The sequence below is a fragment of the Anabrus simplex genome, chromosome 7, assembly GCF_040414725.1.
Source record: "Anabrus simplex isolate iqAnaSimp1 chromosome 7, ASM4041472v1, whole genome shotgun sequence".
NCBI lineage: Eukaryota > Metazoa > Arthropoda > Insecta > Orthoptera > Tettigoniidae > Anabrus > Anabrus simplex.
In genome coordinates, this window is record NC_090271.1 from 113366073 (window position 1) to 113510251 (window position 144179).

Consider the following 144179-nt stretch of genomic DNA (forward strand, 5'->3'; position numbering starts at 1 on the left):
TTGAAAACTTTATTCAATATATATGTTATCTTTAAAAAAAAGAATTCTGTGCTTTGGGAGTTCTCTTTTCTGGTATTCCTTTCCTATGATTTAACATGCACTTACCACGATAACTCCTCTTGGGTATGGCCCACCATTAATGTGTTGTTTTGTTTTTTTAATGTTCCGAAGTACGGCTTTATGTATTATGCCTTCCTCTGCGCTCCGCTCTGCTGAGTTTATTGCCTTGTGAGTTAGAACTTGTATACACGAGCATCCTGCCTCTTACGTACTGATCTTGAGTTTGATACTTGCGAAAGCCGTTTCCATTAACGCTCGGCGATATAGTGGAATCGACCTTTCATTTTTGATCTCTTCTAAAAGGGGATCGGTAAGCTCTGGCCACAAGTGTGAAACTTCATGACATTTTACAACAAAAAGTGTACCTAACATGATGAAAGTGAAAAATAACTAGGGAGGTGCCTACCTCAATTCCTGGTTATTTCCAGGGTCAGTGGTCAGAGTTTTCTGTTAGAAGATCCTTTCCTGGTTAACAATGCAGTATTGATACCAACGATAATGAAAGCTGAAACCCACTATCTCCCAAACACAAGCTCACAGCTGCACAACCCTAACCACATGGCCAACTTGCTCGATGCAACCAACCAGTGACTGCCAGCCACCATAGTCAACCAATATAGCACCGACCCTCACTCAGAACAGCAAAATATCCACCACTATACACTTGTATTGGGAGCACACAGTTACAGCTCCAATCCACTACTGACTTTTGAAGTGAGCTGACCCCTTGAGAATGCCAAGCGCAGTTTCCGATGAAATGCTGGGAGCTACTTTCCCTATTGGACCATGGCCTACACGCCCGGAAAATAATATCTGTTATATTCAAGGAGAGCAGAATTTCACAGTAGAAAATATCCAAGATTTGACAGAAGTTCATTTAAATCAGTAGTCTTTTATCTGACTATATATCACAGGGCACATTTTGTGATTAGGATATCAAAAAAGAAGAACTTAACACTGGAAGGTAGGAAGGGTGGTTACTCAATGCTAATATCAAAAGTCAGTGTAACTATAAAACAACTTTATTCTGTATAATAAAAATACATACCAACATATATTTCTAACATAAAAAATATAATTGTTCTTCATGATTCTTGGAAAGGGAATCAGAGATACATCATTTATTCAGTAATAAATAACATCAGAAATATATCAAAACATTCAACTGGAAATAAATAACAGAACAAAAACACAATTTATAAGCTTAAGTATATTACTCTTTTCATCAGAGTAAGAGTAACCAGCTTAAAATATCAATTCATTGTAAGGCTGTTTTATATTCTTCCACCTCCAAGACATGATGCATTGTTTATTTAGAAATATCAAGTAAAAATTTTGTAGACTGTTTTGCTGTCTGTAGGTGATTTAAGCTACATTTTACACTAAAAAAAGAGGAAAACTTTGTCAAGAAATGTTCAGAACATACAGTGCATATTCTGGAGTCATTAGTTTATATAAACATCAGAACTATTGCACCAGCTCTCCATCTTAGGAGAGAGGTGAATCGAAATAATTTATAAGTATATTACTCTTTTCATCAGAGTAACAGTAACCAGCTTCAAATATCATTTCATTGTAAGGCTGTTTTATATTATTTTATATTATCAATTACAGGCAGAGAAATGGTACAATATCATTTATTTGCAAAGTAAGGAGTAGACAGATGCTTTCCAGGCTTTGCCAGAAGAGAACACCGATTTTTGATTAAAGCAGTGTTGTTTCTTTTCTGTATTTTATGTATACTCTAAGAGGAATGAAATTTTTAATAGTACTCTGTCGGTAATACAGTCCAGTCAGTAACCATTTTTAGGAGTACCCTAATGTTTTAAGAAATCTACAAAAAATCTGCTATAGTGTTTAATAGCCGTTGTATGTGAAATAATTTGTCTTTATCAGAGACTGCACGTGTATAGGCCTACTAGCACAAAAGGATTTTGTTTCTTTACCGGTCAATTTTTAATCATTTTATTCCAAAATTCATATTTGTTCACATTTCCAATTTATACATTTTAAGCAGGTTTCTTCCATAGTGACAAGAGAGACTAAAAGAGTTTGTGTATAGGTCAAACTCACCATGGAAAACCATCTTCTGGGTTGCTGACATTGGGACTCAAACCCACTATCTCCCAAGTGCAAGATCACAGCTCGCAGACTCAAACTATGTAGCCAGCTCATTTGGTATATCTCATTTGATTTTGACAAAGTCTGGCATGGTTTGTAGTGTAAAATGTTACTGTATAGAAATTATAGGGAAAAACACTCAACCTAATTTCTAATTGGCCCATCTTATTTGAAGAACATGTCAACTAAACTATATTTAAATCTTTGAAAAATTATAAGCTATTCATAGCAATAATGCAGTTACCTTACAATGTTTATGGCACTATATTTAAGCTATCATTTTGAGGCATCAGTTGTGTAACATTAAACAAGTAAGTTCCTCTGAGAATATTTCCCAACATACAGGGCATACAGTCCATTGCTGACTCTGTTTCAAGAGTTTAATTCTAGCTGAGTTTCATTAAAGCATGTTCAGATATTTCAAAATTTGAGGCACATCATTACTGTATATATATTTACATAAAATTATGACAAAATCACCTTTAACTATGTTAGAAAACATGCACTATTTGTGATACAAACATATTATTTTCTGTTACTTGGGTATTTTCTAGTTTGTAGCTCCATTGCCAGGTACCACAGAATTATGTAAGCCAATGCAATAGAAGTAGAACCTAAATTTAGCAACAGCAAGAAAATGGTAAATGTATGATTAAATGAGTGGTGGTGGTGGTGGTGACAGTAATTATTGTATTTGGAGGAAAATAACAGAATTACTGCACCTACCATTTTTAACACCAATTGCAGTAAAAGAGTCTTACACTGTCAAATTTTGCTAAAAATTATATTATCGCAAATATGTTTGTTCTTATTCCTTGTACGTAAAAATACAAGGAACATAGATGATCAGAAATTAATGAAGAAATTGAATATTTCCTCTCTTGGCCCCCTTAATACTGCATTTGAGATGTGGGTCTATAGATTCCTATTGATAATCTCCTGAACAGACCATGTAAAAGATCATGAAGTATTGGGGAGACTCAGAAAGAACACAGAAATTATTAAAACTGTGAAAAGGAAAATTGAATATCTGGGACACATAATGAAACATTCTGAGACGTTTTTACTCCCTTCAGTTAATACTTAAAGGGAAAGTAGCCAGCAGTCCTGGGCAAGGAAGACCTCATATGACCTGGCTAAAAAATTTGGAGATATTGTTCAATACTTCATTGACAGAACTAGTTCAAACTGCAGTCAACAAAAGTAAGAATACCATGTGGACTGCCAACATCCGGTAATGAATCGGCACTCGGTGAAGAAGAAGAAGAAGAAGAAGACCACACTATTTTGAGAGTAATCCCAAAAATACGGACTCCTATGTTTTTATGAATACAGAACTCTGTTTGTATGACTGTTGGTCACAATATTGTGAAGAGTGTTTCCCGCACTCGCATATAAACATGCGCACACCGCACTGAGTCACTCAGTCTTGGCTTGACAGCCTTTAAGAATGGAGCTCCCATTGGATGATACGGCCAATGCATGGATGTCAAAAATGTTCATAAGTGGAGTAGAGAGTCTGCAGCCGAAATTCACGACGAAGGTCTCTGCACTTTGGTTCCTAAGGTTTCCCGAAGCGCCGCTCACAGAATTTTAACGGAAAAGTTGAAATACTGGAAGGTGTGCGTAAAATGGGTGCCAACACCGACGACGAGGTAAAAGATGAGGTTCACAACTTCCTGAACAACATGGCAGCAAGCTGGTATGACATGGGCATACAAAAACTGTCACAGCGTCTACAAAAATGCATCGACGAAATGGTGATTATGTAGAAAAGTAGTTAAATGTTCCAGCTGTAAAATGATGTAAACCATTGTAGAAATAAACAGGTCTATGTATTTATAAAAAAATTGGAGACCTTATTTTTGGGATTACCTTCGCACTTAAAATAATATATAATATAATATATAGCCTTGTGCACAACCCAACTATTTCTGAATTTAAATATTGATGTTCAACAAATTCCATTAAACCATTTCCCACGATGATGTAATAAACAAATAAACAATCAGGAAAACAGGGAAAAATTGAACTGAACCCACTTTCGGCTTTTGAAAATCTAAGTCAAGATAAAAACAAAGTACGAGGCGAAAATCTCAAGTGTAGAGACAAACTTACTATGTTTGTTTATTTATACAGGGCTTTCTTTCTAAGTATACGTTTACTGGAACTCTGCCCTCTCATTTCATAAAGCAAGAAAAATCAAAACATACCAGTCCTTCAAAACTCTCATTCTCTTACTTTTCATAAATGGATATTATATAAGTATCGGTATATGAAATGGAAATAAAACATTATTGCAAAGATGCAGTTTTTAAATGCTTTAATTTTCACAATAGCTTCCAAACTGGGCTCATCACATTACTGTTGCCATCTTCACAAGTTAATTCTTTACTTTTTGTGTTTGTTGCTAGATGCCTGCCTTTCAGAAACTAGGAATTGACATATCCTGAGAGTTGAAAAACCATGCAGAGGAGGCCCAACCAGCTTGAAGAACATCAGTCTGCTTACAGTCTTCATTTGCAGAGAAGCTTTTGTTGGTGAAATAATCAGGCCCATCTGGGATGAGCAGCAGTAGAGATGGGAGTGATGTTGACAGTGTTTATTAACTGCAGTAATGAAATACATATTTTCTTCTTTGTCAAGAATTCACAAAAATCTCTAACAACCTGTCATTGAGAAGTTTTTAACCTCATACACAAACTCTATTTCAATCTCAACAAAAGTATCATTCCTTCTTTGCTCTGTCTGGCCAACCTTCTGGATAAACATTTTTTCCTTCCCTGGAATTTGCTTCACTTCTGCAGATAGAAGGCAATTTTCCATTTTCTCAAACACTCATAAAACATTACTGGATCAAGGAAACGATTCACATTATTTGTTATTTGGTTAAATTATCCTCTTATCCACTCTTTAAATGGCAGGCTTTCAACTGCTTATACATCTTCACGATAAAAAGCCACAGGCAGGTTATTGACCTTTCAGTTTTCAAACAGCCAAATCTGCCTTGTTAAACTGCTGTGAGATTTGTAGAGTGTGATATTATCCTTTGCTCGCAGAGCCTTAAAGTCCTAAATATTTACTGGAACACGTTCCAGACCCTTCTGGCTGAAAAATAGCCCTGTATTTATATATATAATCTTGTTATTTTGATATCATGAGTGTTACATATATTAAAGAGCCTCCATGGCTCAGCCGGCAGCGCACCGGCCTCTCACAGCTGGGTTCCGTGGTTTAAATCCCAGTAATTCCATGTGGGATTTGTGCTGGACAAAGCAGAGGCGGGACAGGTTTTTGTCCAGGTACTCCAGTTTTCCCTGTCATATTTCATTCCAGCAACACTCTCCAATATCATTTCATTTCATCTGTCATTCTGGGCCTCCGTGGCTCAGGTGGCAGAGCACTGGCCTCTCACCGCTGGGTACCATGGTTCAAATCCCGGTCACTCTGTGTGAGATTTGTGCTGGACAAAGCGGAGGTGGGACAGATTTTTCTAGAGGTACTCCAGTTTTCTCTGTCATCTTTCATTCCAGTAACACTCTCCAATATCATTGCATTTCATTTCATCTGTCATTCATTAATCATTGCCCCAGAGGAGTGCAACAGGCTTCGGCAGTCGGCACAATTTCTATCCTTGCCGCTAGATGGGGCTTCATTCATTCCATTCCTGACCCAGTTGAATGACTGGAAACAGGCTGTGGATTTTTCAGAGTTACATATATTAAAAAATGTACAACTGGTAAGTTATATCCTAAAGAAATAAATAGCAAAGGTGATTTTATTTTTGAAAGGGACAAAATAAAATTATCAGCCCCTTTTAGCATTTAGTATAATAAAAGAAGAGTTTCAGACCCTCTAAGAATGAAAGTATAAAGTATAAAATAAAATATGGAACAACCCTGTAGTGGGAAAAATAGTCTCTCTAATAAATAACCTTTCAAATCACTTCTGACATCTTCACCATTCATTTTAAACTGAATACCATGTATACAATAACAATCACTCATATTATTTTCAAGTAATTAAGAATATTTCAAAACTGATAGGTCACTCTATTGTCTTGAGCAGAATAATGTATTAGTACAACTAAGGATCATTCTTCTTGACTCCTTATGGTGACAGCAGCTTTACAATGAAAGAAGGAAATTATAATGCTGTCACACAATTCTGTACATAGTGATAACAGTAACACTATCTGCAAATGGAACTAACTTCCTGGATATCCTACGTAATTAGAAAGTTTTTGATACATAGATTTTACATTTGTGTGACCAAATGCCTATACGATATCACAGTTTAACTTTTAAGCATTTTAAAATATGAGGTTCAACAACAGAATGCAACAGAGCTTTGGTTATTTATTTTAATATAAGAATGTTAGTTTATAAAATGCATGAGTTGTACTTGTTTAATAAGAAGAAATCATATATTGTAGATATACTTCATGAAGGTATATACCAGTACCTTAAATATTTAGGATCCACTCCAAGTAAAACTATTTAAAACATAGTGTCCACATTCTGGAAAGTCAGGGAAAGTCAGGGAATAAAATTTTGGTCAGGGAAAGTCAGGGAAATCTCCCCCAATGATAGGTTTAAGGGGATATTTTTAGGCTCTAGTCTATTGTAGCCCAGGCTGTTGTAGCATTTCTTTTCCATGTATTTTTTTCACAAGAAGTTCATAACAATTCTACAATTTTTGTTGTGCCCTGGTATCATTTCTTTCAACCATTTTTATGTTATTATTTTTTATTTCATTTCTAAGATGCTTTCTTGAAACTAATGACAATGGCTTACAAGCAGTGTACATTCAATAAACTTTGGCTAGACAGTAAAGTGTTTCCCGAACTGAGTGGTTGGTTGGACATATTGGTAAATGATGCAACTTCAGCATATTGTAAAGTGTGTTGTAAATCATTCAAACTACTTAGTAATATGGGCAAACAAGCAGTCACTTCTCATGCTAAAATACATGAAAGCAAAGTCTCCCTGTCTTTCTTTGCAAAGAATACTCCACTCCATCTCCACTTGAAGATATGCAGCCAACAGTTAGCACTACATCCGCAGCTACAAAGGAATTAGAAGTGCCAGGAACAAGTCGAAGGAGTTTAAAGACTTGCAATGTGAATAAAGATGATGTTATATCGGCTGAAGCCATATGAGCTCTCCAGGTTGTCACTGCAAAAATGTTTCTCAACTCTTGTAATGAAACCTCCACAGCATTCAAAACAATGTTCCCAGACAGTAAAATTGCTCAAAACTTTACTATGAGCAAGACTAAGGCTTCCTATGTTATAAATAATGGATTAGCCCCATATTTTAAAGAAAGTTTGCAAAATGACTTCAAACAGTGCTCTGACTACGTTCTTGGTTTAGGGATATAAATCTTTGAAAGTTGCAACAAGGTATTGGAATAGTGTGTTTTTAGGCAGGGCAACTGTGGATCACTTATTAGATAGGTTTATACATGGACCATCCGTACCTTTCAGCAATATTTTGCAAGTCTCAGTGTATGGCCCAAATGTTAACTTCAGTTTTATTATAAAACTTAAAAGTCATTTGCAAATGCTTAACCCCGAGGCCAAATCTCTTCTTGATATAGGCATATGCAGTTTGCATACAGTGAATTGAGACATGAGAACTGGGATCTCAAAACTGACTGGGTCCTTTTTAATTTTTTCAGAACTCTGCACAATCTTTTTAAACTTAGTCCTGCCTGACATGCTAAATATAGCCTATAGACATAACAACAAGAACCACATTTCCTTACAAGTTCACTGCAATAAGATGGTTGGAAAATGGATGGTGCATTGATCAAGTTCTTAAAATATACCTTAGAGAAGCTGTGAAGAATCCACTACTTAAGGCAAAATTAAGTGCTTTTAGAAGTATTTTGCCAGATGTTGAACCTTTCCTCAGAAAATTTCAAAGTCAGAAACCTATGGTGCCTATGACTGATTTGTCTTCAAATTTGTAAACTATTTAGCATATGGACTTAGACTAATTGGAATTCATTATATTTGCCTACATTAGAAACATAAGTTCGTTACTTTTGATCTCAAGAGTACCGGTACCTATTAGATTTCTGTGGTAAAATAATTTTATTTTCATATTTGAATTACTCTATTAATAAGCTAGTTGTACTTTGTTCCTTGGAAATGATAAGATAAAGGTATATGTTAGGCCTACATGTTACCTTTAAACATTTTTTTAATATAATGTGTCCAGAAATGTAATTGTTTTTCCATAAATAATTGAAAAAAGGGAGTGGAGAGAGAATTAGGTCAGCTATGGGAATGGCGGAGGCTGGAATTTCCTATTTTTTTGTAAAACATGCTGTTTGGAGAATTAACTTGCCACTCATATTTGTGAATCAGGGAATTTTTTTTTAATTAGGTCAGGGAAAGTCAGGGAAACTTGATAAAGCAGTTCTGTGGACACTATGTTAAAAATATACAGTACAACCTTGTTTAATATAGCAAGCCTTAAAACAAAATTGCCTCATTTAATCATGAACATTAACGGTAAATTGGAGAATTTTAAATTTATTGTAATTAAAACCTGGACTCTTATCACTTTTCGGTTTCATCTGTAATTTAGTTGTTATTTTCACTTCCTTTGTTGACAGTCTCTAGCAGGAAGGTTAAAATTACAAACTTCTGCATAATGACTTCATGTTTGTTTACCGTACCAATTTACTCTATTAAGTACATTGTGATCTTTAAGTTAGGTTATGAAAATCTGTAAGTTCTTGTGGGTAAATATAAGTTTCAGTTTAACCACAAGGATTTCCAATTTTAGCAAAAATATATCACATGTGCACATAATGGCAGACAATTCTACAAAATTTGTAGCTTCATTGTGATTTATAACAATGCACTAGAGAAAGTACTTGTTTGGAAAAACAGATTACCGTAAGTAAAATTAATGGTTATAATTTGTCTTTTGTCTTTGTCTTATGATCTCTGAATATGGTCGGGCCTACCGAAAGAATTTGAAATTTAAAATTTCCAAATTTTATTTACTTCTACCTTCTTACTCATGTTCTGACAAGGGCCCAATCCAAGAGAGACACCATTACATTTAATGCACTTACATTACACAATATTTCAGCCTGTCAAAACATGTTCAACTCATTATATGCAATATTTGCATAAACACATCAAACAAACCAATTATTTAAAATCTAAGCACATATCTAGTAAATTTGGATAATCAGTGCTCTGCTGTATCACTTTATGACCTCATAGCAACTTTTATTAGGAAAATCCAGCAATCATCAAAGATTTCAATGTTGTTCCTGGTACTCAACCAAATACAAATCAGGACCGTATTTTCAGATGCACATCTGACATATGATAAGTCAAAGAACTGCACTTGAATCTGCAATGAAATATGAGCCACGCAATGATGTGAGATCAATATACTCCTTTCTTCAGTAACCTACAGCCCTTCAGGAGCTCGTTATCAGGTTTTGAACTCGATTAAGCGAGGGAAGCACCTGGATGTAACGTACCAATAGCATGTTAGATTCATAGGTCATCTCTAACTGTTCATGGGTGCCTGCCTCCACAGATGGCATGTCCTTCCACAGAATGTACAATGCACAAACCACTACTGCTCTCTGTTACTTTGGAATGGCCCACATAATGCCTTTCACAGAACTGGCTGATTCGTTGACAAGCTTCATGAAGAAGATCACTTGGAACAGTCAGAACCAGCCGCATGTAGTTGGGATAATCAAAACACTGTAAGAACAAAAATAAACCATTACAGTAACAAGTGAAAGGATAAATTAAAGAGTAACTAACCTATGAGAGGCAGCAAAATAAATGTTCCTCCATGTTCAAGATGGTAATTTAAAGAGAACTTCAACAAATAATGCAATTATTCTCCCAAAATGTCAACAAGTAGTGGAGGAAGTTCAACTTTAGCATCAATCAAATGTAGAGGTTTAGAGCAGAATCTTTAAAGCCTGGGTCATTCAATCCTCTGTCAATTAATATGGTTTTTTTCAATACCTTACTTCATAAAATAATATTACTTCAAGTGTTTTTCAATTCCATAGAAATTCTGCTTAGTTGGATAAAAAAATCAGGACATCTCTGTACAGAGCATTGAATGGGAATAATATTTTAGCACAAAAGAATTACTTTTATGGACATTAATATACTGGCCACAACTTCAAATTATAAATATCTTATGAATAAACCTTTATTTTTACAAACATAGAGGAAATTGAGCAGTGTATCTGTCCTCTCACAGGTTTAGCACATGACCAGTCATAAATGGCATATATTGGGCTAACTTTATAGCTTTAAAAGTTAAGAAATGAAGTGTTGTTTGTTCTCTATGTTGTTAAATTGAAGAATTTTACTAAATGATGGCAAAAATTAGTACATTATGACAAACTGTTTAGAACTGTCACGATGGCCTCTCAATGAGTATTATTGCCTGACCTCCCAATGAAGCTTGGAAGCAGAAACTATCTCATTGGGGCCTGAGAAGAAATTAATGTAAAAGAACTGGGACTGATGAGGAAAGAACCCATCTATTTGTCATTGTTCCTTCATGATTTCACATTTGTCCTCTCCTCACGTTTGCTCCCTTTTTCCACATGGACCTATTATGTGTTCCTTTTGATGTTCCTATCTCTTTATATGTGACTTGATTTTACACTTGTTTGTTCCTTGCCAACACTTATATTGACCTTTTGGGACTGTTCTCTCCTTCTGTGTTTGTCTATTACCACTTGTATTCATCTTTATCTTTTTTCTTGTCTCTTCCCTTTTCCTATGTTTATCTGGATTTTCTCTTATCCTAAAGCTTCCACATTATGAAGATCTGTCAATATGCCCCCCCCCCCCAAATGAGTGTTGATGTTGTCCTCTTGATGATGCTGGGAAGCAGAAAGAAGCTTGTCGAGGAGAAAGGGATGTAGAGGAACTGTGACTGATGAAGAGCAAACCCATCTATTTGAAGTCAGCGAAGTATGAAGTTGTGGCGATTGTTCTGATTCTTTTATATTTTCATGTATGTCCTTGTCTTCTCTTTCTATTCATCCCTCTTCTCATACTGATCTGTCATTATATAATTCTTTTCCTGTTCCTACCTCTATGTATATGACATGATAACCCAATTAAATTGTCATGCTAATGTTAAAGTTACAAGGAAGGATCTATCGTTATGAATTTTTGGAGAACAAGAAGTCAGAGTTTAGAAAGAGGACAAGTTTCTTGTATTCATAACAACAATATCTACTATAAATGGTAGGACAGCATTGTAAGCCTACTTACCGCTCCTGGAAGACAGAACACTGACTCCTCAGATACCATTCTTGTCACAAAATCTAGCTCTGACTCAAATTCTGGATAGGCTTCCATATCTATCCCAACCTGTATAAAAATGAAATATATTATTAAGAACCAACTGTAACTAAAAAGAAAATCACCAAAAGTAAAAATAAATGTTATAATTCATTCAAGGCATAAGAAAGAAATCCTCCAGTAATAAGCTTCTTACCATCATGTACATTGCTCCCTGAGGCATAACTGGAGATAAACCTTTCACGCTCGATAATAACAAGTAGGCCATCTCTGCCATGTCCTGAGAAATAAAGAAAGTAATCATGTAATGCTATGACAAATTGATTACAGATACAGTACAGTATACTTACATTTAATGTTTTATGTTGAAGTAACAGGAAGGAACAAATGAGTGACAGATCAAGTCATATACAGAAAGACTGAAACATGAATAATAATAATACCACAAACCTACTATGGTGTCGTCTTAGCAGGTGGAGAGATGATACTCCGACATGACGCGTCACAGGTGACGGATAGAGGGGTCCTCACCGGCTCGCCGGCAGACTTGAGCGAAATAAAATAGCTCTCATGGACCAAACACACAACAACCTCTGTGATTAACAACCAAAGTTGTAAATCGGAGCTTGCTCCACTTCGATAGTCAATGTGGCAAAGTCTTTTAGGAAAATAATTCCACCGTCCTGTCCGATCAGGCTTCAGGAGAAGGCTACTTCAGATTCGGTGGGGAGCCAACTGAGAAACAGCAATGAGTCGGAGCATTTGCAACCAACTAAACTTAAGAGGATTAAACATCAACAAATTAACTACAATGCAACACACAATATTAATTCTCTCTGTAAAATTGGAAGACTTAAGACTTTTACAGATGAATTAGATAAACAACAAATTTTAGTAGTGGGCCTTCAAGAAATGAGGAGCACGATGGAAGAACCTTTTGAAACACAAGGTTATAGAATTTACAATGGGATACCTGACCGAGGAGTTAAGAATCCATGTTCCCAATCTGGAATAGGATTTATAGTGAATTTAAAAGTAATAGATTCTATAATTGATTTTCAAGCTATATCACCAAGAATTGCAACTTTCACCTTTAAAACAACAAACAAAATTTATACAATAATAAATGCCCATGCCCCTACTAATGAAAAACATTTCTAACACAAACAAAGAAAGAAGTGGATAAATTTTGGGGTCTCCTTGAGCACATAATAAACAAAGTAAATAATTAATGTTAAAATTTTATTAGGGAACTTTAATGCCCAATTAGGAAGGGAATAAAAGTACAGAGATATAATTGGAAAATAGGCTTCTCATAAATTTACAAACAAGAATTGTCAACAACTTGCTGAACATATTTCAAAAGGAAACCAAACAAGCTTAAAACTTGGAAGCATCCTGATTGAAGGAAAGGAGAATTGCAGCTAGACAATGTTTGTATGGATAAATTTTTCTATAACAAAATTTATAATGTAAATTTATTAAGAGGAATAGATACTTGTTCTGATCACTACATTGTCCAAATTAAACTTAAATTCACACCACTAAAGAAGAATATCAAAACTAATAAAATAAAAAGCAATTGTGACCTACACCAGTTAAAAAAAATTGTAAATATAAAGAAGTCATGCAAACAATAAAACTGACAAATGACCTTGAAGAATTGATCCCTGTTCTCAAAAAACAAGCTGAAAATTTAGCTCCATTGAACCCTCGTAAAAAACATGCCTGTTGGACGACAGAATGTGGTGAAATTCATAAAGAGAGACATCAGGCATGGTTAAAGTTTCAACCCATAAATCAGAAGAAAATGCTATCAACCTAAAATATATCAGGAAGAAATTCTCACAAAATATTATAAAAATTAAGAGAGAATTTCATATGGATATAATAAACTCCTTTGAAGTTAATTATCATAACACCAATTCTAGAGACTGTTATAAAAGTTTTGGAAGACAACTACAGAAATATGTTCCTCCAACATTAATGTTGAAAGAATAAATGGAAAAATGGCACATAGCAGTAGTAAAAATGCTGAGATTATGGCAAAAGCATTCAGAAAACCTTTGAACTGTGAAGAACCTAAGGAACTATCACAAATTAATACAAATACTCCAATAAAAACCAAATTTAATAACACAGACTGTCCACATTTCAAGAATTAGAGAAAGCACTAAAAGAACTTAAAAATTATAAGGCATGCAGAGAAGACTAGGTTTTTGTAGAGATGTGGAAATATTCAAGTAATACGGTTCAGATTTCCTTACACATGGCTTTAACAAAAATTTGGATCACTGAACAGTTTCCAGAACATTGGATAACAGCCTTAATACACCCTCTTCATAAAAAAGGAGATAAGAGTAATCCAGATAATTATAGAGGATTGTCTATCTTGGATTGCACATACTGTACAAGATTTTTTCAAGATCTTATATGGAAGGATTAAAGATCAACTAGAAAAAGAGAGAATACCAAGGAGGCCTTAGACCCTGGAGAAGTTGTGCTGACCAGATCATCACTCTAAAGTTAAGAATGGCATACTATAGAAAACAAAACAAGCCTATAAATAGTAATAACATTTGTTGACTTTAAGAAGGCATGTGATTCTATACATAGGCCTTCAATGATAAAAATTTTACAGAATTTGGGACTCTATCCTAAATTAATTAAACTGATAGAACTTACTTTACAGGTAACTAATACCGGTACCATATCAAAAGTAAAGTTTAGAGGAGAGGTTTCTGAACCATTTTTGATTAAAATAGTTTTAAAACAAGGGGACTGTTTATCACCATTACTATTTAATTGTGCATTCAAATTTATAATAAGGGAATGGTACAAGGTCAACCCAAAGAACATAAAAGTTGGAAGTTCCAAACAAAATTTAAGTTTAAACTGTTCAAGATTTGCTGATGACCTTGCTCTATTGTCCAACAATATTCAGGAAACTCAACATCAAATTAAATCTTTACAGGAAATAGCACAAAAAATAGGTCTTACAATATCCTTTGAAAAACTGAGATCATGTTTATGCATCCCCCACTGGTAAATAAAATAACAATTGATGGGCAAGAAATCAAAATTGTTGATAAATTTAAGTATTTAGGAGAAATCTTAATGAGGAACCAGCTTGGCATAACAGAATAATGAAATTAAACAAAATTAAGACATTATAAAACAATCACACAGCCAGAAATAATTTATGCTAGTAAAACCAATTTTAAAACTACTAATGCAACTGAAGCAGACAAAATACCAGTACTTAAGACAGAAAGAAAAAAATTAGAGCATGCATGAATAAACAGTATTGAGTTAATGGACAATGGAGAATAGCATCAAATAAAACTGTTTATAAGGAAATTGAACCAATATTGAGCACAATTAGGAAAAAAACGTATATCATTCTTTGGACATCTTATCAGAACACCTGACACCAGAATTAGCAGAAGGATAATTGAAAAATTATCGAATAGCAAGACCAAGATTAAATGGATCACGGAAATTAAGGAGGATATAAAAGAATTACAAATAACAATAGATGAGCTCAAAAACAAAACAGGAAAAATTAAGATACTTCAAGACACACACACACCAGGCTACAGACCAAGATCAATCAAAGGTCTAATGGGAGGGTATTTTCAACAGAACAAAGGAAGGCAGCATCTCCCAGAATGAAAAAATAGTGGGCTGATAGGAAATCAAGAAATCCTTTGTATAATTGACAAGATGCTCCAATGTAGGCCATATAATGTAAAATAAAATAATAATAATATTGTTTGTTTTCTGTTCTACTAAATACTTTTATGGTTTTTTTGGAGATGCTGAGGAATTGGAATTTGGTCTTGCAGTAGTTCTTTTATGTGCTGGTAAATCTACCGACATGAGGCTGACGTATTTGAGCACATTGAAATTCCACCAAAGCAGGGATTGAACCCTCCAACTTGAGCTCAGAAGGCCAGTGTTCTACTGCCTGAGCTACTCAGCTTCCTAGCATCATCAGGAGGAGAGATATTAACACTCATGAGGGCAACCATCTTGACAGATCTTCAGTCGTGATGTGGGAAGTGTACAATAAGAAGAAAGTCAGGTAAAAGCAGGGTGCTCTTCCAAAGCTGACCTGCACTTGTGTTTTACCTTTTATGTGTTCCTATTTATTTTCATATCTTTCTGTTTATGACTTATTTTCATATTTATTTTATGCAGTTGTTATACTTTACCTGCAACATTTTTGCTGTGCCATCATAGAACTCTTGTGGTGTATTGCTCAGGATAGCAGGCAATGCACCTTGAACTAGAGTGTTAGAACCAATAGTTCTTTGACTAAGTCTCTGTAAACCATCTCGGATCTGAAAAAAAAGTGTTAAAATCAATAGCAAATAAAGAATCATATAATAATAATAATAATAATAATAATAATAATAATAATAATAATAATAATAATAATAATAATAATAATAATAATAATAATGTATGGCCTCCGGAGGTTTGGTGCAGGTCCCTCTAGTTGGCGCCCATGGACGACCTGCGCATTTATGAGGATTGGGCTCTATCTAGAATGAAATCTCATGTTGAAGATGGCACAAGTATCCAGTCCTCGAGCCAGAGGAATTAACCAATGAAGGTTAAAATTCCCGACCTACCCGGTATCGAACTGGAAACCCCTTGTTTCTACCAAAGACCAGCATGCTAACCAGATAGCCACGGAGCTGGAAGTAATATTTTTTAAAATTTATTTATTTTATTTATCGGTTATAGAATGTCCCAGTGAGCTAGTGGCTCAAGGAGGGACTGGCCTTTACAATCACAGCTTGGCAGCTTTCAGTTTCATTTAAGAGATAAGGTATACATATAACAAGGAATGTTTTACAAATATTGATTTACATCATAATATCATTACATTATAATACCATTATTTTACATGGAAAAAAGAAGATATTCAAAATAAACTAAATGTAGGTGGATAAATACACAGTGGTTATCGATTTATTCTCCAACATATTGTTCAAGGAAGTACCTGCGTACTTCTTTTTTAAATCTGTACGACTTATTGGTTTGTTTCAATTTTGGAGGTAAATTGTTAAAGACGTGCTTGCTGAATAATAAATGCTTTTAACACCATATTTAGTAGTGTTTGTGGAATCTTTGTAAAACTGGTTTGCTGATCTTGTGTTATGGGTGTGAATATCTTTGCTGCATTGTAGTTCTGTATTAACAGAAATCATATTATTTTTATACCTGAACATAAATAAAACTTGAGAGTATTTAATCTGGCATTGTACTGGTAATATGTTTGTTTCCTGAAAAACTTCCACATATGGTTTTAGTCAATCATATCGCCATAAGACCTATCTGTGTCAGTGCGACGTAAAGCAACTAGCAAAAAAAAAAAAAAAATCATATCCATTCATAATTTTTAAAGCTCTCTTTTGGAGTATTTCTAGTTCCTTTGCAGCTTCCTGTGTACAATTTCCCCATATTATATTCATGTACATAAGGTGCGAATGTATGAGGGAGGTATATATGTTTCTTAAGTGTTGGTTGTTTATTCCATAGTCCTTCAATCATTTTAGTACTCCAATTACACTAATATTTTTTTTCTTTACATTTGAGATATGCTCATCCCAACTGAAGTTATAATAATAATAATAATAATAATAATAATAATAATAATAATAATAATAATAATAATAATAATAATAATGGAGGTCTTGGTGGAGATCGTACGGGTTTAATAAGACAGGGGAACTACTAAAAGAAAAACTGACAGAAGTGAGTAAAGATTAGGCGAAAGTGAAATCTCTGATGACCGAGCTCAATAGCTGCAGTCGCTTAAATGCGGCCAGTATCCAGTAATCGGGAGATAGAGGGTTCGAGCCCCACTGTCGGCAGCCCTGAAGATGGTTTTCCGTGGTTTCCCATTTTCACGCCAGGCAAATGCTGGGGTTGTACCTTAATTAAGGCCACGGCCGCTTCCTTCCACTTCCTAGGCCTTTCCTATCCCATCGTCGCCATAAGACCTATCTGTGTCAGTGCGACGTAAAGCAAATAGCAAAAAAAAAAAAAAAAAAAAATCTCTGATGATAAAGCTTATTTACCGCAAGTCACATCATTTCTTAAATATATTTTACCACGATGTCCATTACATTGCAATTGAAACTCAAATGTATTTTTATTTTAGACTCTTATATTAATTTTAAATGTTAATACTGTTTTCATGTTACGAGAAACTATCTATGGTATGGCAGGCTAGTGAAGAAGACAGCAATATTTCCTTTCTAGACAGTCTTCTACTGAACGTCACTTTCAAAGAATAAAAATGCTTAATTAATTGATGCAATGAGAGAAAGATACCTGACTTTGGTTTATATGATCCATGCTTTCTTCACACAATCAGTAATTTCTCATTTGTCAGTGAAGTAGATAGGCGTATTCAGAAATGATGAAAAACATATAACTTAAGCCTTGTTGTAAGTTAATTCAGAGGATAGATTCAACCACCTTATACCCTAGAATTTAAATCCCCACTTTACTTTCTCCAAAACCCAGCTGAATAAGTTTCAGGTAACTTAAGGTTTTAAAAAAATGGCACTATTGCCCTGAAGAAATAAGACTGAGCTCAAATAGTACTACGTAAAGCTTAACAGATAGCAAAACATTCCAGAGGCTGACTAGAGAGATCTAGCGACTCTGCTCAGCCCGAAGGCCTGCAGATTACAAGGTGACACAGGGTAAGTGCGTGAATCCTCTTGGCCATTATTCTTGGTTTTCTTAACAGGGGTTTTCTTCTCACTGTTAGATAGCTCTCCTCAATTGCAGTCATGTAAGCTGAGTAGATCTTGAACCAACCATCAGGTCTAGGTAAAAATCTCTGACCTGGCTGGGATTAGAAACCGAGGCCTCCGAATGAGAAGCAAGCACGCTAACCCCTAGACTGCAGGGCCGGCGACTTGAAACTTATCCTGTCAATTTACTACTTCTTCTGTTCAAATTTCATCAAACCATTCTCCTCTCACCAACTTTGATTCAGTGTATCTTCATTATGTGATTCAATCTACCCATCTCATAAGAAATGCCTTCTTTTCTTAGGCTAGTTTATATTTTATTACCTTATTTCTGTCATCACTGGTTGTTCTACTTCTCTAATAGGCCTATCAGTAATCATCTACACCTACTTCATTTCCCAACCTGACACTGGTGCATTTTTTATTTACTCGTGTCAGAAGCATACTTGAAAATGAAATGTCGTATGGCTTTTAGTGCCGGGATATCCCAGGACGGGTTCGGCTCGCCAGGTGCAGGTCTTTCTATTTGATTCCCGTAGGCGACCTGCGCGTCGTGATGAGGATGAAATGATGATGAAGACAACACATACACCCAGCCCCCGTGCCATTGGAATTAACCAATTAAGGTTAAATCCCCGACCCGGTCGGGAATCGAACCCGGGACCCTCTGAACCGAAGGCCAGTACGCTGACCTTCAGCCAACGAGTCGGGCAGAAGCATACTTAATACAGTTAAAATAAAAAAAAATTGAACTATTTACAAAAAATTAAAAAATGAATAAACAAAAGGAAAATGACCAAATTTACTGTACATTAGATGGAGTTTTTCCATAACTGAGCCACACCTTGGGCATTGTCATCAGTAAGCATCTTTAAAATATATATTTTGTGCATCATCTGGCATCATCAAAATTTCATTATTTTTGGTTTATATTTAATTTTCATCTAGTGCTTCTTCTCCAAGACTATGTCCGTATCATACAGGAACTTCTTCAGATCCTTGTAGACTCCAACAAAATAACAATATCAGCCATTATTTCCAGTGGTTTTCCACTTCTCCTCCAGGCAAATGCCGGGATGGTACCTAACTTAAGGCCATGGTCGATTCCTTCCCTCTTCCTTGTCCATCCCTTCCAATCTTCCCATCCCTCCACTAGGCCCCTATTCAGCATAGCAGGTGAGGCCACCTGCACGAGTCAGTGGTCCTCTTTCCCAGTCTCATCCCCCCGACCCAAAGTCTCACGCTGCAGAACGCCCTTGAGGCGGTCCGAGGGAAAACCAACCATGGAGGGTAAAGAAAGAAAGAAAGAAAGAAAGAAAATTAAGAGCTTTGATTTCCTCCCTTTGAACTGTGATTCCTTAGCCATATTTATCTTCGACTTTATCGTTTGTTTTCTTTAAGCATTAAAAGGAGGCGCGATCAACATTAACCCTGCCTCTCTCCTTTCATGTTCAATTTTCGGCTTTTCGCAACTAATACTTGCCTATAAACATGTTATAGTTCAATCCGTTGTGCGCTACTCCCGTCTATAGACGGTACGTTTTTTTCCTGTCCACTCTCGGGAGGCCAAGCAGTCTCTGGAATGTTCTGCCATCTATTACGCATTATGTAGTACTACTTGAGCTTAGCTTTCAGCTTTCACAAGTACCTGCAAGCAAATGATAGAGCTTTTGTAGACGTCCGTCGTCTATAACTTGAGTTCATCTGTGATGTAAAGGAAAACGGCGGAATTCCTTCATGCAGCGTTGTGATTTCTGATTTTAAACATTCCTTCATCAGTTATGTTAACTTGCCAATCTTTCAACTTGTAAGGGAGGAGCTGCATGCATTTCTTCACATATTTTGGGGGAAAATCCTTTGTAGACGAGGGCAAAAGTAATTAAATTTTAATACATCTACAAATAAATTCAACGACAGTGCAGGTTTTTTCATTTAGATTAAGGAAAATGTAATGCTTGTAATTTTGAGCCTATGACCCCCTTGATAAGTTAAAAGTTACGACATGAATGATTTTTTTTTACATGCCAATGAAAAGTCTCAGCACTGACGTAGCAAATATTAAATTGATAAATCAGCACTTATATTCCTAAAAACTCAGATTTATGTTAAACATCTGGAACAAATTACAATCGCGATGCAGTAATGAATTTAAGAAATAAAATATTTTCCATTTTCTCTTCAGTATTTTAATGGTGCATACGCCAATTATATCTGGAATGTTTATTACTGTTGTTGTTCTTTTTCTTCAAAGACTTATCAGACACTAAATTCATATCCACAGAGAGAAAAAAAAAAGGATATTTGTGGAACTATAAACACTATTTATAATGTTGCATTCCTCATATTTAAAATAGTAGAAAATTACCTCTCGTCCAAAAACATTGCCTCGATCATGAATGATAATCCAGCCCATTCTCCAACCGGGTGCCAGAAACCTATAATCGTATACAAACAGTTGCTAAATAAATACTCTGATTCAGTAGAAAGGGTAAAATACGAATTTTTTACACACCAATGAGATATGAATTATATAATTTACTTGACCCACCTTTTTGTTAGACCACTGCATGATAATATAGGGACATCAGTAGATACGGATGCCATTGGATAGAACTCTTGCCCTGGATAGACCTGTAAATAAATAAATAATCAAATAAATATAAATAAGGACATCAATTAATTAAATAACCATTCATCATCTTAGAGCCCGGATTTTTTTGCATTAATAGGTTAGAATGCAAACTTACTGAAGCAAGTAGCAAGTATGTCTATCTTCACAACGATTATGTTATGGGGTTTGCATAAACATGAGGGGTATGGCCCATCAGAACCCCTATAGTTTATGTTACTCTTGCTACATTGTGGAAGAGCGGGTGGCCGACTCTTCCTCCTAACCAAATTAGTTTGCAATCTAACCTGTTACTGCATAAAAATCCGAAATAAATAAGAGAGGTCTTTATTCGAGCGCGCCGCAAGCTCCTGCAGTGTATGCAACTGTTTCTGCACTCACCAGGTGCTCGTATATCTCGTCAGCTATGATCGGTACAAAGTTTCTTTCAGCCACCGCCAAGATGTCGGCTAAGTGTTGGCGACTGTAGACGGATCCACACGGATTTGAGGGGTTGTTGATGATAAGTGCCGCTGTGTCACCATCTATCTGCTGTTCCAAATGTGTCAAGTCCACCTCCCATCCCTTTTCAGGCTGAAAACATAAAACAATGCGAACATGTACAATGTACGTTCCTTTTTCAAACCAGACATAAAAGAGGTGCCGTTTAATAATGCGATGCACTTATGATGCACAACACGGCATGCCATGGCATGACAACTCGAATATATAAATTATATAAATGTAAATATTGCAGTGACGTGCGCTGAAGTGAGGGAAGCAATTTTGTCAAGACCGCAGATAAGCGGATCCCCCCCTCCCCAAGCAGTGGTGAATGGGAGAGGGTGACAGCCTCCTCTGTTGTACCCTAGCAGGGGTAGTAAACTTAATTTTATTCACAGCTATGTGTACATTGTTTTTACATAATAACGAACAACAGAGAATCCCGCATAAGCAATGCTTGTGTGCTGGCTTCAATGAATTTGCAATGCAATGGCGACAAACTATTTAAGCTTATTTTACAGTACATAGCATATTAGGTAAGTAATTGGTGTTGGCAATATTTAACATTTAAGATTATTTATAGCTATTTATGGGTACACATGTATAATTACATTAATGAGGTTAATCCTCTCTGTCAGCATTTCGATTTCTATTCATGTAAGTTCTAACGATTCATTACGAGGATAAAACATCATTTTAGAAGAAAATGTGTTGTTCTTATTACATCTGTCTCCAGGAGCCAGGTATTCAATATATGTTTTACTCCGGGTTTGTTTCTGACTTTTGTAATGCGGGGGTAAGAGGGGGGGGGGGGGTGGCGGCGGCAGATATTATAAATACCAGGTCAAAAATAAGTTGCATGTTTCTGTCAAACTAAAGTGTTTCTGTTTAGGAGTGGCAAACCAGAACTAATTTAGTCTTGTATTATGGTACTTCCCTGGATGGTTCCAAAATTTGGAATCGTTCTGAAAAATGCGGTATGGTTTGCGGGGTATGGCAAGAGCGCAAGGTTCACATTTTGATTCTGATAGTGTCAAGTACATATATTCCCTATTCCCTTCACTCACGCCGCGTTAATCCTGTGAAGGGAATTAATTTTATATTTTATTTTTCACATGCACTATCTAATCAGAACTATCCGGGATGGGTTTTTGCCTTTATTACAGCTGAAACTCGGCGAGGGAGATTGTGTAGAGTGTACTAGGTGTCGGCACGTTTCCGGAGGAGTGGCAAACTATTCTTCCTACAGAGCTGAAGCAAGTGCAGTTAGTGATGTGGGTCGTTGGAATCTGAAGCGGAATAGACGTTCTAGTTCATCCCAGTGTTCAATAGGATTGCGGTCATGGATCTGGGTTGCCCAGCCCTTTTTGCGGAACATTATTGTCCACAAACCACTCACGAAGAGACACCGCTTTAGAGTAGGAAGCATTAACATGCTGAAACAAACGGTGACCATCTCCGAACTGGTCTTCCTCAGCAAATAATACACAGTTGGTTAGAATGTCCTTATGTCCTTCTGCCTTTAACGTGTTCTGTAGTATTGCCAGCCCCACATCATCCTACCTCCATCAAATTTCACTGTGGGCAGTACAGAAGAAGACAGGAGGCAGGTATCGTTCGCCACCCCTAAACGCTTTAAACTGACTTCCACATTGCAAAGCGTGATTGATCACCCCAAATCACGCACCTTCAGATGTATCCGGACCAGTGGCGGTAATCTTTACACCGGTGAAATGTGCGGTTTATGAGTGGCTATCTGAGGCTCAAACCCCAGTCATTGTATCTCCCGGCGCAGAGTGATATTGCTACCTACAGTAAGTACCACTGATGAATTCATTAGTCATGCGATTTTTCTGTAACATTTTCTTCAGTACCCGACATCTTCCTGTCGGTCAACACTCGTAGGCTACCCGGCCGTGGTTTCATTGTGGTTGTGTCTTCCCGTTTCTACTTCAAATTCATGTCCCCGACAGTCGATTTGGTCAACTTGAGAAGGGCGGAAATTGCTCTGACTTATTACTGATATGGAAGCCAATGAACACTCCACGTTCGAAATTACTAAGGACCCTAACTACACCCATTCTGCAGTAATCCTGTAGCACTGAGCAGTATCGAACCCTCAGCTGCTTTTTACAGTAGCAGCGGCGGTCGTAGGGACATTAATGTTCTAGTGTACTTGTACAGAGGGATGTCCAGATATTTCGATCTGATAATGTAGATTTCCATCTACTGATGAAACTGCGTCACTCATTTTTGTGTAGCTGGCAGAGTAGAATACCCATGCACACGGACGTGATCAATTAGTGCAGGGCCTCTCAGGGTGCATGCACCTGGTGCATGCACTGTTCACGGTGCAAAAGACGACTTCGCTTGGTTGACCAGAGTGCAGACTCCCCACTCCTCGATTTGGAGCAATAGCGCTAACTCTCTCTTTCCTCACGCCTGTCTCGCTCGCTCCCCCTGTCTCCTTCTTCCCCACTTGTTCCGTAGCGCTCCAAATCCGAGCTGAGTTGAGTCGAGTAGAGCCGAGCTTAGCCAAGCTTAGCCGAGTAGCCCAGAGACGAAGCGCTGGTCCGAGCCGAGCCGAGCGGGACCGATGCACAGTGCACGTAGCTCTTGCTCCTCGATTTGCACGCGTGAGATTTTTGGCGTTTGAGAGGCCCTGAATTAGGGGAAGAAATAAAGTTTCTAGGAAGATAAAACATCACATTCGTGCTTACTTATCGGTGCAAACTAGTAAAGTCGGCTGAAGAGTGTGGTCGGAGGCAATACGTAGTGGGGATGGCCTGTATAGAAGCACTAAAAATTAAATGGAGGAAAGCGAAGACTTCATCCTCGAAGAATGAAACCCGAAAGAGTATAAGAGTTCACCAACGCAGGAAGAACAGTAAGATAATATTGTAATAGTATGATACAAGTAATGTAAGTAGAAATAACAGAAGCTCTCACACATCGCACTCGTTTTATAAGTTGTAAGTCAATTGAAGGGTTTTCGTTGAGTTGTTATTCATAACTGCCTCTTCAGAAAAAGATACAGACTCTGAGATTGCATTCTCAATTAATTATACCCAGGCACTTAATTCTAGTATGAGTTCAAAATCACAAGCCTGGTTTTATACGAAAAGGCGTCGCAAGAGATGCCTTCTCAGGTTTTTCTTACCTTTAGGTTGTACGACTTAACGCGGATGCCCCAAGTCTCCGCCAAGGTGCGGTAGATAGAGAACCCAGGGCGAGGAACCAGGATATTCTGGCCAGGATTAGCCAGTACGGTAATGCATAGATCCAAAGCACTGGAACATCCACTGCATAGCACCACATCCTGCACAGAAACAAGATATTGTCGTCCATAATTTGCTAATAATAATAATAATAATAATAATAATAATAATAATAATAATAATAATAATAATAATAATAATAATAATAATAATAATAATCGTACGTCCTCAGCTACCGTGTGCAGCCATTTTGTTTCGACACCATCTAGGCTGCCTGGGCCGAGTAAATCGGATCTCTTTTGGGTAATCTATATCTGAGTTTTAATTAATTAATTTTATAGGGGTAAAGACAAAATGTATCACCAGATATCTTTTACATGCAGACATAATATGACATGGAGTGCCGAATGGACTTTTAATAATTCGTCCTTCAAAAATCTGACTACCTCTGCCGGGTCTGAACCTGCGATCTTGGAATCCGAAGTCTGACACGCTAGCACTGAGCTACAGAAGGAGTATTTGTTTGTATCGCTATCAGAAATGAGTATCGCTCAGAAATTAGTAGTGCTGAAGCATTAATGAAGGCCAGACTGCTTCAACGAACAAACCTATCACCACTATACCAGGTGTATAGTATTATTTGAAGTAATTCCACATACTGTATATGAGTTGATTATATTTGTAAGTACAGGAGATATTATAAGTAGAATTTTGTAAACAATGTACATTTATTAAGGATGAGCTGTGTGTTTAATAAAAAATTGTTAGCGTAAATTGTATAATATTGTATTCTAGGAAAATTTTCTTCTCTTGTTAATCTAAAATTTAGTGGTTGACAATAATGTATTTTAGTGTACCATTTACCACTAAGGTAGACACCTCATTTCCAAATAAAGAGATTTTGATTTGATTTTTGATTTTGAAAAAAAAAAAATACCGGTACGTGCGCATGCGATTGCCAGCCCTCTGGAAGTCCCCCTCCGATAATTCCTAGAAGGATGAGTGAGTCATGCTGGGGGTATGTGACGACCTCTCATTCTGTTGTGCTTTTCGTCTGATGTCTCCGTGGATTTTCCGGAAAGTAAAACTAGAATGTTCCTATTCTGGACGCACTCCGAAGATACTAGCACTTCATTACTAGATATATAAAAGCAGGCTCGCCGCGAACAGGAGCTGTTGTTGGAGTGGCGAGTCGAGTGGTGTTCAGTTGTCGAGTGATATATGCCGAGTAGTTCAGTGTGTGAAGCAGTTGCGTGAGTTGATTGTGCGAGTAATCGGCCTTGTCTGAAGTCGAACCAAATGTACAGCAGTCGTGCATTGTGATAGTGAACAGACGTGTGTTCGTACCTGTTTGTACGAAGCTGCTCAGTGAAGTGACTGGAGCGTGGGAAGCCAAATGAAATATGAGACCTGTGAATCAAGATTAGAGAAGGATCGCCCGTTTCAGGTAAATGCCAAACAGCCGGAGACCCGCTGTGAGGAGTTTTCTAACATGCCAATCAGTCTACCGACTAGGGTTTCTGACAATTAAGCATTTAAAATCACTCACGGGGGAGTACCTAATGGAATGAGCTACATAGTCAGAATGGAACAAGAAGCTAATAATAATAATAATAATAATAATAATAATAATAATAATAATAATAACAATAATAATAATACCACCACCTGAAGGTACATTAAATAGTTCATACAGCTACTCAAATAAATGTATCCATCATTCCCTTGATTTTAATAGGGAAAACATGTGATTAAAACAATATGCATAAGAAAGAAATCAAAAAGTTAAAGGCTACCGAGAATTACTTAAGGCTATTTAGAGAGTGACTGGAGAATGATACCAAGCGTTCTTACCTTATAATCCACTGAAACGTGTTTCGAGGATGAATATTGTGCGACTGCCTCACGAGCTTCTTGATAACCTGTAAACGAACCACAAATCGTTTGTATTATATATATTCTACTGATGATATATATTTCATCTCTGGACTATATATTAGGGGATTTTGTTACATCATGACGACTTACCTACACTTGGAGCATAACCGTTGTATTTACTCGACTCCAAAGACTTGACAACGGCTTCCACTGCCTCTTGTGGTGGTTTCAGATTCCCAAACAACGTAGGATCACCTGAAATGCAACAAAACAAAGATTTAGCTCTATAGTTGCCATACAAAGCCAGTTCCTTTGATGACTAGTGAGAGTATTTTTCATAGAGACTGTTGGTGTATTATGCATTTCAGAGGGCTTAGCAAACAGATACGTAACAGCACTTTCTGGCTGGCTCGGTGAGGTAAAGAACGGAAAACCACCTAACCCCTCTTCCGTATAACCGCACGACCTTCGGCGGTGCTATTGCCGGGTTTATGATTTAACAGTCCTCTGAGGACTCTACAGCAGATCTTACTGAATGTATTTGGGTATTCTGATATGAAGTACATGATGGGCTTTGTTCAACACCGTCCATTTTTTTAACCCTTAACTGGAGCAGCACATTTTTCTTAACATCATGGAGCAACAGGTTCCTCAGGACCCTAACATAAAATAAAGTTTTGAGGCGAAAAAAGAACCACAATTACTTTTTAATGGTTTATTATTACAGAATGAAAATACCGAACTTGTTCTGAGGCATTGGTTCCATTTATTTGAAGCATGTAACACAGAAATTTACGTGACAATCTTGTGTTACATGCCATTGTGGTTGGATTTTTGTTAAATGTAAGCAGTTGTTGGATTTTTAAAAATATAAGCAATGCATACTGCGTTTTATTGTACACTCAATGCATTTAAACTAAAGAACTTCTCTCACATGAACTGGACGTTTCTCTGTCTTTATTGTATTGGCAAGTACAGGTCTTCACCACATTACAGTGAAACTCTTGCACTAATGGATTCACAGGGTCCTCAGGACCCTAACCGCGGCTTTAACGCGGGGTAGATGCATATAAATTCACAGCAGAACACAACTACAGTAAGTTGCACACAGTCACGCAACATACTGAAAGGAATTTACATGGCGTCTCTAAACTGTGGCACCTCGTGCGATGGATTTATGAAACAAAGAAATTGTTGGAGGATCACTGCGACCTTATTGCTCCAGTTTAGGGTTAAACCTCTCTGCGGTTGTATCGTTGCACAGGTACCGCTAGTTTTCGTATAACTGCACGACCTTCGGTGGTGCTATTGCCGGGCTGGTGACTTAATAGACAGATACAGGCGTGTGCTTATGCAACACAGATGATATTACATCATAGAGAGCTAGAAAATTAGGTAGGATTCTCAAATTGTTAGGCTTACCATACGTCCCGGTTTTGAGCGGGATTGAGCGGTCTGATCCCGGCGTCCCGGCCGGTTTATAAATTGTCCCGTTTATAATGTATTACATATAAAATAAAATAAATATGACGGCAAAAACGGAGCTGTCCTCAGTGCTGCCAACGTAACGCCTTTGTAGTTAATTTGATATTTTTCATTGGAAAACTGAATTAAACTGTTGAAATGTACAAATTAAATATGAATGCCTTAGCGCCTTTATAATGATGTCATGTTTTGTAGTTAGTGAAGGAAGAAAATTGTATGATTTCTCACTGTTAGCTTAAGGTCTCTTTCACGAACTCGGTTGGCATTGCGACTGGCTACAGTTTGAATTCTAACGACCATTTTGTACGTTGTATTAGTTGTATTAGTGATGTGTGTTGGCGTGACGGTTAATGTGCTCAGTGATAGATTTTATCTGAATATGTTGTAACATAATGTTCCCAAGAGTGTGTTACTTCAAGAACGCAAAGATGCTGAAAAGAAACATTTACGGTATCCTTGAGATTCCGTATCCGATTTAGAAGAAGAATTCGTTTTTTGATGAAAGGTGTGTGGTTACGCCACAGTTTTTACAAAGTGCCCCGGTTTGAGAAGAAAATATTATGGTAACCCTAAAAATGGTTGAATATGAACAACTATACAACTCGCTCCAGTCGTTTTGTTAAAGTAGGCCAGCAAAAGTTACAACGTTACAAAGTTACAATGGTTGTATTCGTTAGTTTATAACTAGTCGGGGCCGGATTTGGAGTGTGTGGGTCCATAGGCTGAAGATGTGGCGTGGGCCCCTCTAAATTCCACATCAAACCTACTATTCTCAAAGTGTCTTCTGTACGAAATATCCCACTCTTTCTTTTTACTTAATAATGTCTAAGTTTTCTGTTGGTAATCAACTTCAATCGGTAACCAATTACATAGTGCTAAAAAAACTGACGATGATAGTTTTAAGATGCGAGTACTAAAACTCCTAAGACATGAATTCCACTTTAAAGGATACTGACTGGATACAGATATGAAACACATTTTGCTTATTTTTGAAATTCTTTTGGAAGTACAAAATGATTTTATCCAAACATAAACATAACTAAAATGCAGGTACAAGGATAAGCTAAAACAATAAATAACAAAAGTTTTTAAAATAAAATCAATTTTAAAGCGTAGAATTACTTGTCATTATGAATTGTTTATATGTTTTTCTTACTGTAAGATAAACTTGAGGTGCTATTAGGATAAGAACAGGGATTGCATCAACTAAAGAATTTGTGTATTTGAGAATGTTAACGTTGAACATATTTATATTTCGATTTTTATTTATTTATTTATTTATTTATTTATTTATTTATTTATTTATTTATCTATTTATTTATTTATTTCTTCTTGCGTTCCGGCTTTCTAAGGACCACGTTACAATTTCAATTGTTCCTCCTTAGTTGTTCTTTCCTGTTCTTCCGGTATTCTTTCATTGTTTCACTGTGTTTCTTTTCCCTGTCTTCAGTCCACTTTGTGCCTGTTTTCTTTTCCTTCCTCCCTTGGAATCCTTCCATTTGTAAGACTTTCTTCCTAAAAAATCTTTCTTTCCAATAATTCTTCTTCTCGTATGTTGTTCCTTTCCAGGTCTTTCTTGACTTCTTTCTTTCTTTCTTTCTTTCTTTCTTTCTTTCTTTCTTTCTTTCTTTCTTTCTTTCTTTCTTTCTTTATTTATTTATTTTGGTGGTGCGTGCCCCACTGTGATGCGGGACTCTAAGGTGGAGCCTAGTTACCCTACTCCAAAATTTGGCTCTGCTTATAGTTAGTAGTGATCAAGTAGACAACAGTAGTGCGTAAACCTCTGTTAAGAAATGTTAAGAGACATTAGAATTCCCTGCAGCTGCAACGACTGGTGATGAGACTTCACGAAGTGTTGCATCAGCCGCTCGAAAGGGGGATAAAACTGACATACGGCACTTTTTCCAGTTAGTTGGACACTGGTCTGCAGTCAAAGAACATATCGAGACCTAAAATGAAAGGCAAGGAGATCTAATGTCGTGCGAGTGTATGAATCTGCAGCGTGTGTGAAGTGAATTATTGTTTCATGTACTACAGTTCTGCATTATAAATGTATGGTCAATGTTAGCTACGAACGCGTTGTTTTAGTTAATCAATAATGTTGTGCTTACGTTTCCACGTCCGTGCCCTCTTGTTACTATCTAACCACGAGAGATCGTGTGCTCTAGTTACACAAACAGCGCAGTCACGTAAATGTATTTTTGAATCAAAATTATACCGCAGAGAATTGATTGACGACAAGTGTAATATTTAAACGTTAGTCTAGGAACTGCTGTCAATGTTTCAGTTACCACAAGAACACGATTTTAAATTTCTTCCGGCAACAATAAATTATTGGACGCTCTGTAAGACTCGCGTAAAATATATCAGTGAGATCGTTCTTCCCTCGAATTCATCATTTAATGTGTATATTCCTCTCAATTACTTATATCGAGATTCTTTTCTCATATTTTCCTAAATCATTACAGGAAAATGCCAAGATGGTAACTTCACAGGAAGTACAAAACAAAATATTTTCAAGAAAATAATACATGATGCACATTCTTGTATACAAGAAGAAAAATTATACCGCCACCGCTTAATTAGTTTTTGAACGCGTTGATAATACCGCCACCGCTTCATTAGTTTTTGGATACCTAGATAAACTATTATAATTAAAGAATTGAGTTGAGAACAATATTTGGTATAAGTAAGAGAAACTGAGAACTACTTGTAGTAAGGAAACGAAAAAAAATCATGTACCACACAAACTTGTACTCTAAGAAATTGTGTGATTGTCACTATCATGGGAGCTGCTAAACATATAATATATTATTAGGGGTAGTTTTTACGTAAATTATTTTTTGTTAATCACATTTAAAATATGATTTCTCATATAATTATGTTCACACAGGGAAACTGCACATGATCAAAATTGTCCGGATTTACTAACATACTCGTACCAGCAATAGACGTCTTTCCATTTCAACTCGTCACTTCACAATTAGGCTTAGGTCTTTGACACTGTATAATCATCACAAACTAGTATTGGAATGGCTCATTGCAAAGATTCCACTTGCCAACATAGTGCAATGTGGTGAACAGAATTCATCTAGGAACCATACAATAAATCAAAACATTTCTTACAAACAGAATTCGTTTCGACAGCTTTCGAAAATACATTCCTCCATGTTTAATTCTTGCATCACAAATCAAAATGTAAAATATCGGTAACACTATCTTAGAAGTTCTTGATACAAATTTGTAGTCAACGTCTTTTCTTTCTCTGATCACTTGTTGGAAGTTTGTTTCCAGTTCTTGTGAGTCATATATGTTTTCATATGCAGGGATTTTATTTATTTCGATCTAGTGGTTTGTATGTACCATTACCGCGTTAGTTGCTAATGATTTTATTTACACAGATTCAGTAATGTTTGTTTGTCCAAGCCTTGTCCCGTTTCTCTACAGGGTCGGGAATGAGGTGAGATGACTGGATGCCTTTCCTGACGTGAACCTCATCAGAGGAGTCAATGAGATGAAATGAATGGCGTAATATCTGATAGTAGGAAGGGAGAGGGTGAAACCCGGTGCCGGCACATAGTCTACTCCAGTCGAATAGCACTAAGGGGTCTGCTCAAGGCTTAACGTCCCTATCCGACGGACGAATCACCTTCAACAGCATCATATGTCCTCACTCCATATAAGTACTGTGGAGAGGTTTGGAATTTACTCCAGGCTTTTGGCACGATATATAGTGATTAGAAATAATTGTATACCACTACCCCCATACCCTGCCGGCCAACATTCTGATTGTGAAATTATTTTCGACCAACGGGACTCGAACCGAACGGTGTTAGACCGTTTAGACTTCAACGCCCGATCATAGCCACCCGGCGGGCTACACAGATTCAGTAATAATGAACGGAAATGTATCGTTCAAGCACCCACAATATTCTGAACAAAATCGGGTAGAACACTTCGTAGTCTACATGAAATAAACAGGAAGTTAATGAGATCGAATCGTTCTTGTTATGGTTGTATCTGAATTGAAAATTGTATTTTTGTCAGTTTTTTAAATTTTAAAAAATATAATTTGCTTTACGTTGCACCGACACAGACAGTTCTTACGGCAACGATGGGATAGGAAAAGCTAGAAGTGGTAAGTAAGCGGCTGGGACATGAGTTAAGGTACAGCCCCAGCATTTTCCTTGTGTGCAAACAGGAAACCACAGAAAACTATCTTCAGGGCTACCGATGTGGGATTAGAATCCACCATCTACCGAATGCTAACCGCACGGCCAACTCGCTCGGTCCCTAGGAATTAACCTGGTACTTATTTTTTATGTACGCTGAGTGAACCTCAGCGCCACGTGCACCTCTGAAAGTGGATAACATTTTCGACTTCTGACGGGGATTCGAACCCATGTTCTTCCGTGCGAACGTCGGCTGGGAAGTCCCTATTATTATTGTTATTGCTATTATTATTATTATTATTATTATTATTATTATTATTATTATTATTATTATTCCTGAGGTTCACTCAGCTCACACCAAAAATGAGTACCAGGTTAATTCCTGGGGGGGGGGGTTAAGGCGGCCGGGCGTAGAGCTAACCGCTCTACCCCCATCAAGTGCCGAGGTTACGGATAGTGGAAGCCTTTACCTTCCATCCTTCCAAGAGCCTTCATGGTCTGTATGGAGATGACTTTGCTTTGCTATTATTATTATTATTATTATTATTATTATTATTATTATTATTATTATTATTATTCCTTTGCTGGTAAGACCTAGTGTTGACAGTGCACTATGTCTTCTGGCTTGGGCTAGAACAAATTTGCTCCTTTCATTGATCTGTGTCAAAATCATCCTTGACCTTGACAATATGAAAGTGAGTTATGAGCGATGCTAGTAATGCCATCCCTTATGCAGCCAGTCCATGTCATGAATGGTGTAAACATGTTGATGTGTGCATTACAGTGGGCTTGGCAGACTGTTATGTAATAGCAACATCCGGCTCGGCGAGCAAAGCAACGGGAAACTAACTCACTAATCATTTCCCTTGAAAGGCTCTTCAGCGATGCCTAGGCCATCCACGACAATTGATGGCAGAGCTATTGGGGATCCAACCAACCTTCGGGATGACTACTCAACATTATTATTATTATTATTATTATTATTATTATTATTATTATTATTATTATTATTATTATTATTATTATTATTATTGCACCCGAAGGCTGGTTGGATCAAGAAAAACACGACGCTTATTCTTCATATTCGTCTCCAACACTACTGTTCCAAGGCCTCTAACCTTCCATTTTTTTTTGTTTGTTTAATTAACGTTCCATGTTTCAGAGACATAAAGAGCAACACTCCAAATATAATTCTTTGCGGTTCGAACCTCACTGTGTAGATGGTTTTCCGTGGTTTCCCATTTTCACACCAGGCAAGTGTTGGGGCTGTATCTTAATTACGGCGACGGATAGAAGCCTGTTCTATGCCAAGAATCTGTTTAGTCTTCAGATCGAAGGATGGTTGGATCCTCAAACCTTACAAGAAAATCACCAAAAAAAAAAAACTATGGTGATACCATAATGAGGCGCACAGAGCATGAGGAGTGAGGTAGTTTGCCATTGCTTTCCTCGCTGGACCAGAAAATGTTATTGCAGCAAGATCGTGTGCCAATATGTAGATGCAAAAATACTGCATCCATCAACAAATAGCAACAGGCGGTTACAACTTTGTAGTTCACTGCGATATAACTAAGTTCTGGACAAGATCCTAGCACTGAGTTCTTTCAGGTGCCTTATTCTTTCTTCTTGGATCCTCAATGTAGATAGTGATTCCTCTTCTCTACCCCGTCCCCTTTTTGTATTAGTGCCGGACTGAGTGGCTCAAACGGTTGAGGCGCTGGCTTTTTGACCCCAACTTGGTAGGTTCGATCCTGGCTCAGTTTGATAGTATTTGAAGGTGCTCAAATACGCCAGCTTCATGTCGGTAAATTTGCTGACACGTAAAAGAACTCTTATGAGACAAAATTCCGGCACCTCGAAGTCTCCGAAAATTGTCAAAAAGTAGTTAGTGTGACTAAAAAAACAATAATAACTTGTATTAGTAGTTTCATTCCAACATGGGATTTTGCGTTCATATAATCAATGAACAGGTTAATCACAGCCTTTCTTTTCCCATTTCTTCGCCTCCACTTCCCCTCTAAAACATTTACCTGACAGGGGTTGTGCCTGTATACATGTCCAGTAAATGGATCTCTTCGTTTTAATAGCCCTTTCCAAAGATCAGTAATTTTTGCCATCCGAAATATTCTTTCCATTCGTCTCCAATAGCCTACTACTGTTCGAAGGCCTTTGACCTTCCATTTTTTCCTTTTTTATTTTGTTTTTTTGTTAATACTCCATGTTTCCAAGCAATAAAGAGCAACACTCCAAATGTAACTTTTTGTGTTTCGAACCTCACTGTGGGCAACCCTGTAGATGGTTTTCCGTGGTTTCCCATTTTCACACCAGGCAAATGTTGGGGCCGTACCTTAATTCGGCTACGGACGCTTCCTTCCCACTCCTAGCCCTTCCCTAGCCCATCGTCGCCATAAGACCTCTCTGTGTCGGTGCGACGTAAAACAAATTCTAAAAATAAAAGAAAAACCTTTCTATACATTTTATTTTCACTTCTTTAGATAGGTTTTTAGTGGTTAGAATGGTCCTCTCCTTGTTGAATGCGACCTCGGCTTGGGCATTTCTTATATTAGTTGTGCTTAGTCCATCTGCAGTAATTTTACACAACAGATACGTAAATATTTCCGCCTGCTGTAGTGGAATGCCCCTAATTTTGGTACTGACGTCCATTAGCTGGTGATCACATAACATTACTTCTCCCTGTTTTAAAGTTAATCTTCATGTTGAATTCAGTGTCCTAAATTAAGTCCATACATTCCAGGAGTTTCTTCATTACATCTTCACTTTCTTTAATATTGTCATATCATGAGAAAACCTGATCATTTTTACTCAGGAGTCATTCTCTACTATTTCTGTGCTATCAGTCGGCTATTTGTCTTTAACTTACATGTTTAATTTCATCGTTGTAATCACATGTTCAGTTTTTCCCTATAGTTTTCAACTTCTTCTTCTTCTTCTTCTTCTTCTTCTTCTTCTTCTTCTTCTCCTTCTTGGTCTTTCTCCCAATTTACTGGGGTCGGCACTTGTTGAAGGTCTGTTCCAGTTTTACGACCGGATGTCTTTTCCGACGCTAACTGTACTGGGCGGGGGGTGGGGGGCGGAGGTGTAGTCATTGTTACGTGTTACTGGTTGGTAGTACGGTACGTTGTACTGTATGTAGATGAAGAGATGTTTATTAAGACAAACACAAACACCCATTCCCCGAGCTTAACTATACGCAGTTAAAATCCTCGGCACGGCAGGAAATCGAGCCCGATTCCTCTGATCTGAAGGACAGTCCGTTGCCCATTCAGCAAAGGAGTCGTGCCCTACAGTTCCGGGCTAATTCTCAATAAAACCACTAAAATGGCACCCGCATTTAATAAACCCTTTTTTAAAATACACGTTCGGATGTGGATGATTATTTAACATTCCTTATTGTCTTGAAGTATTAATGTAAAAAAAAAACCATTCATTTCATCAGTTAAGATTTTTTCATAGTACGGTAGTCACAGTTTGTAAGAAAGATAACGCACTACTCGTGGTTATGCATCTTGAAGACAGTAATTCTAACTAGAATTATTATCATATCAAGATACAAATAGATGAACAAGTTGGCACTGAAGTTGCAACTGCCGAGTTGAGTAGGAATGCCGGCTGAAAAGTTGCCAGGTTCGATCCCAGCGCAGTCCGGTGGTATTTGAATGTGCTCAAATACGTCATTTTCATGTCGGTAGTTTTAAAGGCATGTCAAATAACTTTAAGGGCATGTCAAATAACTCCCGTAGGACAACATTCTGAGACCTCGGAATCTCCGAAAACAGAAAGAGTAATTACTAAGACATAAAACCATTTTTCTTTTTCACAATTGGCTTTACGTCGCACCGACGCAGATAGGTCTTATGGAGACGATGGAATAGGAAAGGGCTAGGAGTGGGAGGGAAGCGGCACCGTGGACTTAATTAAGGCACAGACCCAGCATTTGCCTGGTGTGGAAGTTGTAAACCAGGGAAAACCATCTTCAGGGCTGTCGACAGTGAGGCTCGAACCCGCTATCTTCCGAATGCAAGCTCACAGCTACATACCCCTAACCGCATGGCCAACTCTCTCGGTCATAAAACCAATAACAAGCATAACATTTTAATTGTTATTGCATTATTTTATGGGCTTAGGGGACTCTGATTAAAAGGTGACATGGCTACTTCTTCTGAATAATTATTTTTCATGATTATGTTCTCCTCCTCTATTCGAGGTTGAGTCTCTTGTACCGTCGTCTGCATGTGAGATGCTAAAATACAACATTTACCGACACGTTACAGAGCTTATTTCGAGAAAATAACCTGACACTTTCGTTTCTCAAAAGACAAGTATTTGTAAAAGGGGTGGTACTCGAGGGAGTAGGCCTTCAGATGTGCCTGTCCTGCCATGTTAATATCATAAGCGGATACTTATATGAAATTTAAACTTCCAGAATGTGCCACACTATCACAAAACCAACTCAGAAAAAGTATTGATGAACAGTATCTGCAAGACTTACGCTCTCCTGCAATTATTGTGTTTAAATTAATCTGGGAGCAAAGATATCTCTAATGCCAATATTTGTAGAAAGAAAACCATACGCCTTATAAACCAAGAAGTCATTTACAAGTCCCGATGTGCAAATATGGGATCTGAGAAGAAGAAGAAGAATTGAGCTCAGTAGACTGAAGAAGGTACACAACATTCTGTTAAAAAAAAAAATGAAAAAACTGTATGAAATTTAACACTGATGTTAATGTATCTAAGAATGCATAGAAGTGGTGCATTAACAATGAACTTCAACCACACTGCCCATTTGCAAAACTATTAAATCAATTGGCACATAATCTGAGAATGTGACGCTGTTCTTAGTTGTTGCCAACCAAGAAACAAGATTCAGGGTGTGTTCTATAGCTGTAATGGCATAAACAACAACCAGCAAGAAAAAAAAAAAAAAAGAAAAAAAAGAGTGATTACATGTGCGACGAGTTGGAGGGAAAATTTCTGAAGAGCAGTGCCGACCAATGAAATGAGTTTTGACTTGAGGCCAACATAAACCGGACTGGACTTGGTGTACACAGGTACACTCACAGTTTATCGATGTGGATACTTTGCCAGCTTGGATACAAGAGAGAGAATATTAAACCGATATAAAACCTATTAAAAGATATTAACTCAACATGGGTAAAAATGTAAGAAAAATTCGAAGGAACACGCTATTTATGTTTATTGAGATTGATACGGTGCCTAATTTATTCTCTCTGAATGCTAACTTTTGGATTGAGGTGAATTTCAGAAGGTTGATCCATAAGAACCTTAGGAGATTTAAATTTAATATTGCTTATGGCCCTTTGGAGACAATGTCTGAAGACAGAAGGCTTTTGATACTTTGAGTTAAAAGTAACTTAAGATGGAAATAAAGAACAGAGGGGAAAAATTAAACTAACATTATAAGAAGCGAAGTATAATGGGCACAAGGAACCATTATCCTTGGTAAATACTCATATAAGGACTGCCGTAAATGCTAAAATAAGCCAAAAGAGAAGATACGTCGATTCAAAAGTATTGCCCCAAGGCAGCCACATCATTGTTTCTTACCCACAAAGCAAATAAGGCATTTGATAGTCGATAAGCATAGCACGATCTGCGTTAATCCTATCTTTTCACCCACGTAGTTATAAGGTTTTAGGAAGCTGTAAAATAAAAATGAAATGGATTTGATTTACGGTCGGCAACAATATTGCTCAGATCGAAGACATGTCAGTCTTTCTCATACCGAATTCAAAACCTCTTCTTTGAAACCAAATAACGCATATCGAACATGGAATTTCAGTCCATCTTTACTTCTTAGAAATAAAGCCTGGATATCTCTAATGCCAAAATTTGTAGAAAGAAAACCATACGCCTTATAAACCGGAGTCATTTACAAGCCCCGATGTGCTTTTGTATTGGAGAAAACACTGGAATTAAGAAAGGAAGAAGGAGGATAGAAACTTTTGAGACGAAGACAAGCAGCTAGGCAAGAGGAATTAAGAGCATTAATGAAGTAGGTATTGGTAGAAATACTGTAGAAGGAAAAAAAAGCTACTTCATCAACACTAGTTGCAATAACTTCATTTGCAGTATATACTAAGGATGATTTGTAGGAAAGAGAGGAAAATTGACCGGCAACTTTTTCAACAAGAACTGCAAGTCTTATGCTGAACTGAAAAATAATCTACTGTACGCTGATGTGCAATTGATTTAGAGATACCTCGCTAGAAGCGTGCAGTACCTCCTTTCGCCCTGTTGACTGGCAATGCGATAGGACATGGACTCCACAAGACACTAGAATTATTGGGGAGCCATACTGATCCATAATCGCTGCAAAGCCTCCATAATGCACGGAGCAGGGTCCAGTTTTATAGGATTGAGTTCGGGTGACCTTGAGGGCCAGGCAAGAATCCTCATGTCCTTAGAGTGTTCAAGGAACCAATCGGCTACAACCCGAGGGTGATACGCCGGCGCATTGTATTGCTGTCGGTACAGGTCTCTCGGAGACTGGACATTGTCTAACGGAGATTTTCTGTGTCGTTCGCCGATCAGGGACGTTGGCAGATGTAGCAAGGGTTCCATTTCATCCCTTGTACTATCACATTTCCTCAGCCTATCGTAGAGCATTTTCGCTGAAACGCAGCTATGTCTATTTCAACTGTTCATCAGCATATAGCTGAATGCTGAAGACAATGGTTGTAATGACCAGGAATCACCATAATGAGGATGGTGACAATGATCACGATGACATGGTGCCGTAATACGAAGGTGATTCAAAAATACTATTTTTGATTAAGCAGGATAGTAAGGAAGACAAAAGCAAGCAAACTTGTGGTCATGTGACTGCCCAAATCATGATCTTGTCCGAACCATAGCGCCACGAATTTCCATTTCAAAAACCTCAATGATCTGGCTGGGATTCGAACAGCAGCTACATTTATTAGAATCTGGTGACGATATCACACAGTTAACAGGACAAATTTTCACAAATTATGTATTTATTTAATTTTCTAGTAAATAATGTTTCTGTGTTAATAACCTGTGTTAATAGCCTCTTGTACATAACCTGTTAAAGCAATGAGCTAAATCACTAAATAACATTATTCCAGGACAACTTGGAAGGTAATATGAAATGTATAATAGCATATCAAACTTGTACTAAAATGTGTATAATAAACAACATTCACTGCATTATTAGCAAATAATTATTCTGTAGACTTCCAGTACTGTGTTTTCAGAGCAAAGCCTTCATTTTGAGTTGTGAGAAGAATAGCATAGTAAATTGTTTCTAGAATTTGATTCCATCATTCCCCATTAAACATCAAACATTTTAGCACTTTATAAAGCAAAAAGGATTCTAGTAAAAAGAGGATTAAACAACGAATGAAAAGGCTTTAGACATGCCGTGTCATTCACGTCATCACGCAGACTATGAATATGATATTGATCTAGAACTCGACGTCTATAAATTTCGATCATTCTGGAATTTTTATTCGAGCCAGTCCATGTCCCCACTAGCAAATAAAGTCACAGAATTCTTCAATCAATGTAAAAAAAAAAAAAAAAGATTGATATTATATGGGATTTAATTTAATAGTTTCGATGTGAGGGAAAGTAGGAATGAAACTTCCCATATTGAAAGAAGGCAAATAAGCAACATTCTTCTTTCTACTATTAAGAAACTCATTAAGATTGGAGATAATTGGAAAAGAATAGCAGCGCTAAATACTACTGACTGAAACAAAAGAAGAATTAAGCTTGTTATAAAAAGACAGAACACAAGTTCTGGACAACATACAGTATATGTCTGTGTATTCTTCTACACTGGAGTCATCTGATGAGAACAGACAAGGAAACTAAGAATATTGAAGGTAAAAGCAATAGAAGAGGCCTATAAAAGACTTTCAGTTCAGTATGATATCATTTGACTTCTAAAAATGTAGAACCAGATGAGACAAAAATAAAAGTTGCAAATTGAGATCTTAGAAGAAGAAGAATTGAGCTCAGTAGACTGAAGAAGGTACACAACATGCTGTTAAAAAAAAGAAAAAAACTGTATGAAATTTAACACTGATGTTAATGTATCTAAGAATGCATAGAAGTGGTGCATTAACAATGAACTTCAACCACACTGCCTATTTACCCAGCTATCGTCATCTCTAATGATAAGGATAAACCTTTTAAAGTAGCATGTACTGCCCGGCTAAACAATGTTCACTTACGGAATGGATCTTAAGGACGTGGAAATAGCAATCTATTGATTAACTTTATTTGATAAAGGTTTCAAAAAATATCTAGTGCAAACATTAGTATGAAAGGAAACATAAGCAGAATGCTCAGACATGCATGTTTCTTATGATTAAAACAAAAGAGAGAGTTGCTTTACCCGTCGTTTAAAGGTTAAGCACCATTCACAATGCAAACGTAATGTAACGTAAACTTAAAATTACCGTTAACTTAGAAGTTATCTGATGGAACCATTCACAATGCGCCGGCGAAAACTTAACTGAGAGACGGTAAAATTAAGAGACTGCAAACTCCAAGCTCTTGTGGTTAATTTTACGGTTACATTACGTCGTTAAGTTTATGGTTACGTTTGCATTGTGAATGGAGCCTTAGTTTTGTACAATTGCAGCAATACTATCCTCTAGTGGCAGAAGTAGAAACGGAGCATATTTCAGCTAACAATAGTTTTAGTTGCCTTGAAACGCATGCTGTACCACTCTCAGGACCAAGAAACCAGGCAATTTTAGTGATTATTTTAACACTCTTGTAAATACGAATAATGCGCAGGTAATGCTATGTTATTTATCACTAAGTAAACTGAAGACAGAATACGCTATGTAGGAAGGAAGTGTACAGTAGGGGGTTTACACCTCTTCGTTCTGTTGAAATAAAGAACGGCAGTACAGTTTGGTTGTTGGTTCAAATGTTCACAGAAGTCAGCACTGCCTAGATGATGTTTGGTTCCATTTAATTAAAGCAATGGGCGAGTTTCATGCACTCATGCGTAGGTACATATCGAAAATGTTAGAAACGGTATGAGGTCCCTTTTATATAAAAGCCGTCCGATTGGTCCAGTAGTTTACGCGTGAATCTCGTTTTAAACACGATTTTTTGCAAATAATTTCGCGAATACTATATTTTCAGTTCAATATTTGTTTGAAATACATAGTTAGTCGTGTGGCGGTTTTCTCTGAGAATGTTTGTGCAAAATTTCACGAAATTCCGCCCAGAAGAAGGACAGACGTCATACCGTGTTTATATAAGAGATAATCATAGATACCGACAGGAAGTTCGATTAAAATTAAACAATGATTTTGCCTAAAACTCGTCTTCGACCGAGGATAGATAGCAAAAAGGTTGAGATGGTACAGTAACAGTGCGATAAAAGTAGGATGTTCACCTCAAAATGACCTGCCAGCAACTTGCCGTCTTGATTTGGCTAGGTTCCAGTGCAAGGTACCTATCCACCACGTGAACAGTTCGTGGTACGGTAGGTCAACATGTCCACTTCATCAGTTGACTTCTTTCTTATGCATTCCTCGCTAGTCATCCATACATTGCCATAAGAATTCTACCATAGTTCATGCAGTAAGTTTTATGAAAAAACATACACAAATCCTTCTGAAAACTAAACAGGTAAGTCTAATACAAGATTTATTTGAATAAGGCCAACTACGATGGTTAACTCGGAGCAGAGGAGAATGTTCTTGCTAATTACTGTATGTTAGTTTGCAGGAACACAATTAGTAGCGTGGGTTTCTTTTCTTATACTCCAGCGACTACCTGTTCTCCTCCGTAGAGTAACAGCTAGCGCTGTTAGCTGCCGTCCTCGGAGGCCTCGGTTCGATTCTCGATAATGCTAGAAATTTAAGATTGGCAGGAAGGCTGGTATATGGTTAAAATGGTACATAAATTTTAGCGGATGTCTATGAAAGTCGGGAAAGTGAAATATTATTTCGATCTTTCCAACCTAATTCGTTCAACGTGGGAAGAGAACAACAGTTGACCAAGGGCGATCAAAAGGAGACATGAAATATAACTGAGTATTCAAGACGCAAGTGAGTCTCCGTAGTTGCCATGCTCATGTCATAAGTTGGAACCCGGTGAAGGATGACCAAACTTCATATCCTTATTCTAAATAGTAATGTTTTTAATATTTATAATGTAATGTATATTTGAATGAAGCCAGCTCGATGGTGCTGGGATATAATTTCGCCTTTTATTCAGAGACCTCGGGTTCGATTCCTGGTGTCTCCAAAGACATTTTCCCGATGCGAGACTTGAACAGAGATTCATTCAGTCTTACGGTGTCAACCGAGGAGTAGATTTGATGTGAGAGGCTGTAGACTCGTCCAGGGAAGCCAAGGAATATCACTGACCACGTGACACTCCAATATCTATAGGCCATCTGGCGGAGCATCAGTCGTCAATGCAGCCTCAAGATCCTTCATAGGCTCTATGGACAATCAGTTGAATTTCATATGTTAATGAAACAAAATTTGCAGCTGATTCTCTCTCACCCTCTCACTTCCGTTCTGCATACGCCAATGAAATCATTAATATAGAGAAAAGATGACGGAGATTATAACTAAGAGAATATGATAATTGGTATTTTATACACGATTCTTCAATATACATCGTTATAGATCTATTTCTTGGAATAATTTCTATATTGATTGAGCCCTGATCCGGACTAAGCGAGTGAAGAAGATTTCAGAATGGGCGCGGTTCCTAGTCCCGTGGAGTTCAGCTCCTCCATAAAATCTTCTGGCGAGTGTTAGTGTTGCTGGCCTTCTGTCTGAAGGACTTCAGGTCTCAACGTGTCCAACGCCAGAACTGCGCACATCGTCATTACACGTATCACGCCACTTTCAGATACTGTTTTTGACAAATCTCTCAACAACCAGGATAAGAATTACGCAATGCTCTCATACCCAAATTATTAATCATTCATCCGATCCAAGTCTATTCTGAGTATTATGTTGTTGTTGTTTATGCTACCTTGAAGGCCTTACCACTGTTTTCGTTGTGCCACTTGCATAACCTGCTTTATGAGCACAGTTTTGTTAGCCAACTTGAGCACAGCTTGGATCAATTAACTTCGTAACGCGAATGGTGAATATGATCTACCTATATGACGCATTAGATAGTACTTTTATACCTAGGTTTACTGTAAATGGACTATACTGGCCGTCCTGAGTGACTCAGCTTGTCACCGTTGTTTCTCTGAGCCAAAGTTCGCGGGTTCAAATCCGGCTCAGATTGGTAGCTATAAAAGGATGCCGTTGGCTTCCGGAAAGTTAAAGAACTCCTGCGGAACAAAATTCTGACATCCCGGCGTCTGTTAAGAGCTAGCATTTAGGATGGACGTACATCAAATAACACCATTAATGAACTAACTGTAATTATTAATATTGCCTGTTGTTTGAAGTGGCTTACCAAACATAAGTAGATTTGGTTATGATATTTTTGTAGATTCCTAGAAAACTGTGCCGTGGAAATTCAGTAACGACCACTACAACGGACGAAATAGATCCTCAGCTAAGGATTCTTTCATTTTCACGCCCTTCGTGGCCCTTGTCTTTCTTTGGGCGATAGGTTCATTTTTTGAAGTGTCGGATCCCTTCCAGTTTATTTATTTATTTATTTATTTACTAGCTGATGTAGCCGCGCTTCGCTACGGAATTCTACATTGTGTACAGAATTCTAGGTTAGGAAGTGTACACGTTGTAAGCAAGATTGTATTAAATTGCATTGCACTTAACATTACCCTATAAACGCGACGGGGAAGTCACCAAACGTCTTTTCTCATATGAAGACTGGGTTAGCGAATTTCCATTGAAATGGTAGGCCCCTTGCCTACATCAGTCACAATCAGGTTGGGGAGTTTTCATTATAATGGCAGACACTCACTCTCCAGCTGCCTTTTTAAATCCTCAGAAAGACTGTCTTAGTAGTTTTCCCAACTGAAATGAACATTAACTCATTACAATGACGTACAGTAAGTAGGAATGGCGCGATTAAAAGCAATGCTTTCATATGAAATACTCGAACAAATGAAAAACCACATATTTTCACACTTTTAACGAACAGTATTACGCTACTGATCTAACAGTCCAAAGTTCCAGAGCTGGAATGACCAGGCCGCAGACAGCCGTGATCCGTGAACACACTTCGCCTTATTTCGGCCGGGTGGGGGAGTCGAATAGTGGAGACTCCCAGGGCAAAAACTATGCCCTTTTACTAATCTGTTTCCTAGGAGTACCCGATGAGTCGGAAAATCTCACTTCACTACATTGGTAGCGGAAAAATATGTCTGATTTGGTGGCAAATTTTTCTTCCAATCCAGAGGAGAAACCCCGTCTTCACTGCTAATTCGGAATAAAATGAATGTAGAATTTAATAAAAGTGAAGATGAAGAAGCTTTTCTTATTAAACGGCTCTTTTCAAGGTTGAATGTTAAGTTATTTATTGAATTGTGGTGCTATAATTTGGAATAGGCTTAAAATGTAATTCTAGACCAGGTACTACTACTACTCCTACTAAGTGAGCCTCTGCCTTAAGTGCGTACACTGCTCATTCAAAACAGCGCGTCAAAGTAGAGATCGAATAACTGGAATACTGTAATGAACCAGTCTGTTACGTACCAGCAGTATCAGAAAATGTATGAACCAGAGGAACGGCATGCTAAAGAAGAAAGTTTTCCAACTGCCCAGCTATTTCCCACCGATATTCAGTCAGGATGTTACACTCGGTACGCAGCAGTAATCCCATCTATCGGAGTTGAGCGGCAGCATAAGAGGCAAAGAACATCGCAACAAACAATGGTCAATGTAATGTTATTGTTGATCAATGTTATGCGCTTTCAATATTGTAGGCCTTCATATTAGTTTTCTTCTAACTCTGAAATACCACTCTTATCATAGACGGTACGGTAAAACTGAATAAAATATAAAAGGTCGGACATTTTATTCTCTATAACTTTTGTTATGTAGTACTTTTCGATAGGACCAAGACATTGGTATTTAAAAATCAAATTTTAGGCGCCTTCCCCTAAACTACAATTTTATCCAGGGCGAGTAAATTTTTTATAACTTAGATTGTAGTTTCTTATTCCCAGACTCTGTATGTTGGGTATTCAGCCCGAAGGCTGGTTTGATCCTCTGCAGCTCCGCCAACAGCTGTAATAAATAGCCTAGGCGTCACTGAAGAGGCGTACTAGGGAAATGAGGAGTGAGGTAGTTTCCCGTTGCTTTCCTCACGAACCAGCCGTTGCTATTACATATCAGTCTGCCAAGCCCACTGAAATGCATGCACCAACCGACCCTATGAGCGATATTTTCACACCATTCATAACAGGGACTGGCTGCATAAGCAATGGTATTACTAGCATCACTCATACCTCAGTCACTTTCATATTGTCAAAGCCAAGGATGAGACTAAGACAGGTCAATGAAGGTAACAAATTTGATATAGCCCATACCAGAAGACATAGTGCACTGTAAACACTACATCTCACCAGCAAAGCCATTCCCAGACTCTATATACCGATTTTCATTCAATTCTGTTAACCCATTTTCTCGTGGCTCGGCGTTGATATGGACTTGGCAACAAAAATACAAATTCATGAATATCTGTTATCAAAGCCGGTACGGTAACAATGTATGACATAAATGATCGGAAATTTAACTCTGTGTAATTTTCGTTATGTAATATTTATCGATAGGACCACTAATAGTATAAATATTTCAGAATTAAATTTTAGGCCTTCCCCTAAACTACCATTTCACTCAGCGTGAGTAAAATGATGTATAGCTTAGATTGTAGCGGCTCATCCCCCGACTTCACATACCGATTTTCATTAAATTCTCTTCAGCCGTTTTCTCGTGATGCGTGTACATACGTACGTACAGACAGACAGACAGACAGACAGACAGACAGACAGACAGACAGACAGACAGACAGACAGACAGACAGACAGACAGACAGACAGACAGACAGACAGACAGACAGACAGACAGACAGACAGACAGAAATTACGGAGAAGTAAAAAGTGCATTTCCTTGTTACTATGGACATGACCGATACAGAAATACCATTCTTTTCAAATTCTACGCAATGTACAGACAAAACTCTTATTTTATATATATAGATTTATTTATTTATTTTATTTATTTACTTATTTATTTACTAGCTGATGTACCCGTGGTTCGCTACGGGATTCTCAGAAAGACTGGCTATGTGGTTTTCCAAACTGAAGTCTACATAGGTCATTACAAAAAAGTTAGTAGGAAGGTAGCCATTAAAAGCAATGTAATCAAATAAAATACTCGATGCAAAAAAAACCACATGTTATCACTTTTAACGAACAGTACTACGGTGCCAACCTAACAGTACGAAGTTCCATAGTTGGAATGACCAGGCCGCAGACTGCTGTGAACATTCCTCTGCCATTATTCCGTTAAATTTGAACACTGTTCATTCCAATCAGTGCCTCAGAATAGGGATTGAATAGTTCGAATGCTATGATGAACTAGTGTGTTACGTACCAGTAGTATCAGAAAAGTTACGAACCAGAGGAATGGCATGCTAAAGAAGAAAGTTATCTAACTCCCCAGCTACTTCCCGTCAATATTCAGGCAGGCTGTTACACTGTGTACGACCGGGCGAGTTGGCCGTGTGGTTAGCGGTGCGCAGCTGTGAGCTTGCATCCGGGAGATAGTGGATTCGAACCCCACGGTCGGCAGCGCTGAAGATGGTATTCTGTGGTTTCTCACTTTCACACCAGGCAAATGCTGGAAATGTACCTTAATTAAGGCCAAGGCCGCTTTCTTCACACTCCTAGCCCTTTCCTATCCCATCGGCGCCGTAAGACCTATGTGTGTCGGTGCGACGTAAAGCAAATAAAAGAATACTCGGTATCAGCAGTAATCCTATCTACTGGAGATGAGTGGCAACAGAAGACACAAAGCACATTACAACAAACAATGGTCAATGTAATGTTATTGTTGTTATTGTTGTTCTAAACTGTAGGCTTTCACATTTAGTTTTCTTTCGATGTGATTTGTAAAATAATTTATAGCGTAGACTGTAGGTCCTTATTCTCCGACTTTATATACCGGTGTTCATTAAATTCTGTTTACCCACTTTCTCGTGACTCGGCGCTGATATGGACTTAATAACAAAAATCCAAATTAATGAATATCTTTGTGATCATAGCCGGTACGGTAACAATGTATAAGGCATAAGTGATCGGAAATTTAATACTATATAGCTTTAGTTATGCAGTATTTATCGATACGACCTCTAATAACAAATATTTGAGAAGTAAATTTTAGGCCTTCTCCTAAACTACCATGATCCTTTAGTTTCATGTATATGAATGCCACTAAAATGGGAGAAGTTAACATCAGAGAGGGTAAATTTCCTGTCTAGCTTATACATAAAGACTGATGATGAAATGCGATTTGCTTATGGAATGGCAGAATATTTGACTCTGAAAAAGCTTCATGTGACGGTTTGAGGAAGGGGGATCCATACATGATTTTGATGGCTCTCTTTTGTAGGATTTCCAAATGATTAACATAATCTTTTATACATCCTCCGCAAATGAAGTTTATGTATGTTAGATGTGGGTGGATCATTGCATAATATATACACTTCAATTGTTGGTGAGAGAAATTACACCGAACTCGATATCTGCAGTCGTTTAAGTGCGGTCAGTATCCAGTATTCGGGAGATAGTGGGTTCGAACCTTACTGTCGGTAGTCCTAAAGACGGTTTTCTGTGGTTTCCCATTTTCACACCAGTTAAATGCTAGGATTGTGTGCGGTCAGTATCCAGTATTCGGGAGATAGCGGGTTCGAACCTCACTGTCGGCAGTCCTAAACATGGTTTTCGTGGTTTCCCATTTTCACACCAGGTAAACGCTGGGACTGTACCTTAATTAAGGCCACGGCCGCTTCCTTCCCACTCCTAGCCTTTTCCTATCCCACTCTCGCCATAAGATCTACCTGTGTCAGTGGGATAAAGCCAATTGTAAAAAAAAAAAGAGAAATTACTGTATCTTAATATGTGAATTGTTCCTATCAAAGGGGTATTTTTTTTCTTTCTGATTAGTGTTATATAGATGATGGTTGCTTAGTTGTACTTCATCTTAAAACAATAATCACCATCACGAACACGAAACTAGATCCTAATTTCCATCGAACTACATCATTAATGGTGATGTCGGATCCATCTGTCAATCAATGGCAAATTATCAGCCTCCACGTCACCAGATTGCGGGTTCAAACCTGCTGAAGAAAGTCGGATATTTGAACGGCGAAGATGGTTCATTCAGTACTTTGTGTCACATGTATAGTATCGCTGGTGTCACATTTGCTGTTAGCGAAACGATGCTTTGAAATTGACAAGCAGGTAGCCCAAATGGCGTCAAATCTAAATACCTGCATATAGTAGCTGCGACTATACGATTATGACAAGACAAACAACCAACCAACATTTCGTCCTCTGAAACGTAATAAATTCGCAGGAAATGCTGTAATTTTTATTTACTGCGTTGGTGGTCGGCAGTAATTCATGGGGGTCAAAGCAAGTATCTAGGTGTTAATATAAGGAAAGCCGGGCTGAGTGGCTCAGACGGTTCAGGCACTGGCCTTCTGACCCCAACTTGGTAGGTTCGATCCTGACTCAGTCCGGTGGTATTTGAAGATGCTCAAATACGCCAGTTCTCGTGTCGGTAGATTTACTGGCACGTAAAAGAACACTTGTTGGACGAAACTCCGGCACCTCGGCGTCTCCGAAAATCGAAAAAGTAGTTAATGGGACGTAAAGCCAATAACATTTTCAAAAACAAGGAAAGATCTTCATTGAGGTCATCACATAAATGGAATTGCAAATAAAGGTTTTACAGACCTCACCATAGAGTTAGGAGGGTATTTAGGGGTTGCAGTAAGGATGCAAAGGATAACGCGTATAAGTCACTGGTAAGACCCCTATTAGAGTATGGTTCTAGTATATGGGACATTCACCAGGATTACTTGTTACAAGAATTCGGAAAGATTCAAAGGAAAGCAACATGATTTTTTCTGGGTGATTTCCGACAAAGGAGTAGTGTTAGGAATATGTTGTAAACTTTGGGCTGGGAAGCCTTGGAAATAGGGAGACGAACAGCTCGACTAAGCGAAATGCTTCGAGCTGTCGAAAGTAAAAGAATAAAAATACGCTTAAGTGGAGTTTTTAAAAGTATGAAAAGATCATAAAATGAAGAAAAGTTTGGAATTCAAGACGACAAATTGGGGCAAATACTCGTTTATGGAAAGAGGAATTAGCGATTGGAATAATTTATCAAGAGAAAAATGAAAATCCACAGCCTGTTTTCAGTCATTTGACCGGGTCGGGAATGTAATGAATGAAGCCCCCATCTAGCGGCGAGGATAGGAACTGTGCCGGCTGTCGAAGCCTGTCGCACTCCTCTGGAGCAATGATTGATGACTAACAGATGAAATGAAATGATATTGGAGAGTGCTATTGGAATGAATGATGACAGGGAAACAGGGTATCTCATTTTCACACCAATCAAATGATGGGACTGTACCTTAATTAAGACCACGGCCACTTCCTTCTAACCCTTTCCCCTTTCCTATCCCATCATCACCACAAGAGTCCTGTAAGGTAGTTTTTGTATGCATATTGCATTTCTCACTTGTGGATCTACAGTTGATCTACTATGTATTTCAATCTCACAAACTAAACTAAACTTGCAGTCAAGAAACAGAGTGTATTCATTTATGATGACCACGTACTTTACGTCGGTGCGTCTTGTAAAAAGAAAATGACCGAGCTCGATAGCTGCAGTCGCTTAAGTGCGGCCAGTATCCAGTAATCGGGAGATAGTGGGTTCGAGCCCCACTGTCGGCAGCCCTGAAGATGGTTTTCCGTGGTTTCCCATTTTCACACCAGGCAAATGCTGGGGCTGTACCTTAATTAAGGCCACGGTCGCTTCCTTCCAATTCCTAGGCCTTTCCTATCCCATCGTCGCCATAAGACCTATCTGTGTCGGTGCGACGTAAAGCAAATAGCAAAAAAAAAAAATGAAAAACTTATCCCAAATATATTTCGTTGTTGCTTGAAAAAGGGTTATATAGAGTGTATCAAAATTCAGTACTCAAATGTCTACGGGTGACAGAAGAGAAAAATAAATGCATTTATTTATATATTTATTTATTTTTGCTATTGGCTTAACGTCACACTAACGCATCGCAAGTTTTCGGCGACGCAAGGATGTGAAAAGGGGTAGGACTGGGAAGGTAGCGGTCGTGACCTTAATTGAAGTACAGTCACAGTATTTGCCTGGTGTGAAATGGGAAACTACGGAAAACAATTTTCAGGGCTGCCGATGGTGGGATTCGAACCCACCGAATCCCGAGTGCAAGCTATCAGCTACGTGACACTAACCGCACGGCCAATTTGCTTGGTATATCTTTTAAAATTTTATTAAATAACCCTAAGTCGGAAACGAAAAATTGAAGTAAGTTACATTTTGAGGGGTTGAAAATAGCATTATTACATGCCTATTTAACTGTAATATTATACAAAAATTGTTCAGAAGAGCGTTCTCTTGCTTCAATATACGCTCTGCAACGACGTGGCATTGCTTGTTGTACACGTTCAAAGACCTCAGAGTTCGCAGCTGCAAGCACCGGAGTGACGAGCTATTCCTCAGGTTCAATTAAAGTCTCATCCACTCTTTTCCTCTGCTATGAAACATTTCGTCTTGGATGTGTGCAAGGTCAAGTTCAAGCCGGAGATGGGTTTGTGATATTTTGCGGGTGTTTTTCGTATCATGGATTGGACCTGCCTGCCTTTCAGTCAACATCTGCGTGATGAGTATGTTAATGATACCCCGAATTTTCAAGATGACAACAGCAAAGTTCATCGGGCTGGAGGCATATGTGACTGGTTTTATGAACACCCTCCCACCCTATTACATCCCGAATGGCCTGAAAAATCACCTGACTTGAACCCCTTTGAAAATCTGTGGGTCATGCTGGAACAGCAGGTAAAACGCCGATATCAGCAACCCCGCCGTTAGGTGGAATTTGATCAAATCCTCAGTGAGTGGATTAACCTAGATGTGACGTACCTGCACAACCTTGTGAACTCACTTCTTCACCGAATTAAGGCGGTTACACAGTATTAAATGATGGTTGTAATGATTTCTCCAGGGGTGACTAATGTATTGTCCAGTGAGCTTATGTTGATTCCTCAGCCGAAAATCTGGGTGGATCTTCTCAGCTGCCACAGAAAGCCGAAGTGTCACTGACAAAGACGTGCTATGGAAATGGAGCGAAGTAGTTTCCCGTCACTTTATTCACTGAGTCAGAAAGAGTCCTTACATATCTGTCGCACAAACTCAAACTCAACAAGCGAGCCCTTCACATTCTTCATTACAGGACTCGGCTGAATGAGGAATAATTTTATTAATGTCACTTGTACCTCAATCACTTTCATATTTTCAAAGGTAAAGGAGAAAATGAGTCAGATTAATGAAATGTACAAAATACTCTAACCTAACACCAAACCGAAGCATTTTTCTTCTTTTTCTTTCCTGCAACTTTTCCCAAACTTTTGGGGTCGCGGTTGCGAACTGTGTCGCACATATGGGTTTGGCCCTTTTTACGGCCAGATGCCCTTTCCTGACGCCAACTCTATATAGAGGGATGTAGTCACTATTGCGTGTTTCTGTGGTGGTTGGTACTGTAGTACGTTGTCTGAACATGAAGAGCAAAGTGTTGGGACAAATACAACCACCCTCTGCCCGAGCAAGGAGAATTAATCAGGCGTGATTAAAATTCCCGATCCGGTCGGAAATCGAATCTGTAATCCTCTGAACGGAAGGCCTCAACGCTGACCATTCAGCCAAGAAGTCGGCCACCAAACTGAAGCAATAAGTCAGGAAAAGACATTTATATGACAAGTTAATGTTCATCTTTATACCACAATTGTACGAGATGATCCTGTACATGTCATGATGGAGCAGACCAATTTACCCAACTTAAAGGGAAGGCTGGAACAGAAAAAATCCTTAAGGGAACGTTAGGGACGGCATTAGAACGGTGGTGTTCCACAGAAAAAAATTTCCTTATTTATCTGTTGAAATATGGTCCGGCTCCATGGCTAGATGGTTAGCGTGTTGGCCTTTTTGGTCACAGGGGTCCCGGGTTCGATTATCGGCCGGGTTGGGGATTTTAATCGCGTTTGATTAATTCTTTTGGCTCGGGGACTGGTTTTTTGTGTTTGTCCTGTCCCAAAACTCTTCTCTTCAAATTCAGACAACGCACCAAACTACCAACCACCATAGAAATACGCAATAGTAATTACATCCCTCCACACAGGGTTGGCGTCAGGAAGGGCATTCGTCCATAAAACAGGACCAAATATACATGTGCGACACAGATCGCACCCGCGACCCCACACGTGTGGGAAAAGCGGTGAAAGAAGAAGAAGATCTGTTGAAATATGAAGCTACTGATGAACTTCGAGCGAATGAAACGTATAATTGCCACTGCTCCCTCGCCTTGTTCTTAGTTACTGTGAACGGTAAGTTATCTTTACATCAACGTCTACGATAGTGATGTCGGGATTAGCATAGGCGCTTCCTGCCTGCTTGGCTCGGGTTAAATTTGCACGTTAGCCACAAACTAAATACTGGTTCTATGCAACATATCTCCTGCTCATCTTGCAAGTTCCTTTGCATCGTTCTCCATTTCGCCTCCGGGTATAACAGAATGTGATTGACTATGTTGAAGCTAGACGAAAATATCGTTCATGCAGAAATGCTGATGGACTCAGAGTTTTATTCCAAGAAGAGATTTGGTACCTTTTAATCTTTCATGCCATCCATTCTTAAACTGAGGCAATTTCCTATAAATTTGGCCTTCTTTGTCACAATCAACAAATCACAGGGACAAACTTTACATAAAGTTGGGTTAAATCTCTCCACTCCGGTGTTTAACCATGGTCAGCTCTATCTACTGTAGGTATCTCAAGAGTACTCGTATCTATCCCACTCACTATGGTTTACTATGAAATTTCCCTATAAACCATATTAGTGCAGTTGTAGATGGGAGTTTTACTTTGACGTCTGTGGATCTGAGTGCTCGCCGTTACTCTGGAGGCAAAACTTGATGGATTTATATATATGGATCGCACTTTTAGGCTGATGAATGCCCTAGTGATGAGTCCGATCATTTAACTGAAATTCCATTGCCCTTGCACCTAGATATTTAATGGAGTATTCGATAATTTATTGTTAAAATTTATCTCATTTTTTTTTCTCTTTAAGATACTTTGTTTTCTGTTACGTTTGTTACAATTATACTGAGTTTAGAAAACTTTCTGTTAAAATACAACTAGTCCGTCTATTGTAATTGGAGCTAGTCTCTGTTATAGACGTATAAATAAACAAATAAATAAATAAATAAATAAATAAATAAATAAATAAATAAATAAATAAATAAATAAATAAATAAATAAATAAATAAATAAATAAATAAATAAATAAATAAATAAATAAATAAATATCAAGGGCTCTTTCTTGCCAGTTCTACCCCCAAACAATTATAAATACACAAACCAGTATAAACTTCACCAGAAGAGACTAGTAATAGAGGGTTGTTGTCGTGTACGAAGGTCTGAACCTGTCATGAAACAACAAAAACCTCTCTTATACGGTATCTATACCTATTCTTGTTCTTCGAAGGCCAGCAGTATTTAAAATACTGTATAATGAACTTCTACAGGATCTCACTCCTGATCTCCCATAGGTTTGTTAAATTTTCAAGTATCCTGCTCCACGGCTAATATATATATATATATATTTTTTTTTTTTTTTTTACCGGGCGAGTTGGCCGTGCGCGTAGAGGCGCGCGGCTGTGAGCTTGCATCCGGGAGATAGTAGGTTCGAATCCCACTATCGGCAGCCCTGAAAATGGTTTTCCGTGGTTTCCCATTTTCACACCAGGCAAATGCTGAGGCTGTACCTTAATTAAGGCCACGGCCGCTTCCTTCCCACTCCTAGCCCTTTCCTGTCCCATCGTAGCCGTAAGACCTATCTGTGTTGGTGTGACGTAAAACAACTAGCAAAAAAAAGAAAGGATTAGGAGTGGGAAGGAAGCGGCCGTGGCCTTAATTAAGGTACAGCCTCAGCATTTGCCTGGTGTGAAAATGGGAAACCACGGAAAACCATTTTCAGGGCTGCCGACAGTGGGGTTCGAACCTACTATCTCCCGAATACTGGATACTGGCCGCACTTAAGCGACTGCAGCTATCGAGCTCGGTGGCTAAATGGTTAGCGTGCTGGTTTTTGGCCCAGGGGTGTCCAGGGATCGACCCAGAGTCTGAAGCTCCAGCTCCCGACCAGTTCGGGGGTTTTAACCTTCAATGGTTAATTCCAACGGCTCTGGGGCTGGATGTGTGCTGTCTTCAGTATTAGAATAGGTAGGAGCCCATACTCACTGACGCGCAGGTCGCCCATATGGCATCAACTCGAAAGACCTGCACTAGGCCTCTTCGGAGGACATGTGCTATTATTATTATTATTATTATTATTATTATTATTATTATTATTATTATTATTATTATTATTATTATTATTATTATCAAGTGTTAAGGACATCGCATTAAATATCTCTCGCCTCTTATAGATATGAGAATACCTATAACATGCGTTGTACAGTTTAAACATGTGGAACAACTTCGGAGGCGAGTCGCCAAGCCTTGATCATTTCCCTTCGGGGCTTCATTGACGTCACAAATAGGAGAGTGAAAATTCGCGCAGCAATTTATGCCGAGAGAAGTAAACAACTTGTTTGAACACAAAATATGTGGCTTGCCTTTTGCAGAAGGAAGACTACAATTGCGCTTTAGCAGAAAGTACTCCGTGATAGAGTAACTAATAAAGAAACGAAGCCTACATCGGAAATTATATTTTTTCGTACTTGTCAGTGAAATGCTAACACAAGATTTCCCACGGAGAGTTATTTATCCTCTCCAGACCCCACATTAAACGAAGTGAACCAACAAATACGGTATTTTACTTCTTTGACAGATAATGGTCTAATTCATTCAGACAGCGTCAACAATAGTTGTCATTTCACAGGACCGTTAATAGAGATGTTGTACCCATATATACAAAAATATTTACTTAGGATTACAATATTTTGAGATTTATTATTGAAACAATTGAATAATGTATGCAGCCATTAATCAGAAAAGTGTAATAAAAGCATTTAAAAGTCACAAACAAAAAAAAAATCAGGTTATCAACAATTAGACCATTGAACCTTACGACTTTCCGAAAGACGTGGTCGAATTTGTCTGAAGGACGAAAATAATAACTTAAAAAGGAAGAGAAATTATTCGACCATCGTCTATAAAAGGTTAATCTAATCTAATCTACTGGTACTGGTAAGTCTTTCATGATGTACTAAGGCAATGTCGATAGTTTCATTTATTCAACTTATTTATTTATTTATTTATTTATTTATTTATTTATTTATTTATTTATTTATTTATTTATTTATTTATAATACCTACTCGAGGTAAAGCAAAGAAAGGATAATATGCGTCAGAGAAAAGAAAAAAAAAAAAACTTTTCCATATACATTGCACTGTGTTCCAAAAAGGCATATTATAAATTTGAGATATTGATTAATATTACCGGTACTTTGGGCAATAATGGTTTAAGTAGATCACGATTATTTCGAAAAAATGTTGTGTTCTAACTCCGAAATAATTCATCCCCGCTACTTACATTTGCTTGAAAGTGTCCATCCTGAAGTATCTTCTTGTGAAGGGCCGATGACCTTCGATGTTAGGCCCCTTAAAACAACAAGCATCATCATCATCATCATCTTCATCTTCTTGTGAACTGTACCAGTTGCCTTGTCAGCAATAGACTAGGACTCGTGGTCTGATAGAAACCTATTATTTTGGCATTGTAGCCGTTTGTTACGTCACATACGGAAGCGGGCCACAGAAGTAAACACCTCTGACGTATCATGGAGTAGTGCGCATATATTCCTTCATTCCTTTTTGTTAGTTAAAGGAAAGACGATTCTTTCTTTTGTAAGCAACATGAGATAGGGCTTTGTAAATGTTGCAGCCTGTACCTTTCATAACGCACAACAGACTGAGTACTGTATCTCATAATGTATATTAAGTTACATCCATGGTTCGGTCATTGTATTTTGTTAATATTGTAGACTACCTTCTCCCAGGTTTCTCTTCAATCACCGACAAGATAGCTCTTGTACAAATTATTGATTACACTATCCTAATTTCATATATAAATAGGTTTAATTTGAAAAAGTTTTCCAGGCATCTACTCTAGACAGAACTGTAGTAAACATGGGTCTTATTGACAGAAGAGCAAGTTATTTTATCACTGCAGAAGGCAGAATAGCATGTCTTCAGTTTTCTGCGTGTGAAAGCAGACTTACATTGGAGATATTACTTTTAAAACTACATAGAAATCACAAACAAATGCACACACATTCATATTTGCAGCACACAAAGGCTCACAACTCGTGCGGTGACCGTCTCGGGCGTTCATCTGAGTCTTACTGTACATCGTTTGCACTTTCTTGAGTAACCCATGCGTGGATGGAGGCGGTAGAATAATACATCCTCATTACAATCTGCTGTCGTGAGTGGTGACTAATATAGACCCCGGGTTTCAGCTTGGGGGGTGGGTTGGTGAACACGAGGTCCTCATCTGAGTCTGTCATTACTCCACTTACTTGTGTCAGCTTCCTCACTTTCTTTCATATTTCCTGTCTGACCTTCCTTTGTCAACTCTTGTTCATTTCTGACCCCGGTGGTATGATATTTGCGAGGCCAAAGGAGACTTTCATATCCACGATCTTTGAGGGCTCTTCCCTTTCCTTTTCGGATACCCTCGTTTTTTGAAGACTCGAAAATTCTCCAGTTTTTACTGTGTTTGTTGTAAGTAGGGGGTGGTTGCCTAGCTGCACTTCCCCGTAAAATAGTAATTACCACCACTTTGTCAAGCATGACTTCTCTCTTTTGTATTTCCTATTTAACATACTGTAGTGAAATTTCGTTCGCTTTTAAACTCGACTTTGGCAGGCTTGCAAAACGTGGGAAGTCTTTCAATTTCTTAATTCTCATGGCCTTTTTCTGTCTTTAGTTGATTTCCGCATTCTTCTACTGGTCAGAACACTTCCTCTTTCTCCAGTGGTAAAAATAATACTGTTTCTCATTTAATGCAACGACTTTCATTTGTACTATGGTGTCCAATGTTTATAGGCATCTTACGTATTTGACATATGACACACTTATTAGCGAAGCATCGTCGGGGCTGTTTAGGCCACGTTAAGTGGCAAATACCTACAGGAAATGTCCCAGCTTATACAGAATGTGAGCAGCTTCTTAGAGATCTCTCTAGCCGTCTGATTTCCGTCATATATAAAGTAGACAATGATTAAATCGCTTCAAGACGGGTGGCTTATCAGTGGGCAGAAAGGGTTAGTAACCCAACATCTACTATGAAAGTTGTGTGTTCATTCCAGGGCATGAGGACATGAACATTTCTTTCTTATTTTAATTTCTTATTGGGTTGCATCACACAGTCTCACGATGCATATTGTGACTAATTCCTGATAGACAACATAAAATATGCTGGAGGTGTGGTAGTTAAGTTTCTAGATGACGCAACGTTGCAACGTACTGACCCCTATGCTTCACGAGATGTAGTCTACCACGTGGACACTGGACTGGAGGTGTGGTTTCCATAGTGACAGGTTCACAAGTGTGCCTGGAGACTAGCCAAGTCCAAGGCCATTTAGGTACGCTTTCTACCTTACAGGTTCATATCAGATTCATATCAATGTATTATTTCTTGTGCGTTTAAGTGCTTATATTTTAAATTAACATTGGGCTTGTAAGTAACAGCAACTCATGACGATTGGACTGCCGGTACCGAAAATCCCCTTTTGTTATGAGTAGTATTAGCCCTCTGAATATTTGTTTTTGTGTCATTAATATTGTTTCCTTAATACCGTTAAACTGAGTCATGTTTATAGTATCTTAAGTTCCTTTTCGAAATTACCCAAAATCTTTGCCATCGGTCGCGCCCCTCCAACATCACCCCTCACACCCATGGCGCAACAGCCCCGAAGGGTCATAGCCTTCCAAACGACCGCTGCTCAGCCCGAAAGACTGCAGATTACGTGGTGTCCTGTGGTCAGCACGACGGATTCTCTCGGCCGTTATTCTTGGCTTTCTAGACCGGGGCCGTTATCTCACCGTCAGATAGCTCCTCAACTGTAATCACGCAGGCTGAGTGGACCTCGAACCAGCCCTCAGATGCAGGTAAAACTCCCTGACCTGGTGGAGAGTCGAACCCGGGGCCTCCGCGTAAGAGGCATACACACTACCCCTACACCGCGAGGCTGGCCCCTTCAACATCATAATGAAGCTATATTCTTCCTCTTGAATAGAACACTTCCTGATTAATCTGTTCCTTGTTTTGTTGACAGTCAAAACGGAATTATTTTCTTTTCTTCATTCGTAGGTCTACGCGATTTTCGTCAGTCGTTAGATAATATCCTCTTTTTATTATTTTCTGTTCAGGAAAACGTTGATTTTTAAATTTTCAATTCCATATCATCAGTTTTCATGCTATGGACTCCACTGGGGTTAATAACATATTGCCGTTAGTAAAAGTATAATTCAGTTCGGGAAGTGTGACGCATTCCCTGGTTTACACTCTTCTGCCATTTATTCTGTTTTTGCGACATAGCCATCTCGTAATGATAACTGCTATTTGAGAATATATCTCACATGTCTCGATTAATTTATGATGAATATAATCCCATCTCCACTCTGCTGGAATTTCAAAATTACTTCTGACTTTGATCAGACGAAATCCTGTAGTTCAATTTACGTGTGTGATAGCGCATTGAAGTCTCCGAGGCACGGCACGTTATTTTAAATTCGAGACATGATGCTCAGAACACCACTTACAGTGTAACTTCACGTTATCAATATTAACAGTATTATTCTTCAGAGATATTCTTACATTATGTGCAAAGAATTCATTTGTGCACTCCATTTTATTTTCTTCCGTGCAAGGTAGTTGGCTTATATGATTTCTCATTAAATGCATCCATTCCGCTTTCAGTAGACTCCTGACGTCACATAAGTGGAACACAGCCAAGAGATCAACTTTTGAACAGGTTATGTTTCAAGGTTCCCGGTTTGATCAACCAGAGAGTATTTATTTTAACGAACGAAAATATACCATATGTCTCGCACACGCAGTTCTGCTGCAATCACCTTGATTTGTTATGACACTATTATTCCTCATCATCATTGCTTTGCAGTCCTAAGACTGATTAGTTGGCATAAAACATTTCCAGTGTATCCTGTCATCTGCCGCTTCTTTCATTGAAACATAATTCTGTGCCTGGGTGTCAATTAGAATTTGTTTAAGAAAGGTATTTCTAGGTCTTCCTCAAGGATATTTTCCTTCAATGAAGCGTTCTATCACAAGTATAATTTAATTGGAATGGCGCGTTGTGTGACCGTACCATGCGAGACGACGGTTGCGGATGGTGCGAAGGACTGGTCTCCTTTGGTTCACTTTTTCTAGAACTCTGGAGTTTGACATGTTATTTCTCCATATCACATTTATCATGTTACGATAACACCTCATCCCAAAGGCTTCAAGACCGTTCTTTTCATTTTTAGTTGATTGTAAGAAAAGAGACTAAGAAAAACATTTTGGGAACATTCTTCAGATCTGTATCATGATTGCCTGAGAATAGGGAATAAAACTAGGCAATCAAAATAATTTGTAATAATGGACAAAACTTTCAGAATTGCATATTCTTGGAGGGGGAGATAGTAATCGTTATCAACCAGCACTGCCATTGAGAATCACTTAGGAGTAAAATTCTCCCACCTCCTGGATATGACAAGAAGTGGATTATCAAAGTGCAATAAAACTGAATATTCGAACAACATCTAACGAGTTGGCCGTGCGGTTCGGGTCGCGTAACGTAGCTGGTGGGTTCGAATCTCACCGTCAGCAGCCCTGAAGGTATTTTTTCGTGGTTTCCCATTTTCACACCGGGAAAATGCTGCGGCTGTAGGCCTACCTTAATTAAGGCCATGGCCGCTACCATCCCAACCTCTTCACACTTTCCCATCTTTGCGACGCCGAAAGCCTTCGGTGTGTTGGTGCGACGTTTAACCACTAGTAATAAATAAAATTAATTAATGAATTAATTAATATTGAACAGTTTTACTCATTAGCTTCTCGTCAAGTTACAAGTAGAGCATCGGACGCGAAATCCGTAGGCTGTGGGTTTCGCTTCCCGCTGGTGTCCGATTGGTCATTTCTCTTCTGTATTTAATGTTTCCTTGGCATATACTACAGCATTCTCTAGACATGACTTAACAAGCAGAAAGTCTTCTTGAAGTATAGTACAGTATTAATACAGTTCCATTTCACTTTTTACAATCTTTATCATAACAAAATACAGGATGTATCTAAATTCCTATTACACACTTTGAGGGCTTTCAGGGGAGACCGAGTAGGTACTGTTGGGAGATCAGAAGAATGCACACGCCCGGCGAGGCACGGGGCGAAGGGGTTTTCAGGAGCAGAGCCAGTGACGCAATGGTTACCATAGCAACTCCGCTACTATCCAGGCGACTTTATATTATCTTCTACTGGCAGCTCTTCGCTCTTGTCAGTTGTAATCCAGCAAACTGCAAAGTGTGAGTCAATATTTTCGTGTAGCAGATACGAGCAGATAAAAGCCGATCTGTCTGGGCAGAACAGGAAGTTCGTGCTTGCAGGCCACATTCCTCATTCTTGCATTCTTCTCATCTCTTTTTAGTAACGAGCCTACGCCTGGAAACGTACCGTTTCTCCGCTACAAGGAAAACACCACCGCGCGTTTAAATGGCCCGCTTCTGATGACTCATGAGCGGAGCGTATTACATACGTTCTTGTTGCAGTGCTTATGCGTTCACTTACAGGAAAAACTCGGCGTAGTGAACACCCTCTTCGATACAATCATTGTACCTGCTTATCATGTCCCGGTACACTCGCGCATGAACATCTGGTAGTTGAACATCTGCTGCTGCCATAACTCGCGCAAGCACATCTTCCTCTAACTGCACCGGGATGACGTAAATCCGACTCTTTTTGTAAATTCTTTTTAAGTTGACTCAGAAGTACTACAACAACATGGTACAGTTGGGACGGCGAACGTATCCCGAGGTGGCAGCTTCTGATCCCGAAACGTGGCCCGCCCTCGTGACAATCAGAGTTATCAGTCGGTTTCATTCCTCTGGACACAACGGGTGCGTGTCGTTTAAAAGGCAAGTGAGCGCTGTCAAGAGCATGGTTGCCATATATTGCGTCGATTATTTGAACATGTTAGCATTTCATTTATTTTTAAGACAAAATATAAAAACCTGATCATGAACCACAGCACAAATCAGTATCGTATAATATTTTATTTCGTGCGTGACCAGTGAGGTGGGCGCAGATGTTAGAAGAAAGAAAGAATTGGCAAATAAACTCGACAAATCACTTTCAAATAGCCGTAAGTGATCACCATGAGTTACGGTATTTATTCATACAAACAGCAGGTCTCCCAAAATACTAAACTTAAATTCATATCAAAGTAGGCCTATTAAAATATTACTTTTATGCTGCTAATGTATGTATGTATGTATGTATGTATGTATGTATGTATGTATGTATGTATGTATGTATGTATGTGTGTGTGTATGTACTTCCTGAGCGACCTCCTCACAGGAGTTAATGAGATGAAATGAATGACGTGATATATAATGGTAGGAAGGGAGAGGGTGAAACCTGATACCAGAACGTAGCCTAATCCTGTCGAAATACAGTAGCACCAAGGGGTCTGCCCAAAAATAATGACACAATAATATTTTCTAACTTATTTTTTGAAGCTGTCACACGGCTCAATTAGTGTGCGGGAAAATTCCGAACTACTGACGGAGGACTGAGAATAATAAACAGCTGACTGTGAGTACCTCAGCCAAAAATATGAACAAAGGCCGCGGCTTATCAAAGAATAGCTGGTAATTACCAAAACCATAATTGGCGGTACTAGGCAGGGGAACTGGTAAGTGTAATTGTTTCGTACCAACGGGGGGTATGGACTCCCACAGGGGAGTGAGTAACTAGCCGTGAAATTCTAACTTACTTCTGTTGACGTCATTTGAAACCTGAGGTTCTTTCCCTTGGGGAAAAGGGTTTTTCACGAATCCTGGTACGTTTTCATTAATTTTTACGGAAATGACTGCTAGTAAATTGGTAGTAAGTGGTCACGGAAAGTCCACCTATCACGATACGGTATCCTGTATCTCTGAAGAAGTCTCCTTCTCTTAACATTCTTATCACCCAAGGAAAAGATAAATATTGCCAGTTAATGGTCGTCGACATATTAAATTCTCTACGGAGAATGATTGGCGAACGAGGCTTCGAAGTGACAGGAGTCTACATGATAGGATTCCGAGTCATTAACATCATAAAGTATGCTGATTATTTGGTGCTACTGGCAAATAAATAAGAGACTTCAAGAACTGATGGATAGACTATTTAACTACGGAATGGAAATCAACTTCGAAAAGTCATAGGTGATTAGGATATCGAGAGGAGACGAGCCTCCGAGAACCGTGGTAGAAAAGCAAGAACTAGAAAATGCCAATTAGTTCAAGTATTTTAGAAGTCTTCTGACGAAGGATACCTTCTGCACCATGGAAATCAGATAACGAATCGCCACGGCAAGAAGAGGCCATTCAACCAGTAAACTCAGCTTGATGTTACGGAAGGAAAAACTGATCAGATGCTACGACTGGATCAGAAACGAGGACACTGAGAAAAATGCAGAAGAAATACCTGGAGAGTTTTGAGGGTGCTGTTGAAGAAAGATGAAAAGATTAATGTGGGTGGACGAATACTAGGGCCCATGACAGTCGGGGTCTGATATTTGAGCGGCGAAAACAGTAACTACAAGGTGCGCTGCCTTGCCATAGTTACCTCTGTTCGCAGTATATCATCCTTTAATAAGCTGCCCCTATGGATTTGTGTTAGAGTGTCGGCCTTCGGATCCCAATATAGCGAGTTCAAACCCGGCAGAGGTAGTCGGATTTTAAAAGGGCGGAAAGAAATCCAGTCGACATTCCATGTCGTACGACGTCAGCATGATAAAGATCTCTGGTGACACATTTGGTATTTAACCGACAAAAGCCATTAAATCTCAGCCACAAACACCCAAGAGAGATTCGGTTTACTCGATCTCCCATCTAGTAGACTAGAGTAAAACGAAACGTCGAAAATGACGAGCAGACAGCCAGATGTTAGCCAAACGTTAGTGGTGTTTTGTAGAAGTATTGTAAAGAGAGGGATATAATTAATTTAATAGATATATACTTACCAGATATTGTAATAGGAGTTGAATCATGCCTGAGAAATGATATAATGGAGGCAGAAATTTTCTCACGGAACTGAAGCGTTTAGCGTAGAGATAGGTTAGGAGTAGTAGGAGGAAGAGTATTCATTCTGGTGAAAGAAGAATTTGTAAGCTACGTAAAAGTTAAAAAAGAAAAAGATGAAATTCTAGGTGTAAGGCTCATCTCCAAATATAATAATCAACTTGATGTCTTTGGAGTGTACAGACCGGGAAAGTGTAGTGCTGAAGTAGATTCGGAATTATTTTATAAGATAATGATCTATGTGGGAAATGATGTGCAAAGGAACATCACTGTAGCGGGTGATCTCAATTTACCAAATGTCATTTGGGAAGGTAGTGCGAACGAATGGCAAATAAGTTAATATGGGAAGGATAGCTGATTCAGAAAGTGATGGAACTAACTAAAGAGAAGAATATACTAGACGTGGTGCTGGTAAAATCAGATGAGCTCTATAGAGAAACCGATTAACAGATGGCATTAGTGATCACAAAGCTGTTTTTGTCGTAGATAAAAATAAATGTGATATAAAGGAAGATCGCAAAAGTAGGACTATTAGGCAGTACTATATTACTGATGAAACAGGTTTTGGGGAGTTTAAAAAAAGTAAACATGATCGGTGGAAAACGGTGAATAACAAAGTAAACAGACTATGGGAAGGGTTTAAAGCAATTGTTGAGGAATGTGAAAACAGGTTTGTACCTTTGAAGGTGGTAAGGAATGGTAAAGACCAACTATATTCTAACAGACACGTTAAGAGACTAAGGAGGTGCAGGATGGAAAGAAATAGAGTTAGAAATGGCTGTGGAAGTAAGGCGAAAATGAGGGAACTTACTATGAAATTGAATCTAGCAAAGAAGGCAGCTATGAATAACATGATGGCAAGCATAATTGGCATTCATACAAATTTTAGTGAAAAATGGAAGTGTATGCATAGGTACTTTAAGGCGGAAACAGGTTTTTAAAGGACATTCCTGGAATTATTAATGAACGAGGGGAGTGTGTATGCGAGGATCTTCAAAAGGCAGAAGTATTCACTCAGCAGTATGTAAATTGTAAAGATTGTAGGTTACAAGGATAATGTCCAGATGGAGGAGGTGACTAATACTAAATAAGTATTAAAATGTACTTATGATAACAACGACATTTACAATAAGATACACAAGTTAAAAACTAGAAAAGCAGCTGGAATTGATAAGGTTTCGGGAGATATACTAAAGACAATTGGTTGGGATATAGTATCGTATCTGAAGTACTTATTTGATTATTGTTTGCATTAAGTAGCTATACCCAATGAATGGAGAGGCTATAGTAGACTCTGTGTATAAAGGAAAGGTTGATAGACATAAAGGTGAAAATTACAGGCCGGTCAGTTTTACATGCATTGCATGAAATTTTCGGGAAAGCATTCTTTCCGATTATATTAGACATGTCTGCGAAATTAATAACTGGTTCGATAGAAGGCAGTTCGATTTTAGGAATGGTTATTCCACTGAAACTCAACTTGTAGGATTCCAGCAAAATATAGCAGATATCTCGGATTCAGGACGTCACATGGACTGTATCGCGATTGACCTATCTAAGGCATTTGATAGGGTGGATCATGAGAGACTACTGGCAAAAAGAGTGACTGAATGGGTGGATATATTTCTAGAAAATGGATCTCAGAGAATTAGAGTAGGTGAAGCTTTATTTGACCCTGTAATAATTAAGAGGGGAATTCGTCAAGGCAGTATTATTGGACCATTATGTTTTCTTATATATATAGAGTATATATATATATATATATATATATATATATATATATATATATATATATATATATACATAAAGAATATGAGTAAAGAAGTGGAATCAGAAATAAGGCTTTTTGCGGATGATGTTATTCTGTATAGAGTAATAAATAAGTTACAAGATTGTGAGAAACTGTACAATGACCTCGATAATGTTGTGAGATGGACAGCAGGCAATGGTATGATGATAAACGGAGTTAAACGTCAGGTTGTGAGTTTCACAAATAGGAAAAGTCCTCTCACTTTGAATTACTGCGTTGATGGGGTGAAAGTTCCTTTTGAGGATCATTGTAAGTATCTAGGTGTCAATATAAGGAAGGATCTTATTGGGGTAATCATATAAATGCGATTGTAAATAAAGTGTACAGACCTCTGCACATGGTTATGAGGGTATTTAGGGGTTGTAGGAAGGATGTAAAGGAGAGGGCATGTAAGTCTCTCGTAAGACCCCAACTGGAGTATGGTTCCAGTGTATGGGACCCTCACCAGGATTACTTGATTCAAGAACTGGAAAAAAATCCAAAGAAAATCAGCTCGATTTGCTCTGGGTGATTTTCGACGAAAAGAGTAACATTACAAAAATGTTGCAAAGTTTGGCCTGGGAAGACTTGGGAGAAAGGAGACGAGCCGCTCGACTAAGTGGTATGATCCGAGCTGTCAGTGGAAAGATGGCGTGGAATGACATTAGTAGACGAATACGTTTGATTGGTGTCTTTAAAAGTACGAAAGATCACAATTTGAAGACATAGTTGGAATTCAGGAGGACAAATTGGGGCAAATATTCCTTTATAGGAAGGGGAGTTAGGGATTGGAATAACTTACCATGCGAGAAGTTCAATAAATTTCCGATTTCTTTGCAATCATTTAAGAGAAGGCTAGGAAAACAACAGATTGGGAATCTGCCACCTGGGTGACTGCCCTAAATTCAAATCAGTAGTGATTGATTGATTGATTGATTGATTGATTGATTGATTGATTGATTGATTGATTGATTGATTGATTGATTGATTGATTGATTGATTGATTGATTGATTGATTGATTGATTGATTGTGTCAAATAAAAATGTCTGCACATGGTAGCTGAGGCCATATTATTATTATTATTATTATTATTATTATTATTATTATTATTATTATTATTATTATTATTATTATTATATGTATGTTGGGCAATCAGTCCGAAGGCTGGTTTGATCCTCCACAGCTATGCCAACAACTGTCATAGATGGCCTAGCCATCACTGAAGGGGCGTACTAGGGAAATGAGGAGTGAGGTATAGTAGTTTCCTGTTGCTTTCCTCACCAAGCCAGAAGTTGCTCACATATCAGACTGCGAAGCCTACTGAAATGCACGCACCATCTGACCCTACGAGTGATATTTTCATACCATTCATAACAGGGACTAACTGCAAAAGGAATGGTATTGCTAGCATCGCTCATACCTCAGTCACTTTCATATTGTCAAATCCAAGGATGAGACTGAGACAGGTCAATGAAAGTAACAAATTTATTCTAAAAAATTTAAGTTCTATAGGCTTTTTCAATCGTGAAATTACCAGCGTTTCGCCCCGGTGTAGCAGTGAGCTCATCGGTTGGATTGCTACACCTTACCAAGACTCTGGCGGCTAGTGCACCGTTGAGACACGAATACAAGCCTCCTATATAGGACTATGCAGTGACGGTGCACTAGGGTAGGAATGTGCCTCCACTTGTATAAATGCCTGCCTTTGGCCTCCATATCAATATATATATTCTAGACCATACCAGAACACGTAGTGCACTGTGTCCGACTCGTTGGCTGAACGGTCAACGTACTGGCCTTCGGTTCAGAGGGTCCCGGGTTCGATTTCCGGCCGGGTCGGGGATTTTAACCTTAATTGGTTAATTCCTACGGCACGGGGGCTAGGTGTATGTGTTGTCTTCATCATCATTTCATCCTCATCATGGCGCGCAGGTCGCCTACGGGAGTCAAAAGAAAGACCTGCACCTGGCGAGCCGAACCCGTCCTGGGATATCCTGGCACTAAAAGCCATACGACATTTCATTTTATAGTGCACTGTAAACACTACATCTCTCCAGCAAGTATTATTATTATCCTTTAATACAGGCTGCATGTTGAATAAAACATGTAATGGAATTCAATAAACTCTGAACCGTTCCTAAGCTTGTGCTAATAATTTCAGTATTTAAGTGAGAAGACGTTGCCAATAAATATTAGGTCACAATAATCACGACCAAAATAATCAGCTGCTGATAACAACATCAACAAATACACAACATATACATATTCCAATTGGCTTTACGTAGCACCAACACAGATAGGTCATCATGCGACGTTGGTATAGGCCAAGCCTAGAACTGTGGAAGAAGCGACGATGACCTTAATTAAGGTTCACCTGTTGTGAAAATAGGGAACCACGGGAAAATAAATTCAGAGTTGCCGACAGTAAGGTTAGAACCCACTATCTCCCGTTTGCAAGTTAACATAATTATACATACGTCGAGCCGCGTAGCTAACTCACTTGGTAATAGAAAATGTTTGTTGGTGTATTTCATAGAATTATAGAACGACTTTATCACTTGATGGTTACATGAATTACTTAGTAATTTGCTTGCACACACCAGGGTATCTGATAACACTCATTTAAGAAAATAATCTTAACTCGACTGGTAGTACAAGCCACTGATAACTAACTCTCTTTGTTGTCCTCGCCTTCAGGGTTAGATAGTTTACTTGTCAAGTTCCAGCGTTTTATTTGCCATATTTCACTTTAGACAAAATTATCAGAGTTTATACATTTAAGAAAACAAAAGCACAAAGCAAAACCATTAACATTGGTACAAGGTAACTTACAAGGGAACTGTTTGAGTTAGCCAGACCAATTGAAGTGAAACTCGGTAGGATAATCGATTGAGATATCAAGAACTTAATGATACCAGTTATTATGCCGTAAGATTAACGGTAGTATTAGAAATAATGGTTAAAAATAGCTCACCGGTTGGGTGTAGTAAGCTGATGACGACGCAGAATGACCTTGCGTAGGCACTGTAAAAATATACCGACTGCCGATAGTTCAATTTGTAGTCAGTTAAAGCTTTCCCAAATATGTTCCGATGTTAAGGTATTCTTACGAGCTTTCGTGGCTTAGGAGCCAGGGCGTAGGCCTTTCATTGCGGGCTTCCGTGGTTCAAATCCCGGTCACTCCAAATGAAAGTTGTGCTGGACAAAGCGGAGCTCAAGGGCAGTGTCCTGGAGCTTCAGACTCTGGGTCGGGGGACACAACTGGGGAGAATGACCAGTACCTCCCCCAGGCGGGCTCACCTGCTATGCTGAACAGGGGCGTTGGTGGGAGATGGGAAGATTAGAAGGGATAAACAAGGAAGAGGGAAGGAAACGGTCGTGGCCTTAAGTTAGGTACCATCCCGGCATTTGCCTGGAGGAGAAGTGGGAAACCACGGAAAACCACTTTCAGGATGGCTGAGGTGGGAATCGAACCCATCTCTACTCAGTTGACCTCCCGAGGTTGGGTGGACCCCGTTCCAGCCCTCGTACCACTTTTCAAATGTCGTGGCAGAGCCGCGAATCGAACCCGGGCCTCCGGGGGTGGCAGCTAATCACGCTAACCACTACACCGCAGAGGCGGACTCGTTCGTTTTTATACGTTTATTTTTGTCGGCCTCCAGATCCCAAGATAGCGGGTTCAAACCCGGCAGAGAGTGTCGGATTTTTGAAGGGCGAAAAGAAAAGTCCATTCGACACTCCATGCCATACGATGTCCGCATGTTACGATCTCTGGTGATGCAATTGGTGTTTACCCCACAAAATTCATTAACCCACAGCTAGTCCGGCGGCCCCGCGGTGTAGGGGGCAACGCGTCCGCCTGTCATTCGGCGGCCTCGGGTTCGTTTCCCGGCCTGGGGACTGGGTGTTTTTGACGTCTTTAATCTTTCTTTCCTCACACACAACATTCCACACTACCGCCATTCCACTTACACGCAGGTTCATACAATATGGTGCCAGTAGGGGGCAAAAGATCCACATGGGTCGACGCCCCGAACAAATAGCATTTTTTTTAAAACTGACGTACAAGCAGCCAGGTGGCGTCAAATTAACATGCTTGCACACGGTAGCTGAGACCATGCGATTATTATTATTATTATTATTATTATTATTATTATTATTATTATTATTATTATTATTATTATTATTATTATTATTATTATTATTATTATTATTATTATTATTTCTTCATCGTTAGGACCTCTAAGGACCGCGAGATCCCAACTGTTTGTCTTCTTGCTGACCCAGCAGGTTTTCATCCTTTCGAAGTGTTCTTTCTCCCGTGCATCAGATTTGCCATAATAATAATAATAATAATAATAATAATAATAATAATAATAATAATAATAATAATAATAATAATAATAATAATAATAATAATAGCATGGCCTCATGCTAATCAGTTGAAGGATATGGGGGGATCAACCGTGGTCGATCTTAAAATTACAGCTAAGGATCTGAGCCCTAGAGGTTGCCTCAATATGTATTCTGGCTGTTTGGTTTTTGACAGTAAGTTTTACAACCGGATGCCCTTACTGACATCAACCCTCCTCCTTTATCCGGGCTTGGGATCGGCAACAACAGTTAATGAGCTACTCAATCAACCCATTAACTGATGCAGGCGGAAAATCCTCAGGAAAATCTTAGGACTAAAGTGATAAAATGGAATATGGATGAAAAAGAAATCATGAAATATATCAAGTTACAGAAAAAAGTCACAGATACTATCAGGAAACAACGATTACAATTTTATGGTCACTTGAAATGAAATGGCGTATGGCTTTTAGTGCCGCGAGTGTGGGAGGACATGTTCGGCTCGCGAAATGCAGGTCCTTCGATTTGACTCCCGTAGGCGACCTGCGCGTCGTGATGAGGATGAGATGATGATGATGATGATGACAACACATACACGCAGCCCTCGTGCTAGCGAAATTAACCAATAATGGTTAAAATTCCCGACCCTGCCGGGAATCGAACCCTGGACCCCTGTGACCAGAGGCTAGCACGCTAACCATTTAGCCATGGAGTCGGACAATGGTCACTTATACAGAATGGATAATAATAGGCTCACAAAGTAAATTTTAAACTTAGCCTTATCTATAAAAATTCACAATAATTGGCTAAAAGATATCAGTGAAGACCTAAATGAAATTGACATTAATGAAGAAATCATTCAAGACAGAATAAAATTCAGAATTTTAATTTACAAACACAAACTTTCTGTAAAGCCCGCCTGAATAAACATAGGATGGACTGAACAACGTGAAAAGGAACACAGCGAGAGGATGAAGCGATACTGGGAAGAGACGAAGGAAACCAAAAAAGTGCTATTAAGTTCCTTAGTTGGGCATAACGAATAAAAAAAAATGTAAACAGCATGGCCTCAGCTACAGTGTACAGGTATTTTGATTTGATGCTATTTAGGCTTCCTGAAGTCTTCTAAAGCTGATTGTTGAGGGCAAAGTCCAGGGAACCAGACAACGAGGACGAGTACCAACGCGATGGATTGACATAGTGAACGGCCCCCTACAGTGTTCTCTCAGAGTAACGACATTGAAAGTTTTAGATAGGGAAGAATGGCGAAGTATGGTTCATCGGCTAGAGGGCTGAATATTATGATAGTCACGACGCCTCAGTCATGAGGCAAAACGAAGAAGAAGAAGAAGAAGGCTTTCTGAAGGTCAGCGTCGACGTTCCACTTTACTCTACCATATGACAGAGAAACGGATCACTACTGGGCGATCTACAACTTCTGTGGAAGCACATTCCACATAATTCTCGCTATATGTTAATGTAAACTTTCACTCTATTGCTAATAACAAAAACACTCGCTGCTGGTAATACGCGAGTCCACGCCCGTTTTGAATGGCTCATGTTCCAAGTTCGATCATTCACCGGAAGTCGCCTATGTCATCATCAGAAGAGTTGTACCATCTAGAAAACTAGCCACATTTTCCAGAAGTCGATTACTGTGACGGTGTAGACAAGTGAACCCATATCTTCAGAAAATAACTCAGAGTTGATGATGCACTTGTGGCGCCTGGGGCGCAGACCAGTGAACGCATACCTTTAACGACTGACCATTCTGGAACTTTCCACGAATACGAAGACCATACTTGGGGAGAGCTCTCCGAATCTCTTAAGCAACATTGAAGTTGGTGATAGGCTTGTTGTATGTGTAAAATGTGATCTACGTATAACGAAATCAGTGTAAAGCCGTTGGTGATGCATCGGTCTACCCTAGTAATACATCAAAAGATGAATTCTCTATTCGTCGCTACTTTCGTAATTCTTTTATAAATGTACGTATTGTACTTTCATTTTTTGTATAACAGGGCCCGTCAGCATTGCTGTGGATGGACTGCAGCACATAGGCTTATAATACTACCCTATTTAGAATTAACACCTGTCTATTATTCCTTGCTCTAAACTAGAATATACAGTTCCAGTAATGATCCTGTGTTTATTCCCTTTGCTTGGATGATTATATTCACAAATATATTGTATCTCTTGCGGGCTACATCATTGCATGCATAGATTATATGATGGGTAGGTTGTATCTACTTCCTGTATGCCTACAAGTGCTACTATAAATCTTAACTGAACGTTTCAGCCCCTACGTAGGCTTTCAGTTATTTCTTTGCCTGATACCTTTTTCACACGTTTCATACCGGAGGTTTGCATCCACATTTTGAGGTCTTCATCCCTGAGTTAGCTCTTATTAACTTCCCTATTCCAAGATCTGATTCTGGTCCTCGTAAAGCTCGATGCTTTCGTGACCTGGAGCCATGTTGTACTTGAAATGCTGGTAATTTTGCTATAAGGAACAAAATCACTAATTATCTGCCCACAACTGAATTTGCAGGCAGTGCGACAAGCATGTTAGCACTTCAAACATAAAACCATAGACTGAGCGGTAACATTTAAAATAAGTGGAAGAAGAATTAGAAGAAGACATGCTTTCAGTGGAGAAGTGAACTAATATCATATTCTCGGTTAACCTAGAAGTATATTTCCATTCATATTCACTAGAACTCAATGTTAATTCCAGGATGAGACCTAGCAAGATGTACAGACCTTGTCTACGAGTTTCAAATATGGAACCACGGACTGAGTTGGTAGCGTTGAAGATAATCAGTCAAATAAGAAAAATAAGAAGAAGACACAGTTAAGTTTGACTACTCTACCTTCATGTCTAACTGGAAATTAAAACTAATGCACTCTGTTGATCGCTAATAGATGAAACCCTTACGAGTCCATCAGGAACCAACAGGAAGGTAAAACTAGTTGCTGAAATCAGTGGTCGAATCTCGAGCCTTCGAGTCAAGAGACTAAATCGTGAGTACCTATGACTCATTTCTTCAATATATAAATTAATATTATAAACATTCAGAGAATGCCTTTGCCTAATCACCATTGTAACTATTGTTGAAATATAAGACCGATAGCGATATTCGAAAGGTAAGAGAGAATGGACGTTGTTAGTCCTTCGATGATGTTATGGCAGTAAACTGGCTGGCCTATGTTAACCAAGTGCACGTGCGGTTTCACAAAATGAATGCTCCAGTATTACAGTGTAAAGGTGAAAAAAAATGGAAGAAAGGAACAGTTACTCTATTGGATGTGCTTAATTTATTTGTAATTTTTCAAATTTGTACATAGTATTATTTGGCAATGTTCATGTATTCTATTTACATGTTTTGCACAGGGAAGTTCTTCCCTTTCACATCACTTAAGTAAGAATTGTTCAATATGATTATTTATAATCTTGAAAATATATATATATATATATATATATTTTATTCTTGAGAAAATAATACATTTTATAGGTAACTAAAAAAGGTGGGTGATTGCGAGCTGTTTTACTGGTGGTAGAGTGGGTGGGAACAGGCCACCCTACCATAAATTAACCCTTAAAGCTTACTTTGTCATCAGGAAGTATCTTCATTTTCCCTACATTCAGTCGAATGAAAATTCTTTCCTGGACTGGGTTTGAATCGGCAACCACCATCTACCAAATCTAACTGTCGATAAAGTTACAGAACAAATATACCGAGGAACCGAACCATTAAGACGAACTTCATAATACTTTAAAAACAGTTTTGTTTTTTTTTTCATGCTATGATGTTGGGTTTCATATGTCTAAATCTACAGATCAAAACAGCCCATATGCCTTTTGATTTCTAAGTACTTCTAGATGAACAGTTAATTCTATACTGAGTTTTTTCAGAACAGTATGCCTCGGCATGGCTTTTAAGCCAATTGAATCAATACACTCTTGAACTTGTGATTATGTAGTTCTGCATTATACGCGAAGTGACCTTCGGTACACATAAACACTTGCTTGTGTTACCTTTGTACAATCGTTTACATGACATTTAATCATTTTAAGCACAAGTACTGCAAAAGCAATTTTCAATTCAGAATCTCAGGTCGGCTCTAGCCGCATTCTGACAGAAATGTTCTTGCAAAGTCAACTGATCAGGCCTATAGCGATTTGATTTTTACTGAAATAGTTCGCGTCTTCTTTCTAGTTAGATCATGACTATATCACTGAACACAGTAAAAATAGTAGCCTATACATGGTGTCAGATTATGTATGCTTTGAAGTCAGATAATACATGTCACTCCCACCTTACGGAATTGGGCAAAATACTGGCCCGTTAGTGTTCATTAATACAATTTGGCATCATGTATACATCGTATATTGGAAAAGTGTGTATTTGACAAATATACGCATACAGTATATTCAAGAGAAAGAAAATAAATATTGTATTGCTGAAGGAGCGTGGGGTACATTTTTTATTTGTATTTTTTTTGCTACTTCTTTAACCTCGCACTAACACATCGAAGGTTTTCGACGACGGAAGGAAGGGAAATGGCTAGGATTAGGAAGGTAGCGGCCGTGTCCTTAATTAAAGTACAGCCCCAGCATTTGCCTGGTATGAAAATGTTAAACCATGGAAAACCATCTTCAGGGCTACCGACAGTGGGATTCGAACCCACTATTCAAGCTCCGCGTCGCTAATCGCACGGCGACACAAATTTTGATGCTGGTTTTACCGTGCGAGAGTCCATTTAGTTTTTGTGTCAATAATTGTACTCGAGAAAGCCTAAGCCAGTGCCTGTCTGTGGGGCTAAATAACACGTTTGGAAATCAATTCATGACAATTTCACAATAACCTGTCATAATATTATTCGTATTGCGAAGATACTAATCAATGAAATTCTAGCACAGCAGTCCCTAAGTGAGGTTATCTGCTTGGTATAAAATGAGATAGAATTTCCCGGTTTGGAAATCGAAAAATAATGGCTGAAAGGATTCGTCGCGCTGACCACGCCTCACCTCGTAATCTGCTGGTCTTTAGGCTGAGCAGCGGTCACTTGCTAGGTCAAAGATCGATAGCGCTGTAGAACCAAGGGTTTTCTTTTGAGGCGTCGGTGACTCGATGAGAAATCTATGGTGGACAGATTGAAGACTGGTTTGCTTGGGGATCCTCGTTCAGTTTGTCCATGTTACTCCAGTAAAACAAAATAAAAATAAAATATAGTATCTCCTTACAGGCCATAGGCCCTTGGAAGATTGAAAAGATAATGATTTCCACCATTCGGAATCCTGACAGCAATTAAAGTGGTGGTGGGGTGGAGGGTAATTCGACGTCCAGCCGACCTTGTCTCCGGGAAATAACGTGGTACTCATTTTTTATGTAAACTGGGTGAATCTCGGGGCCATGTGCCAGCCCTGTGGTGTAGGGGTAGCGTGCCTTCCTCTTACCCGGAGGCCCAGGGTTCGATTCCCGGCCAGGTCAGGGATTTTTACCTGGACCTGAGGGCTGGTTCGAGGTCCACTCAGCCTACGTGATTAGAACTGAGGACCTATCTGACGGTGAGATAGCGGCCCCGGTCTCGAAAGCCAAGAATGACGTCCGAGAGGATTCGTCGTGCTGACCACACGACACCTCGTAAACTGCAGGCTTTCGGGCTGAGCAGCGGTCGCTTGGTAGGCCAAGGCACTTCAAGGGCTGTAGTGCCATGGGGTTTGGGTTTTTTCGGGGCCTTGTGCCTCTCCAGAAAAGGAAATTTCACAATAACCTGTCATAATATTGTTCGTATTGCGAAGATACTAATCAGTTAAATTCTGGCACAGCAGTCCCTAAATGAGTTTATCTGCTTGGGATAAAATGGGGTACTGAGCCCACGGCCTTCCAAGTGAATCGATCACGCCTTAACCGCCTCAACTATCCACCATATTTTCAAGAATAGGCTAGGAAAGATCTAGCAATCAAGGTAATGAATTCCATCACTGTTAGTGGTAGTAGCGCTATCGTAAATGGCTCATTAGTTGTTCTTTTCAAGCCAAAAGTACAGGTCACCCATAACAGGGCTGATGACCATCTTCATTACCTTTTAAATGAACAACGACAATAGTTGTTCATTAAAGTATTCACTATTCCTCGAGAATCCCAAAAGAGGTACATACTGTCTTGCCGTTGATCCAGACTCTACTAAGCCAAACCAGGGCGCAACAGTCCTGATGGGCCTTGGCCTACCAAGCGACCGCTGCTCAGCCCGAAGGTCTGCAGATTACAAGGTGACGTATGGTCAGTGCGACGAATCCTCTGGGCCATTATTATTGGGTTTCTAGACCGGAGTAGTAATCTCAAGGTCAGATAGCTCCTCAATTGTAATCATGTAGGCTGAGTAAACTTCGAACCAGCCTTCAGGTCCAGATACAAATCCCTAGTCTGGGGCTTCCGGGTGAGAGACAGGCACCAAGCTGAAGATTATTTGGATCCTACAGAAAAGTTCCCTAGTTACATTTCTTCGTGAGCATATTTGTTGTAAAGACTTTTCGTTTGGTTGAATGGTTTCGATTCTCGGCTCCACCCAGATTTATTATAATTTCGATTAATTCCAGCTTTGGAAACGAATTTGGGAAGAAGAGCGAATATCAGTTAACCTACAAACCACGGCCGCTTCTTCCCCAAATCTAGTTCAAATTAACTTCAAAAACACACACCAGTGCACACACCACAGTTACACAGATTATTATCATAATGTTATATTTTTACGACCCACTAACTATTTTTACGGTTTTCGGAGATGCCGAGGTGCCGGAATGTTGTCCCTCAGGAGTTCTTTTAAGTGCCAGTAATCTACCGATACGAGGCTATATTTGAGCACCTTCAAATACCACTGGACTGAGCCAGGATCGAACCTGCCAAGCTGGGGTCAGAAGGCCAGCGCCTCGACCGTCTGAGCCACTCAGCCCGGCACACGGGTTATTATAAGATAAAATTATACAGGGTTGTTGGTATGAAGTTCCTTATGTAAAGTAACATAGAGTTTATGTTTCTTGCATAAAGACACAATTCCATTTCCTAAAACCCTTGTCGTTAACAAGGATTGAACTACAACCTTTAAGACAGTATATAACATTAAATTCAGTTTCATTCATAAGTTCTATTAACAGTTAATGACCTTACTTACCAATGGAGAGGGCTATAAGCTGCTTATCAGGATTGGGCCTTAGTTCGAGGCTCTCCACCAACGCCCGGATGGGGTTGATGGTGCACCTTGCCGCATCAGAGGCAGGTACTTGCCAGTTTACGCGTGGAGAACTTCCTGCGGCTGGGGACATGGTGTATGACTGTTGCCGCCGTCGCACGTCCAAGAGCTCTTGTACCTAGCGACTTCGCGTCCTATTGGCTGACCAGTTGGGCCTTGCTCAGGCCACTATCTCCCATTGGCTAAACCCGCACACACCTTCGCCCGGCGATGACGAGTTCAGCATAACCTTCTGATTTGTTTACCTCAGTGTCAAACCCGTACAACAATCCAGTCCTTTTTTCTTACTTTTGTTTTATTCGCCCATTTCTTCTCCGCATCGTTCTTCTCAGCGTCCTTGCGTAATGTCAGTGTTAGGGACAGCGCGAGCCGAGCCTCCGGTTAGCGCTACTCGACACGAACAACAGTTTTACAGAGTATTGTTCTTCAAATAAACTTTCAGCTTATTAGCTGAATGATAGCTCAATAGTAGCACATCAAAAGCGAAATCCGAAGGCTGTAGGTTAGATTCTCACTGGTGTCTGGTAGACTGTTCTTATTCTTAACTTAACAGCTTTTCAGGTTTTTTTTTTTTTGTGGACGTCCTAACGCATGTGTGGTGTGTGAGTGGCAGGGATGTTGAGGACAGCACAAACACCCAGCCTCCGGATCATTGGAATTAACCAATGAAGGTTAAAATTCCAGACCCGGCCGGAAATCGAACCCGGGACCCTCTGAACCGAAGGCCAGTACGCTGACCATTCAGCCAACGAGTCGGACGACATCCAGATATTAAATATATTATTTAACTAGCTGCTTTATCGTCGTTGAAGAGTTAGTTTTTATCCAATTTTAGAAAACCAACATTTTATGATCCTATGAGCAGTAATGCCGTCTAGAGCAGACTAATGGCAGCAGAGACGAGACAGTGCACACCTCAAATAACAAGAGTGACTTAACAGTGGCGTACGAAAATGTGTGTGGGGGGGGGGGGGGATTATCAGATTTAACCCCTTAACATCTTAATTTCTCTTTTTATTTGAAACATAAAATAATAAATAATACACATTATTAATTGTATCTGTGATAGTTTTTCACATTGAAAAAAAAAAACACTTGCGATCAGAATAATAATAGTAACAGTTGTAGTACTTTGTTAAGAATGAGCTATACTTTCCAGTATCGACTCGGTTAAATGCAACTTAAAATCTGATCAGTCTGTCGAACACGCAAGGGTTTTTTTTTTACAGGGCGACGGCAGGGCGACGATTGGACAGGAAAGGGCTAGGAGTGGAAAGGAATCGGCCATGGCCTTAATTAAGATATAGCCCGAAAATTTACCTGGTGTGGAAATGGGAAAACACGGGAAACCATCTTCAAGGCTGCCTCTTGATGGTGCCCCACGATAGTGCGCAACCCGGTAGACAGTCTGAAACCTGTTTGAATTCTTGGCAGCGCTGAGGAAGTGCGGATCTAACACGGACGAAACGAACAAGAAACTTAGCAAAATTTCGAGCATTACCTCAATAATGGTCACTCTTTAAAACCGAAATCCCTCAGAGGAACTTCTCCCAACTCCTCTTAACAACACAATGCATTCGCTGAGTTTTAAAAGTTAATATAGCACTAAAAGTTTAACGTCCAGCTATGTGAGCCAGGAAAGAGTTGCTATATTTGTTATTAACCATAAGAAGAAGAAGAAGGAGGAGGAAAAAAATGTGGACCTGGGCGAAAAAGATTATCTTGGGAGCAGAACCCACGAGAGTGGTTCCATAGGTTCGAACCCCACTGTCGGCAGCCCTGAAAATGGTTTTCCGTGATTTCCCATTTTCACACCAGGCAAATGCTGGGGCTGTACCTTAATCATGGCCAGGGCCGCTTCCTTCCTGCTCCTAGGCTTTTCCTGTCCCTTCATCGCCATAAAACCTATCTGTGTCGGTGCGACGTAAAACAAATACAGTAGCAAAAAAAAAAGTGGTTCCTCATGAGCAATATACGGCAACGTTGTAAAGAAAGCTACCACTACTAATACTAAAAATGTTTTCATTCTTCACCTGAAGGGGGAGGTGGGCCTCTTAGACAGTGACGCCGTCTCTCAGGCCGGGAGATTATAGTTCGGTGAAGGAGATGTTCGGAGAAGGTGAGGGAATTGGCGGCCGTGGCCTATACTAGGAACTGTCCCGGCATTCGCCTTAGTGCAGGAGAATGGAAAACCACGGAAAACCATTCTCAGAACAGCCGACGGTTGGGTCCAGCCCTGTCCCGTTTCCCGGATGCAGAGGCGTAGAGCCGCGGTAGAGCCGTGTCCACCACTCCTCTGCTCGGTTGGCCGGACAGAGTGCAGAGCTGTTGGACCACGGACCAGCCATGGCCACTTATGGGCATTCACTGACAGTAAAGAAAGGACAACACAGGAATAATTATTTCATGATGGTCGTCGACCTCCTGTGAGGAGTTGGCAGAAGAAGAATTTTATTTTTTAAATTTGTTTATTTATTTTGATTCTGTCGATTTATTTGCTGTGAATGTGTTCCATATGGCGGTTCACCAACCAGACTATCTGCCTGTCTGTCAGGCATCAGCTGGTTGTAACCTCAAGTTATGTAAACAGAACTTACGCGAGTAAAAGGAAACCGGAAAACTAATGGTGGCGCCAAACTGAGGCGTAGTAGGCAAGATGAGAAGTGAGGTAGTTTGCTGTTGCTTTCCTCACTGGATCAGAAAATCCTATTGCATCATGACCGGCCCGATGCGTAACACCTTTCTTAACAATCACACTACTCAGCACCACCCATACCCCAGCAGCTTCCGAGACTTCTGTGGTAGCTTCATTCTGTTAGGGAGATAGTGGGTTCGAACCCCACTGTTGGCAGCCCTGAAGATGGTTTTCCGTGGTTTCCCATTTTCACATCAGGCAAATGATGGGACTGTACCTTAATTAAGGCCATGGCCGCTTCCTTCCCACTCCTAGGCCTTTCCAATACCATCGTCGCCAAAAGACCTATCAGAGACGGTGCGATGTAAAACGGATTGCAAATAATAATAATAATAATAATAATAATAATAATAATAATAATAATAATAATAATAATAATAATAATAATAATAATAATGTATATTTAGTCCTCAGCCCTAAGGTTGGTTGGATCCTCAACAGCTCTGCCATCAGCTGTCATAGATGGCTTAGACATCACTGAAGAGGTGTACTAGGGAAATGAGGAGTGAGGTAGTTTTCCGTTGCTTTCCTCACCGAGCCAGAAGTTGCTATTACATATCAGTCTGCCAAGCCCACTGAAATGCATGCATCAACCGACCCTATGAGCAACATTTTCACACCATTCATAGCAGGGACTGGCTGTATAAGGAATGGCATTACTAGCATCGCTCATACCTCCGTCACTTTCATATTGTCAAAGGCAAGGATAAGAATGAGACAGGTCAATGAAAGTAACAAAAGCTGTAGCCTATACCAGAAGACATAGTGCACTGTAAACACTAGGTCCCGACAGCAAAGGCATAATAATAATAATAATAATAATAATAATAATAATAATAATAATAATAATAATAATAAAGGTAAATATGATAACCGAGTGATATCCTCTCTTCGGTATCTCAATGAAGCGTCTGCGATTCTATTCCTGACCACTGGACTTAGGATATTCGAAGTGAAATGGCACATTCCCTGAGGTTCGTATTTCACGTAAGACCAGAAGTCGCGGAACATAATTGTAATATTTTTTTTTAATTTTGTTTGTTTCATTTCAATATCCCGGGCTATCCTGTGTGAATTCTGTTCAACTTTGTGTGTGTCCACCCAAGTGGACCAGCTCGGACTTGGAAAGAAGCCAATTACACAGCCGGTAGTTACATTGAAGTTCAAGTCTTTCGAGTCTACGTGTCTTCGCAGTAATGTCCAACGCTGAAGCATTATACTACTACTACTACTACTACTAGTCACTATTACTATTACTACTACTACCACTACTAGTCACCTTTTTTAGGCTTTGCGTCGCACCGACAAAGATAGGTCTTACGGCGACATTGGGCTAGGAAAGGGCTAAGAGTGGGAAGGAAGTGGCTGTGGCCTCGATTAAGGTACAGCCCCAGCATTTGCCTGGTGTAAAAACGGAAAACTACGGAAAACCATCTTCAGGGCTGCCAACAGTGGGGTTCGAACCCACTATCTCCCTAATGCAAGCTCACAGCTGTGGGCCCTTAACCGCACGCCCAACTGACTCGGTGGTACCACTGCTACTACTACTACTACTACTACTACTACTACTACTACTACTAATCTGAAGGGGCCGAACTTGGGGAGGGATTCGAAATCGGTGCTCAGATGCAAAATGGTTAAGCAATTTTTCTCCCAAAGAAACACTTTTTTTGAAGTGATTTCCCATAGACATGATCGTCTTTTGGGTTTTAGCCGTGTCAAATAAAACAAAGTTTTCGTAGGCTTCAACGTTTCCTGAAAGTCCAAATTAACTTTTTAAATCCAACCACGAAAAAAATTGAGTGAAATTTGCGAGGTATTAAGAAAGTAAGGGGATATAATCTGCTCAAAACTGAAGTCATAGCATTGCGATTTACGAAGGTAAGTGTAAGAATGAAAATAGATGTGGATTCGAACCCCACTATCCCTGTCCTCTCCCATTGTCGCCATAAGACCTATCCGTATCGGTGCGACGTAAAACAAGGAGTAAACAAAAAAAAGATAAGTTCACGCACTCTGAAAAGTTAAAACTCGGTATCAGAGAACCTGATATCCCCAAACTCCATAGAAAAAATTCCATAACTCCCCGAAAGAACCGAGCAGAAAGGGTCGAAATTGAAGCTCAAGAGAAAAACAACTTCGGAAGTGTATTTCTTCAGCAGTGGGATGTTTTCTCCAAAATGTGTAAGGTACATTGAAATTATATGCTTAGAAAAAAAACATAACATATATTGTCAAATAAAAAATTCAAATGTTATATCAATCTACAGGTAAGAAATACGCATGAACATATCTTATTGAATATATTTTGGTCATTTGATTCGAACCTGGTTCGTCTGTTTGCAAATAGTACGCAACAGGGCCCATTACGTCTTAAAATTCGTTGCGATTTGTATGTGCTCGGATGCAATATGATATAAGCAAGCAATAATGTTTTCACCACCACCGAGCGAGTTGGCCGTGCGGTTTAGGTCACGTAGCCGTGAGCTTGAATTCGGGAAATGGTGGGTACGAGTCCTACCATCGGCAGCCATGAAGATGGTTTTCCGTGGTTTCCCATTTTCACACACAGCGAATGTTGGGGTCGTACCTTGATTAATGCCACAGTCGCTTCCTTCTCTGTTCTATTCCATCGTCGCCATAAGACCTACTTGTGTCACTGCGACGTAAAGCAAATTGCAATAAAAACAAAGAATATAAAAGTCCTGAAATGATGATCTGTGGTTTTATTGGGGATAGCATTTTTCTGAAAGTCCAACCTAATTTTTAATATATGTACAACCCTTAGAAAGAAATGAGAGAAATTTTCGAGATAATAATAATAATAATAATAATAATAATAATAATAACGTCCGCATCTGCGGAGTAGTGGGTAGTGTGATTAGCTGCCACGTCCGGAGGCCCGGGATCGATTCCGGCTCTGCCACGAAATTTGAAAAGTGGTACGAGGGCTGGAACCGGGTCCACTCAGCCTCGGAACATCGCCTGTATAGAGGAGAGGGGGGTGTTCATTTCCCTCCTCAGAAATCCCCGAAGTGGTTTTCCGTGGTTTTCCACTTCTCCTCCAGGCAAATGTCGGGATGGTAACTAACTTAAGGCCACGGCCGCTTCCTTCCCTCTTCCTTGTCCATCCCTTCCAATATTGCCATCCTCTCACAAGGCCCCTGTTCAGCATAGCAGGTGAGGCCGCCTGGGCGAGGTACTTGCCATCCTCCCCAGTTGTATCCCTCCGACCCAAAGTCTCACGCTCCAGAACACTGTCCTTGAAGCGGTAGAGGTGGGATCCCTGGGTGAGTGCGAGAGAATAACCAACCGTGGAGGATAAGCGGATTAAGAAAGAAAGAAAGAAAGAAAGAAAGAAAGAAAGAAAGAAAGAAAGAAAGAAAGAAAGAAGAAATAATAAATAATAATCCCCGGTGGCCATGATCGTTTAGCCGTTGAACGGTCTGACACCGTGGTTAGCCGCTTTGAGTCCCGTTGGTCGAAAAAAGTTTCACCATCAGAATGTTGGCTGGCAGGGTAGGGGAGATGGTGATATACAATTTATAATCAGTAGATTGCGTGCCATAAGGCTGGATTAAATTCTAAAACTCTCCGCAGTGCCCATATGGAGTGAGGGCATATGACGCTGTTGATGGTGATTCGTCCATAGGTTGGGGACGTTATGCCTTGAGTAGACCCCTTGGTGCTATTCAACAAGAGTAGACTATATAACCGGCACCGGGTTTCACCCTCTCCCTTCCTACTATCATATATCACGTTATTCATTTCATCTCATAAACTCCTCTAATGAGATTCACGTCAGGAAGTGCATCCGGCCATAAAAACCCGCCACGACAGATTCATCTCACCTCATACCCAACCTCGTAGAGAAACGGGACAAGGGTTAGACCACTGTATCCCAGCAAGTACCGAAGTTACGGATAGTGCAAGTCTTAACCTTACACCTCCCCTCCCAGGGCCTTCATGGCCTGTACAGAGATGACTTTGTTTTGCTTTGCCATGCTTAGTGACAGGCAGGATTTTCGTTCTTAAATCCCCGTCCAAACACAAAACTGAGTCTAGACGCTCCACCGCCCTTCTTGGAAAAGTGGTTCCGGCGTACGTGAGTCATCGGACTGAGCCGAGTTCGAACAAGCCAACTTGAGATCAGATGACCAACAGCCTACTGCCTGTGTTACTCAGTCTGGGGGTCACGAAAATGATCTCGGTATTACATGACCAAGGATATTACGTGACTAAGGAGATCTGTTTACTGTTCTAAAAGAAGCGAAGTCATCTCAGAAGCCATGAAGGTCTCTGGAGGAGAGGGAAGTAAAAGTTCCCTATCGGGGACAGTACACACATTCTTCTCCGCTTTAACTCGCCTCGGTTAGGCAGCCGCCTAATTTAGGAAATACCTCACAATACATGCGGAATTCTCATTACAAGAATTTTGAAGCTTATCATGTCCACATTTTCCAATGTTATCTCTTTGGGGATTCCGTAGTAGAACTCCTGTTCCAAGTTTTCCTTGTTAGTTACGTCACGCTACGTAAGAGCCCTCAGTGGAAGAATGGGTTCGTTTTGACACCCTGGTGTAACTACGTCATACCAGTCCATTCTAAACTTATTGTTACCAGGCGAGTTGTAGTTGGCCGCGCAGTTAGGGGCGGCGCAGCTGTGAGCTTGCACACGGGAGATAGTGGGTTCGAATCCCACTGTCGGCAGTCCCAAAGACGATTTTCATTGGTTTCCTATTTTCACACCAGGCAAATGCAGGGGCTGTACCTTAATTAAGGCCACGGCCGCTTCCTATTCCTAGGCTTTTCTTATCCCATCATCGCCATAAGATCTAGGTTATCTGTGTCGGTGCGACGTAAAACAAATTGAAAGAAACTTATTGTTCGTGATTAAGTGTTAAAGTAAACCTCACAACCATCCTTGGAAATGCAGTGTAGATGAGGGGTTGTTCTACAGAGAAACCAGCAATATTAAAGGAAGTTTAACTACGAAATTACCTGTTCCATGGGGAATGCTCGTAAGAAAGAATTCCCCTGCAATTAATTTCAATAGAGAAACCAGGAACAATATACTGATTTCAGCTCTTTCTGTTATATTTTTAACTAGCCGTTAAACCCGTCAGTTAGTTTTTATACAATTGCGGTAATGCCAGCTAGGGGAGATGAGTGACAGTCGAAGAGAGTTCATCTCAATTATATAATATTATTGTTGATCATTGTAGTTCATGTTTGTGGGTTACTGTGGTTCATGTTTGTGGGTTACTGTAGTCACGTCCTAGTTCGTGAACCATGGGCAACGGCTGAGTGGCCTAGTAAGTGGTCCTGAGAGTCGGGATACCAGTTGCTATGGAATGGGAGTGGGCATCTCGGACATGTTCTGAATCCTGGCCCTGCTTGTGCTCAGGCGGCTAGGACTATACAATCCACCGGTGGTCCATAACCCGTTAGAGGAGAGATCCTCACTTGGACTATGTGCAAGTAGGGTAGCATCCTGCTTCATGAATTTACCGAGCTCAGAACATTTTAAGCAAGCCTCGGACCTATGGGAGTAACGGAGTCCCACTCCCATTTCACAGGCGAGGGACTCCTTGGAAACAACTCGGCGAACGAAATGGAATTCGATAGGGAGCTATCAATATTAATGGGGCTTATGGAAGAAAGAAAGCAGAACTGGCTGAGTCAGCTAAGAGGATGAATCTGGATGTGCTAGGAGTAAGTGATATTCGGGTAATGGGAGATAACGAGGAAGAGATAGGAGATTATAAAGTGTACTTGACGGGTGTTAGAAAGGGAAGAGCAGAGTCTGGGGTAGGGCTCTTTATCAGGAATACCATTGCACGCAACACAGTTTCTGTTAGGCACGTAAATGAGCGAATGATTTGGGTAGATTTGTCAGTTGGAGGAATTAGGACAAGAATTGTGTCCGTGTTTTCACCATGTGAGGGTGCAGATGAGGATGAAGTTGACAAGTTTTATGAAGCATTGAGTGACATCGTGGTCAGGGTCAACAGCAAGTGCTAAGAGGCGATTTCAATGCGAGAGTTGGGAATAGAACTGAAGGGTACGAAAGGGTGATTGTTAAATGTGGGGAAGATATGGAAGCTAATGGGAATGGGAAGCGTTTGCTGGACTTCTGTGCTAGTATGGGTTTAGCTGTTACGAATACATTCTCCAAGCATAAGGCTATTCACCGCTACACATGGGAGGCTAGGGGTACCAGATCCATAATAGACTATATCTAAACAGACTTCGAATTCAGGAAATCTGTTAGGAATGTACGAGTTTTCCGGGGATTTTTCGATGATGCAGACCACTATCTGATCCGTAGTGAACTAAGAATCTCTAGGCCTAGGGTAGAGAAAGTGAAATCTGTCTGCAAACGAATAAGGGTAGAAAATCTCCAGGACGAGGAAATTAGACAGAAGTACATGGATATGATTAGTGAGAAGTTTCGAACAGTAGACAGTAAGCAGGTTCAGGATATAGAAAGTGAATGGGTGGCATACAGGGATGCTGTAGTAGAAACAGCAAGGGAATGCCTAGGAACAACTGTGTGTAAAGATGCGAAAAGGCGAACATCTTGGTGGAATGATGAAGTGAGAGCAGCTTGTAAAGTAAAAAGAAGGCTTATCAGAAATGGCTCCAAACAAGGGCCGAGGCAGACAGGGAATTGTATGTAGATGAAACAGAGAGAAACAAATAGTTGTTGAATCCAAAAAACTACGGGCTTTACGTCGCACCGACACAGATAGGTCGTATGGCGACGATGGGATAGGAAAGGCATAGGAGTTGGAAGGAAGCGGCCGTGGCCTTAATTAAGGTACAGCCCCAGCATTTTCCTGGTGTGAAAGTGGGAAACCACGGAACACCATCTTCAGGGCTACCGACAGTGGGGTTCGAAGCCACTATCTCCCGGATGCAAGCTCACAGCCGCGCGCCTCTACGCGCACGGCCAACTCGCCCGGTGAATCCAAAAAGAAGTCATGGGAAGATTTTGGTAACAACCTGGAAAGGCTAGGTCAAGCAGCAGGGAAACCTTTCTGGACAGTAATAAAGAATCTTAGGAAGGAAGGGGAAAAGGAAATGAACAGTGTTTTGAGTAATTCAGGTGAACACATAATAGATCCCAGGGAATCACTGGAGAGGTGGAGAGAATATTTTGAACATCATCTCAATGTAAAAGGAAATCATCCTGGGGGTGTTGTGAACAGCGAAGCTCACGGGAAGGAGGAAAATTATGTTGGTGAAATTATGCTTGAGGAAGTGGAAAGGATGGTAAATGAACTCCATTGTCATAAGACAGCAGGAACAGATGAAATTAGACCTAAAATGGTGAAGTATAGTGGGAAGGCAGGGATGAAATGGCTTCATAGAGTAGTAAAATTAGCATGGAGTGTTGGTAAGGTAGCTTCAGATTGGGCAAAAGCAGTAATTGCACCTATCTATAAGCAAGGGAACAGGAAGGATTGCAACAACTATCGAGGCATCTCATTGATTAGTATTCCAGGCAAAGTATTCACTGGCATCTTGGAAGGGAGGGTGCGATCAGTCGTTGAGAGGAAGTTGGATGAAAACCAGTGCGGTTTCAGACCACAGAGAGGCTGTCAGGATCAGATTTTCAGTATGCGCCAGGTAATTGAAAAATGCTACGAGAAGAATAGGCAGTTGTGTTTATGTTTCGTAGATCTATAGAAAGCATATGACAGGGTACCGAGGGAAAAGATGTTCGCCATACTGAGGGACTATGGAATTAAAGGTAGATTATTAAAATCAATCAAAGGCATTTATGTTGACAATTGGGCTTCAGTGAGAATTGATGGTAGAATGAGTTCTTGGTTCAGGGTACTTACAGGAGTTAGACAAGGCTGTAATCTTTCACCTTTGCTGTTCGTAGTTTACATGGATCATCTGCTGAAAGGTATAAAATGGCAGGGAGGGATTCAGTTAGGTAGAAATGTAGTAAGCAGTCTGGCCTATGCTGACGACTTGGTCTTAATGGCAGATTGTGCCGAAAGCCTGCAGTCTAATATCTTGGAACTTGAAAATAGGTGCAATGAGTATGGTATGAAAATTAGCCTCTCGAAGACTAAATTGATGTCAGTAGGTAAGAAATTCAACAGAATTGAATGTCAGATTGGTGATACAAAGCTAGAACAGGTCGATAATTTCAAGTATTTAGGTTGTGTGGTTTCCCAGGATGATAATATAGTAAGTGAGATTGAATCAAGGTGTCGTAAAGCTAATGCAGTGAGCTCGCAGTTGCGATCAACAGTAGTCTGTAAGAAGAAAGTGAGCTCCCAGACGAAACTATCTTTACATCGGTCTGTTTTCAGACCAAATTTGCTTTACGGGAGCGACAGCTGGGTGGACTCAGGATATCTTATTCATAAGTTAGAAGTAACAGACATGAAAGTAGCAAGAATGATTGCTGGTACAAACAGGTGGGAACAATGGCAGGCGGGTACTCGGAATGAGGAGATAAAGGCTAATTTAGGAATGAACTCGATGGATGAAGCTGTACACATAAACCGGCTTCGGTGGTGGGGTCATGTGAGGCGAATGGAGGAGGATAGGTTACCTAGGAGAATAATGGACTCTGCTATGGAGGGTAAGAGAAGTAGAGGTAGACCAAGAGAACGATGGTTAGACTCGGTTTTTAACGATTTAAAGATAAGAGGCATAGAACTAAATGAGGCCACAATACTAGTTGGAAATCGAGGATTGTGGCGACGTTTAGTAAATTCACAGAGGCTTGCAGACTGAACGCTGCCATAACAGTCTATAATGATAATGAATGAATGAATGATGCATTTGTATGGACATTGCCGTCTATCACATTTAGTTTTCTTCCAGCTCAGTGATATTAGGGCATCCGACGTCTACAGAGTCTTTCGTTTCCACTTACCACCATGGCTCCCTTTTATAGTATTATTTTTCTTCACCATTTCCTTCTCAATACGATTGTTATCATAATTGAAGAGCTCCATGGAATAAGGATGTAAGGATGTAAATTTTTGAAGAGTGAGATTTCAGTGGAAATGGGGTGTAAGGATGGAACATCAATCAAGATGGTGGACAAATAGTTTATCACCTGGTGTAATAGATAGCCTAATTTAGAAAAGTCCATAGACCTAATCACACAATTTTGTAATATATTCTTGCCATTTTTTATGATATTGTTGTTGATGTTATTATTACACTAATATTATTTGCTATCATTTGTGTTGCAATTGCATATACAGGATTTATCTACTGTTATATACAAACATAAGGCATACTTGCAGATTATTTTCCATTGCATTGATTCCAATTCATACATTATTTTTAAAACCTGAAGTTATAACAATAAAATATTGTTTTTAATAGATAAACTCATAGTACACTTGCATATGCAATTGGTCCAAGTAGTGTATACCATGAAATAGACCCCCAAAATAATTTTTTCTCTCCTGAAAAATTGCTGATTTGTTGGTCTTCCGGGGAGGTCTTCAATTATCTTCATATGAGCTACGCAGTTTTGTACCTTATAAAAATAATCATGACCACCTGCACCATAATCGCCATTTAACTCGTTACTATGATCACCGAACATTACTTCTATGCCAGCAATGTTTGGCGTTGGTAGACTTAGCAGTAAAAATCTAAACTCGTTAATATATCTGTTATCACAGCCTGTATGGCAAGAAATGAGACACAAATGATCGGAAATAGCACTTTCTATAAGTTGTGTTATGCACATGTTTAAGATGGAACAAATATGTCAGGAAATATTTGGAAGTTTGTAAAAAATGTAATGTTTGTCCCGTTTTCTAAAACGAGGTCGGGGATGAGGTGAGATGAAATTATATAGCATGTTTCTACGGCTGGATGACCCTCCTGACACCAACCTCAGTTGAAAGGCTAATGAAGATGAAATGAATGGTGAATGAAATTGGATAATGAGGTGGAAGGAATCAGCTGTGGCCTGCGATTAGGAACTGTCCCAGCGTTTGCCTCGAAGTGAAAATGGGAAACCACAGAACAGTATTCTTAGTACAACCGATTGTGGGGTTTGAACCCTCTTATCCCCCGAATGCAGAACTTGGGACCGTAGCCGTAAGGGTTAACAGGCGAACCACTCTGCGCGAATATATGCACTAGTTTTCTTCTTCTCCTTCTTATTATTCTTCTTCTACCGCTTCTCCCACACCTGTGTGGTCATGGGTCTGAACTGTCTCGCACACGTGGATTTGGCAATAGTTTTACGACCGGATGCACTTCCTGCAGCCAACCCTATGTGGAGGGATGTAATCACGATTGCGTGTTTCTGTGGTGGTTGGTAGTGTGGTGTGATGTCTGAATATGAAGAAAAGAGTGTTGGGACAAACGGAAACAACCAGTCCCCGAGCCAGAAGAATTAAACACACACGATTGAAATCCCTGAGAAGTGAACCTGGGACCCTCTGAATCGAAGGACTCAACGCTGACCATTCAGCCAAGGAATTTGACATATGCACTATTATTATTATTATTATTATTATTATTATTATTATTATTATTATTATTATTATTATTATTATTATTCCTAAGGTAAAACTTCATAAACATAAAATATAGAAAATTATATAATTATATAATTATATAATATTACAATATTATAATATTATAATGTTATAATTATATAATTTATAATTTATATTTATAATTATATAATTTAATTTTCTATATTTTATGTTTATGAAGTATTACCTTAGGGATAATAATAATAATAATAATAATAATAATAATAATAATAATAATAATAATAATAATAGTGCATATGTCAAATTCCTTGGCTGAATGGTCAGCGTTGAGTCCTTCGATTCAGAGGGTCCCAGGTTCACTTCTCAGGGATTTCAATCATATTTTACAATGGTTCATGTTTGTGGGTTACTGTAGTCACGTCCTAGTTCGTGAACCATGGGCAACGGCTGAGTGGCCTAGTAAGTGGTCCTGAGAGTCGGGATACCAGTTGCTATGGAATGGGAGTGGGCATCTCGGACATATTCTGAGTTGTGGCCCTCCTTGTGCTCAGGCGGCTAGGACTATACAATTCACAGGTGGTCCATAACCCGTTAGAGGAGAGATCCTCACTTGGACTATGTGCAAGAAGGGCAGCATCCCGCTTCATGAATTTACCGAGCTCAGAACACTTTAAGCAAGCCTCGGACCTATGGGAGTAATGGAGTCCCACTCCCATTTGACAGGCGAGGGACTCCTCGGAAACAACTTGGCGAACGAAATGGAATGGGGAGCTATCAATATTAATGGGGCTTATGGAAGAAAGAAGGTAGAACTGCCTGAGTCAGCAAAGAGGATGCATCTGGATGTGCTAGGAGTAAGTGATATTCGGGTAAGGGGAGATAATGAGGAAGAGATAGGAGATTATAAAGTGTACTTGACGGGTGTTAGAAAGGGAAGGGCAGAGTCTGGGGTAGGGCTCTTTATCGGGAATACCATTGCACGCAACACAGTTTCTGTTAGGCACGTAAATGAGCGAATGATGTGGGTAGATTTGTCAGTGGGAGGAATTAGGACAAGAATTGTGTCCGTGTATTCACCATGTGAGGGTGCAGATGAGGATGAAGTTGACAAGTTTTATGAAGCATTGAGTGACATCGTGGTCAGGGTCAACAGCAAGGATAGAATAGTGCTAAGAGGCGATTTCAATGCGAGAGTTGGGAACAGAACTGAAGGGTACGAAAGGGTGATTGTTAAATGAGGGGAAGATATGGAAGCTAATGGGAATGTGAAGCGTTTGCTGGACTTCTGTGCTAGTAAGGGTTTAGCTGTTACGAATACATTCTTCAAGCATAAGGCTATTCACCGCTACACATGGGAGGCTAGGGGTACCAGATCCATAATAGACTATATCTTTACAGACTTTGAATTCAGGAAATCTTTTAGGAAAGTACGATTTTTTCGGGGATTTTTCGATGATACAGACCACTATCTGATCTGTAGTGAACTAAGTATCTCTAGGCCTAGGGTAGAGAAAGTGAAATCTGTCTGCAAACGAATAAGGGTAGAAAATCTCCAGGACGAGGAAATTAGACAGAAGTACATGGATATGATTAGTGAGAAGTTTCGAACAGTAGACAGTAAGCAGGTTCAGAATATAGAAAGTGAATGGGTGGCATACAGGGATTCTGTAGTAGAAACAGCAAGGGAATGCCTAGGAACAACTGTGTGTAAAGATGGGAAAAGGCGAACATCTTGGTGGAATGTTGAAGTGAGAACAGCCTGTAAACGTAAAAAGAAGGCTTATCAGAAATGGCTCCAAACAAGGGCCGAGGCAGACAGGGATTCGTACGTAGATGAAAGAAACAGAGCGAAACAAATAGTTGTTGAATCCAAAAAGAAGTCATGGGAAGATTTTGGTAATAACTTGGAAAGGCTAGGTCAGGCAGCAGGGAAACCTTTCTGGACAGTAATAAAGAATCTTAGGAAGGGAGGGAAAAAGGAAATGAACAGTGTTTTGAGTAATTCAGGTGAACTCATAATAGATCCCACGGAGTCACTGGAGAGATGGAGGGAATATTTTGAACATCTTCTCAATGTAAAAGGAAATCATCATGGTGGTGTTGCAAACAGCCAAGCTCATGGGGAGGAGGAAAATGATGTTGGTGAAATTATGCTTGAGGAAGTGGAAAGGATAGTAAATAAACTCCATTGTCATAAGGCAGCAGAAATAGATGAATTTAGACGTGAAATGGTGAAGTATAGTGGGAAGGCAGGGATGAAATGGCTTCATAGAGTAGTACAATTAGCGTGGAGTGTTGGTAAGGTACCTTCAGATTGGACAAAAGCAGTAATTGCACCTATCTATAAGCAAGGGAACAGGAAGGATTGCAACAACTATCGAGGTATCTCATTGATTAGTATACCAGGCAAAGTATTCACTAGCATCTTGGAAGGGAGGTTGCGATCAGTCGTTGAGAGGAAGTTAGATGAAAACCAGTGTGGTTTCAGACAACAGAGAGGCTGTCAGGATCAGATTTTCAGTATGCGCCAGCTAATTGAAAAATGCTACGAGAGGAATAGCAGTTGTGTTTATGTTTCGTAGATCTAGAGAAAGCATATGACAGGGTACCGAGGGAAAAGATATTCGCTATACTGGGGGACTATGGAATTAAAGGTAGATTATTAAAATCAATCAAAGGCATTTATGTTGACAATTGGGCTTCAGTGAGAATTGATGGTAGAATGAGTTCTTGGTTCAGGGTACTTACAGGAGTTAGACAAGGCTGTAATCTTTCACCTTTGCTGTTTGTAGTTTACATGGATCATCTGCTGAAAGGTATAAAATGGCAGGGAGGGATTCAGTTAGGTGGAAATGTAGTAAGCAGTCTGGTTTATGCTGACGACTTGGTCTTAATGGCAGACTGTGCCGAAAGCCTGCAGTCTAATATCTTGGAACTTGAAAATAGGTGCAATGAGTATAGTATGAAAATTAGCCTCTCGAAGACTAAATTGATGTCAGTAGGTAAGAAATTCGACAGAATTGAATGTCAGATTGGTGATACAAAGCTAGAACAGGTCGATAATTTCAAGTATTTAGGTTGTGTGTTTTCCCAGGATGATAATATAATAAGTGAGATTGAATCAACCTGTAGTAAAGCTAATGCAGTGAGCTCGCAGTTGCGATCAGCAGTATTCTGTAAGAAGGAAGTCAGCTCCCAGACGAAACTATCTCTACATCGGTCTGTTTTCAGACCAACTTTGCTTTACGGGAGCGAAAGCTGGGTGGACTCAGGATATCTTATTCATAAGTTAGAAGTAACAGACATGAAAGTAGCAAGAATGATTGCTGGTACAAACAGGTGGGAACAATGGCAGGGGGGAACTCGGAATGAGGAGATAAAGGCTAATTTAGGAATGAACTCGATGGATGAATCTGTACGCATAAACCGGCTTCGGTTGTGGGGTCATGTGAGGCGAATGGAGGAGGATAGGTTACCTAGGAGAATAATGGACTCTGTTATGGAGGGTAAGAGAGGTAGAGGGAGACCAGGACGACGATGGTTAGACTCGGTTTTTAACGATTTAAAGATAAGAGGTATAGAACTAAATGAGGCCACAACACTAGTTACAAATGGAGGATTGTGGCGATGTTTAGTAAATTCTCAGAGACTTGCCGACTGAACGCTGAAAGGCATAACAGTCTATAATGATAATGTATGTATGTATGTATGTATATTTTACACAATGTCTTGAAATGCGGTCTCTTTCTTCCTGGTCCATCGAAATGGTTGGTCGTTATGTAGCAAGTCTGTGAATGAAGCTGCAGTACCAGCCGAACAAGCCGGGGAACTGGCGTAGGCCTACTTGTCGCTTGGTTCGAAGACGGTCTGCTTTTTCAATAGCCCGATTCTCCTCTGCCTGTCTTTCCAAACCCTCCGCTGTCATGGCCAAGGTATTCTACTCGAAGCCGCGCGAAGTGACACTTCTCTTGCTGGTATGTCAACGCAAGAATCTTCTGTCCCTCCAATACTTTAACTAGATGTATAAGATGCTATGGGAAGTTCTCACGTTGGCACAAATTTCTAATGTACTCCGACAATAACTTATCCATTAGTCGCATAAATGTGGCTGGTGCACTCTTCAGTATGAATGGCATTACTCTAAAACTGGACGAAGTCTCTCGGTATTATGAAGGCAATCACTGATCTGTATGTTTCTTGTGCCTTAACTTGCCAGTATCCAGATATAAGATCCATTCACCTTCAGGTCAGGCATGGGGTAGGCATCCCTAGGCATCACTTTCCAAAGTACAATATATAGGCCTATACATACTTCACTTTAAAGAAATATGATATGAGGGTTTTGGTATCACTCTGAACTCGAACCACACTTTAGATACAGGTAAATATCCCTGACCTGGTCTTGAATCGAAGCCGGGGCTTTCGGGTAAGAGGCAGGTGCTCTACTCCTATCCCGCGAGGCCTGGAATTACTGATCAAAGAGACAAAAATGAAACCGTTCTAATACTACCGTACTGAATTATGTTCTGCAACGTCCCTGAATACAGTCAATTTTCTTCCATCACTGAACCTTAGGTTATTCTAGATTAGCGTGGTTATCATCTTCCGTCTGTTATTCACTTCCTTCTGTTGGAGTACAAATACGCCATTCTTTCCCGTAGAAAAAAAGAGCGTGCCTATACTTGCGTTATGTCATTTACTCCTCTATTTTTAATTAACACTTAACTCTGTTTACTATAATAATATAATAATATATCCCTATTAACTCTTAGTCAAATCAAACCCGTTGTCTATAAAGTCGTAATAATTCCTTGGGCCTGTCAAGACGTCTGCTGCTCAAAAAGGGTGTCCTTCAGTTATTGGAGTGGCATGTGATTACATGACAGCTCCTCAGCCATACGGCTTCAGTTCAGCACCATTCAACCCGGAAAATACTGCTCACTTTGACTGATGAAATATGCCAGAGTGTCTTTGCCTGATTAACGATTACCATTGTTGTATTGTTTACTGACTATCAGTGGGTATATTTACAAGTTTTAAAACATCATTATTATATTTTTCCTTATATTAGTTTCCGTATTACAAGGAACATTCACAAAGTGCGTGGTGGTTATTTAACCCATACTTTGTAAATAGGCACAAATGATCCATTACATGACACCAATACAAGTTTTAGCTGCTCATACTGACTCGTTCGCTACAGATAGGTAGCTAGAGGTTATTCGTGTGAGGAGCAGCGTACAGTTTGATAGTGCATTAGAACAGACGTCATCACATAGCTGCTCTAGGGAGGCGGCGTTACTTGCTCCGCTCGGGACGGGTGTTTGTCACGTGACAAGAGAGCAGCAGTCAGGCGGGTTGCATACCGTGGCCGTACTGTACACGCACGCACATTAATGGTGTCCCGACATAAACAATCAACACTGCCCCACTCCAGTACTGAAAAGGAGGGGAGAGAGTAAAGGGATAGTGTTGAAGGCCACTCCAGTACTGAAAAGGAGGGGAAGGGAGTGAACAGGTAGTGCTGAATACACAGTGTGTGTATTCCGGCGTTATACTGTAACATTGTAATAAGATGTCTCCTATCCTATCACAGGTGAATCGAGGACGTATTATTGGCATGTGGGAGGCTCACATGGTCCCCCAAGCAATAGCACAAGCAATACTATGCAGTCTTAAGACAGTTTGGAGATGGATAGAAATATGGCAAGAACGAGGTGAAGGATTGGTAGACCCGATATAACGCAGCTATAAAATATTCCTAATTAGTATAAAATACTTTTCGGTTAAAATCCTCCTTTACCTCTTAATACTGCAATTATCAGAGTAGTTACTTTTTTTAATTTTTTAATGTTAAAATGCTATTTGTTCGGGGCGTCGACCTATAGAGTTCTTTTGCCCCTACTTGCACAATATATGAACCTGCATGTAATTGGAACTGCGGAAGTGTTCAGTGTTGAATGTGAGAAACGTTAAGGACGACACAAACACGCAGTCCCCAGGCCAGGGATATAATCATTTACAATTAAAACCCCCTGACCCGGCCGGGAATCGAACCCGGAGCGGCCGGACGCGTTGCCCCGTACACGGCGGGGCCGGACGAGTAGGTAACCTAATACTGTACTTCAATACATCCGCCACTGTGCCCATTTCGATCACAACGAAGTCTTGTAGCGGGCTGTCTGCATGCAGTCCATGCAGCAATGCGTTAAGCGAGGAGGTGAGTCATTGTACCTAAGACACTACCCCTTCACTCCCTTCCTCCATGTGTTGTACTGGATTGGCCTTCAACACTACCCCTTCACTCTCCTCACTTCTTTTCAGTACTGGAATGGGGCAGTGTTGATTGTTTATGTCGGGACACCATTAATGTGCACGTCTGTACTTGCACCACTGGCCTTCAGTACATACAGTACTACGTCATGCACTTCCCCTACTTGCTCGCTAAGCTGTTCTCGTTCCTCGAGAGCGGGGAGCAAACTGGCTCCGAAGGCACTTCACTCTCGATTGAGGATGCCTGCATTAGAACGTTGCACTGTCTAACTCCAAAGTACTTGGTATTAACGTTTGTAAGTGTATACTGTGATCTGTAATTAAGAGTTCTTGATATTGTGCTCTTGTGTTTGTGTCTTGCACAATGAGAATTGACGCAAATAATGTGTTAGAGGTATTACACCAAACTAAAATACCGTCTTCATCATATGAAATAGAAATTACATACACTACTTTTCACTTCAATGAAGAAATTTAAAAACGCTACCACTGAAATCCTGGATAATGAAGAAAACCTACTGATATCGAACCTGTTTATGAGCCTTTGAATGATGATGTAGCTAAAGACCACTTTCCTTTTAATTTTGTCAAGAAGGTAATTGAAGTTATAAAACAAAGGGTGGTAATTGAAAACAATTATGCATCACTTCAGGAGGGTCAAGCACAGCAGCCATCTGCCTCGTTATCAGAGATATTATGAACAACAAGGAACAAAACAGGAGAAGCTCAATGTCATATAGAAACAATGAGGCAAGAGCTAATTTAATGGCTGTGAATGACATTGATATAAGGCGGTGGGCGTACAGAACAACTAGAGGGCTTCGACTGACTGATAAGAAAGCTGGATCGACCTGGGTTTCGAATTTCAAGGCGGTTCACAAAATTGTTAGTCGCGAAGTTATGCAGTTTGTAACTTACAAATATGCTGAATCGCAAGAAGAGATTGACACTTCTGCGACTGCATTTGGTATTGGATTCACCGACGAGAGCGTTCCTAATTATTCATCAGCTGGAATTCTGAATGTCCGCCTCTGTGGTGTAGTGGTTAGTGTGATTAGCTGTCACCCCCGGAGGTCCGGTTCGATTCCCGGCTCTGCCACGAAATTTGAAAAGTGTTACGAGGGCTGGAACGGGGTCCACTCAGCCTCGGGAGGTCAACTGAGTAGAGGTGGGTTCGATTCCCACCTCAGCCATCCTGCAAGTGGTTTTCCGTGGTTACCTACTTCTCCTCCAGGCAAATGCCGGGATGGTATCTAACGTAAGGCCACGGCCGCTTCCTTCCCTCTTCCTTGTCTATCCCTTCCAATCTTCCCATCCCCCACTAAGGTCCCTATTCAGATTAGCCGGTGAGGCCACCTGGGCGAGTTACTGGTCATTCTCCTCAGTTGTATGCCCCGACTCAGAGTCTGAAGCTCCAGGACACTGCTCTTGAGACGGTAGAGGTGGGATCCCTCGCTGAGTTCGAGGGAAAAACCGACCCTGGATGGTAAACAGATAAAGAAGAGGAAGAAATTCTGAATACCGATCTATCTAGAGTTAATTATGTAATTCACAGAGAGTGTCGGAGTGAAATAAACGACTGGAATATCACATTTGAATACAATTCAGCCCATTGTATCCATGGAAGGTAAACTTCTCTTTCCACTTATTATCCTACGTGAACCAAGCGGCAAATTTCTTCACCTTCTGCAACAGAACATGATCCAACCTCCTCACATATGTGAGGCAACGTAGACACGAGTCTTCTTGATAAATGGCGGAATAACTGTCTCTCTCTTAGTATTGAAATAAAATGTTGTCTAATTCTACACTCCATCAACAACAATCTGCTCGTAATTCCGGATAAACACAAACAGGTAACAACCGTCCCACCTGGTGCAACTTTCAATGTTCAACCGTTGGATGTATATTTTTTCGTCAGTGGAAGGACTTCCCCTAAGGTTTTCATGTACGAGTTTTACTCGACAACAATGATATTGATCTCCAGAGCCATAAGGCAATCATCAGTTTTCATGTACCAATCCATAATCAGTTCAGTGTCCTCCATGATTAAGCATGCCTGGAAGGAGGCTACATTTTCGTTGAATGCAATGTATATGAGGGAGCCTCCGTGGCTCAGACGGCAGCGCGTCGGCCTCTTACCGCTGGATACCGTGGTTCAAATCCCGGTCACTCCATGTGAAATTTGTGCTGGACAAAGCGGAGGCGGGACAGGTTTTTCTCCGGGTACTCGGGTTTTCCCTGTCATCTTTCATTCCAGCAACATCCTCCATTCTCATTTCATAGCATTTATCACTCATTAATAAATCATTTTGGGAGTGGCGACCCCATCGTACTAATAGCCTATATATGCTTCATTCATTCCAACCCTGACCCCGTCAATGACTGGAAAACAGGTTGTAGGTTTTCATTTTCATTTGTAATGTATTTTAATGTCCTGACAATGTTATCTTGAACACTGAATATTCGAGTTGCGCAATTTCCAGCTGCACAAATATCGAATATTGTATAGTTTAAGTAAATAAATAAATAATAATTAATAACTTAAAACAAAATATTCCTGCATGGGACACAGCATAACCTCCGATGTCTCATTCTCGATTTTCATGCATTTTGATTCGCCTTTTGCTCCAGGGAGTTGCACATTTATATTACGAGCAGAAGTTCAAGAAGAAAAAACTTATAACTTAAAAAAAATGTGAGCATTTTTGCCTTTGATTGCTTGGTCAGGGTCAAGAATATCTTCAGAAGCACTCTTCTCAGATGTAAAGCAGGATTCGAGCTTAACATGATCTTCTTCATAATTTGCATTATTGTCACTATCATACACATTGTCTGTAGACAGTTCTTCGTCCAGAACGTCGTTGAATAGAATCGCTAAACTACCAATCCACTGTAGAAATGGCCATTTTCTAAAGTTCAACTAGCACAAACTTTGCACACATTTTTTTTCTAGTTGCTTTACGTCGCACCGACACAGATAGGTCTTATGGCGACGATGGGACAGGGAAGGGCTAGGAGTGGGAAGGAAGCGGCCGTGGCCTTAATTAAGGTACGGCCCCAGCATTTGCCTAGTGTGAAAATGGGAAACAACGGAAAACTATTTTCAGCGCTGCCGACAGTGGGGTTCGAACCTACTGTCTCCCGAATACTGGATACTGGCCGCACTTAAGAGACTGCAGCTATCAAGCTCGGTTTGCACACATTAATCATTAATGCTCACCTTGATGCGGTGCCATCAGAAAGGCCTCAGACAGTGAACAGCATCAGGCGAATTCCTCTCGCTTGTTGGCTGATGTGAAGTTCAGTCATTTCTGAGAGATTAGTGGGGTGGCAAAAGTTGTGTGCGTATGTGCGATTAAAGTACAGTATGTACAGAACAAAACGGAGTCGTCACCAGCCCGGTGAGCATTCTTGGGTTACGAAAACACTCTTAGATACGTATTGCAATAAAAATTAGGAATTATATTTATTTCAGAATAAAACGAAAACAAAGGGTGATGGTCTATAATGTACAGGAGGATAGAAATGCGCCCCTGAGATTCAAACTAGATAACCATGTTTTGGAATAAGTGACAGAATTTTGTTACTTGGGCATTCAAATAACAAGAGACGGTCGAAGTAGACGAGAGATAATATTAGCAGCATAATAAAAACCAAAAATTATTTTGACTTCAAGAAAAGCTGGTTTATATCTACTAATCTCAATTTCGAACTAAAGAAGATACTGCTATTGTTTTTTTTTTTTTTTTTTTTTTGCTAGTTGCTTTACGTCGCGCCGACAAAGATAGGTCTTATGACGACGATGGGACAGGGAAGGGCTGGGAGTGGGAAGGAAGCGGCCGTGGCCTTAATTAAGGTACAGCCCCAGCATTTGCCTGGTGTGAAAATGGGAAACCACGGAAAACCATTTTTAGGGCTGCCGACAGTGGGGTTCGAACCTACTATCTCCCGAATACTGGATACTGGCCGCACTTAAGCGACTGCAGCTATCGAGCTCGTAAAGAAGAGATTGATGAAGGCGTATGTTTGGAGTGTTCAATCAATCAATCAATCAATCAATCAATCAATCAATCAATCAATCAATCAATCAATCAATCAATCAATATTGATCTGCATTTAGGGCAGTCGCCCAGGTGGCAGATTCCCTATCTGTTGCTTTCCTAGCCTTTTCCTAAATGATTTCAAAAAAAATGGAAATTTGTGTTGCCTTGTATGGCTGTGAGACGTGGACAGCGAGGGCAGTAGAGAAGAGGAGACTTGACGATTTGGAAACCTAGTGCTACCGGAGAATGATCAAAATCAGCTGAATGGACAGAGTAACGAATGATGTGGTGTTCAACAGAGCAAGGGGAATCGAGATTGGCGTCAGATTTAGATTAGGCAAGATCGACTGGTAGGACATCTGCTGCGCCATAATACAATTCAGAGGACTGCATAGAAGTGCGAAATATTGGCAAGGAAGACCATGCCTGGAATGAAATGAAAATGAAAATACATAGCCTCTTTCCAATCAATCGACCGGGTCAGGAATGGAATGAACGAAACCCCATCTAGCGGTGAAGATTAGAATTGTGCCGACTGCCGAAACCTGTCGCACTCCTCTGGGGCGATGATTAATGACTGACAGATGATATGTAATGGTATTGGTGAGTGTTGCTGAAATGAAAGATGACAGGGAAAACCAGTTTACCCGGAGAAAAACCTGTCCCGCCTCCGCTTTGTCCAGCACAAATCTCACAAGGAGTGACCGGGATTTGAACCACGGAACCCAGTGGTGAGAGGCCGGCGGGCTGCCGCCTGACCCACGGAGGCTCTCGGTGTCTGGAATATATGAGCCAAATCATGTCAGATATGAAATGTTAAACTACATGCAACTGAAAAGGAAGACCGAAGAAGGAGAAGAATGGAAGACTGCTGCAAATCAATCTATGAGTTGAGAACAGAAGAAGAAAGAGAATTCATTACAGGCATAACATATAAAAAATGACCCGAAAACGTTTTGGGGTTCCATCAAATTTAAATGAATAATAGCTTGTTGCAATAGTGTATGACATATTCTGGAAACCGCCTGGTACTGGATAAAAAATAGCAAGTGGCTTTGTGTGATGGCGTCTGAAGATGAGATATGACACTGTTCAATGGGGATTGTGTCGGTCACTGTCACCGTAGAACAATTTAGGGCGAGTGCAGATTGATCAAAAATGTTTAACGTATTAACCATTTAATCAATGTGTTCTCATTGTTTATATTGTGAGATTTACTGAAAGGGTGAGAGCGACAGATAACAATATAATGGCTCTCTTCTGTTTCTGTTTTTGAAGTCTTAAATTCCATCGTGTAAGTTCATCTTGAATTAGGCGGTGTTGTGGTAGAGAAAGATGTAATCAAATGGTACTAATTTCCAATCCATTATCTTCAATATATCCCCAGAAATCTTATGTTGGTACTTTCTATTTGTCTTACGTTGTTTGTACCAACGTGAAAACTATCATATTCCCCTTACCCTCCCTACATGCCTTCTACTTTGCCCCATCATATGCCTTGAGCTAACTCTTGGATAATACCCTACCCTGGTTCTCTTTCATCCATACACTTTCTCCACGTGCCTTACTATCAGGTATCCGATCAGGATCTGTTGAATGATCATTCTTATTTCGTTGCCTTAGCCCAGTTCTTTCAGAATTTTGATTAAGATGATTCTATCAATCCAGTCGTAGAACTTTTATTTAAATCGACGGAGGTCACTACGAATTTCTTATTCCTGAGTTTCATATATGAAAGAATGGATTTAATTCTCATGATCTGTTCAACACACGATGAAATCTGTCTTGGTAGTCTCCTACTTGTGTTTCTTTGCCCTGAATTGGACGATTTCTGGGAAGATCTACTAGTACGTAATAGACATTAGTGAGATGCCTCTGTGGTGTTTCACGTCTGTTTAAAGTCTTCTCTTTTATGAATGGGATGTATCAGGGTTGAAGTCCAGCAGTTTGGAACTTTCACTATGTCCGAAATCCGGCAGAATTTTTTTCATTTAGTTTATCGATCGTCGTGTTGCCTGTATATTTCCACAGTCTGGCGATCTGATCTTCATCATATGCTTTGTCGTTCTTAAGAGACTGGATGATCTATCGGAATTTACCTATGAAAGTTGACAGGGAAAAGCGGAGTACCCGGAGGAAAACCTGTCTCGCCTCCGCTTTGTGCAACACAAATCTCACATGGAGTTACCGGTATTTGAATCATGGACCTCAGCAATAATAATAATAATTTCGTGTGGCTATTTCTAGCCGAGTGCAGGCCTTGTGAGGCAGACTTTCCGATGGGGGTGGGCGGCATCTGCCATGTGTAGGTAACTGCGTGTTATTGTGGTGGAGGATAGTGTTATGTGTGGTGCGTGAGTTACAGGGATGTTGAGGGCAGCACAAACACCCAGCCCGACCCAGCCGGGAATCGAACCCGGGACCCTTTGAAACGAAGGCCAGTACGCTGACCATTCAGCCAACGAGTCGGACAAATAAACTCGTGTCCTCCCCCAATGGAGGTGAGCTGCATCTACCATTTCAACCACATATCAGCCCTCTGCCATTCTTAAATTTCTGGCAGTACCGGGATTTGAACCCGGGCTCCCGAGGACGGCAGCTAACAACACTAACCGTTACGCTACGGAGGCTGACAACCCAGCAGTGAAAGGCCAGCACGCTGCCGCCTGAGTCACGGGGGCTCCTCAATTATGTATGACGATATTAAAAGTATTAAAACATATGTCGGAATTATGGAGTGCTGCTCAATATAAAACATGACAAAACATATTATTGTTTCCAAGAATAACGAGTAACATTCTGTGCATCTGATGGTTAATGATCGACCAATAAAAAGCATGGAAACGTGTGTACATACCTGAGGACATAAATTAACGAAGACTGGGATCAATTATCAGAGATTAAGTACCGAATAGGAAAGTCCATAGTGGTGTTTCTGAGGATGTTGAGGCTATTTAGGTGTCACGACCTATCCCTCCAATGTACAATAACATCGAGTCAGAAACTGGGAACCTATGTAATGTGCTTGTATCGCCCGATATTCAGGATTTCTTCACTTCAACATGTCATGATATTTATAGTTTACTACAATTGATTCTCTAGGCGAAGGTAGAAGGAAAAGGAGGACCAGGAAGAAGAATGACTTGGCTGAAGAACTTGAGAAAATTCAGACTGTCTTTTTATAGCCTATCAATTACAGATATAGGATGTGTTGCCATGCTCAACAACAACATTATCTGAAACGGATAAGCACTCTAAGAATAGAAAGAAAACATGCAAAGTTCTCGTGATGCATTTACTTGAACAATAGAACGAAAACTTAATTGTCAAAAGAGGTTAAAGGATATAAACATGCCCAGGATTCATTCTTAGTGCTTGCCTTGGCCACTTGCTTAATAATTTACTCAAATGGGGCGGCCAATGACTGGCGAATGAAACATGTTTGAAGACACTCTACTCTATCAAGAAGTACATGTCGTATTTTGAATACAATCGCACTTCTGAATTTGCAATTATGACTTCGATGCTAGACACTGTTAAAAACTACTCCAAATTTGATTGTGAACCCCTTTTTTTTATCATTGCGAAAGTAAAAACAAAGTTTCGATGTCTTTAACGGTTTACATGTTACTTGAGGTGAACACTTCAGCCGACTCACTCTGCATACAGGGTGTTTCAGTAAAGGCGTGTAAATAAGAAACAGGGGATACTCTACTGAGATGAACCTAAAGTCTGAAGCCAGCTTAATGAGATGTGTGCTTAAACATATCTATCACTATTACCTTTCTCCATATCATTTTAAGCTAATTTTATAGGTATTTAACTTATTTACATTCAGTTTTGCATTAATTACAGTTATTTCATTTACACCGTTTTTTTTTTTTTTGCTTTACGTCGCACTGACACAGATAGGTCTTATGGCGACGATGGGATAGGAAAGGCCTAGGAGTTGGAAGGAAGCGGCTGTGGCCTTAATTATGGTACAGCCCCGGCATTTGCCTGGTGTGAAAATGGGAAACCACGGAAAACCATCTTCAAGGCTGCCGACAGTGGGACTCGAACCCACGATCTCCTGATTACTGGATACTGGCCGCACTTAAGCGACTGCAGCTATCGAGCTCGGTACACCGTATTTCTTCACGTGATGTGATTCGAAACACGCCAGGGATATCTGAAAAGGTGCGGCAAAAACTCGTACGTCGATGTCATGCTTAAGTTTTTCACCAAGAGGAAAAGTCTTCTCATGCAGACGCTTAAGTGCGGCCAGTATCCAGTAATCGGGAGATAGTGGGTTCAAAGCCTACTATCAGCAGCCCTGAAGATGTTTTCCGTGGTTTCCCATTTCTACACCAGGCAAATGCTGTGGCTGTACCTTAATTAAGGCCACGGACACTTCCTCCTCACTCCTTGCCTTTTCCTGTCCCATCGTCGCCATAAGACCTATCTGTGTCGGTGCGACGTAAAACAACTTAAAACATGTCTTCTCAGTTTTAATTACTGTGTTGGTGGGGTGAAAGTACCTCACGCGGATCGCTGTAAGCACCTAAGTGTTAATATAAGGAAAGATCTCCATCGGGGTAATCACATTAACGAGGTTCATGTAGTTATGAGGGGGTTGTAATAAGGATGTAAAGGAGAGGGCCTATAAGTCTCTGATAAGACCTCAATTAGAGTATGGTTCCAGTGTATGGGATCCACACTAGAATAGAACAGGAAACGATCCAAATGAAAGCAGCACGATTTTTTCCGGGTGATTAATAATGTTTTTAAATGTTACTTGCTCAACGTCCCACTAACTACGTTTACGATTTTTGAAGACGCCAAGGTGCCGGAATTTAGTCCCGGAGGAGTTCATTTACGTGTGAGAAAATCTATCGACACGAGGCTGACGTATCTGAGCACCATCAAATACCACAGTACTGAGCCAAGACCGAATCTGCCAATTACCGAGCTCGATAGCTGCAGTCGCTTAAGTGCGGCCAGTATCCAGTATTCGGGAGATAGTAGGTTCGAACCCCACTGTCGGCAGCCCTGAAAATGGTTTTCCGTGGTTTCCCATTTTCACACCAGGCAAATGCTGGGGCTGTACCTTAATTAAGGCCACGGCCGCTCCCTTCCCACTCCTAGCCCTTTCCTGTCCCATCGTCGCCGTAAGACCTATCTGTGTCGGTGCGACGTAAAACAACTAGCAAAAAAAAAATCTGCCAATTTGGTGTCAGAAGGCCAGCGCCTAATCTGTCTGAACTACTCAGCCCCATCGGGTGATTTCCTACAAAAGATTAGTGTTACGAATGTTGCAAAGTTTGGGCTGGGGAAGACGTGGGAGTAAGGAGACGAGCTGCTCGACTAAGCGGTATGTTCCGAGCTGTCAGTGGAGAGATAGCGTGGGATGATTTTAGCAGACGATTAATCTTGAGTGGAACTTTTATAGGCAGAGAAGAGCATAATATGAACATGAAGTTGTAATTCAAGTGGACAAATTGGGGCAAATATCCATGTATAGGAAGAGGAAGTAGGGATTGGAATGATTATCACCGGGAATGTTCGATAAACTTTCAAGTTTCTTTGAAATTATTTAAGAAAAGACCAGGAAAACAACTGATTGGGAATCTTCCACCTGGACAACAGCCCTAAATGCAGATGAATGGGCTTTGATTGATTGATTGATTGATTGATTGATTGATTGATTGATTGATTGATTGAGTGAGTGAGTGAGTGATTGATTGATTGATTGATTGATTGATTGATGTCGGTGGTCGTCATTTTCAGCAACTATCAGTTTTGTCATGATATGGTTCTGTACAGTAATAATTGAAAAACATGTAAGAACTTAATATAAATTGATGTATTTTTAAAAAATTGGCTGCAAATAAATCAGAAAACAGTAATAGAAATAGACATGTTTATGTCTCCTAAGCTGCTTCTCAGACTGTAGGCTCCCTATCTCAAAATTTAACTAGAGTATCCCCAAATTTCTATTTATTTCTTGCTCGGATTATACAAAAGCGTAGTTTTACAACCTATATCAGATTCTATGGGTGTGTTTCGTCACGTCGACTCTTCATTTTGGAAGGTTCCTTGACAAACTAGTAGAAATTGAGCGGAAATATAGAATTCTCATTAGCCGCCTGGAGTGACTGGATAAGACGTGCACCACTCGCGGTTTTCCTTAGCAGTCACTTTTCTTACATTTTGTTTAGACCTTTTGAAACTGTTAAATATCTTTCTCTGTTATCAGCGACAAGGAAAATGGTTCCAATTCTTGAAAAAAATAGACCTTCCCATTCCAAACACAAGTGACAGACTTGGATGGGCAGATTAGGACAGTGACCATTCTAGTTCTTAAAAAAAGTATCACCTTCACATTCTTGAAAAAATTAGAAAGCCGAAGGAAAGTGATAGGATGTCAGTACGGTGTTAATGGATGGCTGCTCTGAATTAGGATTTTTCCCGTCATATTATTGACATTTGTGATATGATACCGATGTCGAGCAATTAAGCTAGGGAAAAATAATTAGCTCCTTCTGTGGATCAATGATGGAGTATCAGTCTCTGGACCCTAACATCGCGAGTTCAGTTCCCGAATAAGTAGTTAGAGTTTTGAAAGGCCATCTGGTAGAGTAAAACGCAATGTCAAAATTGGCAGGAATGCAGCCAAATGCAGGAAAATGCAACACGGTAGCTGAGGCATATTGCTATGATGTTCATAAAGAAAAGTTGCACGCCGGCGCCTATCAGCTTACAGTTTCATACTACAGTATAAATAAACATATAGGTAATTTAACATCTACAGAAGTACGGCTAGAGTTAGAATTACAGTAACTTGCAAAGTTCTGTAAAATGTTCAGATAGGACAAAATATTTTTAACATAATGACCTTAGTGGCTATAAGGATTTCAACTGCTGTTCTGAGGAATCATTTGCATAACTTTTATGAATGCCATTCTTTCTATTCTAGGATCTCTCTCTTACCATCTCGATTATAAGACAGGTATATTTTTTTAAATTTCGTGTGGCTATTTCTAGCCGAGTTCAGCCCTTGTAAGGCAGACCCTCCGACGAGGGTGGGCGGCATCTGCCATGTGTAGGTAACTGCGTGTTATTGTGGTGGAAGATAGTGTTATGTGTGGTGTGCGAGTTGCAGGGATGTTGGGGACAGCACAAACACCCAGCCCCTGGGCCATTGGAATTAACCAATGAAGGTTAAAATCCCCGACCCGGCCGGGAATCGAACCCGGGACCCTCGGGACCTGGCTGACCATTCAGCCAACGAGTCGGACAAGACAGGTATGTTTAGAATGCTTTGTTTACTGGGCAGCCTCGGAAGCTGAATGGCATTTTCTGTTAATAATAATAATAATAATAATTACTGAATTGGGTGCACCGACTTTAAATGACTTAATTGTATATAACAATCGAAAAATTACCAAAATAATATCAAGTATGAAGGGCCAATATTAGTCAGGTAGGAAAACTATGGATACCGGAGGAGGCGTTTTTGTCTAATCTGTTAGAACAAGAAACAGTTTTTTTTTTTTTTTTTTTCATCCTGATATAGAGCCGTATTCCAAGTCTTGGGATCCCTTTTTCAACCTTAATACTGATTACACATACTGTACAAACATCTAAACAGACTCCACAGCATTGCCAGTTTCGGCACTAGAGAAAATCGTTAAGTCTGGTCTGCTCGTAATAGAATAAAAAGAAACTGACAGATGTGTAGACACACTGTGTGAATTTGTCATCACATCACAAACCTGTGACTGTAGTGGGGACAGCTAATCTATTTAACATTCCTTCTTGGCCTCTAAGATCCTTTCCTGAGTTCCTGTTACCGGTACCGACAGAAATATCTGAAATATCTGTAGATTACCTTCGCAATTTAGATCTTTGTTTGTGACTCCTGTTTAAATTTTTAGTTTAGATTTCAATTATAATTAGATTTAGTCTGTGGGCTATGATGTAGTTGGAAAACGTACTTTCGCATATTGCAGTATAGCGATACGGAGTGTCCGAAAAGTCACGCAGCTCTATGGGGAAAATTTTTATAGTAAGTGCTGGAAATGGCCACCGTTCTCTGCTTCATGCAAGTGGATACGTTTAATCATGTTCCTGAAAAGATGGCATTGATACAGTTCTGGATACTGCGGGGTACTGTGAGACGAGTAACGTAGTTAGTGTCCTTGAATTGTCCCTACTGTACAAGAGAAGGTTTGGGAGTGTTAAATCCAGAGATCGCGCTGGCCATAGCCTCTGTGAGATTACTCGACCTGGAAAACACTCTTCCAAGTAAGCCATAGTGTTCCTAGCATTGCTGACTGTGGCATTGTTCTGTTGAAACCCAACTGTTGTGCAACTTCTCTGTCGACAACATACTGCCAACTGCTGCACGATCTGTACGCACCCGTCACTATTCATGTGCAATTTAAGAAAGATGTGATACGGCACACCACATACTAATTTTCTTTCTGGGAAGAGGCGTTTCGTGCATTTAATGTGGGTTTTCCGCAGCCCATATTGCCGAATTCTTATAACTGATATATTTATCGAGATTGTACCACGCCTCACCAGACCGGTACCAAGCATCCAGTTCTTTGCTGTACGCTGCTTGTCCTCGAGCAACACGGCCGGTTGGGATACGCTTGGATAGGAGTTACAGATTGTTTCACGTACCTTCGGTTTCTTGCCTTGTCAGACAACCAAGTGGGGTACCTCCGTGGGTAGTACAACGACCTGAAATAATCCTGGATCTGCACACTGGCCCGGAGGAAAACACAGACCCTTCGATTTATCGGAGGCTCTTTCTGTCCGTTGTTGGCCGATATCCAGGTTCAGTCGTCGTCTACACGGATGGTTCAAGGACAGAAACGAAGGTGGGCTGTGCGTTCGTTGTCGACAATGATAGGTTTCTTTTTGCTCTCCCGGAAGTCTGTGGTGTGTATTATCCGCACACTTTATGTTGGTGCATTTACACCCTAGTGCTGAATCGGTCGACCTCGGCGATCTTCGAGATTCGTACTGGCAACCTTTGAAACACAAACTATGAATCGCTTAAGCATCGTTGTGCGACATCTGGCGTACACTTTACGTACTAGTACTGTTGTTGTTTACACAACAAAGCCAAAGTATAGAATTCATGCTAGTAACAAGATTCGCATCGAGAAATGGTTTATAATGTTATATAATGTGTATGTGACATAGTTGTTGGCTTAAGATGATAACGGTTTAGAAACTTCGTATCGATCGATCATATTCTCGATTCAATTCAGATTTAATTTTCCTTCGGTTGGTAGCACTATCGATACCGGGACACCTCCCTCCTTCCTCCTCACCCCCGTACACAAATGCACCAACATAAAGTGTGCGGACTATACACAGCAGAGCTCTGTAGAGCTTTGCGGTACGCACTGTACAATGAACGCCGGCACTTTCTTGTGTGTACTGACTCCTTGAGTTCACTCCAGTCTATTGATACCTATTTCCCTCGGCACCCTCTGGTGCAGCGGGTCCAGAACCTGCTGGTCGGGTGTTCGGATGCCGGCACCATAATCACGTTGATGTGGCCCCCAAGCCACATGGGTGTAGAGGGAAATGAATTACCTGATCAGGCTGCCAAGGAGGCATTACACTGCCCCCGTTGCCTTTCAAGGTTCCAGCAAGTGATATCCGCACTCAGCTGAGACATCTGCTTATGTCCCATTGGGAGATGGAGTGGCAGGCCATTCCACTTCCAAATAAGCTGAGAGCGATCAAAGGAACAACGAAGGTATGGAGAACTTCCCTCCGGGGTTCGCGGAGGGAAGCAGTGGTATTATGTCATATTCGGATCGGCCACGGTATCCTGAATCACTCCCATCTATTGAAAGGAGAACCCCCTCCGGTGTGTACTTCCGGCGATCATCTTACCGTGATACACATCCTTACGGAGTGTATGGACCTGGTCGATCTGCGCCCTAGTCTTAACCTCCCGAATACAGTGTCCCTTATCTTGCGAGATGACGAGCAGTCAGCAAACCTCGTCATCCGTTTTATGAGGGATAGTGGTCTGTTTTATCGTGTGTAATGTTGTCCTAGCGTATTTGTGTCAATTGCGCTTTTATCCCATTGACTTCATTCTAGTTTGTGTTGCGTATTTTAATGTGTTATTTTAAGGTCTAACGTAAATTATGTACAGTATATATCTGTACTACCAGGCAATGACTTATTCCTTTTTTTTTTTGCCTGTGTTTTCTTTTCTTTCACTAGAAAATAAGGCTTTGCGAATTAGATCCACCGATTGTTTTAATCACATACTCACTTTTTTCATCACCATTTTTTAACTCTAGTCAGTGGATACATTTTAAAATTATAACTATCATAGATCATGTCGTCCATCTCGTTCCATTAGGGGCCGATGACCTTCGATGTTAGGCCCCTTAAAAAAACAAGCATCATCATCATCATCCAGGTCCTTCCCCATCCGGCGTTACAGATTCAATAATCTACAGTGGGCTTGTAACGTTGCGAGGTCTCCAGGCCACAGCTGACGTACGTCACGGACTTTGTAGGGTATCTATGGGCAAACCCCGAACCACTTTGATAAGCAACTCGCAAAGTACGCAAACACCATGTAGTTCGTAACGAATCGGTAGATGGATGCACAAACGGACAATAAGTGAAGTGACAGTTGCTTATTCCTAAACCAATACTTATTGTACGTGCAGTTTATACTGTCATTTCGCCAGCGAAAACCGCTAAATGAAATATTGCAGCTTAGAACTTAGACCGGTAAGGCTCTGACATCCAAGGTTCAGTACTGTGCGAATTATACCAAAGAAGTCTCGTACCATGATATATGAATTGCAAAGCAATATCATCTTCGTAGAGGCCATGAAGGCCCTGGGAGGGGTGGAAGGTAAAGGCTTCCACTACCTGTAACCTCGGCCCTTGGTGGTGTAGATTGGTTAGCTCAACGCCCGGCCGCCTTTGCTCCCAGGAATTAACCTGGTACTCATTTTTGCTGTAGGCTTGGTGAACCTCAGGGCCATGTGCACCTCCAGAAGTGGAAATCTCGTTTCTTAAATTTGTTGACATCCTGATATATGTGTTGCGGGTAAGTATTTGTCCGACAACATAGTCACACAACGGTTTTTGCAGGCGCAGACCACAGCAAAGAAATGATAAAGTAAAACCTCTTACGTTTAATAACATATTTTTCATTTGCAATTATTTCACTAAAATCCTGGTTTACTTCAGTTAAAACTATTTTCCACTATACCAACAGATGCTCGTCACTCAAACAGCATATATACTTTGACTTGCATCAACTTTACGTGACAAAGATGTTAAAAAACGCATAATTTTGCATTGTTATTAAATCGAGATGCCTTTGCTGGCAGGACCTAGTGTTTACAGTGCACTATGTTTTCTGGTATTGGCTAGAGGAATTTTATTACTTTCATTGATCTGTCTCTGTCGTATCGTTGGCTTTGACAATATGAAAGTGACTGAGGTATGAGCGATGTTAGCAATGCCATTCCTTGTGCAGCCAGTCCCTGCTATGAATGGTGTGAAAATATTGCTCATAGGGTCGGTTGGTGCATGCATTTCAGTGGACTTGGCAGACTGATATGTAATAGCAACTTCTGGCTCGGTGAGGAAAGCAACGGTAAACTACCTCGCTCCTCATCTCCCTAGTACGCCTCTTCAGTGATGCCTAGACCATCTGTGATAGCTGATGGCGGAGCTGTTGAGGATCCAACCAGCCTTCGGCCTGAGGACTGAACATTAATTCGAGCTGCAGGTTAAACGTGCATAAAATGTACTTGTTGTACTTCATTTGTGAAAACAATTGCTCAAATGAATAAGTAGAAGCTAAGACTGCCAAGATTTTACCTGAAGATTTGAATTTAATGTAATTAGCAACTGACGAACGTTTGAATACATCTGCATGAGCAGATATTTAATGAACGTATAATTTTTAACTGATATTAATTCGAACTGCAAATGAAGTTTTACCTTTGCAGGTTGGACGTGCATAGGATTTACAGAGAGGTCGTAATAATTTTCCATTGTCTTCATTGGGAACGCAAAAACTGTTCTTCCATTCACCATGCAATCTGCATCTAGGCGCTGATTTTGTTGCCTTTACAACGGCGACTTTCGAACTAAAACTGCGTGCATCTTGCCCCTTATCGTTATTCAGGTTTTCAATACGAAATAGTGACGGACGAATGAACACTAACCTCACGCAGTGCCATCTCTTGTGGTATGTACAAAACCGAGCTCGATAGCTGCAGTCGCTTAAGTGCGGCCAGTATCCAGTAATCGGGAGATAGTGGGTTCGAGCCCCACTGTCGGCAGCCCTGAAGATGGTTTTCCGTGGTTTCCCATTTTCACACCAGGCAAATGCCGGGGCTGTACCTTAATTAAGGCCACGGCCGCTTCCTTCCAATTCCTAGGCCTTTCCTATCCCATCGTCGCCATAAGACATATCTGTGTCGGTGCGACGTAAAGCAAATAAAAAAAAAAAAAAGTACGTACAAAAGTCAAGAACCACTTGAAGTTCGTAAACCGGTAAAAGTCCATGCAAGTTGTAGGGCACAGTTTGAAATACTTGTGCAGTACCTCATGGGCACTGCCAAAGGACAGCCCAGACCGTCTTGAAAGGCACCTCGCTGACAACTTCGGACTTCCTACATCATATATCGCACGTCCGTCGACTATTACTCTCTTCATACCTTTGGTCGACCGCTTTGCAGTTGGTCGGCGTCATTCCATTAATGCTCAGTTCTGTTTTATTTAGCACCTGGGAAAGAAAAAAGCAATTCCATAGGTTTCCGTGGCTTTTTGAACATCCTGTATGAACGTATGCTATGTAAATAAATAAATAAATAAATAAATAAATAAATAAATAAATAAATAAATAAATACTCTTGCAAGAAAGTACTTCACTGTTTTTCTCATTATTTCTTTACATAATTGTCTTAGGGACAACTAGTCCATAGGTCTATATTTTGGACATTCCAAAGTTCTGGGTATAACACATTTGAGTTTGTTTATGTTACAATTTTTTGTAAAATAAATTAACGAACCTTGTTTTACAATTTTGAGTTTGTTTGAGTTTGTTTATGTCACATTTTTTTGTAAAATAAATTAACGAACCTGTAGTTTTACAATTTTGATTATGCACTTTTGCCATCCTAATGCCTCAGATTTTTATCTTTATCAGAAACCATCGTCATGATATAAATTCTACGCCTCTTCCGTACAACCATTCCTGTCTATCATTAGCTGTTCTGTTTAATGTGGCATAGTTCTTGCATCTCATTCTTCTTTTTATAACAGTCAGGTAGAATGTTCGTGGTTTGCGTCTTTCTTTCTTCCCTAGTACTTTGTATTGTATCTAGGGATATGTCCTATAAGTGTATTTAATTTTCACTTCCATTTTTCTTAATAACTTCCTCTCCTCTCCAACTTCCTGCAATACTTAATCGATCGTTTTCCAGCTGGTTCTTGTCATCTTCCTCGATATTCACATTTCTGCCGCTTCGAGACGATTCAGCTCTGATTTTCTTACTGTCCAATATTCACTTCCATACAGCTGAGTGCGTCGCACGACTGTGAACGCATTTTCTCTTTCTCTTTTTTTTTTTCTTTGGTACCTATTAAAACCTCTTCCTCTTCTGGGTTTGAATGAGTTTTACAATACTTCAGCATATGATAAAATCTCTATTCTGTAGCAAGGATACCAATACTTTTTTAAAAAATTTAGAAAAAAGTCTCTCACAGTGACACCTACGACATCACTTATTTGTGACCCGTTGCGCGGAAAGAGTTTTAAGTCGTATTTTTCATTGTTGATATTTTTGTGGTTCTAATATTGGCTTCCAGGTGCAGTACTTCAGAAGACATTAGTTATTGACTGTTGCTATTAAGAAAACTGTATTTTGAGGGGAAAAAACAATTACCACTTTCACTAATTTTCTTACCAATTGTACAATGTTTTCATGATCAGTAGTAGAGTGTCGGCCTCCGGATCCCAAGATGGCGGGTTCAAACCCGGCAGAGGTAGTCGGATTTTTGAAGGGCGGAAAAAAGTCCATTCGACACTCCATGTCGTACGATGTCGGCATGTAAAAGATCTCTGGTGACACATTTGGTGTTTACCCCACAAAATTCATTAAATCTCAGCCATAGACGCCCAAGAGAGTTTCGGTTTACTCGGCCTGCCATCTAGTGGGCCTACAGTCAAATGGAACGTCTAAATTGAAGAGCAAACAGCCAGATGGCGTCAAATTGAAATGTTTGCACACGGTAGCTGAGGCCATACGATTATTACTATTATTATTATTATTATTATTATTATTATTATTATTATTATTATTATTATTATTATTATTATTATTATTATTATTATTATTATTATTATTATTACACTGAGTGGCTAAAACTCGAAATGCTTTGTAACTTGGTTAGCTAAGAAGACCCATAGGTAGCGGAAAAATACAAAACATAGAAATGCAATTTTTACACTCCAGACTCTTTTGTTCAGCTCTGATGTAAAACTTCCATTTCACAATGGGTCACATTTTTACAGCCGAAAGAAGGTTTGAAAAATGTTCCGAGTGTGATATTCTGTGTGTTACGATAGAAGACCAGTAATATTAAATGTTCATTCCAAAGTGTCTATTTAATTTACATCATTTACTTGTATATTGACCAACGGCCGTAGCCGTGTTGAAACACCGGATCCCGTGAGATCTCCGAAGTTGAGCAACATTGGGCGTGGGGAAGATTTGGATGGGTTGCCACGCGTTGTTGGTGGGGGTAAGGAAAGGGAGGAGCGGAAAGGAACAGGCCACCCTACCGTACGTAAACTCCAGCTCAGGCATACCTCTGCGGAGGTTCGGACCTGCCTTCGGGCAGAATAAACCCTTACCTTACTTGTATATTAGTAGTATTTATTGAATGTTTAAGAACTTGGAGAGAAATTCCGTAAGAACTGACCTGTGTTTTAATTCATTTTTTTACTCTTACTTTGTGACCATACTCTCAAATGAAAGTGTTTCTTTGATTGGCCAATTCAAAGGTGTTCTAGATGGTTTCCTTAATTAAGACCACGGTCACTTTCTTCACAATCCTGTCCTATCCCATCGTCGCCACAAGATTTTTTGTGTTGATGCGACTTAAAACAAACACTCTTTTGGAAATTCCCTTTCTGTTCCTAGATTGACGTTTTGACTCCGATCATGTTTCGTGACTGCTTTTTTCTGCATTATTTTCAATACCGGTAACAATAATGGCGTGTGGTCTCCGAAGATGGCTGGTGAAGGTCTTTCGAGTTGACGCTGTACACTCGAGATCTATTGTATCTCGTGGCCAGAGATATTCATTTCAGGCAAGAAATCAGTACAGCCCTCAGAACCACCCAGTACCTGCTTACACACTCTCTCTCATTGGTCACATCCATTAGACGCGCAACACATGCACATATCTGAAGAGCGAGGGGTGGTGGTGAAGAAAACGAAGTACAGGATATCTAGCATGAACGAAACACACGCGGAGGAGAAGATATTTACTTTCCAGCCTACCCGCACGCGCCCTTGGCTCGACGATGAAGAGAGAGGGGATGAGGTGAAGAACCACACGGACAATGGACAGAAGCAATGAAAATGAACTGTAATGTCATCCCAGTTCGATCTCTCCCCGGTAGGAGCCTTAATACATCCCGATGCAGATGTCTTTTTTTTTTGCTAGTTGTTTTACGTCGCACGACGATGGGACAGGAAAGGGCTAGGAGTGGGAAGGAAGTGGCCGTGGCCTTAATTAAGGTGTGAAAATGGGAAACCACGGAAAACCATCTTCAGGGCTGCCGATAGTGGGGTTCGAACCGCAGAAGATGTGACGAGTTCGAAACCTTACCTCATGTATTATGATTATGTCGCAAGGGAGAGCTGATGAGAATCAATCGGCACTAGACAATTAGCACATTCTTCTTCTTCTTTTCCTGCCACTTTTCCCACACCTGTGGGGTCGCGGGTGCGAACTGCGTCGCACATGTGGCTTTGGCCATGTTTTACGGCCGGATGCCCTTCCTGACGCCAACCCTTTATGGAGGGATGTAAGCACTATTGCGTGTTTCTGTGGTGGTTGGTAGTGTAGTATGTTGTCTGAATATGATGAGGAGGGTGTTGGGACGGACATATACACCCAGTCCCCGAGCCAGAAGAATTAATCAGAAGCGATTAAAATCCCCGACCCGGCCGGGAATCGAACCCGGGACCCTCTGAACCGAAGGCCAGTACACTGACCATTCAGCCAACGAGTTGGACAGACAATTAGCACATTGATTGCTGGATATCTCCGTAAACAACACTTCGAGATCTATGAAGAAGTAGGATGTCTTTCCACAAATGGATCCACAAGACGAGCTGATATTGTTGTATGTTGATTGATCCCATTGTAAGATTCGAGGGAAATGAACAGCAGCCTCGATTAATGCGTGAGGAGAAAAAGGCCATTTATGAACCAGGATCTCGGAAAGAAGTATGAGGTTACAAAATGGAAAGTCATTGGCCTTATGACTGGCGCTAGAGGGACAATTCCTAAGGAGACGCTGACATTCCTAAGAATAAACATCTCGGACACAATTATCCAGGGCCGATGACCTTCGATGCTAAGCCCCTTAAAACAACAAGCATCAATCAAGCATCAATTATCCAGACCATAGCGGACTCTGCGTTGAAAAATTCTTTGGCAATTTTTAGACACCATTTGTACTCCCTGACTTGAAACACCATGTATTAAATTTCCTTTTTTTTTTCAATAAAATCTGAAAGAGAAAATCCGTCTGATGGTTAGCAATCTTGGGTTTTAGCTCAAGCCCCGTTTACAACCACAGATTAAATAAATATTGTTCGTTTGAACTGATTAGGAGACCGATCTTTCGATTGCCTAATACTGGGCCGATGACCTATATGTTAGGCTCCTTTAAACAACAAGCAACAAGCCTACTAGTGGTTGCTATCAGGTGGATTATCTTTTTTTTTTTTTTTTTTTTTTTTTTTTTGAACGATCAAGTGGCCGCGCGGTTAGGTCACGTAGCTATTAGCTTACATTCGGGAGATAGTGTGTTCGAACCCCACTGTCGGCAGCCCTGCATATGGTTTTCCGTGGTTTCCCATTTTCATACCAGGCAAATGCTGGGTCTTTCCCTTAATAAGGCCACGATCGCTTCCTTCCCACTCCTAGCCCTTTCCTATTCCATCGTCACCATAACACTTATCTATGTCTGTGCGACGTAAAGCAAAAACTTTGTATGATTTTAGTGGTGGAAATTCGGTTACCGTGAGATGTAGCTTGGCGTCTAGTTTTCGCACAGAGGGGTGTGAAGTGTAACTTGATTTGCCTTTACGAAATCTAACAGAAAACACAAGAATAATATCTTGCGACAGATAAATATTCATGTCCCTGTAGGCACGCGCTCTCAGCTTACCTTTGAAAGAAAACACCATATCCTCAACCAAGATTTCTGCGCGAGGGGAATGTGATTTTTTTCCCAATTTGACATCTTCCACGACTCCCACATGGCATTTCGACGTGCTGTATTGGCTACAACCACAGATAAAACTGAATGAATAACTGGCTTTCACATTTTCATTAAATAGTAAATATTTATCTATCTATAAAATACCTAAACTACATTGCTTGTATGTTACATGTACTGTATTATTTACATTTTTCTTCCATCTATTTTGATTCTGTCTTGATCATGTTATTTTCTTCATTTTTCATATACATATAATGTAATGAAAATGTATTGTAAATCGTTGTACCGCCGGGCTGAGTGGCTCAGACGGTTAAGGCGCTGGCCTTCTAACCCCAACTTGGCAGGTTCGATCCTGGCTCAGTCCGGTGGTATTTGAAGGTGCTCAAATACGACAGCCCCGTGTCGGTAGATTTACTGGCACGTAAAAAGAACTCCTGCGGGACTAAATTCCGGCACCTCGGCGTCTCCGAAGACCTTAAAAAGTAGTTAGTGGGACGTAAAGCAAATAACATTAATTATTAAATTAATCGTTGTACCGTAGAAATAAAAAAATAAAATTAAAATGTGACAGTTTTTTATTTAATATTGAAGGTTTTCTGACTGCAAATTGACAAATTTTGGCACACTTCACAAAATGTCCAAATATATGGCTAATAAGCTAGTAAAATCCTATATAAAACGTGTGCAGGAGAATACCAGACTCAATAAGGGATCGAATGAAACCAAAAAAAGTACATCTGCAGAAAGAATGAGGCGGCTACGCTAGCGTAGCAAACTTGAGCCTGAAGTGCTGAACTCTTATAAAAACAAACGACAATCTATATTTTTTATAGGAGACTTTAATGTAGACTCGTCAAAATTAGAACTGCAAGGATTTCTGAGAAAACATTTCAATTTAATAGATCTAATATTTGTAAGAAAAATAGCTGTACAAAATAAATCATGCATCTCTTACTTTTCACATCAATAAGGATTTCTGAGAAAACCTTTCAATTTAATAGATTTAATATTTGTAAGAAAAATAGTTGTACAAAATAAATCATGCATCTCTTACTTCTCACATCAATCAGGGTTGTTTAATAAAATGTTGGCAGTAAAAATTGTGCAAATGTAAATAAAACAATATGAAAATGCCAATTTGTTTATTGGGACGTAAAGCATTTTTGTTTGTTTTACGTATGGGTTGAGATATTTCGAAACGAATACTGGAAACACTATTCCCCTGTGTAATGTAGTCTACACCATTTTATCTCATACTATGTTGAACATCTTTATTTGTATTTAAATAATGGGAGCACATTATGCTCAGTTCAGGGCCTACCATTCAAACAGATTCGCCCACATGACGCAGTGTATCAGTTTAGTAAGTACAAATATCTAACACGGAAGCTTTCAGACCTCCCGATGACAATCGTCATGAAACTTTGAGTGAACAAGCAGGAGACCAAAGTAACTGGTGTGGCAATCACTCGCAACCCCTAAAGATTACTTCAAACGACTAAACTGGGTTTCACAACTAAGCTTCGTAACTTAATTTGAAATGAATGCGCATGAGTAAATTGTAGTAAGTTACGACACTAGCAACTTTCGGCTACTTCTAACTTTTCGTGAAACTAAATTAGTAATTTCGAGTTTATAAACGTTTGTTTTGTTAAGAAGGAAGCCATACTTTCCAGTGTCTACTCAGTTACTGCGTTGATGGGGTGAAAGTTCCTTATGGGGATCATTGTAAGTACCTAGGTGTTAATATAAGGAAAGATCTTCATTGAGGTAATCACATAAATATGATTGTAAATAAAGGGTACATATCTTTGCACATGATTATGAGGGTATTTAGGGGTTGTAATAAGGATGTAAAAGAGAGAGCATATAAGTCTCTGATAAGACCCCAACTACAATAGAGTATGGTTGCATTGTATGGGACCCTCACCAGGATTACTTGATTCAAGAACTGGAAAAAATCCAAAGAAAAGCAGCTCGATTTATTCTGGGTGATTTTCGACAAAAGAATAGCGTTACAAAAATGTTGCGAAGTTTGGCCTGGAAGACTTGGGAGAAAGGAGGCGGGCTGCTCGACTAGGTGGTATGTTCCAAGCTGTCAGTGGAAAGATGGCGTGGAATGATATCAGTAGACGAATAAGTCTGAGCAGTGTCTTTAAAAGTAGGAAAGATCAAAATATGAAGATAAAGTTGGAATTCAAGAGGACAAATTGGGACAAATATTCATTTATAGGAAGGGGAGTTAGGGATTGGAATAACTTACCAATGAATTTCCAATTTCTTTTAAATCATTTAAGAAAAGGCTAGGAAAATAACAGATAGGGAATCTGTCACCCGGGCGACTGCCCTAAATGCACATCAGTAGTGATTGAACTTGTCTATTCGACGCACTGAAGAGCTTTTAAGTTACCGTTACCGTTATTTGGTTTGCAAACCGAGGTGGGAATGTGAAAAAATAGCGAAATGTCTCGACTTGTATACAGTCCAGTCCTGTTTATTAGTTTTTAACGACCTACATTTTAAAAATAAAGTCAAACGCACTGCTACACTTGAATCTATTCTGAAAGAAATATGTGGATGGACTGACAGTTGATGAACCCAAACCAAAACCCATTCTATTCGGAATTTCTAGAGAAATGAACTAGGAAGACAGTTCGGTAGTGTCACGGAAGAAATTCATAAACCGAGAACTGCCTGCTTAAACATTGTTGATTCCCTCCTGAAGAAAATAGATTCCAAAAGAGGAATTTACTGAAATCTGGTAGGTACATATTCATTCTGAAATGGTTATGGTAACTTTTAGGATCCTCTACAACTCTGTCTTTCAGTAAGGTTGTAGAATATCCTAAATGAGATTTACTTATCCAATCTCTATTCTTTCCTCAGTCTTTACCAGCATACCGAGTGGAGTGACCGAGAGTGTTAATGCGCTCTGCATTCGGGAGACGCGTGGGTTGGAAATCCACCGTCGGCTGTCCTGAGAATGTTTTTTGTGGTTTCCCACTTTCGCTTTCAGGCAAATGCCGGGACAGTTCCAATTCATAGGCCACAGCTGATTCCTTCCTCATTCTTACTAATTTTATTCACCATCATTTACTTCATTTTTATTAGCTCCTCAATTGAGATTGGCGTTAGGATGGGCATCCGGCCGTAAAACATACCATATAAATGCATCTCACCTCATCTCCGACACCGTATCAAGAAACGGAACTAAGGTGTAGACATACGCTGTCTCTAGCAACATCTCTGCCACAAGTTAAGTTGCTACAAGAATGCGAGCATCCATATTAAATTGATAATGGTGAAACTACACTACTCGCGAGTGTCTAGATGTAAAGAACCATCCATGTAACTAGTTTCCTAAAATCATTTCATAAAATTAGTTGCGAAAACTAGTGTCGTCGCATGCACTAGCCCTTAGCCCTTTTGGTGGCCATGATCGATAAGGATCTAAATAATCTGATACCATGGTTAGCCGGTTTCGAGTCCCATTGGTGGAAAAAAATATTTAGAATCAGAATGTTGGCCCGCAGGATAGGAGAGGTAGTGGAATGCAATTTCTAATCACTAGACTGAGTGGCAAAGGCTTGAATTAAATAATAATAATAATAATAATAATAATAATAATAATAATAATAATAATAATAATAATAATAATAATAATAATAATAATAACAATAATAATAATATTTATTTCACGCCTGTCTGGCCAGGTTCACCTTGCTACGGTAACAGAGTAGACCATACAGCCAGCGTCTCAACGCCGAGTGTCAAGCGGCGGAAAATATCCCCCCCCCCAGAGGACAAACGGCTTTGAACGGAGGAGTCGTTTAGGTGGATGCTGGGCCCATCAGTAGAGGAAATGCTACCGAAATTCAGCATGTAGCGTCAATTTTCCAGGTTAGGAGCGGCTAAAAAAGGGGGTCTGATTTCCAGGTTAGGAGCTTCCTAAAATAAACTCTGTAGCTTACAACCCCAGTTTTAGCCCTGAAGAGTGGTCTATATGCACCCTACTAATTATCTTCAATTTAAGACATGATGGAAACACTTCCGGTAAAGACTACTCGAGGAGGCAGCCGGAAACGGAAATCCTCTACCACCATGAGCGGTGCAACCGGGCCGTGGGATTCTGGACAGCCTGGAATATCATGTAGGGAAGAGTCGAAGCTTCCCAAAACCTCATCGCAGAAATTTCAAACCAAGCGAAAACACCAGCTCGGAACGCTTAACATCAATACACCACTGAAGACAGGAAAATTAAAACAACCAATCAACATTTTGGAAGACCAGAACATCTGCATACTAGCACTACAAGAAACCAGATATTTGGATGAAATTACAATAGATTCAAAAAGGTTCAGAATCTACAAGGGAAAACCTGCAACATAACTAACCTAGGGACAGTTTTTGTAGTTAAAAGAAGCATTACAGAGTCCATCATCAGTTTCACTTCACCATCAGAGAGGACCTCGCTCCTTTCCTTCAGGTATAGTAATAATGCCTATAAAATTATCAATGCACATACCCCTATAAATGAAGATAATAAAAGAAACCCACAAAAGGGTTCTTCTGGGAGACTCTCGAAGATGCAGCTTTCAAACTCCCTAAACAGCATGTAAAAATCATGCTCGGTGACTTCAATGCTCAGTTTGGGAGGGAAAAGAAGTACAGAGCAATCGTGGGAGACTACCCAGCACACAGATGAACGAATAAAAATGGTTAAGACTAGTTGCATTAAACCTCAAAATAATGTCCACGTGTTTAAAAGCCCTCGCAAGGAAGAAGAAAACATGGGTCAGTCCTAACAAGATGTTAGGGGAGTTCCAGATCGACCATGTCGCAATAACAGCCCGAAATCGAAAAGAAAATTCTAAACGTCAAAGTAAGAAAGAGCGCCAACATCGACTCAGACCACTACCTCTCAGAGATCAAAGCAAAATTCCAGCCAGAAACCGAGAGCCAGCAAGAAGCCCAGAATCAATACAGAGACACTGAAGCAGAATAAAGATAAGTATCTTGAAAATCTGTCTAACCTAGAGATGAACAGCTTGGAAGATATCGAAGAGCTGTTGCTCAAAGCATCAGAAAGTTTGGAGAACCCTCCAAGAAAATGGAAGCACAGGTGGTGAAAAAACGTGTGACGATTTGACGAAGCACTTGAAAGAAGATTAAAATCCTGGAAGAGGTGGAATTTCAATAAGACCAAGGAAAAATGGGAACACTTCAAGAATGAAACGAAGGGAGCAGCCAAGACCATAAGAGTCCAGAAGAGAGCATATGACATAAATGGGGTGGAAAAGGTGGAAGAAGAGTTCAAAAAGAACAGCACCAGGGAGGTTTACAGGACCTTCAAAGAGGAGCTACAGGGATACCAAACACCAAGTCTTTGCTTCAAGCGAACAGATGTAAGTATAGTTACTAACACTAAAGAAAACTGCCAGCTTTTAACAGTTATTTTAAAACGCTGCTAAACTGCGAAGAACCTCTGGAAAGACTAGATTCCCAGAAACAAATTCACTACAACCAAGATTCCGAACCACCAAACCTTGCCGAGATCAAGCAGATAATCAAGGAGCTCAAAGAGAAAAAAGCACGAGGTGACGATGGTATTATGGCAGAAATGTTGAAGATCGGAGGAGAAATCATTCCTGACAGAATCCACCACCTTACTAAAGACATATGGAAAACTGAAAAGATTCCGAATGGCTGAAAATGTGCGTTCATACACCCGCTCCACAAGAAAGGTGAACGAGCGGACCCGAACAACTACAGAGGGATCTCTCTACTTCCAATCGCCTATAAGATACTCTGTAAAGTGCTGCCGAACAGAGTTAAAGATGTTGATCACCTTATGGGAAAATACCAAGCTGTTTTCTGAAAGGGGAGGTCATGCACGGAACAGCGGTCAGACAAGGGGAAGGATTATCCCCGATCCTCTTCAATATCGTACTGGGAAGAAGCTCTGAAATTGGAAGGAATAAGTGTAATACACCTGGGGAAGAAAGGAAAGAACCTAGAAACCAAGTGTTCAGCTATTTCAGGTGACCTTGCCATCTTAGCCAAAAAACCGAGAAGACGCTCAAAAGATGCTGGAGAGCCTGCATGAAATCGCCGAAAAAAAGTGGATCTTAAAGTCTCTTATGAAAAGACTGAATATATGGAGTACAAGCACCAAAGGAGACGTATATGGAGATAAAACAGGACAAGATTAAAAGGACAGACAAGTTCAAATACCCGGGTAAATGGATCCAACTCAACGGACTGGATAAAGAGGCAAACAAGGCAAGAGCCAGAAAATTAGATCTGGCCTACAAGATAACACAAAACAGGGATAACAAACGGGCAATATCCTATAAGGCCAAAATCCGACATTATAACTCAGTAATAAAACCAGAAGGATTGTACACTTCAGTGTGCCTGATTTTAAATTTTAAAAAAGGGGAGCTGAAAGAACTCGAAAAGAAAGAAAGGAAGATTCTGAGGAAAATCCTGGGACCACAGAAGACTAGTGATGATATGTGAAAGACAAGGAGAAATGAGAAGCTCTACAAGTACACTGAAGAGATCATGGGCACAACGCGGAAACGGACACCTAGTAAGAATGGATGACAAACGGCTGACCAAAAGGATCTTCAAACGCATCATGGGGTTAAAGGCATTTCCAAGAGTGTAGAAGAGGCCAAGAAGGATGCGGAAGAAGTTGGAATTACACTACAGATGTTCGAAAATACTAGAGAGTTAAGAAGAAGAGTCGACAGTCTAAAATCATTTTAAGAGAAACCACTAAAACCGAGGCTCGAATGGATCATTTCCCAAGAGGATAGAAAGACGAGAAGCGAAATAATGAAGAGGTTTTGGGAAGAGAAGAGAAGAAAGGCCAAGAAGCCTGAAGTTCAAAGCGGTCCATAGATGGCCAAATTCGTTAAAAGAAGAATATTGATCTTACGTCCTACTAACTACTTTTACGGATTTCAGAGACGCCGAGGTGCCAGAATTTTGTCCCACAGGAGTTTTTTAACGTGCCAGTAAATATGTTGACAGGAGGCCGACGTATTTGAGCAACTTCAAATACCACTGGAGTGAGCCCAGATCGAACCTGCCAAGTTGGGCTCAGAAGGCTTGCGCTCTACCGTCCGAGCTCTTCATCCCGGCGAATTCACTTCTAAAACTCTCAGCAGTGCTCATATGGAATAAGTGCATATGACACTGTTGATGGTGGTGATTCGTCAGCCGGATGGCGACATTAAGCCGTGAACAGACTACTGGGTGTTATTCGACAGGAGTAGGCTATATGCTGACACCAGGTTTCATCCTCCCCTACCTCATTATTATCATCTTGCAGACATAACGGGCCAAACACGATGTACTGTGAAGTATGAGACATATAAATGCTGAGATGACGTACAAAATATTAAATTTTCAAGTGCCATATAAATAAATCAGGGGCTGTCTGGCCGAGGTGGTAAAGGCGTGCTCAGTTCACCCGAAAGGACGTGGGTTCGATTCCTCACCAGGTCAAAAAATGTAAAAAACGAGATTTTCACTTTTGGAGGTTCATATAGCCGTGAGGCTCACTCAGCACACACCAAAGATGAGTACCAAGTTAATTCTTGGGGTCAAAGGATGCCGAGCGTAGAACTAACCACCCTACCCCACCAAGAGCCAAGACTACGGATAGTGGAAACCTTTACCTTCCACCTCTCCCAGGGCCTCTACGGAGATGACTTTGCTGTTTGCTTTATTTTACAGATTAAGAAACCATTCTATATCGTTGTAATGTGGTGTGAGAAGTTAGTGCTTCAAACAAAATCAGGCAAGCTGACCACTAGACCAGGAGTAGTACAGAGGCTCAGACGTAAATAACCAGCATGTACAAAGGCTGTGGACTTTAAAGGGTTATTCTCCCATTAGATTAAGGACAATGGTACAAAACGTGGGAATAGGGTCAGTCCATAGTTAGGATTCAAAGTGAAACTGTAGGATCATGATGGTTAAGACTATTTGAGTGACATCTTAAATTAAATCTCTTCGCATATTCTATGTGGGTCAAGAATTTTATTTCCTGTGAATTGCCAGCGAGGCGAGTTTCTTTTTCTTTTGCCGCAAGTTAAATAACATTTTACGTAGATCAACCTCTCAAGTTTGGTCGAAACCTTGACTCCCTAGCTGTGGCCTCCCCTTGTCAGATCGATAGATTAGTACTGGTCTTAGGCAATGTATTTTTAATAACCATTCATAAGCAGTGTTTCCATTCATTGTAAGATCGACAGTTGTAAAGAAGACGTAAAATGTATTTAAATAAAAAGAGTAGTATTTCCTAATCTAAATAGCTGGGGTTTGTTATCAACAGAGCCCGGATTTCCATGCAAATGCATGTTTTTCAATAAGCTTGCTACACTTCTCAAACTTTGCAAATATTCGTTTTACGAATTAACAATTCCATATAACCGTCCTTTTTTCCGTGCATGTTTGCATGTTTTGGCCATTTTAGGAGAAAATTCATGCATAATGCATATTTGGAAGATTTTGGATTTAATAACGAATATATGGACGTTTAATATTGCATAATATGACTTTTATTCTGATTTTGACGCATATAAATTGTTAACATGCATGATAGTGCCATTCCTGAATGTTAGTGTGCAGAATCTGGGACAATTTTTCCACGTTATAGGCTATAGTATGCCTATTACTGAGAGACGGAGAGAAATGTATTCCTGGCATCCTATGTGACAATCAAAGTTAGTAGCCTACATACGGTACAAATCTTATAATCCAATTAACCAAACACTTTCTTATCTGTTGCTTGAGTAAATAATGACGTATTTCGGAAGTCCCCACGTCGATATCTAATGCTTAGGAATAAGGTGTCCCAGTTTTACAGTTGTACATTGCTATAAATTGAACCGTAAATTGTGCATTGACGGCTCATTTTTCGTCTGTTAGACGAACAAAAGAAAACTTGTATCGCACTTCTGTGGCGCCGCGTAACTGGGATAGCAGCTTACAAACTCTGGTTTTTCATTGAACCCTCTACCTTTGTTATCCTGGAATGTCCTACCCGGAACTCTCGCTCGTCACACGTCTTTGTTATCACAGCAGGCAATCGTTACCAGTTATTGAGCGTGTCGTCTCAAAACTCACGAGTTTCAAAACTCACGAGTCTCAAAACTCACGAATTCCAGGAAGAGGATTAGTAAGAACAAGTTCCTCCACCTGGGCCAGTCTCAAAACTCACGAATTCCTGGAGAGGCTTAGAAAGAGTAAGTTTCTCTCCTGCGCCAGGCTCAAAACTCACGAGCAGGGCCAGTCCTCCTTTGGATGGATAAATGTCCACCCTATTAGTGATGGGATAATCGAATACTTTTAATAATCAAATAACTTCCATCCGATTATTTAAATAATCGAATGAATAATCAAATAAAATAATCGAATGAGTTTCAAATATCATTCGGTTATATCGCGCGGAATAATAGGATGCGTCTTGGATATTTATTTTTCGGTTTAAGTGTGTCGGGTAGAAAACCGATTGAAATAAGCGAACAGATGAACGCTTACGAAAATTAGAAATACGCCTTTTTCCGAATGAATCTCCAAATGTTGAAACTAAATGAGTGACTTAACTAACTGCCTTGACCACTAATATCTCTAACTAAAATTTCTTATTCAAGTAAATGCCGCCTTCTGGCCGCATTATGGAACTAACCCCCAGTACTAACAACTGGCAGTTTCTTTTAACTAGCAGCGGACAATATACCTACTTTAATTTTATGTCGTCCGCCTCTGTGGTGTAGTGGTTAGCGTGATTAGCTGCCACCCCTGGAGGTCCGGGTTCGATTCCCGGCTCTGCCACGAAAATTTGAAAAGTGGTACGAGGGCTGGAACGGGGTCCATCAGCCTCGGGAGGTCAACTGAGTACAGGTGGGTTCGATTCCCACCTCAGCCATCCTCGAAGTGGTTTTCCGTGGTTTCCCACTTCTCCTCCAGGCGAATGCCGGGATGGTACCTAACTTAAGGCCACGGCCGCTTCCTTCCCTCTTCCTTGTCTATCCCTTCCAATCTTCCCATCCCTCCCCAAGGCCCCTGTTCAGCATAGCAGGTGAGGCCGCCTGGGCGAGGTACTGGTCATTCTCCCTAGTTGTATCCCCCGACCAAGAGTCTGAAGCTCCAGGATACTGCCCTTGAGGCGGTAGAGGTGGGATCCCTCGCTGAATCCGAGGGAAAAGCCGAACCTGGAGGGTAAACAGATGATGATGATGATGATAATTTTATGTCGTCCAGTTGCAATCATAAATGGTGATCATGCTGGCCTTTGCTCCAAGGGGTCCAGGGGGTCTCGGGTTCGGTTTCCGTTCGGGTGGCAGATTTTAACTTTCATTAGTTAATAGCTATGGCTCGGGGACTGGGTGTTCGTGCCGTCTTCAGCATTAGACTTCATCTTCGGTAGAGCTTCATCCTTCACAGACGTGCAGGTCGCCTATACGGCGTCAACTCTAAAGACCTGCACCAGACCTCTCCGGAGGCCACACGTCAGTATTATAAATGTATGTGAAAGGTAAGAAATTAATTATATTAACTTTAAGACAACAGCAAAATATTTTAAAAATAATGATAATAATACACCTCGGTCTCTTTCATTCACTAACCATTATTTTTCCCCCATGGGTTGGAGTGGCAGAACAACATTCACAGCATCCCCTGCCTGTCGTAAGAAGCGACTAAAATAGGACCCCAGGGGCTCTTAAATTATTTAAGAAAACACTAGATGAACAACTGATATATGATTTTTCACGAGAGTTTACTCCTGATGTAAACAAATAGGCGGAGCACCTTGGCTTTGCACGTGGACATAGATGTAGTTGATTGGAGAAGCAACCGTCGTACTCACTCGGCTGCATGCGAGCTCGAAGAAGAGCAGTACGTCGCATTAATTTAATTTTATCTTAGTTTATTACATTTAGATAGTCTGAAAGAGTACGTAATCAAATTAAAATATGGTTGTCATATATACCGGTATATATCTATTTTTAAAAAATAAAACAGTGATTAAATAACTAGATATGAAGGCAGAAGGCGTGGTGTAATGCAGGAAGTCTTCTCATAGTGAGGGAAAGTCCCAAGCTGTACAGCGTGGAGATAAGGTGTTGCATCTTGCAGCAGCTGTCAGTGTCAGTATTCATAGCGAAAGAAATGGAGCAAGAGGTAGGACCATCCCGTGTGGTGAAGCACAAAAGAGGAAAACCGCTCAGAAGTGACCATAGGCAGTGCGTTGTGCTTTTTAAAATAAAATAAGTGAACAGAATCCAGGTTTAGCAGTAAAAGAGGTAGAGAAACTAAGTGCAGAGTTGTGTGGTGTGTCGGCTAGTTCGGTTCATAACATATGGACAGAGTTTAGAAAGACAGGGAAATTAACAACGCCGGGAAAGGAACGTAAACGACCTCAAAGAATCGAGAAGTACGACGATATCGTCAAAAGTGGTATTAGAACGAAAATTCATGAATTTTTTTTTCGGAATGAACCACCTACTTTACGCAAAGTATTAGACAGTGTGAATAAAGATAAAACTTTACCCACCTTCAGTTTAACTACATTGTACAGACTTTTAAAGGACATAGGGTTCCAGTTTGTTAAAGGAGAACGTAAACCTGTGTCAATGGATAGGGAGGATATTGTATTGTCTTTTTGAGTTGTTTCTTTTCGATAGATGTTGTTACAGAATTATCAACAGTTCCGTCGGACATGTCCAATCATGCTATATGCTCTTATCATGATAGGAACTCTACAAGATAAGAGATATACATTTCAATTCGAAAGTTGGTATTCTATTAGGTTACAGTCTACCGGGCGGACATTTCAAACAGCTGTCCTAAGATAAACCTTCCTACGCGTGTAATTTTGTGTTCTAGCCTACGATAGCTTTCTTTAATATTCAGAAATGAATAAATAAATAAATAACGTAGGCCCTAATCTTCAGCAGTAGATGTCCCTTCAAACCCCTCCGTTTAGTTTCACACAGCTCAAAAACTGTTCCTCGTCGATTTTAGGTCATATGCGCAGCACTGTATGTCCGAACACGAGACATTGACGGGGCGGAGGTCGATACTACACGCTCAGCGAATCACAACTCTTTCTTTGGCTGAGGCGTGGACATGCCTTGTTTACATCAGGATTAAACTCTCGTGAAATATCATATAGACAATTTGTTGCCTGGGTGACTGCCCGAAGTCGGTGGAAAAACATGGGTTGAAGGGAAGCGTGAGTCACCGCGCACTTCATCCCTCCTGCAGTCATCGCAAGAACCTGCTGTCCGGATTCGTGAATTTTGAGACTCATTAGAATGTTTGCTTTAACTACCAGTTTGTAGTCGTGAGTTTTGGTACTATTCGTTACTAATTATAGCCCGTGAGTTTTGAGACTCGTGAGTTTTGAAACATAACCTTATTGAGGACATTCAAATGTGTCTGCAATCATCGCATGGAGAACTAGCTGCCGTAGCTAGAGATAAGTTGAACAAATTAATTAGTTCAAATCCTGATTTTGAATTCGTCAAGCTTATAGAAGACGTATTGTGGTGAAAATGCAAAAGATGTACAATTTGACCTCATTTTAGCCATATGTCTTCATTGAAGTATGCATCTATCACTTCCTGTGATTTAAAAAGATCATTTTCTGTGCTTAAGAAAGTGTTGACAGATAAACGGATGGGCTTAAATCAAGACAATTTGGAGAAATTAGGGCAGTTTCTGAATAATGTTTCAAAAGGAACTGAATTTTGATGGTGCATATTTTCCAGTTCATTGTGCATGTTTTACGACATGATAGTGCATGAAAGCATGCATTTTTTGAGATTTGATAGTGCATGGAAATCCGGGCTCTAGTTATCACTTATCAGTTCATAGGGTATCCCCTTAATTATCACTAACGTCATTTAACACTAAAATGCCATTCCCTGAACACAACCAGAATAATAGTTATCTATCTTCTTATTCGAGTTCCGTCCAATACTGCAGGCATTTCCCGTTTGCATTTTTCTTCCGTGAAAGTTAGTTGTATTCACACGGCAAACGCTGTTTATCGTCACTACAGATAACGAAGGACGTTAAAATGTTACGTCACAAACTTCTAGTTAAATCCTCATGATCAGACCTTGCACGAGGAATATCCGTCATAGATAAGATAGGAAAAGAACACTAACGATCCTTGCAAAAATTCGAACTATGGACGTGACCAAACATGAGGGAGTATTTTAAAATACTTACATGAGGAATATTCGTCATTAGTTTGATAAAATAGCTGACGTAGCTTGCAAGAATTCGAACAATGAAAATCCACAGCCTGTTTCCAGTCATTCGACCGGGTCAGGAATGGAATGAATGAAGCCCTCATCTAGCGGCGAGGATAGAAACTGTGCCAGCTGCCGAAGCTTGTCGCACTCCTCTGGGGCAATGGTTAATAAATGACAGGTGAAATGAAATGATATTGGAGAGTGTTGCTGGAGTGAAAGATGACAGGGAAAACCGGAGTACCCGGAGAAAAACCTGTACCGCCTCCGCTTTGTCCAACACAAATCTCACATGGAGTGACCGGGATTTGAACCACGGAACCCAGCGGTGAGAGGCCGGCGCGCTGCCGCCTGAGCCACGGACGCTCAATTCGAACAATGACGTGACTAAATTTATGAGGGAGTGAATGAAAACCTACAACCTGTTTTCCAGTCATTGACCGGGTCAGGGATGTAATGAATGAAGCAGATATAGGCTATTAGTACGATGGGGTCGCCACTCCCAAAGTGATTTATTAATGACTGATAGATGCTATGAAATGAGAATGGAGTGTGTTGCTGAAATGAAAGATGACAGGGAAAACCGGAGTACCCGGAGAAAAACCTGTCCCGCCTCCGCTTTGTCCAGCACAAATCTCACGTGGAGTGACCGGGATTTGAACCACGGTATCCAGCGGTGAGAGGCCGACGCGCTGCCGTCTGAGCCACGGAGGCTCTTTATGAGGGAGTATTAGATTTTAAAATTATCAGCAGTAAGTAAGCAGTTGATAAGCATGGTCTATGTCTGAGTTTGCACCACACTGACCTGAAGATGGTTTTCCGTGGTTTCCCATTTTCACACCAGGCAAATGCTGGGGCTGTACCTTAATTAAGGCCACGGACGCTTCCTTCCAACTCCTAGGCCTTGCCTATCCCATCGTCGCCATAAGACCTATCTGTGTCGGTGCGACGTAAAGCCCCTAGCAAAAAAGTAGCACCACACTGTAGTCTTGTAGTAAGATGACAATCTTCACGAAATTAGGGATGATGTTATACTGTATCGAGTAATAAATACGTTACAGGATCGTGAGCGACTGCAAAAACATCGTGACATTGTTGTGAGATGGTACAGTGGTAAACGGGGTGAAAAGTCAGTTCGTAAGTTTCACGAAGAGGAAAATTCTCTCATTTTTGTTACTTTTTGCTTTACGTCGCACCGACACAGATAGGTCTTATCGCCTTTAATTACTGTATAGATATGGTGAAGAAACCCATGGGTATCGCTGTAAGTACCTGCGCAACCTTCGCAGATTATGCCAAAGTCTTTGATGGATTTAACAAGGATATACTGGTCGGAAAATTCTGTGGAGGGGGAAGGGGGGAAATTCCCTTCTGCAACTGTTAGAGAAAGTTCTAAGCTTCAACCTGTTCTGACTATTAATGATGGAATGGATCATTCTGGAATCATAGTTCAGACGAACGGCGTGCTTCAAGGCGACCATTTGAGTTCAATGTTATTCAGTTTGGTGACCCAAGACGTAGTAGAGGAGGTCATCTCGGAATAGTTGTCGCAAAAGCGAATGATATACTACGTCCTTCACAAAGCAAATTAGCTCTCCAGGGTGGACTAAACAGGCAAAGGAACGGATTAGGGATAAAGACAGAGAAAACTAAGGTCGTGAATTCAGAAAAGGAGGAAACATATCCACGACAAACATTTTCTCTTGCGGCAATGATCAGTTGGAATGTGTAAACTCCTATCGTTACTCGGACTAACTTTACGGGTAACCTTTACCGAACACACTGAAGACAGGCCCACAACAGCAACTAATGACATTTTTGAGATCAACAACCTAGAGAAACTGTCCCTAGGAACAACTTTGCACCTCTTTCATTTAAAGACTGTACCAATAGCTCATGGCATGATAAGTGTTTTTAAATCTAGGAGCCAGCACTCAAACCTAGGAGCCAGGTATTTTTTCTAGTACCGTACTGGCATCGTTAACATACTGGCGTCTAGCCTTCTGAAAAATGAAACATGGTAGTATTGTGATTTTATACACTACAACATGTAAAGACAGCCGGACACTGAACTGCATAAGACTTGCCACTATGTATACAAATTTATTATGAAATTAGCCAATTGTTGCATACTTATATTTTGATACGTTCTAAGAAACTTGCACATTTTCAAAATGTAAATAGCAAAGTGAATATTGTCATCAACAACACCAAATTGTACAATTCCTTTGCATATATTAGTCTCACATGTCAAAGGATTAATAACTTAAAGATGAATAATTATTTATCTACCTATCTAAAAAAAACGCATGATACAAAGACAACCCATACTTTACAAGACACACTAATTGTCCCTTTTGTGTCCATGCACATGCGTACGAGCTTCGTATGCTGCCAATATACGGAAATAAATTCTGCGGGAGGACGTTCTATTTCATTTTACAATAGCAGTTCTGTTAAAATAATCAATGTAATAGCAAAAGAGATTATATTTTGATAGTAAAGGAGCCTCGCAGGATATAATTCGTGCCATTTACATGAGATAAGTATATATGAGTTATTTCAATGTCGGTACTTTCTTTACGTGAGATTTTCTCGACACCCAAACTTTCGTAATTAACATTAATTTTTCTCCTATTGCTTATATAATGCGGCCTTGATTATTATTTAAAAGGGCAATAACATTAATATCAAAGCAGAAATCACCCTTACTTACCAAGAACCTCATTCTCTTGTTCAACCGAGTTCGATAAATCGTATGGAGTGTCAAAGAGTTGTGTATTATTACATTTAATACATGCGCTTTGCAATAGTTCAGCGGCACCAAACCGGGAATTAAATATGTAAAGAGGAAGATTTTACTCAGTTCGAAAAAGAAAGAATTTTAGGCGACATGGCGATCTGGCGCTCCGGAATTGTTGTGCCCTGCAATAGCTTACTACGTAGTCAGCTCAATTTAGACCTATCTATCTCCTGGAAACTTGAAGGCTCAGACGGTTGAGGCGCTGGCCTTCTCAGCCCAACTTAGCTAGTTCAAACCTGGCTCAGTTCGGATGTATTTTAAGGTGTTCAAATACGTCAGCCTCGTGTCGCTAGATTTACTGGCACGTAAAAGAACTCATGTGGGACTAAATTCCGGCACCTCGGCGTCTCCGAAAACCGTAAAAGTAGTGTTACGTAAATAAAATAAATTATTATTATTATTATTATTATTATTATTATTATTATTATTATTATTATTATTATTATTATTATTATTACAAATCTGAAGAGACGGGAAGTTACAAAAATCACCTATATATAAAGAGTCCTGCGGTTATCAAGAAGCACGTGAACCAGGCTAGTATATCGTGGGCTTACAAGGTAAAACATATAAAGTCCAAAAATGCGAAAAATGAGATGTTAATGGTGTTAAGTCCAACAAATAATAATAATAATTTCGTGTGGCTATTTCTAGCCGAGTGCAGCCCTTGTAAGGCAGACCCTCCGATGAGGGTGGGCGGCATCTGCCATGTGTAGGTAACTGCGTGTTATTGTGGTGGAGGATAGTGTTATGTGTGGTGTGTGAGTTGCAGGAATGTTGGGGACAGCACAAACACCCAGCCCCCGGGTCATTGGAATTAACCAATGAAGGTTAAAATCCCCGACCCGGCCGGGAGTCCAACAAATTATTCACTACATACAGAGAAAACGAACTACGTCCCGTATCTTACAGTCCCTTAGCAATGAAATCTTTAGAAATACTTATGTCTATTTTACACAAAATTCTGTCTGCAAAAAGTGTATATTTTAATACCTTTTGCCAGTACACTTGAATATTGATTTCAAGCACATTATGCACAGAAGTCCATAACTGATTATGTACCATCAAGAATGTATTATCCATATGGCAGTGATTTGGATTCTTGGTTATCACTGAGAATGTATGACATAGCTTTCTCATAAATAGACCCTGGTTTTATTTCGGCAAAGAATTGTAATGAAATAGCGCAAGGCTTTTAGTGCCGGGAGTGCCCGAGGGCAAGTTCGGCTCGCCAGATGCAGGTCTTTTGATTTGACACCCGTAAGCGACCTGTGCGTCGTGATGAGGATGTAATAATAATAATAATAATAATAATAATAATAATAATAATAATAATAATAATAATAATACTAATAATAATAATAATGATGTTGTTGGCTTTACGTACCACTAACTACTTTTGCGGTTTTCGGAGACGCCGAGGTGCCGGAATTTAGTCCCGTAGGAGTTCTTTTACGTGCCAGTAAATCTACCGACAAGAGGCTGACGTATTTGAGCATCTTCAAATACCACCGGACTGAGCCAGGATCGAACCTGCTAAGTTGGCGTCAGAAGGCCAGCGCCTCAACCGTCTGAGCCACTCAGGCCGGCCAAATGATGTTGAAGACGACACATACACCCAGCCCCCGTGCCTGCGAAATTAACCAATTATGGTTAAAATTCCCGACTCTGCCGGGAATCTAACCAGGGACCTTGTGACCGAAGGCCAGCACGCTAACCATTTAGCCATGGTGGCGAACTATTTCTGCAACATTTGATTTACAGTCTTTTTTTTTTTTTTTTAAGCATATACCTTTTCCTGATGTGATCCAACTATACTACAGCAGGAAAATGCGCGTGTGCAATTTGACTGTGTACAAGTCTGCTGCACCCATTTCTACCAATTTCTTTACGTGGAACGAAATTAGTGGCAAATGTGTCCGACTCGTTGGCTGAATGGTCAGCGTACTGGCCTTCGGTTCAGAGGGTCCCGGGTTCGATTCCCGGCCGGGTCGGGGATTTTAACCTTAATTGGTTAATTCCAATGGCACGGGGGCTGGGTGTATGTGTTGTGTTCATCATCATTTCATCCTCATCACGACGCGCAGGTCGCCTACGGGAGTCAAATAGAAAGACCTGCACCTGGCGAGCCAAACCCGTCCTGGTATACCCCGGCACTAAAAGCCATACGACATTTCATTTAATTTCAGTGGCAAATGTGAAGTTCAGAAATTGGAGCTTGTTTGTTCCGTTATCTGTCTTCTCTCTTCGATCACGTTACTGTGGTTTCCTTATTTCCAGGTATCTGTTGGGGTCGAGCCCCACTGTCGGCAGCCCTGAAGATGGTTTTCCGTGGTTTCCCATTTTCACACCAGGCAAATGCCGGGTCTGTACCTTAATTAAGGCCACGGCCGCTTCCTTCCACTTCCCAGGCCTTTCCTATCCCATCGTCGCCATAAGACATATCTATATCGGTGCGACGTAAAGCAAATAGCATAATAATAATAATAATAATAATAATAATAATAATAATAATAATAATAATAATAATAATAATAATAATAATAATAATAATAATAATAAAACAGGAACCAAAACATTGCAGCTCTTCTTTTGTACGTAGCACAAAGTACACACCTTCAAGTGTGGACAACGGAAAGTGGTCACTCTCAGATGGAGGTAGACTTAATACACAGTACTACAGAAAATGCAACATGGGCAGAACTGGCTAGCAATAAGTTATTTCGAATGGCTCGATCACAGAGGCTTCGAAATAAGCAAATCAATCGTTACAAACTAAAGGAATTGAACTATTCTGATTTCGTTGACCCTCAACCATATGACAAAACAGCTAATGATGAATAGGTCAAAATATGACAATGGTGATAATGGCAACTGTCTGAAAGTGAAGTCTTTCAAGTGTACAAAGGAAAATCCATGGGTTTCTGCAATACAAGTATAGGCACTCTGCTCAGTATTGTTCAGTCAGTGTTCTTGGAAAGAGAAGACCAACCACTTGCCCAAAAGAATTGCCAAAAGCATGCTGCAGACATTCACTGTCTATTAGCTCAGCAAAGAAGAAAAACTGTGTGGTGCAGGTATAATTTCTGAAGAACTACATGGGTGGTACAATAGCCTTCCAACATCCGACTCCGCAGCTGACAAAGTGCCTGATCCTGCTGCGGAGGAGAGTGCAAGTAATGATTCTAAAGATGACAGTTTAGAGTCGTGCAGCTGTGACCTTGCATTCGGGACATAGTGGGTTCGAATCCCACCGTCGGAAGCCCTGAAGATGGATTTCCGCGGTCTCCCATGTTTGAACCAGGCAAATGCTGGGGCTGCACCTTACTTAAGGCCATGACCATTACCTTCCTAATCCTACCCCATTCTCATCCTTCCGTCACCGAAAACGTTCGGTGTGTTAGTGCAATGTCAAACAAGTAGCAACAAACAAACCACACCAGTGTTCAGGTAGTTACTTATATAGTACAAAAAATAGGATGTCCGCCTCTGTGGTGTAGTGGTTAGTGTGTTTAGCTGCCACCCCCGGAGGTCCGGGTTCGATTCCCGGCTCTGCCACGAAATTTGAAAAGTGGTACGAGGGCTGGATCGGGGTACACTCAGCCTCGGAAGGTCATCTGAGTAGAAGTGGGTTCGATTCCCACCTCAGCCATCCTGGAAGTGGTTTTCCGTGGTTTCCCACTTCTCCTCCAGGCAAATGCCGGGATGGTACCTAACTTAAGGCCACGGCCGCTTCCTTCCCACTTTCTTGTCTATTCCTTCAAATCTTCCCATCCCCCCACAAGGCCCCTGTTCAGCATAGCAGGTGAGGCCGCCTGGGCGAGGTACTGGTCATCCTTCCCAGTTGTATCCCCCGACCCAGATTCTGTAGCTCCAGGACACTGCCCTTGAGGCGGTAGAGCTGGGATCCCTCGCTGAGTCCGAGGGAAAAACCGACCCTGGAGAGAAAACAGATTACGATACGATAGATACAAAAAAATAAGATAACACGCTTTAAATGTTAGTTGCAACAAAATTTTTGAAAGTGCTCATCTACTAGAATAATCAAGTGAGATGAAAACTGTAATTATATTAATATGTGGCTTAATACTTCTAATAATGAATAAATAAAAACAAGAAAAATGCTCCAATTGAAAACCTGATTTGTCCTAATTATTCAAACTTTAAATTTCATTTATCTAAGTTGTAAGTCCACGATATGCACTAGCTGAGACAGACTTCTTCACTAAAGAGCTACTGTTAAGAGACAACCTTAAGGAGAGGAAGTAGCGACTATTGGTCCAGACTCTTATCACACACTGAGGGATAGAAACAGCCCACTTTCGCACTCCGACACGTATACACCAGAACTGCAATCCACGGGTATCACCATGGACTCTGAGGCCAAAGAGGATATCGCCCAGGGCCGGCTGGTGATATCTGAAGCTGGGTGTTGCACCAACATTTTCAGTGTCATTTTTATAGCTTGCAGAAATAACAAGGAACTCTATCATCGTTAAGTAATGAACTACATTCCTACTAAACAGTAATCTTCTTCTTCATAGTACCGTATCAGGTCCCCCTGACGCTGGCGATCACTGTGGCGAATGCAGAACGATCTCTAGCTAGGTGGAAAAGTCTTTCAACACTGTGAATTCCAGTCCATTCTTTGATGTTTCCAAGCCATGATGTTCGCCTCCTCCCGACACCTCTTCGACCCTGTATTTTGCCTTGTACAATCCGCTGTAAGATGAGGTAACGGTCATTTCTAAGGATGTGGCCAAGGTAAAAGATCTTCTGGAGTTTTATTGTTTGAACGAGTTCCCGACTTGCTCTTGCCCTTCTGAGTACTTCTTGGTTCGTTAGTCGTGCAACCCACGAAATCCTGAGCATCCTACGGTGGATCCACATTTCAAACAGTAATATATCTGGCAATTACAACCCATGAAATAAGAGGCTAATTATACACTGAAACTACAGTTACTCTTAATAATAATAATAATAATAATAATAATAATAATAATAATAATAATAATAATAATAATAATGTTATTGGCTTTACGTCCCACTAACGACTTTTTACGGTTTTCGGAAACGCTGACGTATTTGAGCACCATCAAATACCACCGGACTGAGCCAGGATCGAACCTGCCACGTTGGGGGTCAGAAGGCCAGCGCCTCAACCATCTGAGCCACTCAGCCTGGCACAGTTACTTTAACCTCACATGAACTGAAAATTTGCCGTCCTGTTTTTCATTGGAGCAAGATGTTGGTAATATTGTGGGTGGTCTAGTATGTCGTGGAAAAGAAATCACCCAGCAAGTTGGCCGTGCGGTTAGGGTCGCGTAGCTGTGAGCTTGCATTCGGATTATAGTGGGTTCGAACACCACTGTCGGAAGTCCTGAAGATGGTTTTCCGCGGTTTCCCATTTTCAAACCAGGCAAATGCTGTGGCTGTGTCTTAATTAAAGCTACGTTCGCTTCCTTTAAACTCCTAGCCCTTTCCTATCCCGTCGTCGCCGTAAGACCTATCTGTGTCGGCTCAACGTAAATGAAATTTGTAATTTTAAAAAATGGAAGTGAATTGCCTTTGCGAAAAGAGAGAAATAGGAATGAAGTAATCTCCGCAGACTGACGCAATCTAACGGCGACATTTGGAACTGTTTCTCCGTAGGGGAATTGTTAGCCTCATGCAACTCTCTGAGACCCGATACTGGCGAGCATGCTACCTGATGCTGTACAGGCCTAGGCTCGGCCCTCCTGGCCGCGCTGTACTATAGGGAGTTGCCGTAGGAAAGCAAACCTCCTGAGTTTGATTCGAAGCCAGCAGCGTTTGTTGGTCCGTTATGAGGCATTAGTACAAAGTGCAAAATTATTGGGAGTTGTGCAACCCTGCAACAATACCACGCACCGCCCCTGATATCGCCTGACATCAACTCGGTGCACAGGATTCTTCGGAGGCAGCGTTGTCAACAGCACCACATTCTTACATGTCAAGCTGATATTCAATGCATACAACAAAACATTTTGCGTGATCTACGCCATGTTAATTCTATGCACAGTGTGTTTAATGAACCTTAATAAGAAGAAAATATCTTCATTTGGAGTAATCACATAAACGGGATTGTAAATAAAGTTTACAGATCTCTTCACATGGTCATGAGAGTATGTAGGAGCTGTAGTAAGAACGTGAAAGAGAGGGCGTATAAGTAACTGGGAATACCCTAATTCGAGTATAGTAGGGTATGGGACTCTCATCACGATTACTTGATACGAGAACTGGGAAAGAACCAAAGGAAAGCATCACGTTTTGTTCTGGATGATCTCCCACGAAAGAGTAGTATTACGAAAATACTGCAAAACTTTATAGACTGTAAAGACTTGAGAGTAAGGAGACGAGCTGATCGACTAAGTGGTATGTTCCGAGCTGTCACTGGGAAGATGGCGTGGAATGCCATTAGCAAACGAATAAGGTTGAGTGGTATTTTCAAAAGTAGAAAACATCATAATATGAAGATAAAACTGGAATTCAAGAGGACAAAGTGAAGCAAATATTCTTTTAGAGGAGGTGAATAAGGGACTGGATTAATTTACCTAGGGCAGGGATGGCGAACCTCTGACACGCGAACACGATTTCTGTGCCACTTCCGACAAGATACTAACGAATTTGAATGTGTACAATATGTAATAAATAGGCTGGAAATCTAGCAACAGGATATTTCAACATTGCGCTTTTAAAAGAAGTATGTTTCAATTAATTCTATGGCTGTAATTTTTACAAATTTTATTCGGTTAACTTTCGGACTTGCAAATGGCCCTGAGGTTCACTCAGCCTACACAGAAATTGAGTACCAGGTTAATACCTGGGGTGCAAAGGTGGCCGGACGTAGAGCTAACTACTCTACCTTCCACCCCTCCCAGGACCTTAATTGCCTGTGTGGTTATGACTTTACTTTACTTTACTTTACTTTACTTTACTTTACTTTGCTTTGCTTTACTGTACTTTACTTTACTTTACTTTACTTTACTTTACTTTACTTTACTTTACTTTGCTTTGCTTTGCTTTGTTAGGTTAAAGAAAAATATACCTTATTCTCAAAATGTACCCGTTTTAAAATTTCATTTTCGGTTCATCATCATCATCATCATCTGTTTACCCTCCAGGGTCGGCTCTTCCCTCGGACACAGCGAGGGATCCCACCTCTACCGCCTCAAGGGCAGTGTCCTGGAGCTTCAGACTCTTGGTCGGGGATACAACTGGGGAGAATGACCAGTACCTCGCCCAGGCGGCCTCACCTGCTATGCTGAACAGGGGCCTTGTGGAGGGATGGGAAGATTGGAAGGGATAGGCAAGGAAGAGGGAAGGAAGCGGCCGTGGCCTTATGTTAGGTACCATCCCGGCATTCGCCTGGAGGAGAAGTGGGAAACCACGGAAAACCACTTCGAGGATGGCTGAGGTGGGAATCGAACCCACCTCTACTCAGTTGACCTCCCGAGGCTGAGTGGACCCCGTTCCAGCCCTCATACCACTTTTCAAATTTCGTGGCAGAGCCGGGAATCGAACCCGGGCCTCCGGGGGTGGCAGCTAATCACGCTAACCACTACACCACAGAGGCGGACTTCATTTTCGGTTACGTTTGCAAAATAAAATCATGAAACATGCGATGGAATGGATTTATGTGTAATGCAAACTAATGCTAAATGAAGTGAGATGATGAGTTTCATGACGATTTTCAAAGAAAATAATCGATGGCAGACTAGACAGGAAAAAGTAATAAACAAGACACAAGTTGACACGCTAGTCAGTATATAAGCTGTCAGGTTTCTTCCCTCAGGAAATTCCTTGTCATACAGGCGTTACGATTGTGTAGATTTCTTTCGTCTTTCTCCATAGATGAGTAACGTATCAGCGTACTCGTCACTACAAGGTATCACGAGTATAGATTAGTTACAGGAAAGGCGAACCTATGACACGAGTTTTGTGGCCCGTCAGACAATATACTAACATTGTAATGTTTTAACATTAATAAAGATGTCGAAAGTCTAGCATTTTAACATGACGCTTTAATGAAAAAGTCTGTCTTAATTTTATAGCCATATTTTTTTTTACAAATTTTATTAGGTTAAAGCAAAAAATATATCTTTCTTAAAATTTCATCATCATCATCATCTGTTTACCCTCCAGGTTCGGTTTTTCCCTCGGACTTAGCGAGGGATCCCACCTCTACCGCCTCAAGGGCAGTGTCCTGGAGCTTCAGACTCTTGGTCGGGGGATACAACTGGGGAGTATGACCAGTACCTCGCCCAGGCGGCCTCACCTGCTATGCTGAACAGGGGCCTTGTGGAGGGATGGGAAGATTGGAAGGGATAGGCAAGGAAGAGGGAAGGAAGCGGCCGTGGCCTTAAGTGAGGTACCATCCCGGCATTCGCCTGGAGGAGAAGTGGGAAACCACGGAAAACCACTTCCAGGATGGCTGAGGTGGGAATCGAACCCACCTCTACTCAGTTGACCTCCCGAGGCTGAGTGGACCCCGTTCCAGCCCTCGTACCACTTTTCAAATTTCGTGGCAGAGCCGGGAATCGAACCCGGACCTCCGGAGGTGGCAGCTAATCACGCTAACCACTACACCACAGAGGCGGCTTTCTTAAAATTTACCTGTTTTTAAAATGTAATTTCCAGTGATGTTTGCAAAATAAAATCATGAAATATTCAGTCAAATGGATCTATATGTAATGCAATCTAATAGCTAAATGATGTCAAATTAAGGATTTCATGATGTTTTAATGAAAAATAATCGATGGCACACCAGACAGTAACAAAATTATTCACAAGTCACAAGTTGACACGCTAGTCGGTAAAGGTTTGCCCGATAGCTGTAGTCGCTTAAGTGCGGCCAGTATCCAGTAATCGGGAGATCGTGGGTTCGAGCCCCACTGTCGGCAGCCCTGAAGATGGTTTTTCCGTGGTTTCCCATTTTCACACCAGGCAAATGCTAGGGCTGTACCTTAATTAAGGCCACGGCCGCTTCCTTCCCATTCCTAGGCCTTTCCTATCCCATCGTCGCCATAAGACATATCTGTGTCGGTGCGAAGTAAAGCAAATAGCAAGAAAGGTTTGCCATCCCTGACCTAGGGAGATGTTCGATAAATTTCCAAATTTTGAAATAATTTAAGAAAAGACTAGCTAATTAAATGACAGGGTATCTGCCACCTGGGCGACAGCCCCAGATAAGTAGTGATTGATTGATTGATTGATTGATTGATTGGTTGATTGATTGATTGATTGATTGATTGATTGATTGATTGATTGATTGATTGATTGATTGATTGATTGATTGATTGATTGATTGATTGATTGATTGATTGATTGATTGATTGATTGATTGATTGAAGACGAAAAGTGTACATTCTGAACTCGCTAAAGCTTCGTATTGTATTTCATCACACACCACAGTGGATTACAACATTCTTATCCAAAATAGGAAACACCATTGTTTGGAGCAACTTCTCCACATAAAAGGAACATTCAGCAAATTTCGACGCAGTTGATGCAATATAGGTGTATTAGACAATTTCTTGGCCAAATGTTTATCATGGTAGAACCGACAGAGAGATGAGTGGCAGCAGAAGAGATAGGGCACATCTTAGTTAATAACAGTCGCTGTTATGCTATTGTTGATAAGCTTTAGGTCCTCACGAACTTCAGTTTCTTTTCTTCTGGCTCCGCAAAATTAGAGCACCTGAAGTCTAGGTACTAGGAAGCCTTTCATTCCCACCTTGTTTATTCCTTTCTGTTCCATTCTTCGTGATACATTTCCACGTTTTCCTCCTCATTTCGATAGTAATCTTCATTATCTTTCTGATCAATGGGCCCTGATGACCACGTGGTTTTGCACCTGATAAAAATTATA

General features: G+C 40.2%; 1 protein-coding gene across 1 annotated transcript; it reads right to left on the reverse strand.

Moving 5' to 3' along the window:
- Positions 1-1076: 1076 nt before the first annotated feature.
- On the reverse strand, positions 1077-77229 carry Tat (Tyrosine aminotransferase). Its single transcript, XM_067150988.2, has 11 exons — positions 77079-77229; positions 26647-26751; positions 26473-26540; positions 24561-24719; positions 21299-21490; positions 20837-20919; positions 20654-20723; positions 15724-15852; positions 11703-11786; positions 11477-11575; positions 1077-9928 (listed from the first exon to the last, which is right to left on the reverse strand). Exons 1-11 carry the CDS (start codon positions 77227-77229, stop codon positions 9734-9736), a joined length of 1335 nt encoding a protein of 444 aa, XP_067007089.2. The 3' UTR covers positions 1077-9733.
- Between the last annotated feature and the right edge of the window lie 66950 nt (positions 77230-144179).

What these genes read in the sequence shown, in the direction of transcription:
- Tat (XM_067150988.2), bottom strand. Translation starts at nt 77,229, where the DNA reads ATGTCCCCAGCCGCAGGAAGTTCTCCACGCGTAAACTGGCAAGTACCT. An exon ending in TTAAGTCGTACAACCTAAAG is followed by an intron (nt 21,491 to 24,560) that starts GTAAGAAAAACC and finishes TTATGTTTTCAG; the next exon opens with CCTGAAAAGGGATGGGAGGT. An exon ending in TGCAGTGGTCTAACAAAAAG is followed by an intron (nt 20,724 to 20,836) that starts GTGGGTCAAGTA and finishes ATACGATTATAG; the next exon opens with GTTTCTGGCACCCGGTTGGA.